Source organism: Miniopterus schreibersii (assembly GCF_964146895.1).
Source record: "Miniopterus schreibersii genome assembly, chromosome: 2".
Classification (NCBI taxonomy): domain Eukaryota; kingdom Metazoa; phylum Chordata; class Mammalia; order Chiroptera; family Miniopteridae; genus Miniopterus; species Miniopterus schreibersii.
Window position 1 is genome coordinate 82,747,371 of NC_138102.1, and position 144,179 is coordinate 82,891,549.

The 144,179-nt window shown below is 37.9% G+C and overlaps 1 protein-coding gene across 8 annotated transcripts; it reads right to left on the reverse strand.

Annotated features, from left to right (window-relative positions):
* Positions 1–2,251: 2,251 nt before the first annotated feature.
* On the reverse strand, positions 2,252–96,046 carry TNFRSF19 (TNF receptor superfamily member 19). 8 transcript variants are annotated; one of them, XM_081127178.1, is made up of 11 exons: positions 95,962–96,046; positions 95,578–95,768; positions 76,535–76,636; positions 74,095–74,205; positions 61,998–62,176; positions 55,031–55,116; positions 17,885–18,049; positions 17,293–17,415; positions 13,450–13,552; positions 12,491–12,884; positions 2,252–4,999 (listed from the first exon to the last, which is right to left on the reverse strand). In XM_081127178.1, the coding sequence occupies exons 3-11, from the start codon at positions 76,601–76,603 to the stop codon at positions 4,988–4,990; spliced, it is 1,242 nt and encodes a 413-aa protein (XP_080983304.1). In that variant the 5' UTR covers positions 76,604–76,636; positions 95,578–95,768; positions 95,962–96,046; the 3' UTR covers positions 2,252–4,987. The 8 variants fall into 8 exon arrangements, with proteins under 8 accessions (XP_080983304.1, XP_080983308.1, XP_080983302.1 ...); XM_081127182.1 differs by lacking the exon at positions 95,578–95,768 and having other exon boundaries at positions 95,962–96,034; XM_081127176.1 differs by lacking the exon at positions 95,962–96,046 and having other exon boundaries at positions 95,578–95,944.
* Positions 96,047–144,179: the final 48,133 nt, after the last annotated feature.

A 144,179-nucleotide genomic window follows, 5' to 3' on the forward strand; every position in this document is an offset into this window, starting at 1 on the left:
TCTCAGGATATTTTCTTTTTCTTTTTTAAAAAAATGTATCTTTATCCATTTCAGAGAGAGGAAGGGAGAGGGAGAGAGATAGAAACATCAATGATGAGAGAGTCATTGATCGGCTGCCTTCTGCACGCCCCAAACTGGGGATTGAGCCTGCAACCTGGGCATGTGCCCTGACTGGGGATCAAACTTCGAGCTCCTGGATCCTAGGTCAATGCTCAACCACTGAGTCACACCTAGCTGGGCTTTTTTTTTTTTTTTTTTCCCAGGCTCACAGTTTTCAAAACAGGGACTGAGTGTCCACCTCTCTCCCTGTATAGGTGGCCATGTTCTCTCAATTACTGGAGTTACTCTGCTCTGAAAGACTAGAGATTTTAGAGTTTTATGCTGTGTCACCCATTTGTTTAAAGGCAAGTAAGCTCCCTTCAGATAAGTTCAAAGCCAGGGGCAGAGCCCACTAGACACTTGTCAAGCTGGAACTCAGGCCTCAGCAATTTTACTCTGCTCCTCACGGGCCTGCCATACTGTGTTCTCACCACTCAGAACAAGCTGGGCCTTTGCACATGCTGTGCTTGCTCCTTCCACCCTCCCTCTGTGGGGTGAGCTCCACACAATCCTTCAGGGCAGCTTTTGTGCTCTTCTTGACTTTCCCCAGAATGACCCTGCTCCCCCATGTCCCAGAAGAATTTGCACTTGTCTTCACAATCAAGACCTATTTAATAAACGCTTAAAAGGTTTCTTACTTCTTAGCAGCTGCTTCACATTGGCATTGCATTCACAGCCAAGTATATACCCTGTGTAAATGTATAGCAGTATATGGATGAATGAAGGAATGGCCTCTTCTTAGAGTCCTCCGAGGGGAATTAGACTTGTACTGAGAACATCAAGGGAAATAATTCAAATCTGATACATCGAGGCCTGTGGTGTATGCCTCTCTGTGGGGCAGTCGGTCTCCCTAATCAGCTATTAAAGGATTGCCTGCAGTGTTCTGTAGATCTTCTATTTACTGTCAATAGTCAGACAAGGTAAAGAAAATCCCTCTGCTTGGTTCTGCTGGCTAAATTCAACCCCAAACAAAACTGATAGAGCACAGCTATTTCTGTCTTAAATAGGAATCCTTAATTCCATTAGAAATTAAGATAAAAAGAAAGGATCCTCTGTTTTTATACACTAATTGAAACCTGCTTCAGAAGACCACCCCATGGTTCCAGAAAAAGGGGTTTTGCTAGTTAAGTTTTTAAAATTCAAGTATTTTGGAGAGGCTAATTTGAAAGCAGCCATAAATCACACTAATTCAAATGCCACTGGTGGTTCATGAAAGGACCTGACCCTGGCCTGCTGAATCTTTACAGGAGAAACCTTGTAACCTTCCTCTGGCTAAGATGTGACATAAGCAATGTTACTGTGAACTGTTGACTTGATTTAGTGTAATTATATCTCTAGAATCACATACCAGTGATTGAAATTCTTAGATATTGAAGATGACCAAATGATAAATTTAAACTGTATTTATGTACCTTATTGGGTGCCAAATAGGTTTTTAAAAATCAAAAAATATCTTTTTGAGTTAAAATGGGACAAAAAGACAAATTCATGATGGACAAGTAGCTAATCACAAAGAGATCTTAATAACAGTCGTGATAATGAAAATATGTCATTTATGTGACCACAGAATACTTCAGACCTCCGTGTTAGAAACTCATAAGCTTTGAGTTACTTTTCTCAGAGACTTGGTGGTACCCACAAGCCCAGCCAGTCTGCATGGACGCCAGTCTACATGAGCCAAGAAGCTGCTGTGTGGGTCAGGGCATGGAAGAGGGAAAGAAGCTAATGTATGTCCCTCTAGGAAGCTAGGAAGGAAAAAGAAACTCTTATCGTCACCAGTGCTGAAACTTTGTGGAAGTTTCTTTTCTTTAGTCCACTCCTCTGTAGGGGAACACCCTATTGCTGTCTATAAAGAATGAATATAAAACTTCTATAGGTCCTTCCATCTTTGTGTCATAAAATGAAGGGGGAAAAAAGAGATCATAATAAAACCTTGATACCAAAAATTCTCAAATAACTCAAAGCATTTTCAGTAGCTTGACATGCCTGAGAAATGTAGCCAGTCGCTCGTAAGGATTTCTAACCTCCCTTACAAAGTTTGAGGGCCCAGAAAGGGTTATATTGGAAAGATCAGAACTTAGTGAGAGCCTCACAGAGACACCAGGATGGTGTGCATTCACACTATCAATCACTTTCTTACTAGACATGCAAATAAGAATAGCAGGTAACAATTTTATTCACAAGTAAAAAAAGGTATTACAAAACTATTCATATCAGAAAATTCCAGTATGCAAAACAGTAATAATGAAATTTAAAATGAGTCAAGCTGACTACCTTAAGGCAATGATGGATTTCTTTCCCTTTTTTGTCTATTTTTTACTAGCATAGACAGTACGTAGTGCTTAACCTAGGTAACAGCAACATTAACTTTAAAGTAGAAAAATTTATATTTGAAAAGTATATTCCATATACACAAAATTAGAAAACCCATGCCTTTACATGGTTGTGTTTCAGATCCTTGTCTCATTCTTGTCAATGAGTGTTTGCAGCATTAAAAGTCACGACTATGCACTGCCAGCCATGTTATTACTTAGAGTTCCTGGCATCAGCACCCTAGCAGCTGAGTTTATTTGAGAACTGTAGGGTATTCCAACAATGTGAAATGCAAAATGGATTTTTCTCAAGTGTTTACAAAGAGTGTAGAATATAACATTGTATGTTTCTATAGTAGTGGGGTAAAATGTCTTCATCTTGAAAAAAATAATCCAGGATTTTTCGAATGCAGTATCAAATCAAAGTGACTTTCGACCCTAAGTATTTCTCTACTGATCAAAAGTGATGTTTCCGGATTTTGGGCCAGTGTCATTCTCATCAATCTAGCTTTCTCCAGCAAGTGTTTGTCTTTAAAGTTAATGAGGGGTCTACATATGGAAAATATATTCAGGTTACAAAAATGAGCACAACCCTAACTTACTTTGATCATACCTCTGCCATAACGAAAATGATCAGATTGCAATCAATGGCACACATACATGAGTTATAGCGAAGCCTCTCTACTTGCATTTTCATACACATCTTGTGGTCAAGTCCTAAATATCTCACCTGAGTTTCCTAAAGGCAATTCTCATAAGAGTATCAAAGTTTAAGAACCATTGGTTTATGCTAAAAAAACAACAAAAAAGACAAGAATAAAGTAGAAATCAATCGATTATGACTGGGTGCTCACACAAAAGATTGTGAGTTACCATGGCACATTCTAATTTTGTATTTCAGTTAAAGGAACTGAGTTCATGAGGACCAAACCCAGTCAAACTAACATGCACATGTCAGAACCTGAAACTATTACAGCCACAGAAAAAGGGCTCATTAGGTTTTAATAATATCTTGCAAAGAGAGAAAAGTATGAGGTAATAAGTGAGAAGATAAGAATGTCCAAGGAAAGGCAGATTTTTAATGTTCAGTTTAAATGTTCAGTGTAGGTAAAAGACAGTGATTTGGATGGGGTAATTTGGAAACAAAATATTCTAGTGCACTCTAACACACTGATGTTCAAAGATCTCTCTTTTTTTAAGTGCAAATGAGACAGAGCTAATGTAACCATTTAAAAGGCAAAGGCCAGATCTGACCATGTAGGTTCGAGAAGGAAAAAATAAATCTTGCTCAATTAACTCCTTTCCCGACCATAAAGATGGCTAAGACGGGACATTATTGTCCTAACTAAGCTGATGAGATCAGAGGGAACACTGTGATATCCTGGTCAAGCTACATTACAGCAGTTGTAGGCTGTTCACCCAAAGGCTGCTGACAAACTGTTTTCTCCTGGTTCTGTGTAGTGTAGTCTCATAATATTGCTCACTTGATGACATGTTTCAGTATTAGAGGAGCCTGATACGTTGTAATTTCTAAATCCCTTAGTATGATAGGCAAAACAAAAAAACAACCCCAAACCAAGCTCAGAGAAACAGAACAAACTGGTGAGTGAGGGGTAAGAGAAAGAAAAAAAAGATCATTATTTTTATAAATACCACTTTCTATAAAAGCGAAATCTTCTGCATCTTCTAAGCTCAGTCACAGGGATAGAGTAACAGATGCTTCCATATCAAATGACTTTCACAGAAATATGCTCATCTTTGTATGCAAGTCTCTAGAATGTGTGTGTTCAGTGATTTTAGACAGGGTGATGGGTTGCCTTTCCCACTTCATTGCTTGACTCAGTCCCCTCATGACTAGCTCCAGCAGATAGGTGTTTGTGAGATCGTGGCTGAGGTTAGAAGTGTTCGTTCTTCAAAAGATTTGTTTTCCTCTAATTTCTAGTTAGGCCAACTGACTTCATCTAATAAACCCAAGATTTAGGCAGGCAGTATGAAGTCAATTCTAGCCTCCTAGGCCAATTAGTTTAGATGACAAAAAAGTGACCTTCCTCAAAAAGAAACACTCATTTTTTAACCCATTCTACATAAAAACTAAGGTAACTAATCTAACATTGACTTTTAATAGGATAACTGACTACGTGAAATTATTTTTGGAAGAAAATACAGATGAAAATTTATACTCTGGATCTTCAGTCTTGTGAAATCATATTCACCATGAAAATAAGCACGGCTGCATTTCTGGTTCTTGTTATGGTCTCGTAACCTCATAGGCTGCCAACTCGTGCATCAGTCTTTGAAGTCACGCTTGTAGCATAGAAGCTTCTTGTTTAGGAAAGATGCAAAGCACCACGAGTGCCTGCAGTCTTTTCTTGTTATTCCTTGAGGTTTCAGCTTACAGCTGGTCTGGCTCAGAAGCAACCGGTTGAAAGGCTTAAAAAGCCATCAGTTTGATTCAGATTTCTTTTTCCCCCCAGAAGCCATGCAAGGTCCAGACTGTTCAGTTCATAAGCGTAAGCGGAGGAGTGCGTGCCCCTTGAGTTCCATACGTGCACTTCTATTCCAGAAAGAATGGAGTCCTAAAAAGCTTCCTAAAACAGCAACAGAAGGAGAGCTTTAGAAACCATACCTTACAAATTAAGGCTGGGAAACTGTAATAGTAAAAAATCAATATATAAAACTTTACTAGTAATACACATGAGTTTAATCACATACAGACAAGAAGCTCATGTAATGATGTTTAAATATCCAGGTACGCATGTACTCTGAGCATAAAAAAAAAATGCCATAGCAACTCACAGTCACTCAGTATTTGCAAATAGTACTTAAAAGACAATAATGTAACCCATAGCAAACAAAATGTATTAACAAACAATTCTTCTGCTGATTTTCAACCTCATTTAAACATTGAAAGCCTGTTTCTGTGTTGTCTTCCTTTAACGCATTTGTAGGTAAAGATCTTAGGAGCCTTTTGACCCTTATTTAAAAGAACAAAGATGATTAATGAACAGTGCCATTCTTCATCTTTGAATTTAAAACTTACATTAAACTATTGGAGAAAGTTTAGAAATAGTTTGGGAATAAGATTTCCCTTACAATGCTCTCTCTGGAATATTCACACTCTTCAGAGGGCCAATGTCCTCTGCAAAGTGGAGCCCTTAGATTTGTTCTTATCACAAAAGGGCAGTGACCTCACCTCATGAGGGGAAGAGGCATCGGCCAACTGCACATTACTGTAAGTGAGTAAAACCTTCATTTTATGCACTGACTCTTCATTAACTTATGTACCACTGTAGGGAAAGTGAAAATACTTAGGCTTTCTCGCCACCTTCTCATGGCAGAAGGCCGCAGTTATGTAAACATGATATAGCACAGTCATAACAGATGCCCTGTTCGCTGACTAATGTCTGACCCATGTTGGCTAAGAGCCACTATTGTCCTGGTTCCTATAAGACTGGCCCAGGACTTTCAGAGGTGTGAGTTTTGTTCCCCCTGAGTACAGTTTGGGCCCAGGGATGTGGTTTGCCCCTCAGCTGGCTGCCACTGGGGGGAGAAGGCAGGTTTGCGGGTTTGAGTTTGTCCCCCGGGGTGTAGTGTGCCCCCATGTGTGTGTGCCTGGCTGGCTGCCACCAGGAAGACGGTTTGTTTCTCTGTATGTCAGCTGGTCGTCAGCGGAATAAAGTAAATGTCTCATCCATCTTTGGCTCCACGCTTTTCTGACTGTCCCTGGATCTAGAGTGAACCTCGCTGGCCCCGAGTGGCCACTACAGTTGGCATAGTCCTTGGCAAGACACTTGGCGTAGTTCTCTGCATTACAACCACTAATATGGCATTAGTGATGTATCAGATAAGTTAATGAAAAAAAAATTTCCCCTAGGTCTAAGGAGATTATCTGAAAATAAAACCTTCTGAAGTACTCTTGATAATTAGAGATAGTTTTAGTCAAATATGTCAATCAATAGATATAATAATAACCACATTACCACTACTGTGGGAGACAAATTATACTCATTTTGTCAATAAGGAAAGAGAAATTTTAATAGATTAAAAAACTGGGACCCAGGTCATTTAATATCTTTTCTACCATTCCTTCTATTGCTTTATGCTGACACTTAAAATGTAAGCTAAAAAACATCACCAAAAAAAGCTTTTCCTATAAGTAAAGAGGATGGCCTCCTTCTCCCAAACACCATAGCAAATGATGTTCCAAATGTTTTAGATCTGTTCTCTTCTGGAGAGGGATTAAAATTAAATCATACAGGCCCAAGAAGGCTCTGACACCTATTTGCTTTACCCTGAACCATAACTATCATCATTGGATTCTAGGTGGTCTTAAACCACCCATAAGAAAACTACTATGTAAAAAAATAGTTTTTGGAAACAAATGAACCATGCATTAGAAATCTGAACTTTACCCCAAGTAAAGACAAAAGTACTGTTATGCATTTTACAATATGAACGTGTAACAAATCACACTGTACACCTTTAACTCATATATTATTATATGTCAATTTTATTTCAATAAATCCAGGGAAAAAGAGTGAATATATGTTAAACTAAAAACATAAATGAATGCCTAGGAAGAATTTAACGTTTTATTTAAAATAAAATAAAATAAAATAATAAAATAAAATAAAATAAAATAAAATAAAATAAAATAAAATAAAAAAAATAAAATAAAATAATAAAATTAAATTAAATTAAATTAAAATAAAATTAAAATAAAATTAAATAAAATAATAAAATAAAATAAAATAAATTAATCACTTAGAAAAGAAAAAGAAAAAAGGCCTGTTATGGCTATTGCTGCCCTTAGACGCCTCCCAGGTGGAAATCCAGTGCTTTCCTGAATTACGAACGAGCCTATACCAGGGGCCACACTGAATAAACATGACCTGGAGGAACTAGAAGTCCTTTACTCTGGTTCATAATAGTAAGCTGCTGAAATAAAATACTTAAATAAGAAGTTAGTATATTCTCTGTCGTGGAGAATTAGCCTGTTGTCTGAAGGGAAGTCTGAATTGCTTTCTGGAATCTAATGGACTGGGAAAAACAACTAGTCAAGTTAAATACTTGGCTACCCTTGAAATGAAGAAAAGGATCAATTTCCCAAAGAGGTGCAGTCGCTGCCATTTCCTATTTTCTTTTGAAGGTTAAGTTTCATTCACCCAGTTTCACACATTCAGTAAATGCAACCCAAGAGGAAGTGCTTTTCCGAATCTGGAAAAGATTATCTCTTAGAACGGGCTCAAAATAGTACTTGCTGTTTTTAATTTTAGGGTAACAATGGAAATGATTCCTTTCCTGAATTCAGAATGTCTTATTTAGATTTACCAAAATTACGTAATAGTTATAACACATCTTGGAAAGCTAATAAAAAACCTTTCATTAATAATTACATTGTGTAACTTGAATATAACACTTTCTTGTTCATTTTATGTGTAATTATAACTTTCTTTCCATAATAATTTGTGTTGAAAATAACTTTATGTAGATCATAATCACCTTGAGAACACTCTTTGAAAAGGAATTAATGTCATTACACACCACTCATATACTAAACTATGTTTCTAAAATTTTACATTCATGTAACTATGATTAATAGTGCTTATTGACCCTATGTCTACCTCACCAACATAAACAGAAAAAGGTAGAGAAAGAGTTGGTTTTTATATGACTTGGTATCAAGATGTTTCAAATCCTTAGACTTAGTATTTACATCACAAAATTGGGGACAAGCTACAAAATTAAGATGAGATAATTCTATTTACTGACAATACTCTGAAAAACTGTAGTCTGATGGTAGCAGTCATTCTAGTTACTCAGACTTTCCCCTAACAATGATGTATGGGAAGATGTAATAGATATTTGTGAAGGTAACACAAGCAAGTTTGATGGTAATGCCAATTTACTTGATATAAAAGAAACTTCAGCCTGGCCAGGCGTGGCTCAGTGGCTGAGTGTTGACCCAGGATCCAGGTGATCGGGGTTCGATTCCCGGTCAGGGCACATGCCCGGGTTTCGGGCTCGATCCCCAGTAGGGGGCATGCGGGAGGCAGCTGATCAATGATGTGTCTCTCTCTCTATCCCTCTCCTTTCCTTTCTATGAAATCAATAAAGATATATTAAAAAAAAAAAAAAGAAAGAAACTTCAGTATCTTGTAATGAAAATGGAACTCTTTAAATTTTAGGAGTTCTAAGACTTATTTTGGAGTATGTGGCAAGGCATTCAACTGGGATGCTGAGATTCGTTGTGAAGGGGGTGAGGTCCTCTCCATCCTGTTTCCTGCATCTCTAATCTGTTTTAAGGGCCAGTTAACTGCTCCAGGCTGCTAGGTGTCCTCAGCCCTGAAGGTTTGTGGGCTACAAACCATTCTTTAGAGCTACACTTAGCTAAGCTAACTCTTAAGTCTTTTCTTATTATTATCATGAAAGTTATAAAATTATGGGATGGCTCAAAAGAACAAGGTCAGTAAACAATCTTTCCCAGCTATAGAGACATGCATTTTTTAAAAAAAAAATTATTTATTTTTATTTTTTCCATCACCATTTTTAAACTGTCTAATTTGTTTGTTTTCCCTCCCTTTACTTATCTGTTCTTAATTTTCTTTTTTTTTGAGAAAACTTTTTTCTGAGCCCAACAAATGTTTTTGTATAGAATTCCCTATAACTTCTCTATAGAAACTTTATATAGTTTAAAAATAAGTACTTATATTGATTTAGATCAATATACAACCTATGTAAGATTCTTAAAAGGAACACATCTCCATCTAGAGAAAAACATTAAGTCAAACTCAGCAAAAGCCACATCGTTGCCTGGAGGAAAAGGCAGGGTCAGTGCCCAGGTGTCCCTGAGTGCTTCTCTGCCTCCCGTCTTGCAGCATACTAGAGAGAAACCCATTTGCCCACAGTCACCATCTCCCCTCAACCTTATTTTACACCTTTTATCTAGAAGGTTCTTAGGTGGCATTTAGTTTCAGATCACAACCAACAATCAATTTCCAACCAAACTGATCAGTCAGTCAAAGCAGACAGGAAGGAAAAGCATTGCTTTAGGAGATCTACATTTTCATGAACTTGACATTGAATGAAGTGCCTTTAAGTATTGAGCATAAGAATATCACAGGGAAAAACGAAGGTGAGAAGTTGTTTACAAAATGCTCCCATAACTAACTCTTCTCTCTCAATCAGGAATGGAGCCAGAGGACATTGTGCTAAGTAGCACTGACCCTTAAACAACACAGATTTGAACTTATATGTGGATATTTTTCAATACATATGTATAGTACTGTAAATATATTTTCTCTTCCTTATGATTTTCTTTTTTTTAATATCTTTTTTAAAACTATGTTTTTATTGATTTTAGAGAAAGGAAGGGATCGGGAGAGAGAGACAGAAACATCAATAATTAGAGTCATCTATTGGCCGCCTTCTGCATGCCCCATACTGGGGATTGAGCCTGCAACATGGGCATGCATCCTGACTTGGAAGCGAACTGTGACCACCTGGGACACAGGTCAATGCTCAACCACTGAGCTACACCAGCCAGGATCCTTATGATTTTCTTAATAAGGTTTTCTTTTCTCTCACTTACTTTATTGCACATAATCCATATAACATACAAAATATGTGTTTACCTACATTTTATGTTATCAGTAAGACTTCCTATCAATACAGAGGTGGGCAAAAATAGGTATACAGTTGCAAGTATGGGAAACACAGAGTTTATTCTTGTATTATTATTTATTAATTATTGTATTATTTTCCATACGAACAACTGTAAACCCACTGTTACCCACCCCTGTGATAGGCTATATTAGTAGTTAAGATTTTGGAAAATCAAGGTTATACTCGGATTTTCTACTGCCCCGGGGGTGGTTGCCCCTAACTCCTGTGTTGTTCAAGGATCAATTGTAGTTTGATTTACAAAGAAGAATAAAAAAATGCAGCTGCCCTTTATGGACTTATACATTAACTTTTAAATTTTTAAAAAACTCTTGGAATTTAATTTAAAATACATTCTTCTATACACCAATTATGATTTCTCAGAGAGAAAACCTAAAAAAATCCCATTTACCATTGCAACAAAAAATATTAAGATACTTAGGAATAAACTTAACCAAGGAAGTAAAAGACATGCACTCAGAACACTACAGGATGTTGCAAAAAGAGATAGAAGAGATACAAACAAGTGGAAGAATATACTGTGTTCATGGATTGGTACAATTAACATCAATGAAATCCCTATTAAAATACCAATAATGTATTTCACAGATCTAGAGCAAATACTCTGAAAATTTATATGGAACCATAAAAGGACCCTGAATAGCTGCAGCAATCTTGAGAAAGAAGAACAAAGTTGGAGGGATCACAATACCAGATATCAAGTTATACTACAAAGCCACTGTAATGCATAAGACCAGGCATATAGATCAATGGAACAGAGAAGAGAACCCAGAAATTGACCCAAGTCATTATAACTAATTAATATTTGACAGTGGAGGCAAGAGCATACAATGGAGTAAAGACAGTCTCTTGAATAAGTAGTGCTGGGAAAATTGAACAGGTACATGCAAAAAAATGAAACTAGACCACTAACTTCCACCATACACAAAAATAAACTCAAAAGGGATAAAAGACTTAAATGCAAGTTGTGAAACCATGAAAATCCTAGAAGAAAACGTGGGCAGCAAAATATCAGACATCTCACATAGGAGAATTCTCATAGATACATCGCCTAGGGCAAGAGAGACAAAGAAAAAATTAAACAAATGGGACAATATCAAACTAAAAAGCTTCTGCACAGCAAAAGAAACCAACATCAAAATGAAAAGGGAACCCACTTTACGGGAGAACGTATTTGACAATGATACATCTGAGAAGGGGTTAATTTCCAACATATATAAAGTACTCATATAACTCAACAAAAGAAAAACAATCCAATTAAAAAATGGGCAGAGGAACCTGAATAAACACTTCTTCAAAGAGGACCAATAGGCATATGAAAAAAATGCTCAACATCACTAATCAGATGATCAATAGGCATATGAAAAAAATGCTCAACATCACTAATGACCAATAGGCATATGAAAAAAATGCTCAACATCACTAATCAGATGACCAATAGGCATATGAAAAAAATGCTCAACATCACTAATCAGAGACACAAATTAAAACTACAATGAGATATCACCTCACACCAGAATGGCTACCATCAATAAATCAACAAACGCAAGTGCTGACCAGGATGTGGAGAAAAAGAAACCCTAGTACATTGTTGCTGGGAATGCAGAATGGTAAAATCACTATGGAAAACAGTGTGGAGTTTCCTCAAAAAATTAAAAATGGAACTGCCATTTGACCCAGTAATCCCATCTGGGAATATATCCTAAGAATCCTGAAACACCAATCAGAAAAAATATATGCCTTCCTATGTTCATAGCAGCACGATTTACAATAGCTAAGACCTGGAAAAAGCTCAAGTGCCCATCAGTAGATGAATGGATTAAAAACCTGTGGTACATTTACACAATGGAATGCTATACAGCTATAAAAAAGAAGGATCTCTTACCCTTTGAGATAGCATGGAGTGACTTGGAGAGTATTATGCTAAGCGAAATAAGCCAGAGAAAGACAAGTACCACATGATCTCACTTGTATGTGAAATCTAATGAACACAATAAACTGACAAACAAAATAGATCCAGAGACATTGAAGTATGCAACAGGCTGATGTATTTCAGAGTGGAGGGAGGGAATGGTGGGGGGGAGGGGGCAGGAATAAATTAACCACAAAACTTATATGCATATGTATGTATAACCCATGAACGAACAATAGTGTGGGGGAGGCTTGGGGAGGGGGGAGAGTGGGGTGGAGGTCAATGGGGGGAAAAAGGGGACATCTGTAATACTTCCAACAATAAAGATAAATTTAAAAAATAAACATATATTCTTCTATGACACAGAAGTTATTTTCAAACCGCATCAGATTTCCCCACATATTGTGATAGGAATAGAATTCCATTCCCTATGGTCTTCCAAAAGTCAATGCCATGTCCACAGTGAAATCAGTCATTGCCTTACCTGGAGGGATGTTTGAGTGGTTAGGTTAATGATATCCCCACTCGTTTGACCTAGCTGGCTTCTAGTAGTTAGTGCATCCTGAGTTCGCATTGGTTCTGTCAGTGAGTTGTATCTAAACAAATCAGTAGTTTCTGTAAAGTTTTCAGAAGGAGCTTGAGCTGGAACAGTGCCACCAACCAAATCCTGACTGCTGTTTGAATCCAAGGATTCATTTTCTGGGTTGAGAGAATGAATATCTTCTCCAGTGAGTTCAGGATAAGAGTCACAAAAGGAGATGTCGCCACCACAAATGGGATTTTGCATCAGAGGCCAGGCGTCCGAAAACTCGCCACGGATAGACTGAGAAAGGGACCCAAAGAAAGATGGCATTGTCTCCCCCACTGGACCTGCATTTCTGAACAGATGTTCAAAAGACCTTTAAGTGTTCTATAGGGAGAAAAAAACACTACTACAAAGCAATATTCCAACTATACTTTTAAGTTTTCTAGATGAAATAATTTATTAAGTCAGAATTCTAGTTGTTATAACTTGCTTTAATACAATAAGTTTAATTCTTCCATTTACTTTAAAACTTCATTAATATACTTACTTTTAATCAATCTAGTTATACTTAATACAATGCCTAAAACATGCAGTTTGAAGACTGTTCTAAAATTCTATGAGTACATAATATGTTAAAAATTACTTGCAGATGGCAGAAGTGTCATAAGTCATGAATATAAAAAATAAAATTAATTGAATAAAAAATGTTGCACTGGATATTAGTAACCCTGAGAGACTTATCTAATTCTTGCCAAACATATATTTTCTCCAATGACCAGAATGTCATTAATGATATTAAAAAAGTGATGACCTCATTAAACATTTTCAAGTGTTTCACACGAAAATTGGTAAATGAGTATATTGCATATTTGCACAAGGGGTTATGAAATTATATTGCTTAAAAAATACCCAGTTACCTCTCCTGAAGTGTGGCCTTGGAATGCACCCTGCAACCAAGAGTCACCTGGTCGATGCTACAGGTGTCGTCACAGCACAAGGATGGGATCAAGTGAACAGGCCCTAGGAAAGCCAGCAGAGGTATGAAGCACAATGTTTTCTCTGGGAATGTTCTCTTTAATACCAGTTCAGCATCATTCTTAAAACTTTAGCTATTCCCCTTTGGGTAACTTTTTGGGGAAAGGGAATATGAGGCTAAATTTTTTTCTTGTTTTGAAGAAAAAAGGGGACATCTGTAATACTTTCAACAATAAAGATAAATTTTAGAAAATGATGAACCACTTATATGATATACCTATAGTCGTCAAATTCATAGAAACAGAAAGTAGAATGTCAGTTGCCAGGGGCTGGGGGAGGGGCAATGGGAAGTTAGTATTTAGTGGGTACAGAATTTCAGTTTGGGAAGATGGGAAAGTTCTGGAGATGAATGGTGGTGATGGTTGCACAACAATGTGAATATACTTAATCCACTGAACTTTACACTTAAATTTATTGAAGAAAAAATTTAAAAATAGAGAGATTAGATAAATTTAAAAATAAATCTTCCACAACCCTATAATCTAGAAATAAACACTGTATTTGGTGAACAGCCTTCTAGACTTCTCTCTATATATATACATACACAAATAATTCTAATTTTCTAAAACCATAAACATACTAAAGCATACAGGCAAATATAAAGACACACACACATATATATGGAAAACGAGACAAAGTAGTTATATATTTACATGTACATACATGTTTGTGTATATTCAAACTTAACATGAGCATTTTCTCTTTACTTTTATAAACAGGGGAATAATATGAAACTAATACTTCCCTTTGGAAAATATATTGAGATGCAACTGCAAACCAGTGTTCAGCAGGAGGGACATCCGATACATTTTCATCTGAATCTCTCTCAAAATAGGCCACAACTTGTGCTGTCTGAATAGATGCTATTACGGCCATGGGGAACTCACTTGGATTCACTACCAATTAACTCAACACACATGTGTCATGCTCACTGTGGAATTTCTCAGAATTATTTAAAAGCAAAAGACACTGCCATTCCTTATAGAAATGGCTGGTTCTAGGGCTCAATCAGGAAAAGTATAAGATGAGCCTAGAACTTCTTTTTGTGCAAGAAAGTGCTAAAAGAATGATGGAACATGTCAAAATGGCACAAGAAACAGCTTGAAGGGACTTCCACTGGCAGATCTAGGAAAAATTGAGCATCAAAATAAATGATAGCAAAGGATTGTAACCCACTGAATGGGGTTCACTGGTCCACATTAAGTAAATAAATGGGAAGGGGAAGTTCTTTCTGACCATAGGAAACCAACTAATAAAAGTAGAAAGGATGATGGAATTAGAAAACCAGCAATTGTTAATTATTATACTAATGACTGACTCAGGTTAGAATCATCAGAGAATGCTAAACTACTGGGTGAAAGTTTGGAAGCAACAGGATATTTACTTCTCAAATGATCTCCTATGAGGTTTCATACAAAGAGAACAATTTTACAGCAGAGAAAGCTTGCAGACACCACCTTAACAAAGTGACCCTAGTTAATCTGACCAGGAATGGGACAGATGTACCTCCTGACATGGGGCACTGAGAATGACACAACATCACCTCTGTGGTATTTCTGAATCTAGTCATAAGAAAACATCAGAAAACCCAAACTGGGGATCATTCTACAAAATTACTAGCCTGTGCTAATCAAAAATATTAATGTCATAAAACACAAAGGAAGATTAAAGAAATAAAAGTATTATCTGGGATTTTCTTTTGCTACAGAGGACATTATTGAGGCAAAAAAATCTGAATATATTCTGTAGATTATATAATAGCAATAGACTTAATGTTAATTTCCTGATTTAGTAATCCTGCTGTTATGTATGAGAATGTTCTTGTTCTTAGAAAACAAACATCAAAATATTAAGGGGTAAGGGGGCATCATATCTGCAAATGATTTTTAAATGGCAAGTGAAAAAATGTATATATATATTAATATATATGAAAAGTGTGTGTATATATACAAAATATACTATATGTATACATGTATACAATATATAAATCACCATACTTAGAGAGATAAAAATTATAAATTAAATGTCAAATGAGATAAATGTTAATATTTGGGGAATCTGGTTGAAGGGTATGTGGAAATTCTTTGTCCTAGTCTTTCAACATTTTGTAAGTCTGAAAATATGTTAAAATAAAAAGTTAAAAGGAAGAAGGAACTATTATTAAGGAGAAAGCAATCTACATGAAAAACTACACTGAACCTGGGCATTAGCATTGCGGGATTAAGCTCAGCGTTCTGTTAAGGAGATATCAAACAAGGCTATCTATATATTTAATCTTTCTTTTCAGATAGAAGTTCAGGTGAGGCAGAGTTTGCACAATGCTGTATTTTATTACATTTGAAATTTGAGTTCCTTTCTCAGTAAACTACCCCTTACTCTGATTCTGTATCAATGTCACGGTAGGGTGTCTAGGAAACACTTGGGGCGTTTTGAGGATCACCAAGTAGCTGTTGGTAGCTGTCTAAGAGTCAATTACCTATGAAAGCAGAAGCAAAAATAGATCCCACACACCACAAAGTCCTATATTTCATTCTTAAACTTATTCCTAAAATAGAATACAGTAATGATCAGTAGGAAAATAATTATGTTGAAAACTCCTTATTCCACATATGAGATTTTAGATTGAAAAGCTGAACCCTGCAATTTCTTAAAAAGAAAGACTGAACAGTGCCAAGAGGGTAAGTCAATCTCTTTGGGATACATTTCACTTAAAGAATGAGACAAAAGGGTTCTGTTAGTATTGTTTCAAAGGTGCTAAGAGAACTGGGAAGTGAGGAGAGAGGAGGGAGGCTAGAGGCTAGGGCAGGCTTCTAGAAAGAGTTTCTGGCCACATCAAATTTTACTTTGCAGAGGACATGAGGTCATTGTAGTGGGGATAGGAGTGGGAGTGTAAGTGTAGAAACCTTGTGTTAATGAATATAAATATGTTGCAAAGAAAGTTGGTACTACCTTTGCCTGTTTTTGCCCACATTAGAAACCAATTCTCATTTGAATTACTTCCCTAAACTTTCATTTCTGTCAATAATGTAGGAGGCAATTATGGTTTGTGGAAAACCCTGTCATAGAGTTTCCTCCTCCCTTTCCTTAAGAAATCCAAGGCATTAAGGTGGATACATGAACGTTAGGTGTGAATCCATCAGACAGGAAGGGATACAAACTTCTACTCTACAAAAGGTTGATAGTGTTTTAGCCCTAGCGGGTTTGCTCAGTTGTTATATGTTGGTCTGTGGACCGAAGGGTCCTGAGTTCCATTCCAGCCAAAGGCACATACCTCAGCTGCAGGCTCCATCCTTGCATGCGGGAGGCAACCAATCGCCCCGTCTCTCTCACATCAATGCTATTTTCTCTCCCACCCTCCCTCTCTCTGCCTTCCACTCTCTCTGAAAAGCAATGGAAAAAATATCCTTGGCTGAGGATTAAAAAACAAAACGAAAGGTTGATAGTGTTTTTAATCAACTGATTCAAAACATCAGGGGCAAATTTGCTAAAAAAAAATTGCTGAAAACTTCTAGGATTTTATGAGATGATTATTTTCTTTTTAATATTTAAGTGATACAACATATACTAAACATTCAAGTACTGTGGAGAATAGTTGTTTAACAAGATTAGCTTTAAGTGGAAACCAAGCAGAGCAACCTAGCTGTGGGACAGACAGGAACAGTTCTTTGAAGCTTCAAAGTCATTCCTCTAGTTTCCCTAAAGGATTTTTAACTGACAGAACTTACCGCAGGTCTGGGCTAAGTCCTGGTGGCACTGACAACACGCTCTGGGAGATTTGTTGAGCTGAGGTCTGTCAAAACAGGACAGTTCAGAACCATTGTACTGAATGTCCTGTGTTCTCAGAGACCCTAAAGGAGGGGGTGAGAGTTCTGTCAGTAAAGGCAATTTCCTAGAAAAAGGACTTCCTTACATCATAATGCAGACCAGTACCATCCTAGGTTTGTATTTTTAAAGAAGAAGGCTATCATTCACATTTTAAAATATTTCTTCTTACATGAAGGCACAAATATGAAATAATTTGTCAAGAAAGCTCAAAATGGAGAGTACTTATGTTGCCAGAACTATTTTTATTTTTGCCTAGTGCCATGGGGACTTCCCTACCTTTTCAATGTCCTCACAAAGTGGTGCCACCCATCAGCCTGCTCCCTCAGTGCCTCTTTGGGACAGAGGACTATGAGATCTATTTTCATGTGCTCTCTGTCCCTTTTACAGCTCCTTGATTCTCATCTTACTCAAGTCTCTTGTGGAACATGCTAATGACAATGATGATACTTGCACGTAGCCAATGCTAAGAAACAGAAAATAGTCAAAACTTACAGCTGGGTTTCTTCTCCATAAATTGTCTCTTACAATAGATGATGCAGAGAATAAGCAGGGCCAGCAGGACAGTAGCCAAGGCGCTGCAGATAACAGCGGCCAGGGCTGTGTCTCGCGGGCTGGAGGCTGTGGATGGGATCTTCACAAGGTTGACCTTGCTGGTACCTGAAAACAAAATAAATGGAATCAGTACTCTCAGCCACCCAAGAGACTCAGATGCTTGCACTGACCTCAGCTGTCATTATTAGCAATGGCCTTCATGCAATATAAATCAAACCCCAGGAAACCAATGGGAGGTATGTTAAGATGGCTCAAGCACTCCCTCCTCTTAGAAGATTTCTTGAATACTACACCTCCACCCTGAACCCCAAAATGTGTGGATGTGCCACTCCTTTGTTCCCACAACACTAAACACACAACCCTCAACACTGTATTGCAGGAATGTGCCTTTAGGTCCCCTAGACCAGAACTGTTTGTGAATTTGTGAATTTCTTATCTTTATTTCTGTGCCCCCAGTACTTGGCAGTGCATTTGGCACATAGTAGGTACTTCATATTTATTTAATTGGAATTAAAGTACCTAAATTTTAAAGAAGACTGAACTAAGGTATCCTTTTGGGGGGCAACTTTAGGGAAAAACAAGGAGTTGGATCATTCATGGCCTTACACTAGGCCCCCAATTTCTGAGACAGTAAACATTTTTTAATCTTAGCTGTCAAACTGAACAGCATCTAAATTGTGGAGAAAAGACTGACACTGTTGTTATACTATGGAGAGGCACGCATACTAATGTGTTAAGAAAGTGTCAAGAAGAGATTCTGTTTTAGAGGATGGTACTGCATTGTGGCTAAGGGCCGAGATCCTGGGATCTTATTGCCTGGGTCAACCTCTAGATGTGTGACCTTGAGCAAATTACTTAATAATAGTACCTATCTCACCTTGCTGGTGAGAGGATGAGATGGTTAATCATGAAAGCACTTAGAACAGGCCCTGTACCCAGTGCTATAGAATCATTAGCCATTGTAGCAATAAAAATCACAGTTGGCACTTTATCTTTGGGGTACTGGAATAGACAAACTCAGTTTAGAAATCTATATTCAGTGAGGTCACATCATATCCCATTTAACTAGCCTCAGAAGAATTTGAGAGATGAAAACCTAACTAGAGGGACAACTATGCCTTCTCTGGCTCCAAGTAACTGCCCTTGAGCTGAGGTGGGGCCCCATTCTGCTCCCATCAGTTGCTCTCAGCTCCTTAGCAACACCCAGCACAAGTTCCCCTCTGCTGAGGGTTCCTCCAGACCCTTGCTGCCTGATAGAAGCATGTACCTCTCATGCAATTTTAAGTTGTCTAGAATTCATGTTAAAAAATAAAAAATAAACAGGTAAAATTAATATTTTTCTTAACCCAATATATCTTCAAATATTATCATTCCAACATGCATTCAATATAAAAATTATTGACATCTTTTGCATTCTCTATTTTGTACAAAAATGCCAAAGTCAGGCATGATTTCACATTGATAGCACATCTCTGTTTGGACTAGCCAATCTCAAGTGCTCACTGGCCACATGTGGCTAAGGCAATCATAACAGACATAGCAACTCTAGAGATTAAAGGCTGCTCCATGAATTTGCACCACAGCACCTAAGCACAAGCCAACTCACTACCTGGGACCTTCCCCTCATCTCTGGCTGCACAGGACCCTGAGGCTAGAACCAGGGAGAACCTTTTGGGTTAATATCATTGAATCATAAATATAGCAGGAATGACCGTCTTCGAACATTGAATCTTGGTATTCTAGGCTCAATTATTCTGAGTCACACTTAGAAAAGTTTCTTATTGCCACAAGAAAGGGCAATTATTTATTCAGAATTTATATCAGCTATATGCCTTGGATAAACAGGAATCATAACCCAATTACACATTTTAAGAATATTTGTGAACATGGTAAATATATTTTATCACTTAGAGCTATACTCTATACTCTCAAACATACTGTAATAATCAAATAGCACATATTAAATGTTCATCATACATCAAGTTAAACAAATTACATCCCTGACCTGATAGAGATGAAATCTAAATAGAAACAGTCTTTATCAATGGACAAATTCACAAAAGGACATATGAACACAGGTACAGCTATACAAACACTGACAAACAGATAACTGACAAGGAATTTATATCCTATGCAAGTAAAGTAGTAGGCTACATTAAAGGGGAAGAGATTTGGGAAATAGAACTATTATGCATGTGGACCAAATGGTAAAGTTGTGGCAAACTGCCATCTCATTTATGTTTGTGAGAAAGGTGGTTTACAGGAGTGAGATCAGGTCCCTTATCTTAAACTTTCCATTAAACAACCCAGCTCTAGTTGTCATCAAAGTGAAATATAATACATGATGTGGGCTGAAGATATCAAAGTTCTAAATCATGTAACTATTAAGGTAATCAATTAACACAATACTGGATATTCAGAAAAACCCTACTAAAAGAGATTTTAGGTTAATGATTAGAGTTCTGTAAGTTCTTGTTTAAAATCTTTCTAAAATGTATTAACTTATTTGCCTTTATATATTAGGAACTCTTTCTGAGTTACAAACAAACTAAAATGCCCCCAAATGGAGACATTTTATTTTTAATTTGATGGTTGTGATCCAGGATTTATTCCCCCAAGCCAATCATAAAAGTCTTGCTAATATATATTTTTGCATGATAGAAAACTAATACTTTAATTGCAATAATATAGAGTTGCCATAATAACATCCATTTTAAAGGAAATAAATCCCTTCTCTCAATACAGGCAGTACATCTGAAGATGAACAAGAAAAAACAGTAGTTTTACCACTTATTTTCTGACACCTATATAACAAAAGGCACCTTGTTAACTCAGACACCCCCTCAGAAAGTCCCCATGGGAAGTTGGGCTCTGGAAAGCATGTTCTTGATTCTTGTTTACATATTACATTTATGACACAGCAAATATAATCTTTTTTTTTATTGGAAATGGGTTCATTATTCTTAGGTTCAATTGTCACATACAGCAATACAGACATAGAATGGAAACTATAGGAGGCCGGGCTATCGTTTGATTTTGGAACAACCTTAGAAACTCATTCACATAAATTCCTGCTAAAAGCCCATTTTCTTTTTTACTTGAACAAAAAAAAAACATTATTAAAAAGGAGGGGGGAACCCCAAATATCCACGGCAATCCTGAGAAAGAAGAACAAAGTTGGAGGGATCACAATACCAGATAACAAGTTATACTACAAAGCCACTGTAATCAAAATAGCCTGGTACTGGCAAAAGAACAGGCATATCGATCAGTGGAACAGAAGAGAGACCCAGAAATTGACCTATGCCATTACGGTCAATTAATATTTGATAAAGGAAGCAAGAACATACAATGGAGTAAAGACAGTCTTTTCAATAAATGGTGTTGGAAAAATTGGACAGGTACATGCAAAAAAATGAAACTAGACCCCCAACTTACACCACACACAAAAGTAAATTCAAAATGGATAAAAGATTTAAATGTAAGACCTGAAACCATAAAAATCCTAGAGGAAAACATAGGCAGTAAAATCGCAGACATCTCTCACAGCAATATGTTTGCTGATACATCTCCGAGGGCAAGAGAAACTAAGGAGAAAATAAACAAATGGAATTGCATCAAAATAAAAAGCTTCTACAGAGCAAAAGAAACCACCAACAAAATGAAAGGGAGCCCACTGTATGGGAGAACATATTTGCCAACGACACATCTGATAAAGGGTTAATATCTAAAATATATAAGGAACTTACACAACTTAACAAAAGGAAGGCAAACAATCAAATTAAAAAAATGGGCAAAGGACCTAAACAGGCACTTCTCCAAAGAGGACATACAAATGGGTAAGAGACATATGAAAATATGCTCAACGTCGCTAATCATCAGAGATGCAAGTTAAAACCACAATGAGGTATCACTTCACACTTGTCAGAATGGCTACCATCAACGAGTCAACGAACTACAAGTGCTCACGAGGGGGTGGAGAAAAGGGTACCCTAGTACACTGCTGGTAGGAATGTAGACTGGTGCAGCCACTGTGGAAAGCAGTATGGAGTTTCCTCAAAAGATTAAAAATTGACCTGCCATTTGACCCAGTGATCCTACTTCTAGGAATATATCCTAAGGAACCCCAAACACCAATAACAAAGAACTTATGCACCCCTATGTTCATAGCAGAGTAATTTACAATAGCTAAGATTTGGAAACAGCCCAAATGCCCATCAGTAGATGAATGGACAAAAAAACTGTGGCACATTTACACCATGGAATACTATGCAGTTGTAAAAAAGAAGGATCTTTTATCCTTTGGCACAGCATGGAGGGAACTAGAAAGTATTATGCTAAGTGAAATAAGCCAGTCAGAGAAAGGCAAGTACCACATGATCTCACTTATATGTGGAATATAATAAACAAAATAAACATGAACAAAGTAAATCCAGAGACATAGAAGCATGGAACAAACTGAGGGATCTCAGAGGGAAGGCGGGAGGGGGGTGTGGCTGGGGGAGAGATATCAGGGAACTTGTATGTTTATGGGCATATCCCTGGACGCGGACATTGGTGTGGGGAGGGCCTGGGGGTGGAACTGATGTGGGGGGTAGGGGATCAGTGGGGTTAAAAAGGGGATATCTGTAATGGTCTCAACAATAAAGATAAAGAAAAATAAATAAATAAATAAATAAATAAATAAATAAATAAATAAATAAATAAATAATTTTAAAATAAAAAGAAAAGGTGGAGGAGGAGATTGATACTAATTATACGAGGTGGATTCTACACCCTATTAAGTTCCGGTTAATTGAGATGCTGAGGACTCCTCAGAAAAAGATTTACCTGCTACAAACTAAGAAATATTGTTTTGCTGACCTGTGGCCACTGTAATGATATTGAGATTAAAGATTCTTCCAACCCACATGCTTTGACTAAATTCCTTGTCCATAGTTCACCAAGCACACTGAATGTCGGCAAGGAATTTCCCCCAAACTTTATTAGGATGCTGACCGCACTTGTGAAGAATTGGGAATAGGAATATTCACATTTTTTGGAAAGTTTTAACATTTCTGTAATACAAAGGCATCTCTTACCCTAACCAATTAAGTTATTAAATTCCACCATAATTTTAGCACTACCCTTTGGCAATTTACTTCAGTGAGAACTGTTTTCTTAGCTTACACTTTGCATCACATTACATACATGACATAGGTTCAAGTTCATATTATACATTTCCGTAGTTCAGCTCAACTGAACAATGAGGTACTGAGTATCTATTATACATAAGACATCCTACAAGTCATTCAATACCTTGAATGAGAATCTGAATAGAAGAAAAGAAAAAAAGAGGTCACCAGCAAAGTTTGGCAAGTGTTGTTTTGGCAAGGGTAAAGTCTACTTTTACTCTTTGGATTGTGATCGAAATCCAAATAGCAGAGATGCTTTCCTTACATCTCACCTCCCTAAAGAGGTTTGGAAGGTAGCTGGAGAGACACATATATTGAAGAGACCTGTGTTATTGGACTCTGCTAGTCATGGAAAAGTCTTAGAAGAGGAGCTCACTTGCAGGCCACATGGCTGACTGAAATGTAAACACCTGTGTGCTTTCATACACCTGGACATTGCTCACACACCTTCGTTGATTTCACCTTCCTACCAGCCCGGCAAAGTGCTGACAGTTATTGCTGACTCTCATTTGGTAAATGAGAAAAACAAGATTTTGAGTGACTTGCTCAAGGTTACACAACGAAGTGGAGACTGCTTGAGAGTTGAAATCAGGCTTCTGATCCTTTCCAGTGGAGCAGTGGTTCCATGGACGCGTGTAGCTTTTAAGAGAGTAAAATATTCTGAGAGATAACAATAAGCGAAATGTGGCTCAAGTCTGTTTTTGTGAAGAACATGTTCAAATCTGTAGGGAGACACCAGCCAGGCCACAGAAAGATGGCAGGACAGCAGACCTGTTCACATGTGCCTGAGAACAGGTGCCCCTCTGCCTCCGTGCGGGTTTCAGTGTCACATAATGAGCTGCCATGAGGAGGCTTGCCGGGATGGAGTGCCACTGAGGTGGGGAGGAGAGGAAACCTTATGGAGGTGACTGAATCTGGAAAGGGCCGATTAGAGAGAAAGAGAAGGAAAGGATTTGCAAAGACGGCTGCTGGAAGTGTCAGGCTCATCAGTGTACTCTGCCTAGGTTCCCAGGGCCCCCTCCTTTGTGTAACCATAGCTCTGCTTTTTATTGATCTCCCTACATGTTTAACCACTCCAACTTCCCAGCAGGCTATGTTTAAGACTCATGGTCTACCGACTGAACTAGCTGGGCAATCTAGCAGAATATGTTTAAAAACCTGTTGAACAAAAGGCCCTTCTCCCCAGAGTATACTCCTAACAAAGGGCCCTGTTCAGGAAGGGCTGGCTTGGGAGGAAGGAAATGGGTCTCCAAAACGTGGCTCTCACCCCTTTCCACTCTGGCCATGAACAAGACTTTTTACCGCCAAATCTCAGTTTCTTCACAGGGAAGCTTAAACAGTAGTTATGCAGACACCAAGATCCACCATGGGAGGGCGGGTCACTGAAAATTTCTCTACTCAGCAATTTATATTTCCAGTTTGAGGTACTTTCCTGAACACGAGATTCATATATCCAACAGTCTATTTAATATTTCCACTTGTACAGAGATGTGTCTTAAAGTCAACACATCCAAAAAATGAGTTCTCCATTACAATCATGACCCACTCTCTTCCTATCTTCCCAATCCCCCAGTCCTCCCACAAATTTTTGAAACCTGTCATTACCTCTTCCTGCAATGTTATTCTCTGGGCTGCTGCTCTTTCAGCTTTTGTAGGTCCTTCTTCAAATGTCACCTATTCAGTGAGGCTTCCCCACCAAACTCTAAAATCGTTTTCTCTCTCCAGTGCTGTCTACCCACTTCCCTGCGCTTATTGCCATATGACATTTGTATATTTAACTTGTTTGCTTCTTGTCATTGGTGGGAATAATAGAATCCATCCTGCTTCCCCAACACATCCACCTGGTTTGTGTTTAAGCTGGGCCCAGCAAGAGCTCACACTTTCCAGCCTCCTTTGCAGCTAGGTATGATAATATGTCCAAATTAGAGTCAATGGAGAATGGTGAGGATGGGGCAATGAGCAGAAGTGATTTGTGTAGCACCTGTGTCATCTCCAATTTAGGTACAAATTGCTTGCCTCAGACTTCCCCTTCACTGTGGGATGGAAGCTCGGTGTAGCAGCAGCCCGGGCTTGATTCTACAGATGAGGAAGATATCCAAAGGCTGGCAAAGCAACAGGGGGAAGGAAGCTGGGCCTCTGAATGATGCAGAGTTGCTCCACCAGGCTGAATGCACTGGCTGTCACAGAGAGAGGAACATCTTCCTTACCGAGGCGATAATATTTTGGGGCTTCCTTGCTACAGCAGCCTCGCCTTTGCTCTAACCAATTAAACCCCTCACTAAAATATAGGTTCCACAAAGGAAAGGATCTGGGACAGTTTTGTTCAACATTGTACTTCTAATAACTACAAGATTTCCTGGCACACAGCTGGTGACTGATAAGTATTTGATAAATGATGAAATAAATGAATGTTTGTGAAAGAAACTTGAATACCCTAAATATTCCAACAAATTTATTTAATGGGGACTTGTCCAAACAATCAGATGAGATTATGCAATTTGACTTTGGGTGGTAAACACACAATGCAACATACAGATGATGTATTACAGAATTGTATACTTAAAACCTATATAATTTTATTAACCAATGTCTCCCCAATACATTTAATTAAAAAAATTTTTAAAGATAAAATTATGCCAAAAACATGTCTGTCTTCTGTTCTTCCATCTTTGGCTTTGTAGGACAGTACAAATGCAAATAACCTGAGGCAAATAACAGGTTCATTTGCATGCACTTATTTTATATAATGTTCATTTGACTATGGATGAAAGAACAAGGGTTGCTCAGATCTATCAATACATAAACCTTGAAGATTACTGACTATAATCTTGGAATGAATACTAAACAAAAATTTAGCCTTCTTCAGGAAATTTTAATTAGCATCTTATGGATTCATCACAAAGGGATCTTATTTTAATTATTATATGCCAAATGTATAATCTTAGGTAACAATGCATATGTAGTGACGGCAGATTTATAATTAATTACCAAAGAACCTAGAAAAGGGGTGACCTTCTGGAGATGAATCGCATCTTCCATAGAATGCTACTTTGCTGTAAATTTCAGAAACTGATTATTAAGCGTATTGGATAAGGGAACAAGTAAGCACTTATCATTTTATCAAATTAGGCATATTAATCCTATCTTTATATGTACCCTTTTCCCATTAAAACTATTCAGAAGTGTGACTAAAATGACATGAGTATCTAGAGAACTGTTAGCAGCAGGAGCCTAAAATCATTTTTTTGTGGGAAGTTATCCAAATGATCATCGATACAATGACAGCTACCATATACCAAACATCTGGAGTGGGCCAGTCCTTACATACTCACTTTGAAAATGTCACAGTAATCCCTTATGGTAAAGGTTTTATAGATGAAGAAATTTATACATATCTATAAATACTTTTTTCATTTCAAAAAGCCATCAGGTATTTGGATCTAGATTTGATCTTGGTTTGTATGACTCCAAAACTTATGCTCTCCCCCACCCCATAAATTATGTTATGCTCTTTCCAACCACTTAGAGCAAAAAATATACTGAAGTGTGAACAATTATTGGTTCAAATTTTGTACAGGCCAGTAAACTCTAGTTAATTAGTTAACATATATAATTTGACCTAATTTAAAACACATATAGCTTTATAATTTCAACCTGTCTTACTCCCAAGGTTTAAGAGGCTATTGCATTTTATTGCAAAGAAAAAATAACATATGACTTTTAAAATTTCTTTTTTAAATGTTATTTTTATGGTCAATGTAGTATAATTAGATGAGTATCAAATAACATAGTAGAGAAGAACAAGTTGTAAACGAACTAATTATGATTTCTGTCTGGACTTCCACTTTTGAAATTTCACTAATGTCTTGTGTTTTCATCAGTGAGTTTAGCACATGAAGACAATACATCAGATTTCTTGCTGTATCACATATCACGTATCACTTTGGAAACACCAACAAAATTGGAAATGCGAGTATTTTGACTCATTGATGACCCTATTTTGGCACATGCAATTCAATTAACAATTAGTTCTGGACTATAAACATACAAGTGAGACGTTTTCTAATAATTTTCAGTAAAATATTTTATCTTTGACTTTTATATTTGTTTCAAGAAAACTACAATTCAACCCATCGCTTTCTGTGCTTTTCCACCACCAATATCACCAACAAAAGCCCATGTCAAATAAATGTTTAACAAAACTAAAACCTAATGAATCTACCTCTAGCCATGTTCTTTAATTAAAACAATTATTAATAAAAAACTCCTTGCAGTCTTATTGAGGGAAATATATAGTTCTATTGTGCAAGCTTTATCTTGTTAATCTAAACTGGTTAAACAAAAATACCTATGGTAACACTCAACATATGAATTCCAGATGTACCACAAAAGAGTCTGCCAATAAACAAAATAGTTTGACTTTTTTAATCCACTTTATACCAAGCACCCTGACACTGGTTGAATGGAGAAGATTAAGCCTATATCATTTACTTTTTTTCATTCTAGACTTTGGTCTTAGAACTATGTGGTCTGTTTTTCAATAACCGATAAAAATATTATTCCTAAATGAGCTATTTCTGTTTACACAGTTAATAGATAAATAAACTGGACAGATTTTTTAAATTGTGGTTAAAATATGTACCATAAAGTTTACCATTAGTGAAATTGAGTATACTCACAATGTTGTGAACTATCACCACTAATTCCAGAACATTTTCATCACCCACAAAGGAAACCCCACATCCATTAAGCAGTCACTGCCCATCCCTCCTTCTCCCACATCTGGCAAGCACTTACCTGCTGTCTGTCTCTATGGATTTTCCTATTCTGGATATTTCATATGAATAAAATAATGCAATAAAATGTGGCTTCTTGTGCCAGCTTCTTTCATTGTGTATCATGTTTTAAAGGTTCATCCAGGTTGTAACACATATCAGAACTTCTTTTTTTTTTTTTATGGCTGATATACATGTATCTCCCACTTTTGGAAAATTTATCTCACGCTACACCATTTTACTAAAGACCTGAATTAGTATCTGTTTTTGGTAACCAAAAGAAACCCAAAGAGCATTTTTGTTTTTATGAAAAAAAGGTGAAAGGCAAAAATAGCATTCAGCATTTGTTTTGCAGTGCCTCATATAGGAGCAGCACCTGGATTGTCAAGAGTGCACCTTCCCTGGCTGATGTGGCTCAGCTGGTTGAGCACTGTCCCCTGTACTGAGAGGTCACTGGTTTGATTCCCAGTCAGGGCACATGCCTGGGTTGTGGGCTCAAGCCCCACTAAGGGGGGGGAGACAGGAGGCAGGCAGTCGATGGCTCTCTCTCATCGATGTCTCTCTCCCTCTCCCTTTCTCTCTCTCTAAAGTCAATAAAAACAGATAATAAATATATATATAAATAAATAAGTGAATAAGTGACTAACTAACTAACTAACTAACTAACTAAATAAATAAATAAAAAACAGTGGCCCCTCTAAGCTCTTTCCCGGGAACTGCACTTAACATCTCAGCATTGAACCACCAGAGCTTTGAACTGTGTGAGCATCTGTGCTTTATCTCAACTTATTTTGTGCATCTGTTAGCAAGATGTGTCCTAAAGTAACTGTTTCTTAGCTCTATGCCATTTTGGCTTACAAAAGGTTTCATAGGAATGTTCTACTTTTGGGTAATGGGAGAAACTTGTACCTCATTTTGTTTATCCATTCATCAGATGATGGACATTTGGGTTGTCTCCAGCTTTGGGCTGTTGTGAACAGTGCTGCTATGAACATTTATGCACAAGCTTTACCCGCATATTTTTAAACTTTTCTCAAAGATACATAGGAATTGTTCCGCATGCCATCAAAAGATACGATATTGTTATTACACTACAGCATTAGGTTCATTAACAAGTCAGTCATATATTCAGTGTTATTACACTAAAATATTAAATTAACAAGTGTCAGGAAATAAGTATATTTCCTGGGCAAGAACTAAGAGAAGAATGGGAGAGATGATGTCACAGAAGCTGGTCAGGGTCAGTTCATGTAGGGATTTATAAACAGTAGTGAGGAGTTTGGTTTCTATTCTAAGACTAATAAGTACTCAACGACAGCACACTACGCATTCTTCTCAAGTGCATGGGGAATATTCTCCAGGAGAGACCATATGTTAGGTCACAAAACAAGTCTCAATAAATTTAAGAAGACTGAAATCAGAGCATCTTTTCTAATCACAATAGAATTAAACCAAAAATCATTAATAGAAGGACAACTGGAAAATTCACAAATATGCAGAAATTAGATAATATACTTTTAAATAACCAATAGGTCTAAGAAGAAATTACAAAGGGAATTAGAAAATACTTTGAGATGAATGAAAATAAAAACATATACCAAAACTCCTGGAAAACAGCAAAAGTAGTGTTTAGAAGAAAATGTATAGCAGGAGATGCTATAAGTCAATAATCTAATCTTTAGCCCGGCCAGTGTGGCTAAGTGGTTGAGCATCAACCTATGATCCAGGAGATCTCAGTTCAATTCCTGGTCAGAGCACATGTCAGGGTTCTGGAATTGATCCCCCCAGTGGGGAGTATGCAGGAGGCAGCTGATCAATGAATCTCTCTCATCATTGATGTTTCTCTCTCTCTCTCCCTCTCCCTTCCTCTCTCTGAAATCAATAAAAATATATTAACAAAAAATAAAAATAACCTAACCTTCAACTTTAAGACATTAGAAAAAGAGCAGGGAGGAAGTAATAAGGATTAGAGCAGAAACAAATAAAATATAGAATAGAAACATGATAGAATTAATAAAACCAAAAGTTGGTTCTTTGAAAAGAATAAAAATTTCAGATTGACTAAGAAAAAAGGTAGAAGATTCAAATTGCTAAAAATCAGATATAAAAGAATGGACATTGCTACTAACTTTATAGAAATTAAAAGAATTAGAAAAATACTACAAAAACTGTGCACCAACACATTGGATAAACTAGAAGGGATGAACAAGTTCTAGAAATACATGAACCAACAAAACTGACACAAGAAGAAATAGAAAAGCAAAATACACCATAACAAAGAGATGGAATCAGTAACCAAAAAGCTCCTAACAAAGAAAAACCCAGGACTAGATGGCTTCACTGGTGATTTCCACCAATTTTCTTTTTTTTTAAATTAACACCATTCCTTCTCAAACTGCTCCAAAATATGAAAAGAGAACACTTCCTAACTCATTGTACAAGGCCAACATTACTCTGACACCAAAGTCAGATAAAGGCACTACAAGAAAAGAAAATTACAGATCAAGATCCCTTCTAAATATAGATGCAAAAATTATCCTCAACAAAGTAGTACTAAATCTAATTCATAGCATATTATAGGATTATACACCATGGATAAGTGGGGTTTATTCCAGGAAGGCAATGATGGTTGATCATACAAAAAATAAATCAGTGTAATATACAATAATAGAATGAGAAGGGGAAAAAACACATGACCACCTCAACTATGCTGAAAAGCACTTATCAAAATTCAATATACTTTCATGTTAAAAACACTCAATAAATTTTGGAAATTCCTTGCCTGTACCCACCCTGAGCCAGTGGTTCTCCACATACCCAGCACACTCAGGGAGACTCGCTGTGCACCAATAGAGCAGACAATGGCAGAACATTGGTGACCAGATTTGGACTGGGCTGCTGCTTCTGGCACTGCTCTAATAAATCTTTAGTTAGATGTATTCAAACTAAACAACTGTTGTAACACTTTAATTAAGTATTTCTTCACAGAATACCTTGGCTATCCCAAATCCATGAAATGCCACCACCAAGGTAAGTGGCAGTGCTCTGCGGTCAATAGCCAGTCTCTTTATGATCTTTCTTTCCCTTCTACATCTCTACTGTTAAGAGACTCAAGCCAAGAAACACCTATAATTCTCCATCTTCTAAACCCAATCCAAATGGCATCTAGATGTCCAGTGTGGCAAGGATAAAACAGGCTTTAATCAAATCTGCTAATTCCACACCTTATTTGATTGACATAGAAAAATCTGAGGACCTTAAATTTGATTGCTTTGAAAATCATGTGAAGGGTTTGACTAGATGATAAATGCCATCTAAATTTCCTGGAGTTTCATGTACAAGATGAAGAGAGACAACACCCAAAATTAGTTAAAATATAATTTTCTTAAATGTGAAGGTTTAAGAAGGGTGGACACAAACTTCTACCTTGAAAATAAGAATAGAGTCTATCATATCTAAAGATAAAGGATGGGAAGTGGAACAGAGACTCACTTTTCATTTGGTTCATTAAATCCATAAGGCCATAAAACATGTAATATAAAGAGCTTGATGATTTTATTTACATGTGCATTAGAAGGAACTTCCAGGTGTTGCTGTAAATCCTCAATGTACTTTATCAAAGTACTAATTTAATGCTGATATACTCTAGATAAAGTTTTAAAGTTAAGCTGTCACTGTTCTCATGTGAACTGAACTCTTTCCCTGAGGCTTTAGATTTGACATTGCATTTGATGTTTTGTGTTTGTAATTGACAATGTGCCAGGGGTGGATTGGAATTTATCCCAAATCCAAGTATAATGAGTAAATTTTGCTTATATACTTATCACCTATTCCTATCCAACAAGAATACCAGATTCATTTAAACTGATTCAAGTGAGCAGAAGTGCATGACTTCAACAAATTTTAAACACTTTATTTCTGCATATGTTGATTAACCTTTAAAGTTCCAGACAATGATCCGTTTGAAGGTAAAATTGACAAATCTTGAAATTAAAATGGCAAATATGTGAAGGAGCCAAAACTGTAAATCAAGTATTTGGAAAGTGAAGACTGGAAGCTAATGGGCATTAAATTCAGAAAAACTTTTATAGTCTTTCTGTAAATACTTTTTAAAAACTCTGTTAATCAGAATAGCTGCATTTGAAACACTTTCTGTTATCAATCAATATTTTTAGTTATTAAGAATCTAGTCCTAAGCCTAAAATGGGCTTGATTCTGGAAAATAAATATGTTCACAAATGTCTCAAAGCACAGAAAACTTTAAACACTGCCTAGAGTCTTACTTGCATGACCAAACACTGATACTTCAATGTTTCAGTATCTAATATGGCCATAGTAGGCTTGATAACCAAAGACTTTTTCCCCCACCCTTTAGAAAACTACATGGGAACAACTATATCCAACAAATTTCAAGCTACCGTGTGTGTGAATACACATTTCCTTTTTTGCATATCTGCCTGCTGTACATATATTTTGGATTGCATAGTGTTTGTGTATTTATATTTTGAGTCATAGTAACTTCTCATGTTATAAAATTGATTTGCATTGAACACAAATTATACATAAAAAGAAATGGCTGTAAGAGAAAAAAGAGTAAGTATAAAAGAACTTCCTCAACATGATAAAGGCCATATATCAAAAACTCACAGCTAACATCATATTTAATGGTAAAAGACTCAACGTTTTTCCCATGAGATCAAGAAGATGACAAGGATGCTCACTTTTACCATTTCTATTTGACATAGTACAAGTCTTTGCCAGAGCAATTAGGGAAAAAGAAAAAAAGAAAAAAAGAAAGAAAATGTATCCAAATTGGAAAGGAAGAAACAAACTTATCTCTGTTTGCAAAGATAACATATAATCTTATATGTAGAAAACCATAAGGATTCCACAAAAAACTGTTAGAACTAATAAACAAATTCAGTAAAATTTTAGAATACAAAAAATCAACATAAAAAAATCACCTGCACTTTATACACAGCAATGAACAATCCAAAAAGGAAATTAAGAAAATAATTCCACTGACAATATCATCAAAAAGACTGAAATACTTAGAAATAAATTTAATTAAGGAGGTGCTAAACTTGTACACTGAAAACTGCAAACACTGCTGAAAGAAGTTAAAGATGACCAAAATAAACAGAAACATATCCCATGTTAATAGGCTGGAAGACTTAATATTGTTAAGATAACAACAGTGCCCAAAGTGATGGGCAAAATTTGATGCCTTCACTATCAAGATCTTAATGCCTTTTTTTCTTTTTTGCAGAAATGAAAAAATCTCATCCTCAAATTCGTATGCAATTTTAAGGTTCTCTGAACAGCCAAAACAATCTTGAAAAAAAATAATAAAGTTGGAGGACTCACATGTCCTGATTTCAATATTTGCTATAAATGCTGCAGTAATCAGAAAAGTGTGGTACTAGAATAAAGACAGACATATAAAACAATGGAATAGAACTGAAAGTCCAGAAATAAACCCAAACATCTATGGACAACTGATTTTTGACAAGGGTTCCATGACCATTCAATGGGGGAAATAGGCTTTTCAACAAATGGTGCTGGGCAAACTGGATATCCACCTGTAAAAGAGAATGAAGTTGGATACTATCTCATTCCATATTTTAAAAATTAACTAAAAAATGGATCAAAGGCAAATTTAAAAGCTAAAGCTATAAAATGCTTTGAAGACATATGGGAAAATGTTCATGATCTTGGATTTGGCAATGGTTCCTTAAATATATACCAAAAGCACAGATTACATAGGAAAAAAATAGATTAATTGGGCTTTATCAAATTAAAACTTTTGTGTCTCAAAGAATACCATTAAGGACATGAAATGACAACCCACTGAATGGGAGAAAATATTTGCAAATCATGTACCTAGTAAATGTTTAATATCTAGAATATATATAAAGAACTATAACTCAACAACAAAAGGCAAGCAATCCAATTACAAAGTGGATACAGCACTCAAACAGACATTTCTCCAATGAAGGTATACAAGTAGCCAACAAGCACAAGAAAAGATACTCAACATCATTAGTCATTAGGGTAATTCAAATCAATACCACAATTATATACCATTTCATACCTATTACTGACTATACTACTACTACTACTACTACTACTACTACTACTAATAATAATAATAATAAACCAGAAAATAATAAGTGTTGGTAAAGATAAGGAGAAACTGAAACTCTTATACATTGCTGGAGGAAATGTAAAATGGTGCAGCTGCTGGAGGATACCATTTGGCAGTTCCTCCAAAATTTAAGCATAGAATTATTGTATTGTATGACTCAGTAATTTCACTCCTAGGTATATACCCAAAAGAGTAGAACACAGAAACTCAAATAGACACTTGTACACCAATCTTCATAGCAACATTATCTACAATAGCTGAACGGTGGAAATGATCAAATCATCCATAAACATATGATTGGATTAAAAAAGATGGTGTGTTCAGGGTGGAGCAAAAGTAGGTTTATAGTTGTTTGTATGGAAATATAATTAATAAATAAAACAAGAATAAACTCTCATGTACTCACAACTGTAAACCTACTTTTGCCCTACCCTGTACATACAATAGAATATTATTCAGCCTTAAAGAGTAATAAAAATTTGATACAAGCCACAACATGGGTGAATCTTGAAAACATTATGCTAAGTAAAATAAGCCAAATACACTTGGACAAATATTGATATAATTGTACATATTCTAAAAATCTAGAATAGGCAAGTTCATAGAGACATAAAGTAGACTAGAATTTACTAAGGGAGGAGATGAGAGGAAACAGGGAGTTACTGCTTAATTGTCACAATGTTTCTGTGTGGAGTGATGAAAGGGTTATGAAGCAGGTAGTGGTGATGTTGCACAACATTGAGCATGTAATTGTATATTACTGAATTGCATGGTTAAAAATGGCAAATTTTATCACAATCAAAAAAGAATGCTAGAAAGTGATTAGAGGGTTTCACGTGTGGAGGGTGACACACTGTCTTTACACTTTAGAAAGACAAGTGTCTGCAGGGTACCAAAGGAAAGATATGAGGTGGAAGGGTGTTGCAGTGGTCCAGAGGACAAAGACGATGGCTTGGGTAAAGATTATAGCCCTGGAGATGTTGCCAACTGGTTACATTTCAGAAATATTTGTTATTGGAGCAATTGTACATACTGATTATGAGTCAGGTGCAAGGAAACACAGAATCAATGATGATGCCTAGTTTTTGAGAAAACCACCAAGTAAATTACGGTTCCATTTACTGATTGGGATGGCAAAAACTTGAAGGACAGTGGATTTGACAAGGGGCGGGGGGAGAATAACAATTTCTGGTTTGAGATGTTAAGTTTGACATCCTATTATCTATCCATGTGGAGCTATTGAGTTGGCATTTGGGTATCTGGATGAGGCAAAAGAGAGACTGAAGTTGAAGAGATAAAAATTTGAAAATCATGAATGCATAATCTTCAAAGTCAGTGTACTGTTAAAATCACCTACAGGTATAGTGTAGATAAAGAAGCGGACCTGGGACAGAACCCAGGTACACTCTGAAATTAGGAAATCAGAAGCGGAGCCAGCCTCTGAGATAAGAAGAAAACAAGCAGGAATGGTGCCAAGAAAGCCTACAAAAGAACACATTTCAAGAAAGTAGTAAATTGAAGCATAAGGGATGAACTCTTCTGATGCTTAAAAAGGCTACCTCCAATAAGTATATTTTATTTTGGGGATTGGTTACAGAAAGCAAATTTCAACATTCTGGAGGAAAGTTAAACATATATGTGTTTTTAAAAAAATTAGTGACCTTGCCCCTTGTAGCTGCCTGCAAATTTATTATTGAATGAATCTTTGAATTAAAATTACACCGAAATGTGATTTTGAAATGTGATGTCACAAAAATAACAGGAGCAAAGCTCAGTGGGAATTTATAACAAATAGTAAACATGACTTAATCAAGATTCCATTACTTAATAAGCAAGATTATGTAAATTAAGAAAGTATCATTTTTCAAATGAGTGATAGAAGGATTATACTAGGATTTGTATCTTTTTCCTAAGGAATCATTCTGATCTTACTTTTGAAGCTTCACCCAATCAAGTATTTATTTCTCTGGCTTGGCATCTCTATTTACCAGCATCTAAGATTAGTAAACATTGACCAAACTCTCTTCTAACATCTGTATCTAGAATCAAAAGTTCATCCTGCCAGTTTTCAAATATTGTCTGAGGGCTGAGTTTCCAAGTTAGTGCTCTAACCTATTTTTACTGACTATCCTTTTTGAATGAAGAGCACATCGAAAAACAGTCCAGCCATGCAAGCATTTTTTCCTTTGTTGAGCAATAATGTTAACATTTGTTTATAAATACAGAATGTCTAGCTTAATTCCTTCTTTTAAGTTCCTTTCTGGCAATGCCCTAGTTACCAGTTTTTTCATGATTTAAATGCAAGTAAACTAAGGCAGAACTCCAAAGTAGCCCCAAGCTTGCTTTCTTTTGATACTAATATAGATGAGTCACATAGATGGCTTTATTTTAAGCAGAGCTCACCCCTAAGAAGTATACTTTTATATCTTTATTCCTCACTTGGTCAAGTTGTATCTAGGGGCTAAGCAGTGAGTGTACATAAAGTGAAGTGTAAAAGGTGAAAGGATACCCCAGAACCAAAGAAAACCATAGTGTGCTGCAATGGCACTGACAACCTCTTCCACTGTGGAGTTACGGGATGGAGGTTAAAGTTATTCAGAGAAATACAGAGCAGGAGAGCCTCAGATTCCTCAGAGAGGTCCTTTGAGCCCTCTCTCCATACAGCAATTCTGACTTGATTGATTTCTGTTTTCCTCTGGGCTGCCAGTCCATCACTGTTTTATTCCCAGTCTCAGCCTGTTACCATGTTTGTTGGGAGGAAACCATGAAGAATTGTTAAATGTCCTTCTTGAAACTGGGAGGTGAGGAGGGAGAGAGAGGGAGAATATAGCTACAGTTGACCCTTGATCAACATGGATGTGAACTAGGTAGGTCCACTTATATTCTGATTTTTTTCAATAAATACCTATACTGCACTGTTTTTGATCCACGATTGGGAGTCCACAGATGTGGAGGGCTAACTGAATGCATTGATCTATGACTCTTTTATATAGGGGACCTGAGCATCTGCAGATTTTGGTATCCACAGGGGTGTCCTGGAACCAAAACTAAGTTTTGGGGGAGTCAAAAGTCGTATGTGTCCTCCTTGCAAAAGTGTCTATTCAGCTCTTCTGCCCATTTTTCTAAAAAATCAGATTGCTTGTTTTTTGTTGTTGAGTTGAAAAATTAAGAATAGAACTACAATATAACCCAGCAATCCCTCTTCTGGGTACCTACCTGAAAAATTTGAAAACATAAAGGTATATGCACCCCTATGTTCATTGCAGCATTATTCACAATATCCAAGAAATAGAAACAACCTATGTGTCCTTCACTGGATGACTGAATAAAGAAGATATGGTATGTATGTGTATACACACACACACACACACACACACACACACACACACACACACAGAGAATGGAATACTACTCAGTCATAAAAAAGGTGAAATATTGCCATTTGCAAAAACATGGATGGGCCTTGAGAGTATTATGCTAAATGAAATCAGTCAGATGGAAAAGGGAAAGGATTATATGATTTTACTTGCATATGGGATATAAAACAGAAAGCAACAAACAAGCAAAACAAACATACAAACAATAAGAACAAAACCCTCACAGATACAAAAAACAGAATGGTGGAAGGGAGGACAAATTGGGTAAAGGGGGTCAAATACATGTTGACAGAACGAGACCAGACTTCGGTGGTAAGCATACAATAGAGTATACAGACGTAATATTATAAAGTTGTGCATTTTGAAATTTATATAATGTTATTAACCAATGTTACTCCAATACATTTTAAAAATTAAATTAAAAAAAAAGTTAAATGTGGATTTTTGACTGTGTAGAAGTCGGTGACCCTAACCCCTGCATTACTCAAAGGTTAACTGCATATCCATTCTTAAATTTAAAGCACTTAGACGCGTCCTTCACGTTTACATTTATTCTCATATTCTTATATGAAGAGTCATTTAAATAATAATTTCCTTTAGATTATTAATAAATGTTACCCTCTACTATAAGACATTTAAAAAGATACAATTATAGTCATATTCTAAAATGGTTCCAATTTTTCTATTATCTTTTGAATTATAGAAGAAAAGTTCTAAATCTTGTAATTAAAACATTAGTGATATGAAGCAAAGTCCTTTATTGCATTCTGTGAAGTTTTTATCAGAAAATGTTATTGAATTCCTTATAGCAGAAGAAGTGTGTAATTAGAAAAGTAGAAACTTCTTTAACAGGCCTGTAAGTTCTTATCTGCAACTTTACCTCTGCTCTTAGAAAATCTTAACAAAAGTCAATGGAATAAGGTAATCGATTGTTAATAGTTTAGTTCTGACAGAACACTATTACGCATCAAAGAGTTAAAAATAAGAATGCAATATCAATATTTTAATTATATAGAATAGTTGCTTTTAATTAGACCTACTAATGATGAAGCAGAAAATGGTAGCAATGACTGTCCAGCTAAATTAATACACATAATAACAATTAGCAGATTCTAGTGGTAAATAGCTCATATATGTAGAGCATATTCAAGCTGTGTTTACATGAACCTGACTTTACTATGTGAGAATTAAAATAGCAAACACACATACTCCAAAGGCCTGACCTGCTCTTTCTGTTAGAGCTCTGGAGTAGGCAACTACTGTGAAAACTGGAAGAATTGCTTGTTGATCAATTTAAGCCCTTTGCTTCTGAAGGACGATACATTAAATTTTAAGGATTAGGGCAGAAACCTCCCTCCACTGGCACATCAGCGGGCCTTCATTCATCCTTTATCTTTTCCCTCTTTTCCTGGCTTTAAAACATTTTGTAAAATGCTGCACATTCTAATGGTTAAGAGCTTTGTAGTTGACAGTCTGGGTTCAAAAACTATTCTACCATTTACTAGCTGTGTTACGACTGGAAAACGACAATTTCCCACCTCTGTTTCTTTTTCAGTAAGATCAGAAAATAATAATCCCTACCTCATAGGATTTTTGTATTAGCCATGCTTTCTCTTATTATTATTTGGAACCAGACATTATATTATAAATATTATGTCAGAATCTGGACTGTCTTTGAACTGAACTGAAACTACCTACATAGTAGGTTGGTCATTGAACAAATGGACAGGATGAGCTACTTGCCACTAAACGTTCATGCATGTGTCCTCATAACACATTCCTTAAAGCACTGGAAAGTTCAGAAGAAAAATTAACAATAAAAATAAGCCCAAAGAGTTCTCTCTAGAAGTATAGCGGGGCTTTTTATAAACTACAAAGCTACTACTACTTTTACTAAGTATCCCAAATGGTCTTGTAATACACCTCCTAACTGGTAACATTAGCAATGTTACGTAACAATAAGCAATGATTAGCAAAATAACTAAACCTCAAGGCTTAGTGTAAATGAATGGTCAAGCCATTACTAAGAAAAATCCTTCAGAAAAAAACCTTTGATAGGCAAATAAGAAAAAAATTAACAATTTGTCAGTTACAGAGAGCACTCAGGATACAGAGTTGAGGCACAGCCACAGAGACAGAGGAAGACCTGTGGTTAATGTTCTCACTGGGGGACCTGCAAGACAAGCTATGGGGCATGCACATACTTTTCCTTAAATACATTTCTAGAGAATTCTGCACGGATGAGACCCCAGCTAATAGTATCACAACTGAGTGTAATTTTTGTATAGGATTTCCAAATCTTTTTCAAAGACTTTTATTAAGTTATTATGGTATAGGTTCTTGGAAAGAATGAACTAAAACAATATGATTGTTTCTTCCCTCGCTCCTTGACCACTAAAACCATGATTTGGACTTAATAACTACATAGTGATAAACAGAAATATAAACAAACATTAAGCAAAATTTATATTTAAATTTATATTTAAATTACATGCAAAAGGAGCATTGAAGGAAAAGCAATTAATAGGAATGACAGTCTGAAAGGAAGACAGAGAGGAATCCTGTATCTTTTCTTACTTTTATTTTTTACTGATTTCAGAGAGAGGAAGGGAGAGGGGGAGAGAGATAGAAACATCAATGATGAGAGTCACTGATTGGCTGCCTCCTGTATGCCCCACAACCTGGGCATGTGCCCCAACCAGGAATCGAACTGTGACCTCCTGGTTCATAGGTCTACCCTCAACCACTGAGCCTCACCTAGTGAATCCTGTATCTTTTAAATATACACACACACACACACAATTTGTCTGGTTATTCTGACAATATTTAAATGGTCTTGCCTTATTGTAAATTATGGCACAGAAAAAGACCAGTTACATGGACATTGATAACTGTCTTCCTGGACAAGTTAATTTGACTTAATTCATTCATGAAGGTAGATCAGCGACACTCAAATAAATATCTCCAACATTCTGGATTGCCAACAATGGGAAGAGAAATAGTCCTATTTGAAGAGAGTATGGAAGACCATCTGGCCCAGCATAGCATTTATAACCAAAAAGATATACTGACCAATGGAAAATTATATCCCTGTTGGTGATATTTTATCCTATGCCTCTTCTTTCTCCTTGATTTTACCTTTTTGTTTTTTCTTGGAGAGAATCAAACTCACTCAAAGCTGGGTACATTTTAGCAGTCAAGGAAGTCTGTGATAGTCTTCATTTGGCAATAAGCTGACAGTGAGAAGCTAAGGAGAAACTGGGCAGTTTCTAATTCTCATCAACATAGCTAGCAACATTTTCTGACTTGAATTACTAACCTGTGTGGTTACAAAAACTGATTTTAAAAAATAAGGCAGAAGTCACCAAGTGGGTAGACATGGGCTTGGTTCCCTGTACAACTGAGGCCATTATTTTCCATTGCAAACCTCCTCCTAAATAGCCTCCCACAGCATGTTTTCACAGGGTTTTTGGGCAGCCAAGCTCCCTTCTCTTTTGAGAGAGAACCACCCAGCACTCTCTGCTGCTCCATTCCTCACTATGCTGGTGTATTAGACTACTGTAAACATTGACTATAAAGTACATTGGTGGTACTTAGCTTAAGTACAAAGCATTGTTACCCTGCCAATAGTTTTTTTTTTTGGTGGAAAAACCACAGGATCATCATTCAGACTGCAATAGTAAGTATTTTGTATTTCAATTGATAGAACTATACTGATTTTAGCATATTCTTTCACATCCAGCAGTGCATACTGCTTTGAAAATCATCTTTCTTAATATTTGGGTCTCTCTCTTCTTCTTCCCTTCAGCGACTATCTTGGTTCTGGCTCATGACCTCCTCCTCAACTGCAAGGCCTCCAAACCAGCCTGGGTCCTGCCAAGCCAGGCCATGCCGACTGCTGCCCTGCTGCCCATATAGGCCACAAGAGCGTGTTTTGTATGGACTGGACTGCACAATATTGGCTGAGGAGCTGCTTATGAAATAAAGAAAAAGTATAGACTCTGAGAGCCACACTCTTTCATGGTTTGCTCCCCAACACTGGCAAGGAGACTCCAGGGGCAAGGGGAAGACAAATCTACCCAGGGTGTTGAGCATAGGCCTGGGCTCCTCAGGGTGAGGGGAATGCGAGGGCTATGAAGTGAATTGGTGACCCCGTCAGGACTGTCATCACCCAAGAGCACCAGTAACTGAGTGCTTACTCAGGGATTGTGGCTCCGTTATCAATAGTGAGTGACAAAGATTTTTAAAATTTTTCTTTACATTTGGTTTTGGACCTTATTTATTAGTACAAAATGTGAATGTTTCTATCCAGAAAATGAAAATTAAGTGTATTTATAAAGTATTGAACTGAACAGTTGTATTTCTTCTTGACAGGATAAAATAAAGTTACAGATGGATGAGACAAAGTTTTCCAGTCATTAAGATGTGTGTGTCATCAAATGTACTGTCAGAGATACAACAATAAAACTAAAGGGAAATGGGATTTAAGGGTAGTCTTTGGCCCAATGATATAACTGGTGCAGGTGTGCCTGGAGGTTGAGCAAGCAGGGGGGTAAGGAGTGTTGTTAGGAGACGTGCTGGGTGATGGACGAGGCGTTCATGCTGGCAACGGATAGAAGGCATCCAGGAAGGCCTGGGAGGCAGTGACAGTGATCAGAAAGGCTGAAGGTCAAATGGATTCCCAAAGTTCAGCCATGACATGTAGAAGCATGCAGAGGAAGAAAATTGTAGGTAGCGTGCTGTTAAAAGGAGGCTGAAGGTCACAATAGCTGAGACTTGGTAAATTAAGTAAATAAATTTAGTTCCAGTTGTTCTTAATCTTGCTTCCAGATCACTTGACCTACTGATCTGTTTGCCACCAGAACTGTGTAGGTCAATTATTATCATGCATGTCATTAAGGGAAAAAGAAGAAGGGGAGGGGAGGGGAGGGGAGGGGAGGGGAGGGGAGGGGAGGGGAGGGGAGGGGAGGGGAGGGGAGGGGAGGGGAGGGGAGGGGAGGGGAGGGGAGGGGAGGGGAGGGGAGGGGAGGGGATGGAGGAAGGAAGGAAGAGAAGACAGTTACCAGAGGACAGTGGCTGGTAGGGCAGGGAGGTGAATGACAGGCCACCACTGCCCATAGTTGGGACCATGGGATTAACTACAGACTTCTACTGCCATGTCCTGTTCAGAGAAAGTCTGTTATGCCAGAGCAATCTCATTACTTTAGATTTCTCTTTGGCATTTGGTGGATTCTAAGTATAACTGGTATGTTAATCAAGATAAACACCATAATTAACACTAAAAAAATTATAAGCCATAAAATAGCAGCAGATTGTCTACGGTATTTCTCTGCAAACACGATCAAGTAAAATAATTTTTTTCCTGCTTTCAAGGATGTTTTTCTCCTTTTTATTATTCCACATTCCTATAAGATCTTACTGTGTTTATCTGACTGATGAAACAATGGAAGTTTTAAACTTCTACACCAAGAAACAGAAAAGACACCATAAAAGAAACACATTATTATGGCCTTGAACATCTGTGCTGAAGGATACACAAGCTCAAAAATAGTTTTGCTTCAATTAGTACTAACATACAAGGCTGCCATCTGGGAACTGAAACAAAGATATGAAACTTGGGCTGCTGCCCTCCCTGTTCCTGCACAGACTCTGTTTAACCCTTTGAGTGTCAGGCTCCATTTAGAGCCCTGGACTCTTATGTCCCAATAAAAGCATGGCCTTGTTCACTTTATCTCATCTTTGGAGAAGGCATAGTCAAGACAGGCACACTTTCACCTAAGGACTGCATCCTGTAATTCTCAGGTTACCTGTTATTAGTAAAGTGGATAATTCTTATTTACCTCACTGCCGTATTAAAAGAAGTAATCTTCTGTGGAATTATTCTAAGATGATGAAACTCAAATGCTTTCCACCCATTAACTTCTTCCTAAGGGGAAAAAAAAATGTGTATGTGTCTATGCATGATTTACTATAGCTGGGTCTAAATTGAAAAGAAAATCTGGATTTAGACTGTGGTTCTTGCTATCTCCTATTCCAGAAGACTTGATACTGCTTAATTTACTTAAACGTTTACAGTTGACAGAACTTATGGTAAAAACCAAAACTTTGGGTTAGGTGAAAAAGAACACACTTTTCTGGAGGCTTGGAACATGAAGAAGATTCAGGAATTCAACCGAAGTTTCATTCCTCTTTTAAAATTATTAGAATCTTTATTTGTACATGAAAAAACTAGAGTACAGAAAAGTTAAGTAACTTGTCTGAAAATTAGGTGTTAGGACCAGGGCTCAAAATCAGGCCCTCTTCACAATGAAGAGTAAATGAGCTAATCCAGGAAAAAACATCAAGTTGATATTGGTTTGCATTAGTCTGGGGAAGATCAAATGAGGTAGTGATGAGAAAATGTCCTTTCAGTGATCATTTGTATTAGGAATTAGAAGCCCCACCTGATTTTATTTCTCATATCTTTATCTGTGTCTCCATGGCCTAAAAAGAATAGAAGCCATTTATGATGAAGTAAAATTTATGGTACAATGTAAAATCTTAAATTAACCTCTTCCAAATCTGTGTTTTGCCTGACTTTAGAAAAATATCAATCAGATGCTATTCTTCTGTAATTTTCTTTGACATCACATAGAGCAAGCAAAACATAACAAATATTATATATTATTAATATAACTAATAATTAAATTAAGTTTATTTAAATTAAATTAAATTAAATCAATTAAACTAATAATTAACTCTTGAGAAAAGGGTGGAAAGCCTGTTCTTCAAAGTGCATACATTTATTGTATCAGCTAAACATACTGTGTTTATCTAGTCACCTTGCTTCTTCCCTTGCTTCCCTGAAGTTTATTCTCAACAGCCGCGAGAAGACCTTTCTAAAACTTTAATCAGATCATGTTATTCCTGTAGTTCACATTTTCCATCTCCCTCAGAGTAAAGACTGGGTCTTTACAATGGCCTACAAGCCCTATTCAGACTACACTGTCCCCCCAAGTCCATCCTCTCCATTCACTGGGCTCCAGTCTCTGCTCACTCTGCCCATGACTTGCTCCCTCCTCCCTTCCTCAGGACCTTGTCCTAGGCTCACCTTATTTAGGCCTTCCCTGACCACCTTACTTTAAATAAACCCCTACTCTGGAGCATTAGAATACCAGCTCCTTGTGGACTGGGACTTTAGTCCATGTTTGTCACTGCAGGGTCCTCACTGCCTACATCAGTGCTCACAGTAGGCATTCAATATTATTGGTCAATGAATTAGAGGACAAACTCATCTACAGGTAATTTACATGGCAAAAATGTCTCTATGATGTATTTTGCTGAGATCTAGACTAGCATTAGGCGCTCAGAACGTTATATCCCCTGACATGCCTCCTGAGTTAAACAGCCCAATAGAAACTTTTAAAAAGTAATTTTTCTCATTTTGAAGAAAAGCATGCCTTCTATGACCATTAAAAGCCTTTCCAGAAATGACTGTTTTTCAATGACATTTTTTTAAGTTTGATACTGAAGATCTTGCAGAAAATCATTTAAAGGCAAAATTCAGCATTTAATACCATAACCCTTTGGTCTCCTGACAGAAAATTAAACACAGACAGAAAACACTAAAATATGCATACATAAATTTAAAAATATATAAATGTCCAAACTATATCTTCAAGACAGTTGGGATAAGACAAAGGGAACCCTCTGAGTCTACTCCCAAGTCATTGCTTAACATGACTTCCTTTTTGGAGGTGGTGACAGGAAGATTTTACATCTTCACTGGGAAGATTACACAGGTGTGTATCATCTGTCAAAACTCACTGAATTGTACACTTAAAATGGTTGGTGCATCTTGCCCGGCCAGGTGTGGCTCAGCGGTTGAGCATCGACCTAGGATCCAGGCAATCGGGGTTCAATTCCTGGTCAGGGCACATGCCCCGGTTGTGGGCTCGATCCCTAGTTGGGGGCATGCAGGAGGCAGCCGATCAATGACTCTCTCATCACTGATGTTTTTATCTCTCTCTCTCCCTCTCCTTTCCTCTCTCTGAAATCAATAAAGATATATTTAAAATAAATAAATAAATAAATAAATAAATAAATAAATAAATAAAGGTGCATCTTCTTGTATGTCAGTTAAATTTCAATAACAGTAAAAATCACTTTGCAACAGTAAAAAAAGATGCACTTCCTCCGTTTAATCATAAGTGTATAAATATCAAGCAAAGATGTTTCTTGAATATTTAATTAAGAAAACGGCTACATGATTCATAATATAGACAAAACTCTCATGAATACTTAACATAATTTCTTTGAGATGGTCAAAACAACAAATGAAGCAGTTAAAAGAATGTTTTGAACACCTGAAGTGGGATGTTATCTTTAAAAAATTATTTCCTGTTTGATATTTGACTTCAAGCATTCAATTTTTACTATTATCTTTTCCAAATCTTTGAGTTAATTTAACTATTTTTTCTAGTAAGATGACTCAAATACATCTTATATAAAGTTTCAACTTTTTTTCTTAATTTTAAAATTATTTTTAAACTCTCTTATTCCTGGTCCTTCTGAGTTCACCTGGAGAGGCAGTATTGAGCTGGGCATGTTGGTACAGTCAGGTCGATTGGGGGTTCAAATCCTGTCTCCTCTTTTATGTAACTGAGGGCATTAGATATGCCCAGCATGGAGAAATGTTTGCTATTTTAAGCTCTCCTGGTGGCTCTCTTTCCTCCTCAAAATGTTTCTCAAATTCAATCCCCTTCCTTAAGTAGTTGACATACGAAGTGGCCAGGTACTCATCCATATTTAAAGAGGAAAGGATACTATGCCCTTGGTGATGGCTATGTATTCCAGTCCCCTCTAGAATGTGGGCCCACAGAGGACAAGAGCCAGACTCCCGGCAAAGTGTGAGCCCTTACACATGAACTCGTGAGACTAAATACTGTGTATAAAAAGGAGTGATCTCTAAGCTTAAACTGAGTATTTCCACTATAGGTTTGGCATAAACTTTTAGATTGCTTTTCTCCACATATATTTATTTTAAGCATTTAATGGGTACACACACAAATCACTGTTCATTTGTAAAAGTCCACAACTCAATGCAACAGGCCTGCTGGATTACATATTTTTAAAATAAACTGTACTTAATCTAACATTCATTTAATTTAGTGATGGCCTTTAACAAACCAAACCTGTTTCTTCATGAGTAAATATTTAAGCCAGCTCATTGACTTTAAATGTCTAAAACAGACTGAAGCTAAAGGCAGAGAAGTTAGATTTATAGCTGACTAGGTAATAATCAACTGCTACTGTTCTCAGAGGGCCGATCAAAGCCTCTGGACTGCTCCTCTGCAGCTAGAGACGCTCCTGCCTCCCAGACCGTTGCACGCCAACAAGAACTCTCCAAAGCATCCCAGATTCAACGCACAGGCCACCTGACTCAGTCAGACATTTACACTTTTCTTCACTTGGAACAAAGTTAATGGCTTACAAATATTTAGCAATTTTATATTGGGAGAAAAGGATGAATGTAAAGCACATGAGCTTAAGAAACTCTTAAGAATTTTTGATTTCTAGAACTTTAATGAAACTAGGGCTAAGTAAAGATAAATATTTGAAATCACAAAATAATCATCCAAAGCAGTTGCATTTTTAAAACACTTTTCTCTAAAGTGGCTAAGACATTTAAATTGCCCAGCTATTTTTTTCAACATCCTTGAAAAATGAGGACCTTGATATAACAAATTTTCAACATATTTTCAGATAAGTGTTGTTTACCTTGATAAGCAAATAAGCTTTAAAAAGGATTGTTCAATGGAAATCATTCTAAAATAAATTGTAACAGTTTTCTTAACAAATTTGTAATCTGAACATCCCCCACCCCTTTTTCATGTCCAGAAAAATAATGAGAACTATAATTATTGTACTGAGTGGTATTAGAAAACCTCAGGGGTCGGTCATTAGGCTGCATGGGTCTGTTTGCTCTACACTAAATGACACAAAATTATAGTGTATTTGAAGTTTTTGTGGTTTGCTTTTTGCTGGGTTCTAACTCCTCCCTGGTGGACTGTAGGCTGGCCTTTCGCTTCTTGCTGCATCCATCTCTCTGCTTCCTCCCACTCTTCTCCTTCCCTTCACCAGGGTTGTTTGGTTTGGCAGAGCACAGCTTACAATAAAAAATAAACAGATTCCATGGGAGGGTTAAATGGCATTCCTCTCAGTAGGGTGCTCCAGTGCCTGGATTCTGCCGGAAGACCTGTTTCTTTGGTTTCCACAGAAGCGGCCTCTGATTACTACTACTTTAAATTTGTTTTTCAATAAAATAATAAAATTACATAATATTGACAAAAAGAAAGGGTGATGTAAAGGACATGCAGGGAGCAATAGACAGTGGAAGAAAGAAATGAGCAATAGCACCCTAAACCAACAAATAAATTAGTGAACACAGAGGGAATCTCTGCTTCTAAGTATCAGAGGGGAGGCTGGCTTTGCAATTTGTCTGCCACAAGCCTTGGGCTGTTTTGGCTCTTTTGCGAAGTTCTCTTTGATCTCATTGTCCTTCTATTCCCCACCCTGAAAGTCTAACAGGCAAGAGCTACACTGTTCAGACTTCTCCTTAGGAAGCTCTCCATCTCTTCTGCCTCTACTATCTCTACTGTCCTACTGCATTTTGTTCAGGACACACAGCAGCACTCATCTTGTTCCCAAAACCCCCGTCCTCAAAGCAGGCTCCATCAACACAAGACATGTCAGCAATCTCCTAGCTGGACACGGAAGAGTCTTGGCCTGAGGACCGCGGACTATTGAAACCTTCAGTAAACTGAACTCTTAGTTAGTACATACTGGCTTTGTGGGCCCATCCTCATCCTGCAGGGGATATAGTAAGTCTCTGGAAAGCCAGGACACTAAATATCAGCAAACTCACCAGAAGAACTCTGCTGCAGAAGCAAAACATACACAGATACAATAAAAATCACATAATTTTTCCAAAGCAAATGTAAAATACTTTTGGATTTCATGCCTCTCTTCTGCATCCCATTATATAGGTATTCACTGTGATCAGATTCAGTAAGTTTAAGTATCCCAGGATGCAGTACTGCCTGCTGGGAGGATACCAGGAACCTCCTTAACTTAAGGAGTCTAGCAAGCTAAGTCCTTCAGGTAAAGCTTGTCAATCCCCTCCTCTTCCTTCTCCTCAACCCCCCTCTCTCTTGCTTTAAAGAAAACCCGAAAACTCATATTGGTATTGATTTCAAAACACTCCCAATTTATTTCCTTTTAAATTTGTTTTCTTTAAAAGAGGCATTTACTAGGTACTCTTACTTTAAAATAATTTAGCATTGCATGCCAAGAGACAAAAATATAATACCTCATAAACACACTGTGGGTATCAATTCACTAGTGCATAAATATGAAAGGCCCCTACATAGAGATGTGAACAGTAGCAATGTGGGTAACAGAAGCCTTAAAACCCCTGTTGTCCAAATACCTATGTGGTACTTTACTCAATAAATAGCATTAAAATAATGCCTAGAATAGTATGTGAACAAAAACTTATTTCTCAAGTAGAAAAAGGATACAAAATCATATGTACAGCATAATTACATCTGTTTTTTTTAATCAGTGGTATAGATAGAAAAAAACAAAAGAAAAGCATCAAAAGGCTGTATTTTGTTTTGTATGCTCGGATGTTCTATGTTTTGTTTACAGTGTTCTCCCTTTCTTTTTTCTACTACACTTTAAAAATTATCTTGAATGAGAAAATATTTCTTTTAAAAATGTATTTTGAAGCTACTTTCGTTCATTATTTAGAAGATATTTTGTTTCTTTGGAAAATAATCATTTTAATAATGTGATTTATTTCTCATTGATACAGAGACCTGCTGTTTTCTGTTTTAAGCCTTGTAGAATTCCTAAATAGTTTCAGGTCAACAGAACTGCTTTTCTTTCTCCCCCACATAGCCACTTATCTGATCGCTTATCTCTTTGTAATCACCTGGCTTGTTTTACAAAGCCCCCAAGAACAAAGCAAACATCTAGGTTAAACATATTTAAATAAAGCTGGACTTGAGTGAAAACAGCTTTGAATTTTTTCAAAACCATTTGTTCCAACCACGGTGTTTGTTCCACATTAAGTAAACACTGCTAAAAGAAATCAGACAAAATCTGCATTTCTTATCAGACCCAGGGCAGAATGTAGTTCTAAAATTTCTTGTGTGTTTTTGTCTATTTCTTCTTAATGCTCTAAATGGGTGCATGTTACTAGGAAGTGAAGAGACAAAAGGATTAAAGCCTGAAGCAGGGGTTTCTATGGAAAGAGTCCCTTTTATTCACCTGTGATTTACAGTAATGTCACTCATCAACCCTGGGTTCTATGCCCAACCAGTCATTCTCACCAATTAACGCTATTAGTGGCTGACAAAGAGGTTATGGGTGGTCTAATCAATTATATGCACACAACCGCCATTATCTGGAGGGGTGGGGAGCTTAAAGCCCATGCTGTTGGGCATGGGACATGAGGCTTTGGGCACTGGGGCAGAGAAGAAAAATCAGCCTACATAGGGTCTCTTTGGCCTGGTAGTCTAACCATTCAAGTAACAAACACAAAATTCCACTGCAGCCCCTTCCTAGGTAGGTATCTTCCATTGCTCATCCACCTCTGGAGGTGAAGGACCAGCAGAACAAACATCAAGCCAGCTGCATCATGAGATCCTCCCCTCCCCACATGGGATCATTCCCAACCGCGATGCTGTTCACAGAACACACCTGGTCAGGACAGGGCCAAGGGAAACAGGGCAGGTGCAGCCATTATTTGGAAGAGGGCAGGCCAGGGGGCAGATAGTCATTAGTGAGTTCACTCTGTGGCAGGTATGCTTCTGGATACTATCTCATTTAGTTCTGCCTAAGATCTGCCAAAGTGGCATGATTATACCCATTTTCCAAGGAGTAAATCAAAGTTCAAAGTAGTGAGATGATTTGCCCAAGGTTATACCATCAGTATAAGGCAGAGCCTAGATATAAATCCAAAACCTCTAGCAACAGGTCTCATACTGTGTTCTGTTCTACTCTGCTGCCTCTGATAGACCCCAAATTATTGAGGACTTCTTAAGACTGGGTCAATATAAAGAATCATGAGGGATAGAAACTTCTTTCTTGTTTTAGAAATCACTTTACAAGGAATACAGGTATGCCCTACAAAGAGAGAAACTTACATTTAGACACTTTATTACAAATTTAAGCTGTAGAGAACCTATTTGTTATCTTATGGCTGAAGTTCCAGCAATCTTCTGTTATGCCATTTTCTGTTGAGTGGGACAGTTACACACGTAGTGTTAGCTCGCTGGTCTTTGAACCACTGCCTCTGCTGAATACCAAACTCTTGGACAGTTACTTGGTTGTTTCTCAAGACAACAAGTTCCCCCAAATGCTAGGAGATAAGATCTCAACACCCAAGGAGCAATTCAGGGTAGAGGGAGCAAGGAAGGGAACCAACAGGTTGGAGATCCTGCTTGTTGCCAGACATTCTGCCAGGCAACTTACAACAACCTTCATAGGTAGGTGTCACCCCATTTTACAGGGACAAAACGTAGCCCTAAAATAGTTAAGTAAGTCACTTGGCCAAAGGTACACCAGCTATAGACAAGTATGGACTTGGGGTGACCCCCTGGAAGGTTGACAGATACATGGGAAGTTTTCAATCGTGTTACTTTGGTTTGCTTCAGGTATTATAGAAATACAAAAAAAGTATTACATTAATTTAAAATTATTCCTGTGTTATTAACACAGACAGTCACCCCTTTTAAAAACATGTTTGTAGCTTGCTTTATGCTACACACTTAGGGTGCAGCTTGTGCATGTCTTGGGTCTGCTTCAGAGGTGGCCTGAGTCATCTCCACAGTAGAAGCCCCTTCAGATGTCATATGAGGAGCAAACAATGTGCTACTATGACCACAGACTTCAGCTGGGCCCTTGCTACCCACTATTAGGAAACCCACTATTTTCTCTAATCAATTTGCTTTCCACAACCTGTAATGAGAACCTCAAACACCTGTGCTCTCCCAGCCTGTGAGTCCCTTGGCATCTGCCTTACTTGGCAGAACACACTGCCTTCTCCGCTGCACAAACAAAAGCAGTGTGTATGAACCTCTCAGTCCCATCACTGAGTGACAAGCCCACACTCATCTGCCCTGCCTGCTCCTTCCCAGATTATAGCAGAGATATCTCCCTCCTCCCAGAGAATGCCAACCGAACATCTGAGCTTCAGGATCCTTCTCCAACAAAACTTACTTGCCTGGTTATTCTTTTGTTCTCTCAATATGAAAATATGCAGATGTGTCTACACCTAAAAAACTAAATAAAACAAAACCCTCCCTTGTCTGCACACTCCACGTGTCACCTTCACTGGCAAACATCTGCAGAGTTGTCTATAATGGTCTCCATTCTCCCCTTACATTAACTTCTTGTTTCATTTTAAAATGGCTCCATTTCCATTACTCATTAAAATGGTACTTGTCAATGTCATCAAAGACCTCCAGGGTGAAAAGGACATTTCCAGTGTCAACTGACTCAACGTGCACACAGCATCCAATGCTGCAGGCCACCACACTCCCCTGGTTTCCCGACTTCTCTGGACCCTCTGTTTAGTCTCCTTTTCAGGCTTATCCTCCTCTAGTTGATCCTTTAAATCACAGCTCAAAGCCTTCCCTAATGCTCTTACGTCATTACCCATTATTCACCCTCAAAGTACTGTGGATCCTTCCAGAAAAGGGACTAAGCAGTCACAATTTTGCCTCTACATGTGTTGTATCTCAATACTGTTTAACTTGGAGTAGTTATTTGACAACTCCTCCACTATACTGTACCCTCCTGAAGAAAAGGACTGGGATCTATCTGTCCTTCACTGTGTGCCTGGCACTCAAATGTCTGTTCAACAGGTAAATGGAAAGGGCTCTGCCTCACAGGACAATGGTATTTAACTAGACCAATCAAATTTTGTCCTTCAGAAGCCTAAACAGGGAAGTCCAGATCAAAACAGTCTGGTGAAAGTATGAAGGAAAACTGAGGGGCTTAAAGAGAGGCCTGCAGGCTGAGCAAGTAGCTGTGGTTCTAATGCAGGGACCCAGGCAGGGCTCAGAGCCTCAGGCTGCAGGGCACCATGGTCGCCACACTCCATGGCTGCCTGGGGTTTCAGCCAAGGGCTACCTCTGGGTTCTAGGAAGTTTCAGCCTCTCTCACTACTACTTGTATCCTTGAAACAAACCCCATTACTTGAGGTAGCTAGAGTGGTGCCACTTTCTTATAGATAACTAAGAGTCTAAATAATATAGGAGCTCCACATGGGGTAGGGGACAACACCAAAGAAGCAGTTTTTTGTGAATAAGTTGAAAGGCCCAAAGTAGGAGAAATGAAAACATAAGGCACCTTACATAATTTTCCCCAAAATGTCAAGATCTCTTTTGAGGAGATTAGTTGTGTTCTGGAATGATTCCCAAGAACTGTGCCAAAGGCAGCAAACTTTCCTTCACAGAGATAAGGATTAACACTCACTGGAGACCACCAGGCTGCTGTTTCAGGACTAAAAAAGGTGGCTGTGCACACCACATTTCTGACTTTGAAAAACAATTTATGTTTCTTTGCTTTCTATATGGAGAAATATATCTACGCATATAAATTAAACTAGTTAATTTTCTTTCCAAATTATAACTTAATTAGGGCTTTACAAGACATTAAAAGTTAAATGTGAAATCTATGTTTCAAAGCTAATTTATGATATTCAAACTTAGTCAGATCCCTGAAGGCAAAAAATTCCAATGCTCAACTTATGACTAGATCATTAAACAGAAAAAATTAACTCAGTACTTTCCAACTCTAAACCGGGCAATACCATTTTCCTTACTAAATTTTTTTCATTGTAGTTTGGGATGAAGAGCATAATCTTTGTCTTCTGGACAAAATGATGGCTGAGCTGACCCACCAAAACTAAGTTGCTGCCCCATTTTAATTGGCAAGAGAACATGCCGGATTGTGTAGCATAAAGAGGCTCCTTCAGGATCTTCTCTATGTTATATTTTTAGAGTTTTCATTAAATTATGAAGCAAACAATATAAGAAAAAGTCAACATGAAGTAGATTACATCAGCCAACAGAGGACAGATTAGATAGTTTAGTTTTCCTTAGGGAGATAGTAGAGTGTGGTGGAAAGAGCACACCACCACTCAGAGTTAGACCGACTTAGGTTTGAATACTGTCTCTGCCCATTACCAGCCAACAATGAAAATTTATTAACCTCTCTGGACTTGGTGTCCTCCAAATGTGGGCTGATGCTGTGGCATTGAGAAAATTAAGTAAAACAAATTGTTTCCTGATGATGACTAATACATAACAGGCATCCAATACTGCATTCATTAATTGCAATAAATTATTTGGTGAAAAATGAAGGTCAAAATACATTTCTTTAAAAGGTAGAGTCTGCTTTTTGTTTTGTTTTGTTTTTGCTTTTCTATCACTTCAAATGAAGAATAAAAAGTAATGCATTTTGTTAACAGACATAATAATGTGGACTACAAAATTTCATGATGTTCTGGGAGACACAAGTACTATGTAACCTTACCAAATAATGCAATAACTTTGAATTAGTTCAGAGGAGACTTCTGTCACAGAAAGAAGAGGACAAATCCCATGCATTGAAAACTGTATCAAGACAACCTCTAAATATAAACATTGGTATTACCAATGCTCCCCAGAAAGGCACAAGCAACCAATGCTTGGGATAAAAGCCTTTCTGCCTGCTCTGCCTAGACCTGCTATTTCTTGTGTACAGTGAAGTACAGTTCACCAAAGCCCTGCTTAGCAAAGAGAAGCATGAGCTGAGCACAGGAGGGGGGCCATCTGCTAATTTCTTTTCTGGCCCAACACCTATTGGTTTTCATTGGCCAGATCTGTACTTAGGATTCCCATTCAAAATCAATGCAGGTTCATAAAACTTGTAAAAAAATATCTTTTGTATCTAAGGGAAAAGTATGGTCAAAAAGATTAACTAGTATTAATAAAAAGAGAAAAAGGCACAATTTTCTCATTTACAGTTATATTCCCAGTACACAGTGAGTTGCTCTTATTTATTAAATGAGAAAAATAAAGGAATAAATGAAGTGAACTGAGATTCCATTTAACAATATATTAACTAGGACAGGCAATTCATAGAGAGGAATATCTCTGGAATGGCAAAAAGACACCACATAACAGTGTCTGGGGACTAAAATGGGAAAACATAGGAATTAATGGGGCCATAATGCACAAACACATTATGCATTAGGATTTGGACAACCTGGTTTACTGGAGTTGCCTGAGAGAGATATATATATAGAATGAAAGATAGGAGTTTGAATGGAGTACAGCAGGCACAAAATGTCTGTATTTCACTTTGAGATTCAAATCAATGGACACAGTTTGCTGACTGAGGCACCCAACAAAAGAATTTTATGTCCTGCTGAAAGCTTGATAAAAGAATGCACATTATAAGCCCCACAGTAGAGAGAGATTTGCTCCATTTGCCAATTGAACAAAGGTTTTTTTGTTTTGTTTTGTTTTAAAGGCCAAGAACCCTTCTGCTGTGTTTGTATGGAGTTCACTCACAGTGTGGTTCATAAGGAGGAGGAGGGTCTCCACAAGGTACACACTCCATGTCTTGAAAACCAACAAGTTTTGTCTTCCTATAAAATCTAGAAGGAAAAGGAAAATAAGCCTTGTTAGCTCGTTCATCTAAGCTCACAGGTGCAATGAACAGATTATATAAATTACTGGCAGTCTCCATTACCACTTCTATTGCTTAAAAAGAAGGTTCTCAAAACTTTAAATATAGTAGTATCTTAGACAGACTTCCTTAGAAAGCCCTCTGAGCATGCAGTGAATACTTAATTTTGTAGATTTTATTCAGCCTCACTTTTTCTATATCGGGGGGGTGGGTGCTGGTGAGGAATATGAAATCAATTTAAATGATAAGACACCTTATAAATAAAGTGCTAGTTTTTAAGATTTTTAAATTCAGAGACCAAAAAAAAGTCAAACAAACCATAAAAACAATAGAAAAATGTAGGGAGGTGCTTATATAATTTTGATATGAGGACATCTTTCTAGGCATGACAAAATTAATTAATATTAATATAAATGGAAAAAGACCCAGGAGCGAGGATGGAAGAGATTAACAGCTTTGAACACACACACACACACACACACACACACACACACACACACACAAAATATTAAAGACAACTAAAGAGTAAAAACAAAGTATCAACCTAGTTAATGGGCAAAAGAAGACTGAAAAATAGTTCTAATCACAGTATTTTCTATAACTTAAGTCTATAACATTAAACTTAAAAATAATTACGGTGAAAGGAAAAAACAGGCAAAAAAATTAATCCCCGAAAGAATAACATTTCATAATTATTAATTTTCATAACTAAAACTAAAAAGAATGACGTCATTAATTTTTTTAATATAACATTAAAATGTTTAACCTCATTACTAATCAAGTAACTATAAATTGCAATGAAAATACACCATTTTTACTTAGAAAATTGAGAAAATGTTGGTGTAAGGCTAGGCAAATAGGCACATATATATATATCGTCAGTGGGAAAAGAAATTGCCACTTGTAGGAGGGCAATTGTAGGAGGGCAATTTAGCAATACGCCATAAGAACTCAAATAGTTTATTTACATTCTTTACCCAATAATTTCATTTTTTGAAATGTATCCAAAAGAAATAATCAGCTGGGTAAAACTATATGTTTAAGAATGCAATCACAGTATTGTTTATAAAAGAAAAAAAGCCAATTAAGCACAATCCCAATATCCAATATGCCCAACTACGGTAGAACCAAGGCAAAAGAATACAAGGTGGGCTTTAGAAACAATGATGCAGACCTATCATGTATAATTTTTTTAACTCATAAAATATCATTAAATGAAAATGGAAGTGTGAATAATATAATTCCATTTTGTACGAACACACTTTGGTATAGAGTCTTTCAGACTATTTACCAATTAGCTAAAGACATTTATATGTATATATCAGCACTGAAAAAATTATATATCAAATATTAACTGATTATTTCTTGATGGTGAGAATTCAAGCAATTTTCTTTTCTATAGAAAACTTCCAACTTTTTTATGACAAAAATAAAGATATGGAGAATAAATTTACAGATCAAGTCTATAGAGGACAGTTAGATGAATTTATTTTGTGAAATTGGATAATGTAGTAACAAATCTGTATAAGTTATGATTGAAACAAAATTCGCATTTGAAACTAGGTAAGTTACCTCAAATGCCCAATACCTTCCTCATTTGATCAACATTCCATTTTCATTTGACTATGAAAATCTGTCCAAATGACTAATACAATGAGTTCCCACCACATTTTAACTGAAGATATTTATTTTAGAATTTATAAAGTCAAAATCAAAGAACAAAGTTGGAAGATTCACACTTCCTGATACCAAAATATTGCAAAGCTATATTAATCGATGCAATGTGGTATTGGCATAAAGAGAGACCTGTAGACCAATGAACAGAATAGAGAGCCTAGAAATAAACCCTCATTTATATGGTCAAATGATCTTTGACCAAGGAACAAAGACCACTTAATGGGGATAGGACAGTCTCTTCAACAAATAGTGCTGGGAAACTGGATATCCACATGCAAAAGAATGAAGCTGGCTCCTTATTTTACACCATATACAAAAATTAATTCAAAACAAATTAAGTGAAAGACCCCAAACTATAACATTCCTGGAAGAAAACATAGGAGAAAAGCTTAATGACATGGAATTTGGCAATAATTCCTTGTATATGACACCAAAAGGCAATCAAAGTCATATATGAAACAGGAAGCAAAAACAAAAATAAACAAGTGGACTACATCAAACTTAAAACTTGTGCATAGCCCTAGCTGGTTTGGCTCAGTGGTTAGAGTGTTGGACCATAGACTGGAGGGTCTCAGGTTCAATTCCAGTCAAGGGCACATATCCCGGTTGCAGGTTCAATCCCTGGCCCCAGTAGAGCTTGTGTAGGAGGCAACCAATCGATGCCTCTTTCTCTCTCTCTCTTTCTTTCTCTCTCTCTCTCCCTTCCACTCTCTCTGAAAAGCAATGGAAAAATTATCCTCAGGTGAGGATTTAAAAAAAAAAGGAATTAAATAAAGCCTTGTGCATAAAAGGATACAATCAATGTACACTTACACCCAAACTCATTGAGTTGTATACATTAAATATCTTAATAAAGTGATTAAAAAAATAAGTCACACGAAATTTAGTTTTAAATTATAATAAAATAATAATGATTCCTTCTAGGATTAAAAATAAATGATACAGTCAACAGTGAAGGGCAACCTACAATATGGGAGAAAATATTTGCAAATTATATTCTAAGCTAGATAGGCACTTTTAAAACACTCTGGAAAACCTGGGTAAAATCACTGTGTGATTATTGCCTGCCTCATCCATTCATGCTGGCTTAGAAAACGATGTAATTCTAAACTAATCATATAGATAAACTGTAAAACATCATTCAAATGTCTACTCGTTTCTTACTTCCTGCATCTAAGCATTTATTTAAAGAATGAGTGAACATTGTAGAAACTAAAAATGATAGGCTCAGATGACAACAAATGAGGTTAAGCATGGGAAACACGTTTGGTGGGAGCTCCTAGGGAGACCATACCCTCTCCCACACTCCAGCAGCACACCTCCTGGGCTCCTTTTTTGTGAAAACCTAGCCTTGTGTCCTGTGCCTTCTCCCACTCTCTCTGGGCACTGCCCACCTCAGCTCTCATCCCTTAAGTCAGGCATAAGGTAGGCTGTGGACCTTTTCTTCTTCCCACCCTCTAGATGAAGAGAGCGGACATACACAGACATGCTTTTATCAAAATTGTAGAAAGGAACAATAAAGATGTGTTAGATGCTCAGTGTGTGTTCCTTGAATAGGTTTGCACAAGGTTGAAACTCTGGGTAACAATATTTATAGGTATCAGTATTTCTGAGATTTTAGACCACTACTTTTTTGTTAAATAACAGATTTATTGAAATATTTTACAAACCATAGAATCCATCCATTTAAAGTACACAATGAAATACTTAATATATTCACAGATTTATGTAACAGTCAGTACAGTCTACTGTAGAACATCTTCATCATGCCAAAAAAGAAACTCTGTACCCCATCCCCATTCTTCCAACCCCCCCCACCATCACCACCAGTCCTAGACAACCACTAACTTACTTTGTCTTTATAAATTTGCCTGTTCTGGATATTTCATGCAATGGGATCATACAATAAGTGGTCTTTTGTGAGTGGCTTCTTTCACTTAACATAATGTTTTCTAGGTTCATCCATTTTGTATCATGTGTCAGTAATTCATTCTTTTTTATTGCTGAATAAAATTCCAATGTTTGAATACACTCCATTTTGCTTATCTATTCGTCAGGTGATGGACATTTGGGTTGTTTCCACTTTTGATTACGCATAATGCTGCAATGAACATTTGTGCTCTGGCTTTTCTCTGTGGATGTGTTTTCAATAATCTTGGTTGTATATCTAAGAGAAGAATTGCTGGGTCACATGGTAAATATGTTTACCTTGTTGAGGAACTGCCAGACTTTTGCAAAGTGGCTGCACCATTTAATATTCCCTTAACAGTTTATGAGGGTTCCAGTTTCTCTGCACCCTCACCAACACGTTATTGTCTGTCTTTTTGGTAATAGCCATAGTAGTGGGTGTGAAGTATGCAGTTTTAATTTGCATTTCCCTGATTGCTAATAACGTTCAGCATTTTTTCATGTGTTTATTAACCATTTGTATATCTTCTTTGGAGAAATGCCTAATCAAATCCTATGCCCATATTTTAATTGGGTTACTTGCCATTTTTATTATTGAAGTGTAAGAGTTCTTTATATATTCTAGATAAGATAGTCCCTTATCACATATATATAATTTACAAATAGTTTCTCTAATTCTGTAGGTTGTCTTTTCATTTTTTTGATAGTATCCATTAAAGCACAAAAGATTTTAATTTTGATTAAGTCCAATATAGCTATTTTTTTATTTGGTTGCTTATGCTTTTGGTGTTAGACTACTACTTTTTGAACCTGTTTCAGTACTGAGTCATTGCATAAGGCATGCTTGAGCCACAGGCTATTTCCTATCCTGCTTCTGCCTTTTAGGTCCAGAGCATTATCTCCCCTCTGGCCTCAATAAGAGTCCAAGAACTATCACTGTGCCATTTGGTCAAAAGCACCCTAATCTTGTGGGCATGTTCTGGCCAAGTCCAGTTAGAGTCCTTCCTCTGCAGTGACTTAGAGCATGGATTGTGGCAGTAGATTCCTGGATGTGGCTCCAAACTCTACCACATACTGGCTAAGTGATCTTTCCTGAATAAACTTCAACCTTGATAGGACTTACTTTCTTCATTTTTAAGACTGTGAACATTACAGAACATAACTCACGTAAAGTACTTAGCCAAGTGCCTGGCACATTATAAATAATAAATGTTTGCTGCTCCTGTCAAGCTTCTCTTTCTGGCTGTTTATCTCTGCAACAAAGCCTGCTTTCCACAGCTCTAGGAAATCTGAATTCTCTCTCTTCCATCTTTGGTTGGTAACACAGGCTGCACTCTACACCCATGAAAGCATCCTGGTATTCTGCTTTGTCGCTCTTCCTTTTTACCTTGGGCAGTAATGCCTCTCACTCCTTAACAGATCATCACCCATGCCTCCTTGAGTCCCACTCTTAATGCAGAGTCTGTCCCCCAACTGCCTGTGTTATCTGGCATACCTATCCAATGCTTATCCAGGAATATTTAAAACTTTAAAACACTTCCTCCTGGGCTTTGCCTCTCCACCTGGCCCAGATGTAGTTCCCCTTTCTTTCCATGGCCTGAGTTCATTTTCATGCACATATTTAAGGCTTTTACTATTTACATGTGTCCACTCCCTTCTACCTCTTTTTTTCTACTCGACTTTTCTCTTCTCCTGAAGATACCCTGGTCTCTTTGCAGCTTCTTAAAAAGTCAGGTTCATGTCCACCTTGGAGGCCTGTCTCTAGTGGTTCCCTGTGTCTACAGTGCTCTTCCCCATGTATCTGCTCTGCTAACTGCTCCATCTCCTTCAAATCTTTGCTCTGATCTCCCCTTTTCAGTAATGCCTACGCTTTAGTAATGAAACTTGTCTATCCATTCCACGAGACACGCCTAATATCCCTGAGCTACTCTAGATTTTCTTTTTTTTCTATAGAAATCATCATCTTCTGCCTTTCTGCATAATTTACTTCTTTAATATTTACTGATTAGATATTTTTATACCCTTATTAGGATATAAGCTCTGCAGGAGTAGGGATCTTTGCCTCCTCACCTAAGCAATGCCTAACTTTGTTATTGTTATGATTAGCTAGTTTATTAATATTAATAATAGGAAGAGCATAAAGGGGAGGCCAAACATTGTAACTATGGTAATCTGGGCAGCTTCACCAGGAACCTACAGCTTCACGCTTTCCAGGGAACTACTGGTCCATTCCTGCAGATCACTGGGGGAAGGTATTGAACAAAGGGGGAGACGAGCACATGTGCAGTTGAAGTTGGGGTGGCGCAAGGGAGGTGTTGTTTGTCAGGCTAGCCTGGAGAACAATGGATTGACTAGGGGGGTGGGCCCCAATACAAGCCCATGAAATTTTGGGAATACATAATCCCCAAACAAAGAGCTCCCTCTCTCTCTTGTTCTCTTTTGCTCTTGTACTCTCTTGCTCTGTGCCTCACACTTGCGAGTGTACTTTCCTGTTCTCTCTCCATAGCCATGTGGCCTTAAGCAGCTGCGTGGCCCATGCAGAACCCACATGCAAGGACTGCAGCTGGGAACACAGCCTAAGCTAGCCAGATGATAAAGTGGACTGGACTTTAATATGGAACAGAAATTCTGCACAGTGGCCTTAATTCTGGCCCTGCTGAATAAGAGATTGGACTTCTTCCATGGTGAGATGGACAGAGATGGGACCTTGGAGGGGAAACCCCCCTTAATTTTACATAATCAATAAAGCTTTCTACGAAACCCCATCCTCCCATGGGGGCCTCAGAAAATTCTTCTCCCTGTGGTACCCCAAGAACTCCACTTCCACCCATAACCGCTTTACCTAAAGTAATGCTTCATGGCTGCAGGGCAAATATCTGTTGAAATGACTGAATGATCATTATTTGCATTTCTCTGATCCCCAGTGAGAATGAACATGTGTTTCCTTTTTTGTGAATTGCCTGTTCATTCTTTGGTCCATTTGTCCATGTTTTCTTTTTTATTGATATATAGGAACTCTTTATAACTTTGTGATACTACTCCTTTATTAGTATGCTCCTCATTTTATTTATAACCAGCACCTGTTACAGTCCATGGCATGGGCACCGAGAATCTAGTGGTGACTGCTGAGATGCAAAGTCATGAACCCTCAACAAATGTGTTCAGATTAATATCAGTATGCATTCACACATTTGGAAAAGAATAAGAAAAATTCCTGTTTAAAATAATGAAATAATTACAAGGGAAAGAAATCATTCAACCTACCCTGGCAAGCAGTCCCCGCAGATGGCATCTCTGGTGACAGAACAGTTTGCCTTCTGGAAGCGGTTTACCACAGCACAGTCTAGGCATGGCTTGCATTTCTGAAAGCCCCAGTCCTCCTTGAACCTGTGTAGCCGGCAAGTCACACACTGAGCATCCTCCCCATAGCCAAAGCCACATTCCTGTGGGGATTAACAGGCAATAGAAAGCTATTCAGACATTGCAAGCAAGAAAAAGGAAAGATGATGGGATGAAAGGAAGACCTGTTCTAGTAATTACTGAGTGCCAGCCTTCCTAGAGACAAAGGCAGCTCTCTAAGCAAGTTCAAATGTGTCTCCCACTGCTAATCATCTCTCTTACTATGAGAAATATACTTAAGTCATCCACTTTATTCAAGAATCCATGATCATTTGAATAATAATGGTTCTCCAGGACCCCCAATGCTGCATTATTGCAGTTTATGGCAGAATTGTGGTACTTTCCTCTTTTCTAATTAAGCCAATCTTGTGAATGTTCGGAAACTAAAGTCAGGAAAATATTCAGACTAAAGTCAGAGAATATTCATTATTCACTTACCAAGGTATAAAATAAGTACTTTGATTTCAACAGTGGCATTTTAGAAAATGAGGGTAACTCATAAGAAATTTCATAAGCTTACAAGCCTAGAAGTCTATGCAGTAGAGAGCACTCTAAAATATTTAGCAGCTTAACACTGTCTGATAGTAGGAAGATTCTTACACATTTCTCTAAAAAAACACTACATTCTTGTTTGGATAAAACTGCGTAGGTCTTAAGTGTCTCTGGATTTGGATGTCAGAACACAGTACTATTTTCCAAGAATGGGCAAAACAAACGGCTCATTGATCCACATTACGATCCTTTCCACAAGGTTTGGGAACTAAACAAATCATAGCAGATCATCTAATGCAATTATAATGCAACCATAAAAAGAATGAGGCAGATGTGTGCTTGTGATTGTTCAAAAAATAAGCTACCATACAGAATTAGAAGTATGATCTCATTTCTTACAAAACATTGATAACTTGTAACATTAAAAATGTTACAAAACATTTATTGGGTGCTTACTCTATGCCAAGAATTTTAGACATATTATCTCATTAATTCATACTCCTTCCCAATGAGATAAGCACTATCATTATTCCGATTTCACAGATGGAAGTATGGAGCTTCCCAGAAGGTATGTGTTAGACAGACATGTGCACAGTAAGGATGATGGGCCAGGTACAGAAACTCACCAGGACAGAAAGCCCCAGATGCCCAGCAAGGGGCAAAATTGGGAAAGCAAAAACCTTGTCCCCAGGATAACCTATCTTTCCCTAGCATATCGCTGATCATGTAGTTTAGAACCCCTGAGCATTCCTCCCTAAAGATAACATCTAGGCCTCAGTTGTATTTCAGCTCCAAGCCCAGAGAAGCAGCAAAACCAGACAAGTGGAACCCTGGCTGCCTCAGGAGCAGACAGATACATTGACTAATGACCCCTTGCCCTGACACCGACCAATCAGTGGAGGACAAGACCTTGAAAGAGCACACCTGGAAAGCTGATGGATATTCTATTGAGACACTACTCTGAGACCTCTCCAAAGATTCCCACCTGCAAGAAAGAGATAAATATGCTCAGGACAAAGGACCCAGTGTGTGCTCCCCACCAGGAGAGCAAGCCAGCGCCATCTTCTTCCCCTTTCTTCCCTCCCAGGGGACCCCACAAGACTTGCAACCAGGGGAGCAATGGGCAGCAGCAGTTTGTCCCGGGCTAATCCCCTGAACCTGTCTCCAAGGCCCCCTTCTCTCTCTCTGACTTCTCAGTGAGCCAGAGCAGCCCAGCCTGGGCTCTCCTGTTCCTTCTTCTATGCACCTTCCTTATCTCACCATCCTAAGTATACTTTTGCTGCCATCATGGAGCCTATATCCTTTGACTCAGTGCTCTGCAACGGGATGCCTTTGGATATCCCCATCCCCCATCCCCTTTTCCTTAAATAAATTCAACGTTTCTTTATTTACCATCTGGATGGCTATTTAGCCTGCCCGTACACACCACTGACCTTAATGTTTCAGTATGTACCTTAACCAAGGTGACATAGCGAACGTTAGAACCAAGATTTGAATCTACACAGCTTAATTCCAGAGTCAGACTTCATACCACTACACTGTAGAGTCTGCCAGGTACTTCATCTGACACATACATAGGAAGATGTCTGAAAGATTACATAACAAATGTTAACACTGGTTATCTATACTTTGTGATAGTTTCTATAGAACATTGGTCATTAAAAAAAAAAAGATAGCAGCCTAAGAACTACAAGAAGAATATGTATGCAGAGAGCATGCTAAGCAAATCCACAAACAAGGCTGGATGCACAGAGGGAGGAGGGGCTCTGACAAAATCCCTCAGAGACTCAGCCTCCTGAGATATAAACTACAAATGCCAGAATGCAAATCCTAGCTAGTTCAAAATTCCCAATTTTAAATAAAATTTATATATTTTAATTTCTTCATCCATACTTATATATATAGTCAACGAGGCAATACTTATTGGCCAAAAACTAAATCAAAACTAACACAAAGGACCGTGTTTCCTGTACTCAACCAACTACTCAATAAATTATATTAGTAGTAACACATCAATCTAGATTATTTTAATTTTTAATTTTTATTTTTTTACTAATGAACTCATTTACATTTTGGAAGAGTGACACCTTCCTTCCTCCTTTTATTTACTCTGCCTTTCAAATGTATACCATGAACAAACACAACAAAGCCTGGGCAATAAAAAAGCAGAAGGCCAACCACTTCTTCATCCTGAGTGCTCTAGCTACACAATTGTTCTAAACCAAAGCACAGACAGGAGGAGGAAAAAACCCAACCATTTGATTTGAAGAACTAATTCACAAATTAGAATTTCTTTAAAACTGTTAATAGGAATAGGTGGAATTATGAGTTACTTCTCAATTTTTATAATTCTGCAATAATATAGTTTTTTTGCAAAAAGCACCCATTATTCTAGTAATCAGAAGAAAAAAAATAAAGATATCCACAAAGAATTTCTTGGGTCATGTACAGTACTAGGTCATTGTGGGGAGGCCAATGTGTTGGGTTGTTTTGGTGCTCTGTCCATAGGCAGTATGGTTCTGCAGGGGGAGAAAGTGTATTTGTGCTGAGCACTTTAGTTGTTGAGAAAGCCCAGTTTATCCAAAGGATTTCTTTAAGTATAGAAGGGAGTCTCCATCCTGTCTCCCAGGGTCAAGGCGAGCATGTGACCGTTGGGCGGTGGGGACCTTGCTGTTCACAGCCTCAGCATCTCCAGGTCAAAGGTTCACACAAAGGCAGTGTTTCAAAATCATGACTGATTCAGGCAGCCAGGACTGAATCACATATACAATGTGATTCAGTAAGGGTCACATATACAATTTAAAACACAACAAAGAAGGGAAAAAGGAAGAGTAGAAGGAAAAACAAAGGGAGAGGAAGGAGAAAGAGATGGAAGAGGTATTAACTGGGAGTAAATGTCTGACATTTTGTTTTTCAAGCCAAGTTGATAGAGGAAGAAAAGTGTGTATTTTCGAAAGATTCATGAGTTTGAATGCCAACTCTGCCACTTGTCAGCTAAGTTATTTCGGGAACTCAGTCTCTGGTCCTCAGTCTCTTTATCTGTGAAATGGGGATAACACCTGTCCTGCAAAGTTGTTTTGAGGAATAAGCAGGACAACCTATTAAGCCTCTATACTGTAAATGAAGCACAGAGTGGGCATTCATTAAATATATGATACCTATGGCAATTATTATTTTGGGTTTTCTACAACCCAATAAACCAACTTTCCTGGTTAAAGCATAATCACTGGGGAACAGGGAATCTTCAGACCCCAATTCTTTTCTTACTTAATTTTTTAATTTTAATTTTAATTTATTTATTTATTTTTAATTTTATTTTTGTTTGAAATATTACAGATGTCCCTTTTTCTCCCCAATGACCCATTCCACCCCGTCCCATGTCCCATCCCTCTCCCCAGTCCCTCTCCCCACCATTGTCCGTGTCCGTGGGTTGTGCATATATGTATATAAATTCTTTAGTTACTCTCTCCCCCTCCACCCACCCGCCCTCCTCCATCCCTCTGACATTCATCAGTCTCATCTATGCTTCCATGTCATTGAATCTATTCTGTTCATCAGTTTATTAAGTTCTTTAGATTCAGGGTTACCTAAAACATTACTTTACATCTAAAACATTTTTACTGAATAAAAATTTTTCTAAAATGAATTGCAATTGCCTGCCTTTTAAAGAAAGGTAGCTAAAATATAATTTAACCTTCTCTGATTGAGCCAACTGCTGCACTGTGCTGTAATACAAAAACACAGGGACCCCTGTGTATGTGGGCAGTTCTGCTGTTTTTACACCCCTGCCAGGCAGTCAACTATCATTTCCTGTTCTTGCTGAGTGTCACTGTCTCCAAGGATTCACTTCCTCTCTCCATTCCTAAGAAACTAGATTAAATGATCCAAATAGAAATAAACTTGAAAAAATATAAATGGGTGTACTGATGATTTCATTGCTTTTGAAAAGGATCATAGACTTTAGTGCTGGGGGGAACTCTGTACTTATTTTTTGATACCTGACTGTATTCTAGAGTTTACATTGCTCACAAGGACTATTTTAACCAATGCATTTTTGCCATAGATCATTTTGGGTCATTTGCATGTCATCATATTTTGTAGAATGAGGATGCCATGGAAAAAAAATGGGGGAGGGAGGTCTATTCTACACTAGCCCAAAATCATGCACAGAAAGAAAGGCTCCCCATGCATCATAGTTTGCCTTCATTATCTGGGTATCGACTTACTATTTCTACTTAGAGTTTATGTTTTGGTGACAACAATAATAATCTTTATGGTAGAGTTAGGTGAGGGGTTGAATAAGGCTTTATATCAATTACTAGCACAAACAATGCTACAATGTACTGAGCATGTACTATGAACCATATAATTTCCTGGGAACTTTCATAGAGATTATTTGGGGAAATGTTATTTAAATATATTTTCTCTAAAGTATTTGCCAATCTAAAAAAGATAATATTAGAAAACCAGCCTATTATTTTTAAACTTTTAAAAATTAAATAGCTTGCATTCTACATGTTAAATTAACCAGAAAAATTAAATTAATTTAAAATTTAGAGAAGCTTACTTCTAAGAAATTAAATTACAATATAGTGTACAGGGCAGCACTCACTTTTAGAATGGACTGTGCTATTTCTAAAGTGCTAGAAAAACAGAAATCCACGCTATAAATTAAACAGCATATATGTATGTTCCACCAAGATTAGGAATCTGTGAATTTGGAGGGATGCTCAGGGGGGTCGGTGCCCCTAATCCTTGCGTTGCTCAAGGGTCAACTGTATATTTTAAATTACCCCCAATATAAATGTCTATTTGATGTTTTTATTTCATTCAGTAAAACTAGGTGGTTAAAATACCTTGAAATCTTCCCCATTAAGTTTAATAAATACCTACGAAGAGAAAAATAAAGGACGCTAGAGACCATTTCTTTCCCTTTCTCTTTATCACCTTTTATACTGTAAAATTATTATAACGCACAAGATTTAAAAAAAAAAAAATGCACATTCCTTCCCATCTCTAGTCTCTGATTTCCTACTCCCTCCACACAGGCAAACACTGTTAACAGGTTTTGGGATAACCTGCCAGAAATATCCTCTGTGTGCTCAACTGTTCTGCAACTAATTTTTTTGTTGTCCCCACTCAAACCATCTTGGAGAGTCCCTCTAATCAGCACGTGGAGAATGTCCCATCACATGGCTGCAGCTTCACCGACTCTGCAGGAGATGCCCTTAACCATCACTGTGTGCCAAGGGTTGGGACACAGAGAGGAACATGTCTGGTTAATTACACCAGCGTGCATCATTGAACTAATTGTGGATTTAATAGAAAGAGTATCAAATCTTTGGGGACTTTTCTCTCAATACTTTTTAATAGAAAGGGCCAATTTCCTTAGGCATAGTACTTTCTGTGGCCAGCTATTATACCACATCTGGGAATAGAAGAAAAGGTTTGAGTGAGTTTTTGGTGAAATAAAACAGAAGGAGAGAGTAGGCTAGCCATGCAGTGTTCAGGCTTAGCCTTTTGACAGACTCTCTCCTTGACTAAACTCTACAGTCTCCTCTGAGCCATTTTCAACAAGGCCTTGTTCTTAGCCTTGTCTGCAAGAGCCCAGTTGCCCAAAAATCCTGTCAAGTCGGTTTACCTAGAATCTGCACCACCACCCCCGGCCCACCTCATACTGATTGCCCTCAATATCTGATCAAATTTCCTCATGGACCACCCCCCCAGGCAAGGTCTGAGCACTCTGGCTTGCCTTCAGCAGCAATCCCGTTAGGTCTGTTTCACCTTAGTAACGTTCCACACTGACCCTGCTCCTTAGTTATAAACCCCCACTTGTCCATGTTGTGTTTGGAGTTGAGCCCGGTTCTATATGAGGTCTCTTTTCCCCTACAGCAATAGTTCTTGAGTAAAATTTGCTTTCATTGCTTAACCTCTTTTCTGCTCTTTGACACTTTCCCAGTTGCACCAGGGTTCTCCCTCTCATTATTTCATGAGAAGGACTCTGTGGAGTGTGGTGTGTGTGTGTGTGTGTGCGTGCGTTGGTGAGGGAGGATAAGGAGGGTAGGAAAGAGTAAGTCAGTCACTGGCCTGGGCTTCAGAATAAGATACATGTGTTTTATTCTTGGGGAACATGGTCTGCCATTAATATCAATGGTAGAAGTGTACTTGGGCTTTAAAATAATCCTATAGTCTTTATTTCTGAAATTATAACCTGGTACTTTAAAAGCTTAAAGGAAATACCTGAAAAAAAAAATACCTGAATCCCTGAAAAAAATCTTTTTACTAATAAACTTTGAGGTGAGAAAATAGATACATAAATTTTTAAAAATGCAATTTTAAAAAAAGCATTGCTGTAGGGTTCCTACTTCTGAAAATCATACACTAACTTAACAATCCTTTGTACTTGATATTTCCCTCTACCACTTTTTCCCAAGAGCCTATCATAGCACCTGGGATTGACAAAGATTCTTTGCTTAATCAAACTTTAGTCAGGTTCCTGAACCTTCTCCTAGGCCCATCGGTACACTCCCTTGCAAAATCCAGTTTTGGCAAGAATCTCACTAAGTCAGTTTAACCAGAAGCTCCCATCCTCAATATATGATAGGGTTCCTTATCCTTCACCATCCCCAAGGTGATGCCTAATCACTGTGTTAGGCTGTTTTAGCCAGAACCCCCCCCCTTACTCCTGATGTTTCCTCTTAGTAATTTTCTGTGCACTAACCCCCACTGGCTATAAATTTCCCCTTGCCCATGCCATATTTGTAGTCAAGCCCAATATCTCTCCCTATTGTAAAATCCCATTGCACTAGTCCCTATACCTACTGCAAAGGTCCTGAATAAAGTCTGCCTTACTATTTTTGGTGTTATTTAATTTTTTTAAAAAAGTACACAACAGGCTGGTTAGTAACAAATACTTGCTGAATAAACAAATGGATAAATGGTGTAGTATTTCCTAAAGTTGTTATTTTTATTTTATTCCAGGGAGCAAAACTATATAAAGTCCATGACTATGTCTCCCACTTGGTAAGATCCTCTTGGGCTGATGGGGTGGAGTTGGGGGTGGGGGCAAGTAAGGGTGGGGGTCTGTGTAGGGCGGGGTAGAGGTAGGAGCAGCCTTTCCTACAGTGGCTCCACGGTGAAAGAGGACTGGATCTGTCGGGGCTGCTTCCACCCAAGCTGGAGACAGCAGTAGCTCTGTCACTCTACCCAATACTTTTAAGCCACATTTGGTGGCTCTGCAGTAGCAAAATGACTCAAAGTAAACAGTCCTCAAATCCCCTTCTCCAACTTCTCTCTCTTCTCCCTCTGCAAATCCAGCACTAAACAAAAATGCAAGCGGATCCCACCTACACCTACATTTTCAAGGAGCAGTTCCTCAGGCCACAGGATCCTCACAGACCATCAGTTGACGAGGAAACACGTTCTGGGGCCTCGGGTCTAGAGTACTATTTATTTGTACAGCCAGTAAGTTATTAAATTTGGTTCTTTGAACTTTAAAAGTTCAAGTCTGGACAAAGAAGAAGTTACTTGTGGAGAAAATCTAGGGCACACAAATGGAAATGACAAATTAGATTTACATGGCTGGTGTTTAGAAATCAGCTTTTTAAATTTCCTTTCATAAAACAACACCAAAGATATATTTCTCCCCAACTTTCAGTTTATGAAAATCTGTAGTTGAATTTTTTAAAGAAAAAGTACAAGCTAGAGCTTGTTAATATCTGCCAAACATCACAGGGCTCGATTAGGTATAATTAAACACAAATGAAGTGAGCAGCACTGTAATTAAATAGCAAAAATGAATCTTTTTTATGCTTGAAATTACATTAATTTTTGTGTGTGTAACTTTCTTCATATGGATGAAAACGGTTTTCCAAAAAGTAGATGTCTTTAAAAATATGAGGCCAAACATGCACCCATGTGGAGAGAAGAATGCTGTTGTTTACAAGAATTAATTTTCTCACATTAACTAAAGTCACCCCAATAATTGGTTAGAAAAGCTTACTTTGAAAATCGTGCCAGAGACTTGAAGTCAGTTTCAAGTGGTTCATGCAAAAACGATTTACTGCTGGGAGGTGATCATGTTAAAAGCACATTGTTGGCATTAATGCTTGGCAAGCAGGAGGGGCCGTGGCTGGGCAAATTTTAGACAGTAAGAAGTAAAAGTCTAATGTGGTCACTGCAGGAAAACAAAACTTATCCTCTCTCATATATCCCAATGGTGTTTATTCTCATGAGCCGAAAGGACGGCTGTGTAATATTCTTACCCACATTCACTGCTTGAAACACCTAGCATGTACTTCTTATTGAGCAATGTAAACAACATTTTGTATTTTTTGCCTCAGAAATAGGAAAAAGACACTATCAATTATCCTTCTCATAAACTTTCAAAAACTAAACCCTGTAGGGAAAGAGAGAAAAACTAAATATGGTTCAATGGGTAAATTACACAAAACAGACTCCAAATGGCTCACTGATGGGTCATGGGTGCTCCCAAAGATATAAGAAAACTATTTATTAAGCTGAATTACTAAAAAGAACCTAAATAAGAAGAAGTGATGCTTGGGGCTTTCATGGAGGGAACTGGAAACCAAAAGAGCTGATGAGATGAGACTGCTCCGGATGGCACAAGAGGGCACACAAACAGCAGGTACCACCTGGTATGAGAAGCCACAGGGATGGCTCTCATTTGGCAAGACCAAACAGGAGCCATGGAGGAACAGAAACAGATGGGTGCTTGGAAACCAGTGGCCAGGATGGAGGCTCGAAGGAGGAAGGAGAGGATGGAGGCTTACCAGGGAGGAGCTCCAGCACTGCACACGAGCATTAGGTCAACACAATTTGGACAGCTATCTGTCCATTACAACAGCCATGACCTCATGTGGCAAAACTTTAATTAAAATGAAATGAAATAAACAATCCAGTTCCTTGGTGACACAAGCCACATTTCAATATGTCTTAAATAGGAAGTAGAATAATAATATATATTATTATAATATATTTAGTATTCCAGGTAAAAAGTAATTCGTTATTTATAAATGTAGTCATCTGACAAGTTAAAAAGTTTAGCCTTAGTCAAAAGATTACATTTTTCCCTTGATTTGTAAAATGGGAAGTGATAACCAGTTAAATATATTTGTTAATTTATCTGATTTAATATATTCAAAACTACTTTTCTTTCCTATGAAAGACATATTATTGTTAAAAACTTAATAAAGGCAGCCGAAAAAAAGAAACTGCAAATTACGAATGGACAGTTTAGAAATTATAGGCCCAAAATAATTGCTTATAAAAACTCAAGCTCTTTACCTTGATTAGTTAACTGGGAAGTAAAAATATATTTATATTTTCATTGGCATGTCTGATTCCTTTACCTCTCTTATGTTTTGCATGTTAGACCATGGGCAAGGCTCAGTGCTAATTTATCTGCTAAGAGCTAAAACCAAGATAAAAGACTTGGTGGAATATACTATTGATAAAACACACAAATTTGTTAAATTTTATATCACTAGATTTAATTGTCACCCCCCCTCTCCCAACTATCTGAGGCTGACTGATTCGTTCACTGCTTTAGCAAAGATTTGTTCTGTGTCTGCTAGAAGCTAGGTATTCTGTGTAGATAGTAAGGATGGAAGCTGAATGAGCAGGTCACCTGTCCTTGAGATGGATGATGGACACCTGAAGTCACACAGGCAAATGGGATGCATTTATAACATTTGTGCATTTGAGTGCAGCTTAAGAATCTAATATTTCAGTGACATCATTACCTTTCCTTTTATTCTTTCTCACTCAATTTGTCCTGGTCTTTATTTTAAGTGAAGAAAATGATAATAAATATTTAAATAAAAATTAATAAGTACATAAAGAACTTTTTGAATTGCTTCCCTTTGGCTGCTTCCAATGTAATGGGGTTGGACAGCTATTTCAACGCTCAGGGAAAAGTGCTACCTGGAGAAAAATATTTCTCTGGGTGTCCTTAGAACATTATGAAATATGGAAAGTGTTATCAGATAATCTCGGAAGATAGATTTTTTTTAAATAAAAAATATTAGAGTTGATAGTACCTTCATTGTCTGGTTTGATTCTCCAGGAATAATTTTGAGGTTATAGTCTCTGGATTTTAAGGATGAAGGTTAGGGATCAATTTCTTAGAAATGATTTACTCAACTTGGCATCTGTAAAGTTTCATTTAGATTTTCACAGAGGTTTGGGACATAAAGAACTTTTGAGGGGTGGAAACATCATCGTCTATTTTCCTCTTGGGCACTATTGCATTTTTAACTATGTTCACTGAATCCTAGGTATGCAGATCTCCTATAAAGAATATTTATACAACTCACAGAACAAAACACATGTCTGAAAATGCATGTTACTAAAATCCACAGATTAAAATATATCAGCTGAGATGCTACAGTTAACTAGACTGTCACACACAGTTCGATGGTCAGCCCGTTTCAATCCAAAGGAAAGCCCAGGATACACAAAGCCACCACTTATTTAACACAACAACCAGAGAGAGGCCATGCGCCAGGAATTACTGTGGAATGCATAAATCTTCGTGTCCTACTGTTTGTAGATCATTGATCAAAAATCTATGAGTGACAACACTCAACTTTAAATAATGGCAGTCTGTAGGGGCAAAGGACTTCTCTTTTGAAAGTAACTTTAAATAAAAAGAAAAACATTTTGTTCCTTTTCTAAGAGGAAGACTTTGAGGCTTTATTTAGAACAACAACAAAAATGATACATCAATTCTCCACAACTTGTAACATCTTCAAAAGGTCAGAAAATAAAGCAAATAGATGTAGAGCTCTGAACCTGCTCTCAAGAAAGAAGAGCCCCAAGAATATCCCAGACTCAGAAATATGCTAGAACACATTGTTTCTTAACAAACAGTGGTTAAAATTAATATATGTAAAAATGATCCTGGGAGTAACATACGCACAACCTGGGGATATTGATAATACTTGCATTGACAAAGAAATGTTCAAAACATTGGTTTGGAAAAGAACTGCTCTCTTGGAGCATCGTTACTTAAGACACCATGGAGCTCTACTTCTTAACTAGCAATGGCAACATTCATTTTAAAAAAGAGGTTTCAGTACATGCAAGCATTATCACTTTCTGTTATCAATTCTTATTTTTAAATCTTTAGTAGACTATCGATTCTTTTTAATTAATGCAAATAAACCTTAATAATCCTATTCTTTCAATAAAATACAATAAACACCAAGTTATATAAAACAATGACATTTATTGAATTCTGGTTATTAGAACCTACTGCTTTTATCTCAGTAAGACACACAGTCAAACGTATTGAAGAGGAAATTGTGTTCTATTTGGCTAAAGTGAAAAAATGAACCAAGAATTCTGCCATGGTGTCCACATCTTCACTAGTAATTAACTAAAAAATTTAGCTAAAAAGAGTGCATTTAAAAAACACAGATCTACAACTTAACCATGTACACCATACCTTAGACAACTCCATGCCTGGCCCACACTGCTTGCAGAGAACACAATTTCCAGACTGATCCCTGAATTCTTGTTGTCTACAGTCCCCTGTTTCACAAATCACTTTACATACCTGAAAAAAATGTTTTACAAAACATTATCTCAAAGTAAATTAATTGCATTTTTTGCAAGGAAGAAATAATATCATCACTATAATTCCCACAATCACTGAATGTAAACATTAAGTCAGAGTGAGACCAATTTAATTTTCACTTTAGGAAGAAAAACCACTTTTTTAATAAGTCAATGGAACAAATAAATCAATATGCCTGATTCTTCTCTGTATTCTCTGAATGAGGTCTCCTGTTTTCTTGGAATCAACTGCTATCTTCCTCTGATACATTTCTGAGGACCCAAGTAGAAATTACTTAGGAGATGCTCTCTTTTCTAGGAGGATGTATAAAAGAATAGTCACGCAGAGACCCAAGGTCCTTCAGCAATCTCAAAAATTCTGATTTCCAAAACTATATGTTTTGATCATCAAGAAATATAAGCCTTTTCAAGGATAATAAATTAATTAATTAATTAAATCAGTATAGCTATAGGAGCTTTGCTCTTATCCTTTAGTTATATCTGTTCTAGTTCTGATGTAGAAGTTTCGACCTTTTCCGGTGAACTGCATTTATTTAGAGATTGTCCTTCAAAAACTCTTGACAATTGTGGGATCAGTAAAATTTTTGATGATGATAATAGTAGCTAAACACTCTGAAAGATTCCAAGTAAAAGTACTATGTAAATATGAACTTATATTCTTACTGATTACCATTTAACCATTTAAATAGGACCTAATGATATAGTTTGGTGCACAGCATAGGACTTAAATGGAAAGATTATCTATTTTGGCAAAAACAAAGGTTGTAAGTCATTTTCCAAAATATAGCCTTTTTTTTTCTTGTTTTATCTAAAAACCAGTAAATTCACTTTATATATACTATCATCCTACAAAAGTGTGTTAATCTGCTTCTTAACAGTATTTTGTAAAAAATGTCAGAAGTAATAGAATTTCAGATAGGTGACAATATTCAGTTCAACCTTTTATCATTAGCAGGACTGCCCTCAATGACATTCCTGACTGTAATTGTGTTTTCTGAAATGAAAGTTGAAAACCTAAGGAAGCACTGGGAGAACAGAGACTGCTATGGATAAAACCTATCACACATAGGTGCACAGAGAATTGTTTTTGATGTTTATAATAATGAGCAATTATTCAGTATAAACTACCTCCACCATGTAGCAGGAATTTCTGTAATGACATCTGCCAGCATCCTTATATAAAATCAAAGACTGAACCTCCAGAGCAGGCAAGAGGGAGATTTCAAGGTGGAATTTAGGACTAGAACATGATTTAGCACTAAAGGTCTAATAATCTCCTTCTTCCTCTCTTAACTGCCCTTGACTATCAATCTTAGAGGAGTCTGATTTTATTTGAGAGAGGTAGGAGATTCCCTCCCCAACAAGGCGACTACAGTGGCTTTGAGAAAGACATTCCCCAACCTCCCTCCTAGGCCTTCATTCCGATGCTTAACTACCTCAACTGAAGGAAGGGAAGCTTTCCTTACATCTGCCTGAATCTCATACTCCAAATGCACCCCATTTCCTCTAATTTTGTCTTCCAAGAAGACTTTAGGTATTGCCTTCAGTGTAAATAATGTGTTTCATAGTTGTAGATCATGATTATATTTTCAAACTAAATTAAGTTTCAATTCTTTTGAATACCTTCATAGATCTTTTGTGTCAAGCTTTCAAACATGAAAATTCTTCACCTGTCCTTAATGCTTTTTGGAACCAAGGATATAAAAAACTATATAAAAGTAACAGAACTTTCAAAAATCAATTCTAAATACTTCACAAACTGTATGAGTCATGGGCTCTAAGTTAGACGCTATGGTCTTGTTAGGATCTAGGATGTGTTGTGGGAATGCCTGTAAACCCAAGGCAATAATTATCATGGAGCTGTAAGTAATGTTGTGATTTTGACTTCATCTAAATTTAAATAAAATAATTTTAACAATTGTTACAAACATCCAGATGCAGGAGCAATCTTTGATTTATTAATTAAATATAACAATTATAAAATGCTATTTGAAAGGAAATTTTAAAATATGGAATCAGACATAAAAAATTGTTTTGGTACCACTTATATGAATTCTTTCACCACACTCTTTTTAAATTTCATTTTATTTATTAATTTTTAGAGAGAGAGGAAGGAATAGGGAGATAGAGTGAAATATTAATCAGGTGCTTCCTGCATGTGCCTCATCCAGGGATCGAACGTGCAACCTGGGCAGGTGCCCTGACTGGGAATGGAACCGGCGACCTTTTGGTGCACGGGACAATGCTCAACCAATTGATCCACACCAGCCAGGGCTCACCACATTCTTATGAAAGTAGAGTTGACTTACCAAATAGGCTAGTAAAACTACAATGGTGAAAAATGTTTTCTCTTGTTCTAGTAGCACTTTTAAAGCCATGGTTCTTATTAAAGTATTTATTGTTGAAGAGTTCTAAAAGATAAGAAGATACAGATAACATTAATAACAATTAGTGACTGTGCTCTGTATTTACTGTATAATGTTTATTATTTTCTTATATATACTAGATAATAGTATTTATGTTTTAAAAAGAATCACCTTTAAAAAGATACAATAAGCATATAATATATAACTTTAAGAATTTAAGTTATTAGAGTTAACGCTTTGTCTATGTACACACTATATGCAAAACTCCTACTGGTTTTAAATTCCTAGGCCTTTGTTTTCTACCCGAGTATCTATAGTGTCTAATCTACTTCACCCAGTAGGGGATTACATTTAAACAGTGAGTACGTAAACCTTCCATTCTATGGATTCAATCATCGAAAACGGGAAAATAATAGTGATTAAAAAAACAATTAACACCTGCTAAGCACTATGTGCCAGGTACGACTTTCATCATGTTAGATCATTTAATCTCTACAACCACTCTAGAAGGTAGATACTATTGTTATCCCCATTTTAGAGAGGGGAAACTGAGGCTCAGAGAGAGCTGAGTCACTTGCCCAGGGTCACATTGCTGGTAAGACATAGAGCTGGATACAAATGCAGGTGGGTTGGCTTCAATGTCCCTGTGTCACTATACCCTGCAAAACAATCTGGATCATGGACCTTCAGCTCCACTAAGAAGCAGGCACAGCTAACATTTGTCATTTGTTCCCCAAACCAGTTCAGTGCAAATTATATATTAGCAGAAAAAATATGCACTCATTTAAAAACATCTAAAAATCTCTTACGAGTGATGAAATTGGAGGCACTAATGTGACATTTCAATAAAAGATAATTCAAGCCTCTTTATCTTCACCAGAAAGGATCTAAAATATAGAAACAAATCTGGTTGTTTTTTTTCCAGATCCAGACAATAGCATGGGAATAGACTTTTTTTTAAAAGAAGACTTATCTGGTGGATCCATCTATCAGGTAGAGAAACAAGGGTTCAGTTTCCCTTTAGGGTTGAATCTTCCAAACCTAACAGAGACCCAGAGCAGATAATCTGACTACTTAAAAAGAAAGGAGAGCAGAGAACCAGACCTCTGGGGCAAATAGCTCAAGAAAAACAGTAACAATAACAAACAATAAAAAAGGAAGCAGAGTTGGGCAGGTTGCTGTGTCAACTGCTAGCCAAGCAGCCAACCTGGAGTATGCCTGAACACAGCACAGACATACACAACCCAGATGATCCAATTTTAGCTCCCTGAGCAGGTCCAATCATCAGGGCAATAAAAATATCACTTTTAAGTTTGTCGAATAAATGACTCATTTTTAGTGAATTCAAACAGCTTTTATTGCTTTTCCAGCTTCTTGACGATAGCCTTTCTCCCCCCTTGCATATCTCAAAATCACCCAGCAATTACCCAACCATTCAACTCTCTGCTTGTGTAGACACAGGATTGGGGTCAGAAGATAAAATCACATTCCATGAAAGGTATGCTGCAGGTTATCTTTCTCCACATGATCCCCCAAATTTTTTAATGTGCTAATTTTTCAAAGTGAAAAGCAAAACCAAATCATTAAATCTATATGGAATTAAACTAATATGGAAAAGGAGGTATATATACCAAAGCATTTACACAATATATGAGAAAAAAAGAGATGGATGGAGTCATTGCATACCATAATTGAGCAACTAGTTTGGACAGAATACTCTCTTAGGATCCTGTACTAATGACTGAGGAAGGCAGACAAATACCGCAGCATATTCTTGTAAAGGCAATCACTGACATACACAAGTTAGAAGGCATGGTAATATGATTTTGACTTCATAACATACACCTATTTTATGTCAAAATATTATCAATGGTTAGTTCATATTGTGGCACTCTTGGTGAATTTTTCCCCTTTTTCCTAAAAATTCTTTATAGTGCAAATATTTCATTAATAATGAAAAAAAGCTAAGTGACATGGTCCTCCTTGAAAAGTTCATAAAAACCATATAAACACTATCAAAGAAAGGAGAAAACTGGATAAAGTGCTATGATTTTTTTTTTTAATATTACAGATGTCCCCTTTTTATCCACTGATCCCCTCCACCCCACATCTATCCCATCCCCAGGCCTTCCCCATACCAACATCTGTGTCCATGGGTTATGCTTATAAACATATAAATTCTTTGCTTAATCTCTCCCCACCCACACCCCCCTCCCCGCCTTCCCTCTGAGATCCCTCAGTCTGTTCCATGTTTCTATGTCTCTGGATCCACTTTGCTCATCAGTTTATTTTGTTTATTATAGTCCACATATAAGTGAGATCATGTGGTACTTGTCTTTCTCTGACTGGCTTATTTCACTTAGCATAACACTCCCCATTTCCCCTCATGCTGTGCCAAAGGATAAAAAAACCTTTCTCTTTACAGGTGCGTAGTATTCCACGGTGTAATGTGCCACAGCTTTTTTGTCCACTTATCTACTGATGGGCACTTGGGCTGTTTCCAGATCTTAACTATCGTAAATTGTGTTGCTATGAACATAGGAGTGCATAAATTCTTTGTGATTGGTGTTGCGGGTTCAGTACTATGATTTTTGCATCACAAAATGTTTTTTTAGATTATAGGGTAGAAAAAATTAATGAAACTATACCCTGTGTGCTGACTTGTATTGTTCTCCCAATACACATGCTAATTTGAATAGTCTGAATGGAAAATATAAAAGTAGCATTGCCCTACCTAAATTTCCAGGGGTACAGGTAGGTTTGTCCCCACAAATTATCTTCTAAACTTCTTAGCTTTGCCCCTGTGCCTTTTATAATTTCACCCGATGGCCTGCCAGTCTCACCACTGGTCCATCCAGCTCAGCCCTACCACCATTTTTCTCCTGAATACCTGTAATTGTTCCCTTGTGCACAGGTCCTCCTTGATCTGGAGGGCCTTTCTCCTACTGAATCCCTACCAGAACCAGCTCAGTTGTCACCCTGCTGTCCATAACAAAGCACAAGGAATAGAGTTGTTCCTTATGGCCCCTTCTACAGTCACATACAGCATCTATCATGTTCCACAGCAATTATGCTTATTTGTGTCTCAGTTTATTCACTAGATTATATGCTCTTTAAAACTGGGACAACACCTTATTACTCTCTGTATTCTCAGGGTCTAGCATGGTGCCTGGCACATAAAAGGGCTCAATGAATGCTTGGGAATTAAGTGAAGAAGCGCATAAAAAGGAAGAATATTTTGTGGAAAACAACGTGAAATTTGGTTGCACATAACAGACTTAATTCTTCTGTGGTGTACAGAGTAAACATTCTAATATATACATATACATATATAATCTTATTACACCTTCAAGGCATTAAGTAATACAGTAATATATTTGTAAAAATCCAAATTCACTTTTAAAAATGCAAGATTTCTTACATTGGGAGCTGGAGACTAAAATGCACCACTGAAATATGTCACTTCTCTTTTCTGTAACTTCCCTTTCATCCTGGCTTTTTATACCAAGAGGCTGGGAAATAATTTAGGCTGAGTAGATTATCCTGACAGCAGTCAGGATGCTCTAAAGTCCAGGTTTACCCAATATGGGTAAAAATAGCCTGAGTTTTATTGGGAACTGTCAAGGAAACATGGCAATTAGAACACCTGGATTTTCAGTCCCATTTTGAAACTACACAGCTACAGATAGAAAAATGAAATCTGTTTCCGGGGGGGCCCTTGTGAGGATTAACTGAAATAATGCAAACAAAGTGCCTAGAACAGATTAAAAGCGTAATCAATGGTGGTGCTGATGTTGTTACTGTGTCTGCTGTTCTTAAGAACACCACTTACTAGCCGTGTGACCTGGACAAGTTATGGAAAGTTCAAACTTTCCAGCATGCCGGAAGTGCTAAGTAAGTGTCAGCAATGATGGCTACTGTTATTAATGTTATTACCATGAAGATCAAAGGATCCAATGTATATGACAGTGTTTTGAGATTGTAGCCTGTTAGACAAATGCGAGACATTTTTCAGAGGGTTTTAGACCTTTAGACATATAGGCTTGCAGAAAGTATCTGAAGACTAAGAATCAATCCAAAGTTAGAACTAAGCATTTCTAATGTCAAGTACTGTGTTAAGGCTTCATAAAAATAGAGCTTTTCCCTACCACAATCTAAAGTAGATATTTATCCTTATACAATGGGAGGGAAAACTGTGGGTCAAAGGACACGTGTCCTAGTAAGGGTGGAAACGAATTTAATTCATGCCTATTGACTCCAAGCAAAACAGGGCTCTTGCCCATTCTGCCAGACTGACTTCTGGTTGTTCCTATGTCACAGCATCCAATGACCCCTTCCATTTGGCATAGAACTACATCAACAAAACTGATCAACAAAAACAAAACAATATAACAAAGTAATACATTTCATAATTTATCCATTCAATACACCCTGATTAAAGAGTTATTAAGCGCCTGAAAGGAGGCAGTATCTGATTAGGGAGGACACCTACAAAGGTGCGCTATTTTTTAAAGAATGGTTTATTAATTTTTAGAGAGAGAGGGAGGGAGAGAAGCATCAATGTGAGAGCACAACATGGATCAGCTGCCTCCTGCAAGCCTCCACCGGGGACAGAGACCACAACCTGGGCACGTACCCTGACTAGAATCAAACCGGAAACCCTTTGATACACGAGACAACGCGCAACCAACTGAGTCACACCAGCCAGGGCCAAAGATGCACTTTTGAGGGCACTCCCAGCTTAGCAGAGGTAGTAATATCTCCTAAACATCTTTTAATATAGCCAGGTTTATGTAGAAATAAACAATTTGGCTAGTGGGGTGTTAGGAGTGTGACTTTGAATTTCTTGGAATAAAATGAAATACCTTAAAGAATGCTTTGGCATTCATAAAAAGCAGGAAAATTTAATGAAATAATAAGTGCTTAAGTACTAGTATTTGAAATTAAAATAAGTCAATAAAAAGGTACTTATTAAAATTGGCTTTAATTTCTGGGAATTCAGGGTCTGGCCCAAATAGAAAAATGTTTTTATATACTTCAGTATTCTATTTATTTGGGGGTACTTATCAAACAAGAGACATACAAATTATTGATATTATGCACAATGGGTCCACTGGGGTTGTCATAGTTTGCCAAAATACACAAAATAGACAACACCTACTAAATATCTGGCAACCATTTTGGCAAAATGTGTGCAGAGAAACTTGTCCTAGCTAAGCAATAAGAAGAAGACTAATAATTCCTAGTTTACTGTATTCTAGGAGTATGGGATTTCTGCCTCACTATCTGATATTCAACAACATCCTGCACGGTGGCCGCATCAGGAGAACCAGGCAAGCACAAACATTCTGTTAAGCTACACAGAAAGTGGCTACTTATCAAGCTGCTCAGGTTGCTCATTTGAATGAATGGTAACTAACACGAATGTGTCCTAATTGGCTAGCCTCTAAAGGAGATAAATCCAACAGATGCTGAAATGCACACCTCTTCTACTTCCTTATCCAAACCATGAAAAGCTGTGCTGGTGTGTCACCAAAGAGGCAGGGCCTCAGGGATGGCAGTTCACAGGAGCCCAGCTGGGAAGGAGCAGTTCCAGGTCACATCTCCCATTGACTGGGCAGGCCACTGGATCCCAAACCACTGTGGTTATTTCAACCTGCACTTCCCTCAACTGTTGCTCCCTCTTCGGTCCTGGGGCCTTCCTATACTTTCATCTACCATGCCTGGCCCCCAATTTATCAAAGTTCTTCTGGGATCTCCCAAAATGGACACCTCTCCTTTATTCTTCCATAGCATCCTAGACTTATCGCTCTATCTCAGAGCATAATTACCTGGTTATTTCTTTCTCTTTGTAGCTCTTGTGCTGCCAGCAGCAGCATTATTTTCTGCAGTCACCACAATATTAAATTTTAAAAGTAAGTTTTCATATTAAAAATGAATAATTTTCTTGAAAAATTAGAGAATTTGGCCACCAGGAGTTCCACAACAAAGCAACATGAGCTATGGCTGAGCATCAGTTGTTCCTCACATAGACAAACATACTTTCTAGGCTCCAGTTTCCACCACTTCCTATTGTCACACAAGGTTTCCTTCCTTCATTTTATCACCAACCAAGCCACTGGAGTATACCACCAACTATTACAGTTTGAGGACTTAATGACAAGAAATGTGATCTTGCTCTACAACTGTAATTCACCCAAAAATGTGCCCTATACATGTTGAATGAATGAAAAAAATCATTAATTAGGGCTAATATTTTACCTCTTAGGGTTGTTGTAAGGACAAAAACAATATATGTGAAAAATATATGCACCTATAACTTGAGATTGAAATATAAGTTACTATGATAGAATCCAACTTAGGTCAGGACCCCATTTCTTGAAAATAGTGCTATAATATTGACAACGATCACTAAGGAGGAAGATCTGGCACTCAGATTTCTAATTTTAATAAATCAGTAAACTTTCTGAGAAGGATATTTATTTTTGATCTTATAAATGACCCAACTATATGACTCAAAATAATTCCAATAACCAGGATAATTTTTTCAGAATAAATTAATTTTCTTTACTTTCCCATTCTTTGAAAGCCACCTGATTTATTATTGAACACGAGTGCATGCAACAGGTAATAGTTTTTCTAGTAAAACTATATTAACATTATGTAATGCAATATATCCAACTCATACATTTTTCCAATATGCAATTAGCTGAAATATATTTTTTTAAATCAACATTAAAGTAAACTGGCAGGCTTACAATTTATAAAATCAGCATTGAAATAAGGCCTGTGCTATACATACAGAGCTTTACATTTTATCTTTATTGATTTCAGAGAGAGGAAGGGAGAGGGAGAAAGTTGAAATATCAATGATGAGAGAGTCGTCATTGATCAGTTGTCTCCTGCACGCCCCCGACTGGGGACTGAGCCCACACCCCGGGCATGTGCCCTGACCGGAAATTGAACCACGATCTCCTGCATGCCTTAGGTCGATGCTCAACCGCTGGGCCATGTCTGGCCGGGCCCGTGTTTTACATTTTAATGGTGTAGCATGATGGCCAAGAAATACTGTCAGTCCCACATGCTAAGAGAATAAACAATCAATTAGAAACTCAGGGTACTGTCATTTCCAAACAGGACAATAACCACTATAGCCTCTAGCATTTCTGTACCTTAGCCTGCAATTTCACTGTGTTCTGAAAATTGTTCTTCCTCCATCATGGAGTTGGCAGCACTTTCTGCAGCCTAGGAAGCTCACAAAGCTGTGATAAAAATGTAATAAAAATATACATATTGTTGTTGACTAGGAAATGAGAATGATTTTCCATTTTTTTCAAATCATGAAATATTTTCTACTAAAAACTCTATAAGCTATAAAGTGTTCTGTTAAAACATTAGGGACCTCTCACTGTCAGGCTCCAATAATTTTTTTTTAACAGAACTTAAAATAGGATAGAATTTGAGACTAATTCCTTTTATGTCTCTGAGTTGCAGACTATCACCTTTGCCTTAGGAAAATAACTGGCATACAGTGTTCTCGAACTGTTCAATCAACAAGCATATTGTAACTAAGGTAATTTTCACAAAATTCATAAATGTTTACCCTAAAATACAAATAGAACAATTGCAGCATTAAGGAGTAAGGGCAACTCAAGCACTGACACAGTCTATTCAAAGAGAATTGTTCATAAGCATTTCTAGAACACAGCTGTTTAAATTTTTATTTTAGAAGTGAGTCTGGATAGATTCCAAAACCACTCTCCATAACATTTGTAGTGTTCTTCTCCAGTATATAAGTAGCCCCCATTCTTTTAGAACTTCCTCATATTAGACCCAGCCACGCTGACTCAAGAGTGGCTAAATAACATTCATTTTCAGATATACAAGTTGCTTTGTCTCCTATAATTGCTGATAGGTGGTTCTTCTCTTTTTAAAACCCAGGTTTTAACATATTCTGTGATGTGTGGACAAGAAGATAACCCAATACTGTTTAAACATCTTACTTTTAAATGTAAACATTTTAGACAGATAACATATGATGAATAAACCAACTGCCCAACCAGTAAATCATGAAAAGAAATTGTGTTCATACTGCTTTACTGTTCTTTTTCTTCAGCTAGAAAATTACTTTAAAAAGGCTACGACCATTTACTACTTAGCTGCCATGTGACAGCGTATTTAACTGTTTAACTGTTCCTGGTGCACATTTACTCAAGGTGGGTATTCTTACTCAACCTGAAGTCAACACAGAGATTGTTAGCCTTCTCCAGAATTTTAAATGCTTGATTTTACATATTGATTCATCAGACTGAAAAGGGCTTGCCTTTTTCCTGCATTAAAATGCCTGCAGTTTTTTGTTCATGTCGTGTTCATTTTTGAATGGCAGGACTGACTAATCGCAGGGGACTGGGTTGAGCATGAGTTCAGAGATTAAAGTAGGTTAAAAAGAAGAATCAAATGAGTGTTAGCAGAATTCCTCACTTATGTTCCAGAACACCTCACTAGATTCATATAGTAGAGCTATAACTAGTAAATTAAAGTAATACCTTAAGCACAACATGTGACTACTACGTGACTCAATTCTTTTCCCACCCAGTTTTCCAGGTGGGCACTTTACATTGCAGTTTCAAGTGCATAAAAAGCCTTGATATGTCCTTAACTTCACAGTCTAGATCCAGCCTGAACTCAGAGTCAAAAGACACTACCATCAGGCCCTGGCCGGGTAGCTCATTTGGTTAGAGTGTCCTCCTGATACGCCAAAATTGCGGGTTTGATCCCTGGTCAGGGCACTTACAAGACTCAACCAATGAATGCATAAATGTGGGCAACAACCAATCTCTCTCTCTCTCTCTCTCTCTCTCTCTCTCTCTCTCCCCTTCTTCTCTCTAAAATCAATAATTTAAAAAAAAAATTTAAAGTTGAGAACTCCAAAGAACTTTAAAAACACACACACTCCCATCAAAGAAACAAATTCCATGAATGCCCCAGAAAATACTAATATAACATCCCAGAGTTAGCACTTACTATGGGGGGGGGGGGGAATCTAAAGTCAATAAAGCCATGTGGCCTCAGTAATAAAGTAAATGTCATAATACATTTTCATGGGTTAAAAAGTAAAGAACTTACAGAGCTCATGATAACACACCATGCATTGATGTTAAGGCAATATTTTAAAATTGAAATGGCATCTCTATGCCTTGTATTATTTTCAGAACAATTTGATAAATATTATGCAAAGGAAATTTCTTTTTAAGTACCCACATCTCTGAATAATGTCAAAAACTGTTTTCTATGGTAGGATTTAATTCTCACCCCCTCTAGTTACATATCTTTAAATCAGATAAATAAACAGTGCTTGAAATAAAATATATTTTTAAACAATCATTGAAAGTAGGATTGGCAAAAACGCCTACGGTGAGTCTGCATAACAGAAAACATATTGAGTAAATTCTGAACTAATGCAATATAAACGTCCCTTTTACATAAAGTATCTGATTATGAAAAAACAACTATTAAAATAAATTCTTCTGTTTGCATAAGGCACATTTAATAACAAATGTTTCCTGTTTACATAAAGAAATCATCTTCTAGTAAAGAAAAATTGTCACTGTAGTCAAAACCACAACTTCATAAATATTTTGAGTTAAATTGTTTCAATTAAAGAAATAGCAAACAATGCTTATGGTGTTCTTTGAAAGTTGAGTCCTTTTATTAAAGTGCAAAAAAAAAGGTGACATGGATTTCCTACAATGGTAAATGTAGGTTTGATGCCTAGTTCACTACCAGCAAAACAAATCATTGAAGAGTATAGTAGCTACATTTTCATTCCATGAAATGGCATCAGAACCCTGACAAGGGCTGTGAAAGCCGACCTTTCTCTCCAATCTGTTACAAGCTCTACCCATCATCACGTACTAAGAAATAAGCTTATATTTGCGAAACTTTCTTTTTCCACAAAGTGAACATGTTTACGAACCACTTACAAATCTTGCGAACGTTCTCCTCCCGCCGCCTCCGCCCCGACTGGGTAGTCCGGCCTGCGCGCGGCCGCCCCGGAGACGCTCGCTCGGGGCGCGCGGGGTGCCGCGGGCGGGGGCCGAGCGCGACCGGCTCGAGGCCGGAGTGACGCCGCACGCAGGCTGATTTACATACTTACACACGTTTGCCTTACAAGCAGCCTTTATATTTACAAGATCCCTGGAGAGAAAGACTAGGTCCGGTCATTCCGGACGCCAGCGGAGACCAGGATACGTTCACACCCTCTCGTCCCTCCCGCAGCTGCGACCGAAGCTCCAGCGTCCCAGGAGCCTCCTCCCAGAGCACCCCAGGGTGTCACTCCTTCCCGGGGTCGCCCTGGCCTAGCTCATTCCCCCACCCCCGTATTCTGCGCACGAGCAGCCCTAGCTTGCCCCTCTCCCTCAGTCGGGCAGCCGCCCCTCTCAGGGCCGCCATCTCCAAGGGACGCACCGAGGGCGAGGGCGAGGGCGAGGGGCAGCCCCGCGAGCGGGACACCTACCTTCCCTGTCACCTGAGGCTCCGCCCGCCGCGCTGCGCTCAGTGCCCGGCAGGTCCCAGCTCCAGTCGAAGGCACAGGGGCGCGCCCCAGGGCCCGGCACGGGGTTTGCGAGGGGTTCGGAGCTGGGCCGGGGTCCTCTGCCCGCAGGCACGCGGATCGTTCCCCGGGACCGCCCGACCGGCGCTCTCGGTAGCCCGGCAACGGTCACAGCCCCCGGGCCCCGCCCCCGCGCGGCCCCGCCCCGCGCCTCCCGCCCCCTCGGCGTCGCCCGCCCGGCCCCCTCCCAGGCTCCCGGCCGCCCCGCCGGCCCGCGCCGGCCCTCCCTCCGCGGCCGTGGGAGCTGTGAGTGCGACCGCGGGCGGGGTTGGTAGGGACGCCAAGACCACCGAGAGCTGGACTGCGTTAGGGCAACTGCCTTGGCGAAGAGAGGGCGCCGTCCTTTCTACCTTGCACGTGTTTCCCCAGGACTTTTGTGCCTTTCCCTTGCGGATCACAGTCTACCCAAGGCCCGCTTCAGCATATGAGCGAAGGCCTCGGGAAAATGGTGTAGCACATTTGCTCTGGTCTATCAAAATTATGATGACCTAGCTCACCAACAGGCGCCTCATTCATTCACTGATGGGTCTTTCCAGCAGATGCTCACCCAACGCCCTTTCAGGGTGTGTGTGCTAGTTCACTGGGTCTACCTCCTACACACCAAGACCAGCCCAGCCCAACTCCCAGGTTTACTCGGTAAACTCAGAGCTGCTGGTGATGTAGGGGAGCACAAAGCCTAGGCTCCATGCCTTCGTTAGTACTTTGTATAAGGTGCTGACACTTCTGAACTTCAGTGTGTTAATATATGAAGCAGAGAGGTTACCCACTTTGCAGATTTGTTAGGAGTGAAAGAATTATGTATGTAACAAAAGTACTTTTGCAGCAGTAGAATGCTATAGATATATAAGCAATTATTGTTTTATCTGTCCAGTTAGTGAACAAATGGACCAATACCTTCAAACCCAAGATACTGGGCATGACTTCAGTACAAAGAAGCATCCACCATACCTTATGTGTTGGTTTTATTTTCCCCACATGACTGCAAGTCTCTTTGGATGCAACCAAATCCTATGTTTTATATACCCCAAGACCCATACGGGCTTCTCAATAAATATTTGTTGAACGAATGAATAAGTTATTAGACTTAATTACTGATAAACACATCTCCTGATTCATACTGAGAGCACTGTAGTGTTGTACTAGTTACTTGTGAAAATACATTAAAATATTATCATCCCAAGTGTCACATGTCAAGGTTGTCTACTTCAAATCTAACATGGCCAGAATGTAAGTCACAATAATGACTTATTTGTAAACGATTTACAAGTCATATACATTAGCTTATTTGAACCTCAAAGCAAGTATACATTTCCCTGGCCTAGTAGCCATTACCTAGCACTACCACAGACTCGGCGTAACGCACTAACTTGCTCATTATTATATTCAAGTTATCTGTTTGTCTGGGTTCCTCTCCCCAACTAGATTTCAATTTCCTGAGGGCAAATTTTATTTTCTTAATATCCCAGAGCCTAGCTAGCATGTAGAATACTAAGTAATTTGTTAGAGCTGAATTACCGCGTCTTCCTTTGTAAGGACTCACACATTCCCCCTTCTTCCTCTTTTTCTCTTGGTCCCACCACTTCCACCACAGTATAGGCCCTCCCCACCTTTCACTTGAACATTGCCCCTACAGGGTTTGAATGCTGTAAAACCTTTCTCCCTGCTGCTTTGTCCAGTGGACCTGTTTCACCCTCCCTGTCATTACTGTCACTGTCCAATTAAATGATTAACATTCCTCATTATAAAGAATGGCTTCTATACTCCTTGAATTAGCATTCAGAGATTTCCAGGTTTGGACTCCACCTTCGTTTTCAACCTTATCGTTCTCTCCTCTAGACTGTATACTTTATATTCTGGCCAAACTGGAATGCATGCCTTCCCTCAAAGTGCTCTGAACTTGCCCTTCCTTTTGCTCTCTAAGCTTCCTCTGCATGCTCACCTATTTCCCTTACCTCTCTGATGCCTTACTTAACTGACTCCTGTTTCAGGACCGACTTAAAAGCCACAACTCTCAGGAGTCTCTCCAAGATGTGTGGCCTTCTTATTAGAACGATAACACTTGCTGCATTCTTTCATGTGTCATAACTGTGACTGAGATTTCTTCCTCAAGGAATTAAACAGAGTTCTGCTTTCAGAGAAGGGGCATATTTTGTTCAAACTTGTAGCTCTAATAGTATCAAACATTCACATAAATGTTTAATACATGTTTTCTGAGTGGAATTTATTCTGCCAGCTCAGGAACTACCTCTTTGATTTTAGCCAAATGTCCTTTCTTCTCTGGCCACCTTTTGTACTTAGAGACAGTGACCACAATGTAGTTGCTTAGTTTTTGCATCATTTCCCATGTATAAGATTGATCTACCCAGTAAGCTTGTTAGATCACTGTGGAGACAGATCCTATTGGAACACACTTGGGCTTTGGCATCAGTTAATCTGGTCGTAGATGCTAATTTGCCATTCACTAGTTGCATGCCCTTGGAAAAGTTACTTAATGTCCCTAAATTTCCATTTCTTCAACTGTAAAATGAGTTGTTTTATTGGTAGTTATTAAATAAGATAAAGTATTGAGATCACTTAACCCATTGCCTGGTACATAGTAAGTGCTCACTCAGTGGCAATCAATATTAGCAGCAGCATACCTTTTGTAGGGCAGATGATGATTATCAGTATATAAATGATAATCAAAATGATATTTGACAGTGGGGACAAAGAGCATTGAACCTCTGTGCTCTAGCGATTAAATAAATCTTATTCTCTAAAGAAGAGGCATGTTAAGTTAATAAATACTCCCCACTTTACCTCACTTTGAAGGTATGTATGATCTGGAGACAGTATCTGAAGGAGAATCCAGGCCCACAATTAAGCACCAAAAGTGGTACAAAAAGAACTGTATGACCCCTAGGCTCATTCAGAATGAAATCTATGCTTAGAATTGGGGCTGCAAACATGTTTCTCCCTTTAAAAAAGTGACTATTATTAATGGGTTGACATTTTTACTATATAAACCAAATTGCTCTACCAACATCTTGGTAGAGGTATTGTTGGCTAACGGGTGGTATTTCTGAAGTTAGTTTTAGCAATATCTAAGCTGATGCAAAGTGTTTTTATTTAGTATATTCTCCCCCCAAAAGTTGAACTTACCGAAGTAGCAAACTTCTTGAAAAATAGTTTCAGTGAGAAGCTATCTCACTGGAAGAAAAGTTAATGGAAAACTATTTGACTCTCTAGTAATCCCTAGTGTAAATCACTATTCCTTGGGAAAATGGAGTATAATGCAAGCTACATGAAAATCCTGAATTTTGTATCTTAGTTCACAGTGCCTGTACCTAGTAGGTACTTGACAATTTGCTGAATGAATTAATGAATGGGGGTAGGAATCTCAAAGAATAACAAAGTTTGCCAAATATAGTTAAAGGCCCTCGCTGGGTAGCTCATTGGTTTAGAGCTTTGTCCGGATATGCAAAGGTTGTGGTTTGATATCTGGTCAGGGCACAAAGAAGAATCAACGAATGACTGTATAACTATGTGGAACAACAAGTCAACATTTCTCTCTCTCACTCTCTCTCCCTTCCTCTTTCTCTAAAATCAATCAATCAATTTTTAAAAATCAAATATAGTTAAGAAAATAAGGGAAAAGAATAACCAGGACCCAGGAATTTAAGTAATTCCCAACATCCCTTGCTGCCAATTGTAGACTATTAGTGTATGGTTGGGGCCAGGTGTTGAGTGACTTGCTGAAGGTCACACACCAAGTTAATAATAAAGCTAGAATAAAAATCCAGGCTCCCTGAATCCTAATATAATCTTCACCATACTGTTAGTGCATAAACCAGTATAAATGAAAGGGCCAAGAAGGTTATTTATTTAGTTTATCTAATGTCAAATCATGATATTTATAAAGCAAAGTTTTTGTAAGTTGTAGCAATTGCACTGATCTTTGTGAGTTTCTGACACCCCTGATGGCCACTCTTTTCATGTGTTTAATGAGAAAAGAAACAGGCCATTGATTCTCCTCCTCTCCTTCCAGATAAATATGGTGAAATCCTCTGTGTATGGCTGAATTAAGGAACAGGCTCACTAGGCAGTAGCTAGGCCATAGGGCTGCCAAAGTATTGGAAACACTTAGCAGGATGGAGAAAGCTGTAGTTATCATAACTCAGAGAGAGGATGGTTTATGTTGGAAGGAATGGTTTGATAACTTGTTCAACACCCCCACCTCACCCTTCTCACTAAAGAGCAAAGTTTAGTCACAATGAATGGTGTTAAAGTACCTCTCATTCTAAGGATACGAAACTTGGTAACTTCTGAATGGTGATTTCAGCAAGTGGGTGGATTTGGAGCCAAAGCTGAATGACTTTGGACAGTAAAGGAGAAATTAAGCACAGCCACCAGGGAGCCTCCTTCTGCCCTCCTTCGTTGCCCATTCTTCTAAATTGGGCTGTAATTTTAGAAGTAATTTTTAAAGGATTACTCTTTAAAGGGGAATCAAATTATTAATTTTTCCAGGTTTCCTTGGACTGGCCCTGCCATCAAAGGGAAGTCTGACCAAACCAAGTGTGAATGCTTGAGTTTGGTCCAGTCCTGAAGCAGAGAAGGAATGGATTATGACTTAAGGTTATTTATAGTTGAAGATTTTAGGCCAACTGATGGAAAGCTCTATCAAAAACTTCTAATAGCTCTCATAAAATATATCAAAAGAAAGAAAAGAAAAAAACGGAACCCATCTTTTTAGCCAAGATTTTGGCTACAATGTTTGCTAATAGTTAAGTTCAGCTCTATATAATTCTTATAACAAAGAATTAACTGCTTAGCCCTAGAACAAAAGAACCCAGATATAGTGCTACCATTTAATTAGCCCTGTGATCTATCTAGCACATGTTATTTGACCCCTCTGAGACTCGCTTTCCTCATCTGTATAATGGGCATGACAAACCTAATTGTACATTTAAATGAGATAGTGCTTTTATAAATACTGTTAGAGTGCCTGGCACATAAGTACTCAATAAATATTACTGAATTAATTAATAACTGATGAATTAACAAATATTAATGAATATTACTAAGTAATCATCTATAAAGCTTTATATGAAACCTTTATGACAGTGATAAGACATGATGAACAGAGATCTTTTTGGACTCGAGAGCCGTGTATATGTGTACAATTTACAGTCAATACATAAATTTATTCACAAAAATATACTCATTTTTTTCCAAGAAAAGAACACAGAAAGAGTTAATGAAAACATTTTCAAAGATTCTTAATGTAATCATGAATCCATATACAAATTCATATATGGAATACAAATGTTATATACAACACAAATCATGTACAAACCCATATTGAATTTGCAAACTGAAATCTCACAAAATCCCACTGGGTATCTCTTTTGAAGAGTAAAACCTTTAATTAAAAATTAAACTTTTCATGGACCCCCCCTGACATCTTCAATTCCTTGGAAACACATAAAGATATGCTTATATAATGCCAAACTTATATATACACATACACACAGGCACACAAGTATGTATAATTCCACATTGCATTGATATATTAAATTTGGGGAGAACATTATTTTAAATGGTATGATAAATTATGTGTAGCAGTAATTGTGTTTAGACTGCTTAGAAATACAGAAGCAAAAAGAACAGGTAGGAAATAACCAGATTAATCCAGTTGACTGACATATCTATCAGGAAAACAAACAACAAGTATTGCAATAAGAAGTGGCTATCTCTATGATTCAAACCAACACTATTCTCTGATCAGCTACCCAGTGCATTTGTTTTAGCAGTTGCTGGAAAAAGGGCTATGCATGGTGAACTAGAAAGCATCCTGGACTTGCAAAACTAGCCATGTGACCTTAGTTAAGAGAGTCAAGTTACTTTTTTCTAGTCTCAGTTTCCTCATCTGTAAAATGGCTATAAAAATTCCACCCTGACTATTTTATGAAGATGATTTGATCAATTCCCTCATTTCCCCCATGAGAAAACTGAGTAGTAAAGTGACTCTCTTAAGGTCACATAGCTAATCAGTGACACAATCACAACTAGAAATAAGTCTTTTGAAGAGTTGGACTTTCTACAGTAACAAAGCTGCCATTGAAGCATTAGATAGGAAAGTGCTTTGAAAAATGTAACATAAGGGTTTTGTTCAGTAGAAGTACTATGGAGTGTATCTACTTAAACTATAATCAAGATCATCGTGTGGCAATAAGAAATGCCTTTTGAGACTGTACCTTACATTCAGCAAAAGCCATCTTTCTTTTAAAATCAAATAGAATCTGCTTCATTTCTCAAGGAAGACACAAGAAGTAAACAATTAACTGAATTAATTCAGACACTAAAGTGGATTTTCAGGGACTTGACTTGCCCAAGCTAGTTTTCTACAAAGTCTAAATTAATCAGATAATTGCTAATTCTTCCTTTTGTGTTGTGCTGCGTAGAGTCTGCATTTGTTGACATGGACCTAGTAACAAGAATAAACAGTCATTTAAAAAATTTTTAAATCCCATATCTGAACTAAATGATCAAGTTCCTAAGCACACTATTTCTTTAGGCATTTTCTCCAATCATTACTTTAAAAGCTTAATTTTCTTTATCTGAATGTGAACATTAATACTGCTTTTGTGATATTAAGAGAACTTTTTAGGCAAACAAACAAACAAAAAAATCAACCTAAACTGATAATCCAGGATATTGTGAACATGCTTTGTTATACTGTCAGCAAAACAAAAACTTAAATGCCTCTCCTGGCATGACTATAAACAACATTTAGTCTTCTAGATTCAATTCTTACTGACACATTGAAAAAATATACTCAGCTTAGTATGGTTTAAAATAATCTTCACTTAATAGCTATCAATATTTAAAATTAAGCAAACAATGCTAATTACCTTCCTAATATCAGGGGGAAAGTTTAGAAAGTAATTTAATTAATTGGTTCTGAAAAATTAATTACATATGTAATGAGCCTCATTAGACCTTTTCTGTCCTAGCCAGGTAGCTCAGTTTGTTAGAGCATCCCAATATGCCAAGGTTGCAGGTTCCATCCCTGGTCAGGACACATATAATAGTCAACCAATGCATAAGTGCATAAAATAAGTTGAACAACAAAAATCTATGTTTCTTTCTATCTCTCTTTCCCTCTCTCTCCCTTCCTTCTTCTCTCTCTCTAAAATCAATAAATAAATAAAAAAGAAAGAAGAGACCTTTCCTGTTTCATCAGAATTTCAGACCAGAGGATGACTGGTTTTTTCACTTATAATTTCTTTGTGGTTCATAGAGCATAAAATAGACTGTTGGTTGTGATGATCATTAAAAATTTTACCCAAATAAATTTAGGACTACAACATTAAAATAAACTGACCTGAACGTGGAACTCTTACTTTTTTACTGTATTAAGTTCTTGCATCCCAATGTAAAGATTTTATGGGGGGGGGGGGCGGTGGTTACTGAACTGACAAAAAACAAAAGACAAAAACAAACCCACAACAGTTTAACTTTCAAATTTAGCACACCAATATATTTTGGTTTTGCCATGTTGAGTATGAACTAAAGTGAAAATGTAACTAAGAACTTTATGTCACACAATAACTGTTGATTACTCAGTTTTCATAAACAGTTGACCAATTGTAATTTACAACAGCTGTCAATATACACTTAAAGTAAATGTTAATTTAGGAATATCAAACTTGTAAATGTTTGTGTAAATAAGGCTTGTGCTGTTTTCAAAGGTTACGGAATAGCACTAGAGGATTTTAAAACCAAACTTAGCCCCACTTTACCCTCACTGTTTTAAAATTCTTTAGTGTTACACATAAAAAGCTGTAATCATACTTGAATGCATTTTCAGTGATTCCTTTGAGGATACAAACTGCATAGAGAAATGTATCTAATAGGTTTACATCTTGGAGGTGAGAGAATAAATAAACTACAAAAGCAATATTGCAAGAGATGCGTTGTGCTCTTTTATATAAGAAAACATTGGCATCAAGTAAAGTCCCACCGCCTGTTTACTAAAAAAAGTAACCTGTAAATACCTAGAGCAATTATAGCTCACAGACCTCAGGCTCTGGAGCATGGGTTGTATGCTAAAGTTAGCTCTCTTCTTTTTTTGTCTTGTTTGAACAACTCATTTCCAAGTAAAATTTGCATGACCGATTGCAAACCCTTTTGTACAAGCTAACATGGCAGTATCTCATATTTACTCTGATACAGATATAGAGCATAATGTAGTAGTCAAATACAGAAATGCTTGTTTTTAATTGAGTAAAACCATCTTTTTTTTTAGAACACACAGGAAAAGTGAAGTGAAAGCTACAACAAAACATAAAATGCTGTACCTGCAACGTGCTGAACTCTTTCCAGTACTCACCCTTCCGGCAACTTAGTTTCTCCTTGGCAGCACTGCTGTGCCAAATGCTTCTACCTTCCCAAAGCACAAGCCCAGACGAAACTTCAAATCCAGGAAAATAAAATTAACCATGCAGATCAAAGGCTGGGGAGCAGGGAGATGAAATGCCCGTAATCTGATCTGTGATCAGTTGCAGAACATCAAAGGCAGAGCTAAATTTATATATAAGCAGGGATATCAAGAAAGTTCACTTTCAGCAGGTAGTCACCCTCCCGCCTCTTAGTCCAAAAATTCTTTTGTTTAACATGGATCACGTTGTTTTCCTCCCCCCACCCCTCCCCCCTTTTTTCAAGGAGGCAATACCGGTGGTTCTCCCAAGCTTGGGCTGAGTGGCTGGATCCCTACCGTAGCCTTGTCGGTTCCCAAGCTGTGTTGTGGATTGTGTGCTGAAAGCTGCCTAGTGCCAGCGGGTTCTGCTTTATCCCTTTCATCTCGCTGAACTGCAGATCCCATGACATCATTCAGCGCCCTGGGACTGGTAGGAGAGCTATAATTCAGCCTGTGGGGGAGTACAGCTCAAGAGAAGCCAGTTCGCCTGATTTCTAATCACGTTAGACTATTGTGCCTCGAGCAGGACAATTTCTGTTATCTGCTTCCCAGTTGGAAAGGTCAGCAATTGCTGTTGGACGATTCCAGTATAAGATCCCTAATCCATCCAGGTTCCAAATGGCAGCATTTAATTGACATAAATATCACTTTTTTTTTTTTTAACAGAGACTCTCAAGTATTCAGAATAAATATCACTCTAAGACCATTCCAGAAAAAAACAACCCAGGGACACTGCCAGTTGGGAAGGATGACTTTTTTTAAATGTTATTTTTGTTTTCAGTGTGACAAGTCTTTAAGGATTTTAAGTAAACTGTCTTTTCCTTGAAACTTAAATTATTGGAATTGACTGCCAATTAAACAGTGGTGTTTTAATTAAAGTAATTAATGGACAGATAACCAACAACAGGTGACTGATATCTGCCACTTTCTCATTTAAGCCTTTGGGCAGAGATTTAATCTTAGTCTAGGTCTTAGTTTGAGATTCTGAAAATTAGATTTTAAAACATGTAGTTCTTAGATAGGTAAATGTCATTAACACCTGTGAGCATCTTAAAGTTTACAAAAGAAAAGAATTACGTACAGGAAAGCACTAGTCCTGTGCTTACTCCAAAACTATGTTCCTTGCTTTTTAGGGCTATTTCTTTTAACTCCGTAGTTTGAACTCTTAACTCACTAAAAATCACCACAGTAGTCTAATTCTCTAAAATTTAAAATTTAACCTATTATATACGTTACTTAGAATTTTTTACTATTGTTTCTTAACAATGGCAGATTCAATAAAATAAAATTATTTTTAGTATTTACCAAAATAGAAGATAATAAGAAATTTCATCTTCATTACAATCCAGGATACAGTGCATTTCTGAATTCCAGACCATTCTGTCACAGATTGAAGGAAAATTTTCTGGTTTATAATGGAAACTTGCCAACTTTTAGAAGGTCAGTTAAAAAAATTTTTTTTTCAAAACAGAAGACAGTAGAATTTAATCTTTTTTATATAACCCCCCTCTCTAATTGGTCTTGTCTAATTTTTTCTGATGTGATATTTGAAAATGTAGTTTATGATGTGTTATTTCCAGACTTCTATGATTTTTGAACAAATTTTAATAGCAAAATATTTGCTTCGAACAGTTATTGAGTTTACTATACCATTTAAATAGTCATGTTTACTTTTCAACATTTATTTTATAATTTTTCTACCTCATACATCATTTCTCAAAGATGGTCAGAGCCCAGATAGTACTTGAAATGCAGATGTGGCTCTCCATGACTTCCTGAAAGTAGAGCAAGAAAGCTCTTGTGATACCTGGCTTACATATAACATTTTTTAGGCTTCTTTGAATACAAAGAAAATATTTAAAAGGACAAAATATTTCCAAGTGGGCATTTGCCCATTTCTTTTCTGAGGTAGCTCAGCATGAAATCCATATGCCATCAAACAGCACCCAGGAATAAAGTTTCCTGATACACAGAAATATTAAATCATAGCAACTAGATGCTGGAATATACTTTGGATAAGCAAGTAAATCCTAATGTCTTGATAGAGCTCAATACCAATATAAATAGGTGAGGGGCTGAATTAGGATTCTTATAGTTTCCCTAGAAGCTTACAGGAGGCATTTGGAAACAGGGACTTAAATGAGAACCAGTCAAATGATCCTCAGTTTATACAAATCTCACCAAGGAAGATTTATAGTTCAAAATATGTCTACCAATGCAATATTATCTCCAATGGAAGAGTTTATTCACCAAGTCACTGAAAACTATTATGAATTGATTTTTCTGTGGCCAAGCACCCACCATGTGTGAGATGAAAAGGGACTGAGGTGAGGGCCCATCTGTTGCCAAGAGCAGAGTGTGGCTAAAGGCCAGCTATAGTGAGCAATGACCTCCCAACCTGAGCTCATTAGTGCTGTGCCCCATTCCACTAAGCTCCCTTCACTGTGGACATGTGCCTTGGACCATTGTTATTGCTGAACAGCACCATGAAGGGGAGCTAATGCAAACTTTCCTCTTTGCCCTCCAAGCAGCTTAGATTAGTAAAATTAAATCTGAAGGTATGGTGATAAGAAATATGCCACTACACTCTACATAGCTATTAGTTTTAACAACACAAAGTTACAGTATTTTATTGATGATTTCTAGTGCCATGGCATAGTATACTTGGCTTTTTAAACTCCTTCCACCAAGTTGCATTTCAGCCACCTAGTGTGTAATGGGTCCGAAGCAGCAATCTGATCTGAGGAGCTCAAGGCTGCATGTTATTGCACTTAAGACTGAAGAAACATCACTTGTTCATATCAAAGAACAGAGGGGGCTTACTGAGATTCTTATGTACCTCCCAATTGCCACTGAGTGCTGCTTTCTTTACAGCACCTGAAATATGCTTCCTTGAGAGACAAATCACATAAACTCCTATAATTATGAGCTATGGATTCAGGTAATTCATAATATTTTTTTTCCATTAAGCGTCGAAGTTCTTGGAGTTACCTAGACCTCTTTTGTAGTATCATCTTTTTTTAAAGTTTCTGTTCAGAGAATACATCCTTGATTCTGTCAGATAAGTACAACTTTATACGTAAGTTGGGAGGAATAATTTTGGAATTTATTTCATTTACACATTTTTGTGTGTGTGTGAATTAGCTCACTGTTAAGAAAGGAGCAGGGACACTGGAGTCAGAAAGGCCTGGGTTTAAATCTCTCATTATCTGCAACATAGTAACAACTTGGGAAATTGGAGAGGGCTACTTAATCTCATTGAGCTTCATTTTCCTAAACCATAAGCAGGAAATAACACTACTTTATCAATGTTGTTGAGACAACAAATGCATATGGAGAGCTTCAAGCTATCCCTGGGTATTTATTCAAAGAAAATGAAATCACTCTATCTTGAAGAGATATCTGCACCCCCATGTTCACTGCAGCATTATTCACAATAGCCAAGATATAGAAACAACCTAAGTGTCCATAGATGGATGAGTGGATAAAGAAAATGTGATATATATAAAATGGAATATTTTTCAGCCTTTAAAAAGAAGGAAATCCTGACTTTAGCAGCAAAATGTGTGAACCTGGAGGACATATGCTACGTGAAATAAAGCAGACACAGAATGACAGAGTGCATGATCTCATTTATATGTGGAATCTAAAACAAACAAACAAACAAAGCAAAGCAAAATAAAAAATCTCTCTGAACTCACAGTAACAGAGAGCAGAGTGGTAGTTACTAGATGCTACAGGGGAAAAAAATGAGATAAAAGAGGTAAGAAAGAAAACCTGGTGGTCACCAGGGGCTTAGGAGATGGGGTCATGGAGAGCTGTTGATTAATGGGTACAGATTTTCAGTCTAGCAAGATAAGAAGAGATCTGGAGATCAATGGTGGTAATGGCTGTACAACAATCTGAATATACTAATATTACTAAACTGTACACTTAAAATGGTTCAGATAGTAAATTTTGTGTTATGTGTATTTTACCACAATAAAAAATTGAAGGAAAAAAAAAGCATCAAGCAGAATAAACCCTTAAAAGAAAAGCTAAGTTTCCTTTTTTCCTCTCTGTGAAACTAAAGAACAATAGTGAACACCAGTACTAGCTGGGAGATCAAACTCAAATTTGAGTTGGGATCGTTTCCCAAAGAGGAAGGGTGGGCTATCACATAGTTCCTGGGTCTTGGTTAATCTGAAGCCAGGGTAACCCAGATGCGTTTCAGAGTCCTGGGACTCTTCTTACATGATCTGGGACCACCATATACATGATCATAAAAAGAAAATGGTTCAGGCCTATTATGTGTTGAATTGTATCCACCCAAATTCATACAAATTCATATGTTAAAGTCCTAACCCCTAGTACCTAAGAATGTGACATTATTTGGAGATGGGGTATTTATAGAGATAACTGGGTTAAAATGAAGTCATTAGGGTGAGCCCTAATCCAATATGACCGGTGTTCCTATAGAAGGGAAATTTGGACACAGACACAGAGGGAAGATGATGGGAAGAGACACAGGGAGAAAATGGCCATCTACAAGCCAAAGAGAGAGGGCTGGCACACCTGCTTACTCTGAGCTCTCCGAAGGAACCAACCTGGCCAACACCTTGAGTTCAGGCTTCTAATCTCCAGAACTGTGAGAAAATCATGTTCTGTTGTTTAAGTCACCCAGTCTGTAGGACTTTGTGATGGTAGCAGTAGTAAACTAATATAGAACCTTTATCCAGCATTTCAGAAGGCTTACATTCTCCTCAGTATGCCCTATAACCTGCTTCCTAAAAACCCTCTCAGCTGCTGCTGATACCACCTGCACTGGGAGTACCTCCTTCATGGGCAGAAGGTTCCTTCCTTCTCCCAAAGTGCCAGTTCAGGGATACTGTTGAGTGAAGCGGAGTATCACTGAAAGTTATTAAAGAGAGGGATTAAGCACAAGTTTTGGCTATTATAAATAAAGCAGCTATGAACACTTGTGTTCAAGTCTTTGAGTGGGTATGTATTTTCATTTCTTTTAGGTAAATACCTAGAAGTAGAATTCTGGTTTATATGGTATATGTTTAACTATATAAACTTTCAAATTATTTTCCAAAGTGGTTGTATCATTTTACATTCCTGTCAATAGTGTATAAGATTTCCATTTGCTCTACAGCCTTGACTTGGTATTGTCAATCATTACAATATTAGCCATTCAAATGGAGTTTAGTAGTACCTCATGATGGTTTTAAATTTTTTTATACACATAGATTTTATTTTTGAGAATAGTTTTACAGAAAAATTGAGCAGCTGGTAGATATATTTCCCTTACCCCTGGTACCCCATACACAATTCACCTTATTAGCATCTTGTATTAGTGTGGTATATTTGTAATAATTAATGAACCAATAGTAATATATTATTATTAATTGAAGTCATTAGTTTACACTAAAGTTCGCTCTTTGTGTTGTACGGTTCTATAGATATTGACAAATGCATAATGTCATATATCATCCACTGGATTTTGATCGAGATTGCCTTGAACCTGTAGATCACATTGCGAAAAACTGACATCTTAGCAATAGTGAATCTTTCTGTCCAAGGACATGGAATAGCTCTCCATTTATTTCGGGGATGGGGAACATCTGGCAGCAGGCCATTTACAGCCAGCAAAATCATTTGGTCTGGGCCTGCAAAGGCAACTGCAGGCAGGACTCAAAATTCAATAAATCTAGGAGCTTTCTTCATAACTAATTTGTTTTTATTAAATTTATTGGGGTGACAATGGTCAATATGAGCATATAAGTTTCAGTGTGGGTTTCTATGTTACAAGATCTGTATATTGCTCTGTGTGCCCACCACTCAAAGTCATATATTCTCCTGTCACCATATATTAAGACCTCCTGTTCCCCCACCCCCTTCCCTCTGGCAACCACCACACCACTGTTTGTGTCCATGAATTTCAGTTTTATATCCCATGTATGAGTGAAATCATATGGTTCTTAGCTTATTCTGACTGACTTATTTCACTTAGCATAATATTCTCAAGGTCCATCCATGTTGTTGCAAATGGCAGTATTTCATCCTTTCTCACGGCTGAGTAGTATTCCATTGTGTACATGCACCACAGCTTCTTTATCTGGTTCTCTATTGCAGGACACTTTGGCTGTTTCCATGTCTTGGCCACTGTGAATAATGCTGCAGTGAACATAGGGGTGCATATATCTTTGCGAATACATGTTTTCGAGTTTTTGGGGTATATACCCAGGAGAGGGATTGCTGGGTCGTATGGTAGTTCTTAATTTTTTGAGGAATAGCCAGACTGCTTTCCATAGTGGTTGAACCAGTCTACATTCCCACCAGCACTGAATGAGGGTTCCCTTTTCTCCATAACCTCTCCAACAGTTGTTATTGCCTGTCTTGTTGATAACAGCCACTCTAACAGGTGTGAGGTGATGTTTCATTGTAGTTTTGATTTGCATTTCCCTAATTGCTAGCGAGGTCGAACATCTTTTCATACATCTATTGGCTGTTCGTATGTCTTGGGAGAGGTGTCTGATCGGGTTCTTTGCCCACTTTTTGACTGGATTGTTTATTTGTTTGGTGTTGAGTTTTATGAGTTCTTTATATATTTTGGAAATTAAACCTTTGTTGGAACTACTGTTTGCAAATATCTCCCATCTGGTTGGCTGCCTCTTTGTTTTGTTGTCAGTTTCTTTTGCTGTGCAGAAGCCTTTTAGCTTGATATAGTCCCATTCATTTATTTTTGCCTTTACTTCCCTTGCCTTTGGGGTCAAGTCATAAAATGTTCTCTACGACCAAGGTCCATAAGTCTGGTACCTTTGTTTTCTTCTACGTAACATTGTTTCAGGTCTCATGCTTAAGTCTTTCATCCATTTTGAGTTCATTTCTGTACATGGGAAAAAGCTATAATCAGTTTCATTCTTTTGCATGTGGCTTTCCAGTTTTCTCAGCACCATTTATTGAAGAGACTGTCTTTACTCTGTTGTGGGTTTCTTGCTCCTTTTTTGAAAATTATCTGCCCATATAGATGTGGTTTTATGTCTGGGCTCTCACTCCTGTTCCACTGATCTGTATGTCTGTTTCTGTGCCAATATCATACTATTTTGATTATCATAGCTCTGTAGTACAATTTGAAGTCAGGTAGTGTGATACCTCCAGCTTTGTTCTTTTTTCTCTGGATTGCTTTGGCTATTTGGGGTCATTTGTGGTTCCACACAAATCTGATTTCTCATCCTATTCTTTAAAAAATGACATCGGTGTCTTGATGGGGATTGCATTAAATCTGTATATTGCTTTGAGTAATATGGGATTTTTACTTTGTTGATTCTTCTAATCCATGAACACAGGATATTATTCCATTTTGTTGTGTCATTTTCAATCTCTTTTAATAATGCTTTGTAGTTTTCAGTATATAGGTCTTTCATGTTCTTTGTTAAGTTCATTCCTGGGTATTTTATTCTTTTGTTTGCAATTGCAAAATGAACTGTTTTTTGTTTTTTCCCCCATTCCTTTTTCTGAAGTTTTTTTGGTAGTATACAGGAAGGCAATGGATTTTTGTACATTGATTTTGTATCTTGCAACTTTACTGTATTTGTTTGTTGTTTCTAATCATTTTTAAATGGAATCTTCAGGATTTTCAATATACAGAATCATGTTGTCCACAAAAAGTGACAGTTTTACTTCTTCCTTCCCTATTTGGATGCTGTTTATTGCTTTCTCTTGCCTTATTGCTCTGGCTAGGACTTCCAGAACTATGTTGAATAAGAGTGGTGAGAGTGGACATCTTTGTCTTGTTCCTGATCTTAGCGGAAAAGCTTTCAGTTTTTCACCATTGACTATGATATTATCTGAGGGTTTATCATATATGGCCTTTATTATGTTATGATACTTTCCTTTTCTTCCTATTTTATTCAGTGTTTTAACCACAAATGGGTATTGTATCTTATCAAATGCTTTTTCTGCACCATATGTGGTTCAAGAAAGAATTTCACCATTTCCAAGTAGTTAATACTTATTTGAATACTCTATATTAAAAACACATGTTTAAGTACTGTAAATTATATTATTTCCTTTTTTTTTTAATTGTGATCATCTTTGTGACGTTAAAAATATACTATTGTACCATGGTCCAATTAAAAGATTGTGTATTTTTTATTATCAGAACAATAAAGTTGATTTCAGTGATATTAATACTTAATTTTTAAAGTCTTACATTTATTCTACATTGAGTGCTATAGCACTTTTAACTTCAATTTTTAAAAGTCACTCATGTAAAATTGTGATTTAGAATAATTCATCCATAATTAAAGACAAAAGAGTGATTATTTATTTATTTATTTATTAAATTATTATTTATTGTTGAAAGTATTACAGATGTCCCCTTTCATTCCCCTTAACCTATTCCACCCTGAACCTAACCCCACATCCCAGGCCTTCACCACACTTTTGTCTGTGTCCATAGGTCCTGCATATATACATATAAGTTCTTTGGTTAATTGCTCCTCCTCCCCTTCCACCCACTTTTGCTCTAGAATTTTTCAGTCTGTTCTAGGTTTCTATGTCTCTGAATCTATTTGGTTCATCAGTTTATTTGTTCATGAGATTCCACATATGAGTGAGATCATGTGATATTTATCTTTCTCTGACTGGCTTATTTTGCTTAGCATAATACTCTCCAGGTATCTCCATGCTATCTCAAAGGGTAAAGGTCCTTATTTTTTACAGCTGCATAGTATTCCATTGTATAAATGTACCACTGTCTTTTTAATCCACTCATCTACTGATGAACACTAGGGCTGATTCCAGGTCTTAGCTATTGTAACTTGTACTGCTATGAACATAGGGGTGCATAAATTCTGACTGGTGTTTCGGGTTTCTTAGAAAGTATTTCTAGAAGTGGGATCACTGGGTTAAATGGCAGGTCAATTTTTATTTTTTTGAGGAAACTCCATACTGTTTTCCATAGTGGCTGCACCATTCTGCATTCCCACCAGCAGTGTACTAGGGTTCCCTTTTCCCCGCAACCCACTAGCACTTGTCATTTGTTGATTTATTGATGGTAGACATTCTGACATGTGTGATGTGATACCACATTGTCAATTTAATTTGCATCTCTCTGATGATTAGTGACTTTGAGCATTTTTTCATATGTCTCTTGACCATCTATCTGTATGCCCACTTTGGAGAAGTGTCCTTTGCCCATTTTTAAAATGTCTTCCTTTTGTTAAGTTGTATGAGTTCCTTATATATGTTAGATACTAACCCCTTATCAGATTTATCACTGGCAAATATGTTCTCCCATACAGTGGGCTAGCTTTTCATTTTGATGTTGGTTTCTTTTGCTGTACAGAAGCTTTTTATTTTAATGTAGTCCCATTTGTTTATTTTCTCCTTTGTTTCTCTGGCCCTAGGAGATGTATTAGCAAACGTATTGTTGTGAGAGATGTCTGAAACTTTGCTGCCTATGGTTTCTTCTAGGATTTTTATGGTTTCATGACTTAAATTTAGTCTTTTATCCATTTTGAGTTTTTGTGTATGGTATAAGTTGGTAGTCTAGTTTTATTTTTTTTGCATTTATCTGTCCAATTTCCCCAGCACCATTTATTGAAGAGACTGCCTTTACTCCATTGTATGGTCTTGCCTCCTTTGTCAAATATTAATTGAGCGTAATGGCTTGGGTCAATTTATGGGTTCTCTGTTCCATTGATCTATATGCCTGCCCTTGTGCCAGAACCAGACTATTTTGATTACAGTGACTTTGTAGTACAACTTGATATTTGGTATTGTAATACCTCCAACTTTGATTTTCTGTCTCAAGATTGCTGCTGCTATTTGGGTTCTTACTTGGTTCAATATAAATTTTTGGAATATTTGCTTTAGATTTGTGAAATATGCTGTTGGCATTTTAATAGGAATTGCATTGAATTTATAGATTGCTTTGTGTAGTATGGAAATTCTTATGATGTTAATTCCACCAATCTATGAACATGGTATATTCTTCCAGTTGTTTATATTGTCCTCGAACTCTTTTTTCAACATCTTGTAGTTTTTCAGGTATAGATCTTTTACCTCCTTGGTTAAGTTTATTCCCAAGTATCTTAATTTTTTGTTGCAATGATAAATGAGATTGATTTTTTAGTTTCCTTTCCGTGAGTTCACTATTGGTGCATAAAAATGCCATCCATTTCTGAGTGATAATTTTGTATCCTGCTACATTGCTGAATTCATTTATTAAATCTAGTAATTTTGGGTGGAGTCTTTAGGATTTTCTATGTGCAGTATCATGTCATTTTCAAATAATGACAGTTTTATTTCCTCTTTTCCAATTTGAATGTCTTTTATTGTTTCTTCTTGTCTGATCACTTTGGCAAGGACTTCCAGTAGTATGTTGAATAAGAGTGGTGAAAGTGGACATCCCTGTCTTGTTCCTGTTCTTAGGGGAAATGGTTTTAGGTTTTAGTTTTTACCCATTGAGTATGATGTTGGCTGTAGGTTTGTGATATATGGCCTGTATTATGTTGAGGTATGATCCCTCTATTCCCACTTTGCTGAGAGTTTTTATCAAAAATCGGTGTTGGATTTTGTCGAATGCTTTTTCTGCATCTATTGATATGATCATATGTTTTTTGTCTTTCAATTTGTTTATGTGATGTATCACATTTATTGATTTGGCAATATTGTACCAGCCTTGCACCCCACTTGGTCATGGTGTATGATGTTTTAATATATTGCTGGATCGGATTTGTTAATATTTTGTTGAGTATTTTGTCATCTATGTTCATCAGGGATATTGGCCTGTAATTCTCCTTCTATGTAGTGTCTTTATCTGGTTTTGGAATTAGGCTAATGCTGGCCTTGGGAAAAGAGCTTGGAAGTGTTCTTTCCACTTGGAATTTTTGAAATAGTTTAAGGAGGATAGGTGTTAGTTCTTTGAATGTTTGGTAAAACTCCCTTGTGAACCCATTTGAGCCAGGGCTTTTGTTTGCTCAGAGTTTTTTGATTACTGCTTCAGTTTCATCAGTGGTTACAGGCCTATTCAGGTTTTCAGATTCTTCCTGATTCAGTTTGGAAATTTTGAATTTTTCTAGGATTTTGTCCATTTCATTCACATTTTCCAGCTTGTTGGCATATAGTTGTTCATTGTATTTTCTTATAATCCTTTGTATTTCTGTGATGTCAGTTGTTACTACACCTCTTTTGTTTCTGATTTAATTTTTTTGGTTCCTCTCTCTTTGTTTCTTGAAGAGTCTGGCTAACAGTTCATCAATCTGGTTTGTCTTTTCAAAGAATCAGTTCTTGGTTTCATTGATCTTTTATATATATATTTCTTCAGTCTCTATGTCATTTATTTCCCCTCTGATCTTTATTATTTCCTTCCTTCTGCTTACTCTGGGCTTTTCTTATTGTTCTCTTTCTAAGTCTTTATGTTGTAGGGTAGATAGTTTATTAAATTTTTTTCTTGTTTTTTTGAAATAGGCTTGTAATGCTATGAACCTCCCTCTCAGGATTGCTTTCACTGTGTCCCATAGATTTTTGGTTGTTGTGTGTTCATTTTCATTTGTTTACAGGAAGTTTTTTATTTCTCCCTTGATCCCGTTGGTAACCCATTCATTGTTTAATAACATGCTATTTAGCCTCCATGTGTTTGAATGTTTTTTAGTGTTTTTACTGTAGTTGATTTCTAATTTTATGCCACTGTGATCTGAGAAGATGCTTGATATGGTTCCAATCTTCTTGAACTTGTAGAGACTTGTTTTGTGTCCTAACATGTGGCCTGTCTTTGAGAATGTCCCATGTGCACTTAGAAGAATGTGTATTCTGCAGCTTTGGGGTGGAATGTTCTGAAATACCAATTAAATCAATCTGATCAAGTGTGTCATTTAGGGTCACTGTTTCCTTGTTGATTTTCTATTTGGAAGGCCTACCCCCTGAAGTGAGTCAGGTGTTGAAGTCCCCTACTATGTATGTATTGCTGTCAATCTCCCCCTTAAAGTCCTTTAGAAGGTTTTTTATATATTTAGGTGCTCCTGATTGGGTGCATATATGTTTACCAGGGTTATATCCTCTTGCTGGATTGATCCCTTTAATATTATGTAGTGACCTTTATGGTCTCTTGTTATGGCCTTTAATTTTACATCTACTATATCAGTATGAGTATTGCTACCCCAGCTTTTTTTATTTCCTATGCATATGTTCTTATCGATTCAGCTACCCTATGCCTTTTGATTGGAGCGTAATCTATTTACATTATTTTTTAAATTAAATCTTTATTGTTGAAAATATTACTAATGTCACCTTTTTACCCCCACTGATCCTCTCCACCCTGCACCCACCCCACCTCCAGGCCTTCCCCATACCAATGTCTGTGCCCTTGGATGTTGTTTATAAACATATAAGTTCTTTGATTAATCTCTCCTCACCAACTCCCCCATCTCCACCTTACCTCTGAGATCCCTCAGTCTGTTCCAAGCTTCTGTGTCTCTGGAACTATTTTGTTCATCAGTTTATTTTGTTTATTATATTCCAAATATAAGGAGATCATGTGGTACTTGCCTTTCTATGACTGGCTTATTTCACTTAGCATAATACTTTCCAGTTCCCTCCATGCTGTCCCAAAGGATAAGAGATTCTTCTTTTTTACAGCTGCATAGTGTTCCATGGTGTAAATGTTTAACAGCTTTTTTGTCCACTCATCTACTGATGGGCACTTGGGCTGTTTCCAGACCTTAGCTATTATAAATTTCACTGCTATGAACAAAGAAGTGCATTCATTCTTTCTAATTGGTGTTTGGGGTTTCTTAGGATATATTCCTAGAAGTGGGACCACTGGGTAAAATGGCAGTTCAATTTTTAATTTTTTGAGGAAACTCCATACTGCTTTCTATAGTGGCTGCACCAGTCTACACTCCCACCAATAGTGTATTAGGGTTCCCTTTTCTCCATACCCTCACCAGCACTTGTCATTCATTGATTTGTTGATGGTAGCCATACTGACAGGTGTGAAATGATACCTTATTGTGGTTTTAATTTGCATCTCCCTGATGATTAGTGACTTTGAGCATTTTTCATATGTCTCTTTGCCATCTGTATGTCCTCTTTGGAGAAGTGTCTATATAGGTCCTTTGCCCATTTATTAATTGGATTGTTTGTCTTCCTTTTATTAAGTTGCACTAGTTCCCTATATATTTTGGATATTAACCCTTTATCAGATGTGTCATTGGAAAATATGTTCTCCCATACAGTGGGCTCCCTTTTCATTTTGTTGATGGTTTCTTTTGCTGTACAGAAGCTTTTTATTTTGATGCAGTCCCATTTGTTTATTTTCTCCTTTGTTTCTCTTGCCCTAGGAGATGTATCAGCAAACATATTGCTACAAGAGATGTCTGAGATTTTGCTGCCTACGTTTTCTTCTAGGATTTTTATTGTTTCACATCTTACATTTAAGTCTTTTTTCCATTTTGAGTTTACTTTTGTGTATGGTGTAAGTTGGTAGTCTAGTTTCATTTTTTTGCATGTACCTGTCCAGTTTTCCCAACACCATTTATTAAAGAGACTGTCTTTACTCCACTGTATGTTTTTTCCTCCTTTGTCTAATATTAATTGAGTGTAATGGCATGGGTCCATTTCTGGTTCTCTGTTCTGTTCCACTGATCTATATGTCTGTTCTTGTGCCAGTACCAGCCTATTTTGATTACAGTGGCTTTGTAATATAACTTGATATCTGGTATTGTGATTCCTCCAACTTTGTTCTTCTTTCTCAAGATTGCCATGGCTATTTGGGGTCTTTTTTGGGTCCATGTAAATTTTTGAAGTCTGTGAAATATGCTGTTGGTATTTTAATAGGGATTGCTTGAATTTATAGAATGCTTTGGGCACTATGGACATTTTAATTATGTTAATTCTTCCAATCCAAGAACATGGTATATTCTTCCACTTGTTTATATCATCCTCTATCTCTTTTTGCCACGTCCTATAATTTTCCAAGTACAGGTCTTTTACCTTTTTGGTAAATTTATTCCTAAATATCTAAATGTTTTTGTTGTAATCGTAAATAAGATTTTTTTTTTTTAGTTTCTCTTTCTGAGAGTACATTATTGATGTATAAAAATGCCATCAATTTCTGGATGATAATTTTGTATCCTGTTACCTTGCTGAATTCATTTATTAAATCTAGTAGTTTTTTGGTGGAGTGCTTAGGATTTTCTATGTACAATATCATGTCATCTGCAAATAATGACAGTTTTGTTTCCTCCTTTCCAATTTGGATGCCTTTTATGTTTTCTTCTTGTCTAAATGTTGTAGCTGAGACTTCTAGTTCTATGTTGAATAAGAATGGTGATAGTGGACAGCCCTGTCTTGTTCCTGTTCTTAGGGGAAATGGTTTTAGTTTTTGCCCATTGAGTATGATTTTGGCAGTAGGTTTGTCACATATGGCCTTTATTATGTTGAGGTATGCTTCCTCTATTCCCACTTTGTTGAGAGTTATTATCAAAAATGGGTGTTGGATTTTTTTGAATGCTTTTTCTACATCTATTGATATGGTCATGTGACTTTTGTCTTTCAATATTTTTATGTGATGTATCATGTTTATTGATTTGGAAATATTGTACCAGCCTTGCATCCTTGGAATAAATCCCACTTGGTCATGATGTATGGTCTTTTCAATATATTGCTGGATTTTATTTGCTCATATTTTATTGAGTATTTTAGCATCTGTGTTCATCAGGGTTATTGGCCTGTAATTCTCTTTCTTTTTAGTGTCTTTATCTGGTTTTGGAATTAGTCTAATGCTAGCCTCATAAAAAGAGCTTGGAAGTGTTCTTTCCGCTTGGATTTTTTGGAATAGTTTAAGGAGGATAGGTGTTAGTTCTTCTTTAAATGTTTAGTAAAACTCCCCTGTGAAGTCATCTGGGCCACGGCTTCTGTGTACTGGGAGCCCTTTGATTACTGCTTCAACTTCATCAGCAGTTATTGGTTTATTCAGTTTTCTGTCTCTTCCTGATTGAGGTGTAGAAGGATGTATTTTTCTAGAAATTTGTCCTTTTCATCCAGGTTGTCCAGCTTGTTGGCATATAGTTGTTCATAATATTTTCTTAAGCTCCTTTGTATTTCTGTTGGGTCAGTTGTTCACCTTTTCATTCTTAATTTTGTTCATTTGGGTCCTCTCTCTTTCTTTCTTGATGAGTCTGGCTAAAGGTTCATCAATATCGTTTGTCTTTTCAAAGAACCAACTCTTACTTTCATTGAACTTTTGTATTTTTTTTTTTTATTATCTATGTTTATTTCTTCTCTGATCTTTATTATTTCCTTCCTTCTACTTACTGTGGGCTTTTCCTGTTGCTCTCTGTCTAAGTCTTTAAGATGTAGGGTTAGAGAGTCTATTAGAAGTTTTTCTTATTTTTTGAGACAGGCTTATAAAGGCTATGAACATCCCTCTGAGGACTGCTTTCATTGTGTCCCATAGCTTTGGAGTTGTTGTGTGTTCATTTTCATTTGTTTCCAGGAATTTTAAATTTTTTTTCTTGATCTCTTTGGTAACTCATTCATTGTTTAAAAACATGCTCTTTAACCTCCATGTGTTTGAATATTTTTTAGTGTTTTCATTGTAGTTGATTTCTAATTTCATGCTATTGTTGTCCAAGAAGATGCTTGATATGATTTCAATCTTCTTGAACTTGTAGAGACTGGTTTTGTGTCCTAACATGTGGTCTATCTTTGAGAATGTCCATTGTGCACTTGAGAAGAATGTATATTCTGCAGCTTTGGGGTAGAATCTTCTGTAAATATCAATTAAATCCATCTGATCTAGTGTGTCATTTAAGGTCACTGTTGCCTTGTTGATTTTTTGTCCTGAAGACCTATCCAGTGACATCAGTGGGGTGGAAAATCCCCTAGTTTGACTGTTTTGCTGTCGACCTCTCCTTCAAATTCCTCTAGAAGATTTTTTGGTAAATTTAGGTGCTCCTAAATTGGGTACATCTATGTTTATTAGGGTTATATCTCCTTGCTGGATTGATCCCTTTAGTATTATATAATGACCTTTCTTGTCTCTCATTATGGTCTTCATTTTGAAGTCTATTTTGTTCAATATGAGTTTTGCTACCCGAGCTTTTTTTTCATTCCATTTGCATAAATTTTTTTTTTCTCATCCCTTCACTCTCATCTTGTGTGAGTCTTTTGTTCTGAGGTGTGTCTTTTGTAGACAGCATGTATTTGGGTCATGTTTTGTTATCCATTCAGCCACCCTATTTTTTTTTTTTAATTGGGGCATTTGATCCATTTATATTTAAGGTTATTATTGATGGGTACTTATGTATTTCCAGTTTGGTTCTTTATACCTATGTTTTTTTCTCTCTCTCTTCTAATTCGGCAGTTCCTTTAACATCTCCTGCATTGCTGGTTTGGTGGTGATAAGCCCCTTTAGCTTTTTTCTTTATCTGGGAAGCTCTTTATTTCACCATCTATATTGAATGATAATCTTGCTGGAAAGAGTAGTCTTCGTTTCAGATCCTAGTTTTGCATTACCTTGAATACTTCATGCCATTCCCTTCTGGCCTATAGAGTTTCTAATGAGAAGTCTTCTGACAGCCTTATGGGGGCTCCTTTGCAGATAACGGATTGCTTTTTTCTATCTTCCTTTAAGATTCTCTATCTTGAATTCTTGGTACTTTAATTATGTTGTGTCTGAGAGTGGGCCTCTTGGAATTCTTCTTGCTTGGGACTCTCTGTGCCTCCTGAACTTGTGTGACTTTTCTGCCATTATTTCTTCAAATAGGTTCTCTAACCCTTGCTTATTTTGACCTCCTCTGGTTCTCCTATAATGCAAATATTTTTATATTTCTTGTTGTCCCGCAGCTCCCTTAGACTGTCCTGTTTGTTTTTTCCTTTTTGGATCTCTGATTGAGTGACATGTTTTTACCCTGTCTTCTAATTCACTGTTCCAATCCTTAGCTTCCTCTAATCTGCTGTTTATTCCTTCCAATGTATTCTTTATTTCTGCTATGTCATTCTTAATTTCTGACTGGTCATTTTTCATAGTTTCAATATCTTTTTTCATGCTGGTGAGCATCCTTACAAATCAGTATTCTGAACTCTATATCTGAAAGATTGCTTATATCCATTTCACTTAGCTCTTTTTCTGGAGACTTCTCTTGTTCTTTCATTTGGGACTTGTTTTTTTTTGTCTCCCTATTTTGGCTGCCTATTTGCATTTGTTTCTATGTTTTAGGTAGGTCTGCTAGGACTCAGTCTTTTTGGAGAGTCTCTGGTGCCGGCCAAAGTCAAATGCAGTTTGTGACTATCCCTGAGTACCCTGTTTGGAGCTATCAACAACCCTCAGCTTGAGGTCTCCTCTGCTGGGGTTGGGTCCATTTGGACTGTACCAAGATGCACACTAAAGTCTGCTTTTTCAAGGCCTGGGTCCAGAGGCGGATCAGGCAGAGCCTCAAAGCATTCTGAGGTCTGCCTCTGCCTTCAGGCTGATTAATGTGATTCTCTTAATGAGCCTCAGGCTGTAGAAACTCCACAGCATGGGGCAGCTGGTTGTTTTCAGTCTCTTAACAAGCGACAGGCTGTAGAAACTCCTCTGTGTAGGTCAAGAAGCCCTCCAGCAGAGTGCGCCAAATGCCTCTCCCCTCAGGCAAAAGCTGCAAACTGCCTGCCTGAATAAGATGTCCTCCTCAGTATGAGGGAATGACTTGGCACCGAAATTCAGATGCTCACCCTCCAGTTTTACTCTCCAGAGCTCACAGCCCCAGATTCTCCCTACACAGCTCCAGTTCAGTTCGCCCTCCCTCTGCTGGAGCCCCAGGTGAGTGCACACAAAACTTTGTGCATTGGTTCTTTAAGAGTGTGCCTGCAGTTCCAGCTGCCTCTCTCTGGCAGACAGAAACCCAGCCACTTTTCACAGCCAGATGTTATGTGGGCACCTTTCTCAGTTCTGGTGCTCTTGGCTTGGAAGCCCAGCTTGGTTGAGGTTTAGGCCTCAGAGTCCTAGTGGGAACCCCCCACAGCTGAGATATCCCTCTGGACCTTCAACTGCTGCCTGTTGCAGCCCAGCCAATCCTCTCATGCGTCTGCACTTCCTATCAGTCTCTAGGCAGTCTCCACTTTTCCTCCTTGGTTATGAGGGTGGTCTCCAGTGTGTCTTCAGTTGGTTTCCAGGCTGGTTTTTCTATATTTTAGTTGTAATTCCATTTTGGTCCCAGGAGAGTGTCAGTGTGGCTTCCACTAAGTCTGCTGTCATCTTTAATCTCTAAGGTTATTGATAGGTTCTGATCTACTGCCATTTTAATTCTTTATGCCTATGTTTCTCTTTCTCCATTTCTACCTATTGTTACAGCAGTCCTTTATTTCTTTCAATGCTGGTTTGATGCTGATAAACTTTTTTTTTTTTTTTTTGTATTAGAAGCTCTTTATTTCACCATTCATTTTGAATGACAGTCTTGCTGGATAGAGTAGTATTGGTTTCAGATCCTTGCTTTTCATTAATTGAATACTTCATGCCATTCCTTTGGCCTGTATTGTTTCTGATGAGAAATCAACTGACAGCCTTATGGAATGCCTTTGTATGTAACAAATGGCTTTTCTTTTCTTGCCTTTAATATTCTCTCTTTGTCTTACATATTTGACATTGTAATTATGATGTGTCTGAGCATGGGCCTCTTTGCTTTCTTCTTGCTTTGTCACTCCCTGTGCCTCCTGAACTTGTTTGACACTTTTCTTCACTAGGTTAGGGAAGTTTCTGCCATTATTTCTTCAAAAAGGTTCTTTACTCCTTGGTCACTTTCTTCAGCATCTGTGTTACCTATGATGTGGATATTGTTACATTTCTTATTGTCCTACAGCTCCTGTAAGCTGTTCTGTTTTTTAATTATTTTTTCTTTTTGGTTCTCTGATTGAATAATTTTTTTCTACCCTGTCTTCTAATTTACTGATCCAGTCCTCAGCTTCCTCTAATCTGTTGCTTATTCCTTCCAGTGTATTCTTTATATCTGCTATGTCATTTTCATTTCAGCCTGGTCATTTTTCATACTTTGTATATCTTTTTTCATGTTTTTGATCATCCTTAGAATCATTATTTTGAACTCCTTATCTGATAAATTATCTCCATTTTATTTAGCTCTGTTTCTGGAGAATTCCCTTGCTCTTTCATTTGGGTTTGCTTCCTGTTTGGGTTTGTTTCTATGCATTAGGTTGATCTGCTAGGCCTTCCAGTGTTTTTGTATGGTTCTCTAGTACAGGCCAATGTCATATACTGTTTGTGACTGGTCTTGAGTGCCCTATTTGTAGCTATCAGCAATCCACAGCTTCTGGATCTCTCTTCTGAGGCTTAGTGAGTTTGGAAAGGACCAAGATACATACCAAGATCTGCTTTCCTAGCCTTGTGTCCAGAAACAAATCAGGCAAAGACTCAAAGTATCCAGAGATCTACTTGTTTCTGGAGGATGATTTTTATTCTCAGTCTCTTAATGAACCTTAGACTGGAGGCCACAGCAAGGGGTAAACTCCATAGGTTGCATCATGAAGTTTTCCAATGGGTGGTGCTATTGCTTCCCCCCAAGGCAAAAGCCACTTGGATGGTAAAGGCCTGCCTGAGAATCATGTCCTCTGCTGTATGGGGAAATGATAGGAATCCAGGTGGCTGCCCTCCAAGCTTTATTCCCAGAGTAAGCTTCTCTGGATTCTTCTCACACTGCTCTAGTCCACTCTGCCCTCCTGCCAGAGCCCAAGGTGAGTGGCTGCACATGAAATTTTGTGCATTGGTCTTTTAAGAGAATGCCTTCATTTCCAGCTATCTCTTCCTGACAGACAGAAACCCTCCTGCTTTTCACAGCCAGATGTTATGTGGGCACCTTTCTCAGTTCTGATGCTTTGGGCTATGGAGTCCAGCTTGGGTTTAGATCCTGGAGTTCTCAGTAGGAACCTCCACAGCTGAGATATCCCTCTGCAACTTCAGCTGCTGCCTGTGGGAGCCCTGCCAGTCCTCTCATGCCTTCACACTTCCTACCAGTCTCTATGCCATCTCCACTTTATGTCCTTGGACAAAAACTCCAGCTAGTTTTCCATTGATTTTACAAAATTGCTTTTTCTATGTTTTAGTTGTAATTACAGTTGGTCCCAGGAGAGTGTCAGTGTAGCTTCCACTGCAGCCATCTTTGAATCTCCACATTAACTTTGTTGCTTAACTTCTCTAAACTTTAGTACCTTAACAAAGTGATTAAATCTATGGCGGAACATCACATCCAAGGTTGGGGTTGAAGAGCTGGGTTCTGCCAGCAGTTTCTGAAGGTGCCATCCACAGAATACACTGCAGCATGGGCTGGTGGTGTGAAGCTGGCTACCTAGCCACCAGCTTCCACTGCCTTCCTAGGCTCTCAAGCCATTAGTTATTTAAACAATCTTTCAAATTCAAGAGGTAATCCATCAATAGCGAATCTGTTAAAACTATCTGTAATGCAGTGGTTCTGATTCTGGTAAAACAGCAACAACAAATTAATTCAGTAGATACAAACATACATACCCACAATCAGTGGTCAAAAGTGTGCTTTGTTCACAATGAAGTTGCTTCAAACTATCCAGCTGCAGCTCTGCTGCCTTTTGTTTTTCAACTTGGCTTAAGAGATTCTGAAATCATTCTTATCTGCCATTTCACCCTAAAGAACTTTTATGAGCCCAGGCTGGCTTTCAAATAAGCATCAAACTTATGTTTTATAATTAATTAAATGTTGTCCATCTTCTCTTTTTCCTGTTTAAAACTCATGCTGATTAATACACTAGACTAATTATGAATCTTAGTAGAGTTTTACACTGCTAACAAAACTTCTAATGGAGTGGTGAGAAATACAGAAAAAGACAATAAGAAATGTCTTCAGAAAATTGAGACAGGCTAGTAAGCCATCATAAGTGGAATTGGGAAACTGAGACAGATAGTTAAAAGGCCAAGTAGTTTACAGTCATCTAGTAAATAGCAAAATTCTATCTTCCCTAACCAAGAACACTTAATAGTAAATGGTTTACACTTCTCCTCAACTAGAGGGTAAATAGCTTAAATCACCCTACTCAGGGAGACAGATAGCAGAAATCCAGTTATTGCCATTTGTGCCAACCACACCACAGATGAAATTACGAAAATAAGTCTCATTTTGGTACATCAGCATAAAGCTGATGCATATTCTATTGAGATCCTCTCCTAAGACCTCCCCTAAACTCCCAGCCTTTAAAATCCTCAAGATGAAGGGCCCAGGGCCACTCTCCCTCCCTGGAGCATGTCCACTCCTTTCCCTTCCTGTTCTTCTTCCCCCACAGGCATGCATCTTCTAAACTCTAAGGGTCCCCAGCAGACTTGCAACTGGGGGGCAATGGGCAGCAGCAGTTTGGGCCAGGCTAAGCCCCTGAACCTGTCTCCAAGGCCCCTGTTCTCTGATTTTTCTGTGAGCCAATGGCAGCCCTGCCTTGGCTCATTTCTTTCCTTTAACATTTCTAGAGAGCCAAAGAAGCCCTGCCTAGGCTCTCTCCTATTGCTTCTTCTATCCTAGGCCCTACGCTGTTTCACTCTCCCCAGCTCTAATGAATATACTTTCAAAATCACCTGGACTCACATTGTGAAACCTTTCCTGCACAAAGACAAGAACTCACACACTACTGACTGGCCCAAGGCAGACACTCTCTGGGCCAGTTTCTGACTGGTAACAATAATACCACACACACACACACACACACACACACACACACACACACATATACATGTGAAAGAGAGAAAGAAAAAGAAAGAAAGAAAGAAGAAAGAAAGAAAGAAAGAAGAAAGAAAGAAAGAAAGAAAGAAAGAAGAAAGAAAGAAAGAAAGAAAGAAAGAAAGAAAGAAAGAAAGAAAGAAAGAAAGAAAGAAAGAAGAAAGAGAAAGAAAGAAGAGAAAGAAGAAAGAAAAATTTGGCTTCAGCTTCATCAGGAAGCATGATATTAGATAGTTAAAATATTTAATGATGTAACTATTTATGAAATTTAAAAAGCATCTAGCATGTAATTGGGGACATAAAACACACAGTAGTTATAATAATCCTGAGAAATAAAACTGAACTACAAGGTAAAGTGCTAGAGTAGATGGAAAATCACTCACTTTCAGAATGGTGAGAAATAGGTTAAGAGAATGTTTAGGAATGAAGTTTGTAGTACATTTTAAACAAAATTACTAATGCCAGATTAGTTTTTTCTCTCCTAATATGTTTAACAGAAAATAAAAGAGAGTTTGTGTGAGAAATCCTATTCAGCCACAGCATACTCTGTTTATTATAAAATTACATTTGAAAAAACTCTTTATTTTGAGATTTTAGACTTACAGAAGAATTGCAAAAATAGTACAGAGATTTCCCATATATCTGACATCCAGCTTCTTTATGTATAAACACCTTGCATAACAATAGAACAATTTTCAAAATTAAAATATTAACCTTGATAGAATACTATCAGATAAATTTCAGAAATTATTCAAAACATTTACTCTGTAGTGTATAGTGCTATGGATTTTAACAACTGCAAAGTAATCTATCCACCACCACAGCTCCATACAGTAGTTTTATCATCCTTAAAGTATCTTTGTACTGTCCCTTTGTATTCAACACCTCCCCTGCACTCTCCAGCGCTCAGAAACTACTGATATTTTTTCTCTCCATATTTTTTTTTGCATTTGCAAAAAAGTGTATAAATGTAATTATATAATATGCTATCTCTTGAGTCTTGTTTGTTTCACTTAGCAAACTGCATTTAAGACTTATCTATGTTGTGTGGATCAATAGTTTTCCTTTTCATTGTCTGGATGCACCACTGTTTATCCACAAGTTGAAGGAGATCTAGGTTGCTTTATTTAATTATTTATTTTTCAAATTATAAGAGAAATTTTATTTAGAGAGCTACAGAGGTAGTAGAAATGGACCAGCTGGCCTGTGTAGGCTCAGGAAACAAGTTACAGAAGCAAAGAAGGAGCCCTTGGAGCTTAGGATAAAGAAATCAGAGCTAATACTCCTTATAGGGAAGAAGAAGGGGAAGGTAAAGACTCGGGCATGCTTCCAAGAGAGAGCCCACCCTAGACTGTTTTAAATTTTGGCAATTATAAATGAAGCTGGTAAAAGTATAATGTACAAGTTCTTATTTGAACAAAAAATGTTTTATTTCTCTTGGGTAGGTATCTAGGTGTGGAATTTCTGAGTCATATGATAGATATTTTTAGTTTTATAAGAAATTTTCAAACCCTTTTCTAAAGAAGGTGTACCATTTTGCATTCCTCCCAGTAATATATGAGAGTTCTAGTTGCTCCACGCTGTAACTAGCATTTGGTATTGCCACTTTTAAATTTTAGCTATTCTGATAGGTATGTAGTGTTTTCTCACAGTGGTTTTAACTCTCAATTCCCAAATGATTAATGATGTTGAGCATCTTTTCATTTGCTTATTTGCTACCTGTCTACATTTTTGATGAAGTGTCTGTTCAGATCTTTTGCCCATTTTTAAATTAGTGTTTTGCTTTCTTATTGTTGAGTTTTCAGAATTCTTTGTAAGAAATATGATTTGGAAATAAATTCTTCTGGTCTGTGGCTTGTCTTTTTGTTCTCTTGTCAGTGTCTTTCTTTGAGGAAATATTTTAAATTTTAATATATTCCAATGCAGTAATTTTAAAAATGAATCATGCTTTTGATGTCCTATTTTAAAACTCTTTGATAAACCCAAGATCACACAGATTTTTCTCCTACGTTTTCTCCTAGTAGATTTATAGTTTTATACTTTACATTGAAATCAATGATCCAGCCTGGCTGGGCATGGCTCAGCAGTTGAGTATCGACCTAGGATCCATGCGATTGGGGTTCGATTGCCTGTCAAGGCACATGCCCAGTTGCGGGCTTGATCAATAACTCTCTCATCATTGATGTTTCTGTCTGTCTCTTTCCCTCTTCTTTCTTCTCTCTGAAATCAATAAAGATGTATTTTTAAAAAAATTAAAATAAATAAATCAATGATCCATTTTGGATTAAATATTGTGTATAGTGTGAGGTATAGATTAAGGTTTTGTTTTGTTTTGTTTTGCTTATAACCATCCAGTTATTTCAGAACAATTTATTGAAAAGGCTAGATTTTCTTCATTGAATTGTCCTTACAGCTTTGCTAAAAAAAAAAAAAAAAAAAAAAAAAAATCAGTTGACTCTATTTTGTGTGGGTCTATTTCTGGGCTCTCTATTATGTTCTGTTGACCCATGTCTCTATTATTTTGCCAATACCATACTATATTTATTACTGCAGCTTTATAATAAGTCTTGAAATCAGGTAGTATGAATCCTCCAACTTCATTTTTTTCCAGAATTATTTTGGCTACTCATTTGACTTTCCATACAAATTTTAGAAAAAGCTTGTTAAAATCTATAAAAAGCTTTCTGGGATTTTAATTAATATGTTGGCTCTGAAGATCTTATTTGTGAGATGACATTCTAGTGATATTAAATTTTTCAATCTTTAAACATAGTAGTATATATCTCTCTGTTTTGGTTCTCTTTGATGTGTTTTGTATTTATAAGAATAAATATTATTCACATATTTTGCTAAATTTATATCTAAGTATTTAATTTTGGGGTATTATTATAAATTATATTGTTTTCAACATTTTGAATTACAGTTGTTCACTAGTCTTTCATATTCAGGAAGAGCTAGACAGTGAGTGAGTCTTCTACCATCAGAGGGGCAGAGTGCCCCGAACAGATAAGGATTTAGGTCCTTAACAAGTGCACAGGCTAAGAGTCTGATGGAGAGCAGGAGTTTCCATGGAGACAGGGAGGAATAACAGCAGAGGTGGTCTGTGTGTGTCAGGGGCTGGGAAGGGGCCAGCATTCTGTGATTCTGCTGTTCTGGCATGGTGAGCTCCCTAGAGAGAGGCCAGAAACTTCGAGGTGCTGGGAAGGAACTGAACTTGTTATGCTCAGACTAAGGGTATGATCTCGAGGTTTGCACGGGACGTGGGTGAATAGCAAAGACCTCAGCAGGTAAAAGATAGATGATGTCTAATTGGTAAAAACTCAAAAGGTAAGAAGTAAAGGACCTTGGGGCACAGTGCACATGGGACACTGGCAAGAGAGGTTCTATGATCAGAGGTAGGAAATTGTCCAGCACTCCCCTGAATGCCTTAATGGTCTAACAGTTCATTTGGGGTCTCCAAGAGATTGGGCACACAATGGAATTCTCAATTTTTATATGTATTCTGCAGAGCTATTAGCAATAGCTCTTGATTAACTATCTCCCTCCAACCTAGTACTCTGCTAGCTTGGTAATCAAATCTCTATTTCACAAGCCAGGAGAATAAGAGTCAGAAAAGCTATGTCACTTTCCAAGTTTACATGCCTAAAATCAACCTCAAGAGTGTATGACTCTAAAGCTGTGTTCTTTTACAAGCTCATACGATTTCACTATTGTTTTCTGTTAATTAAATGTCTTTCTAAAAAAATAAATGCTATTTTAGTTTTCATAAGTTGGAAGCCCTGCCAACTTAAGTGTTAATAGCCTCTGTATATTAATTAGGCTTCTTGGGCCACAGGAATTGCCCATGGGAGGCTATGGGTCCTCCTTTAAAACAAATGTTGTTTCAATTGCTGGGGTTTTTTAAATTATGAAACAACATATATTTATTAAAGAAAAGTGGGTAAATACAGAAAAACAGTAAAAAATATCACCCATATTACCCATAATTCTAATTTATTCTTTTTCTGGAAAGAATAGAGGATTAAATAATTAAAGCAAGAGGCAGAAGCCTTGTTCTCCCCCTGGAGGTAACCTCTGTCAACAGCTGTTGAACATACTTCTAGACAGAAATTCTTTTGATTTGAGGACACGAATGTAGCTCAGCCACTGCTGTTGCTGCCTCTCTTGCACCTGCCTTTTTCACTACTGGCAAATACTGAATAGGGAAGGTAACTAACACACTAGTTTCTGCCAACGATGTTCTTTCTTCCCTATTCACTTAACCTGTGGTCAGTATCTTAAACACCTTGTTGACCGGTCACAAGATAACTTGTGCCTGCACTTATATTAATTTAAGTAATTTTAAACATATCGCTGACCAAAGTAGCTGGTCGCATGGGTGAGTTCTGGCTTGAAATAGCCAGTCAGCAAGGTGTTTTAGGTGCTACTTCTGTGTGATATTTAATATAGGAAACACGTTGCTGCTGCTTTATCTCACAAATGTATCTACGTGTGAAACTTTATGAAACAATTGTTTCTGACAGTCACTCCCTTTATTGGGAATGTCTCTGACACTGAGGGAGAGATTGCAAAATAACACTGTTCTCAAATGAGGCACCTAAGAAAAAGGTATCTTGTGCTGGAATTCGGATAGAAATTGTAGCATTTCCTCTTTAAAGGTCTAGCATGAAAAGAGGAACATGACTCAGAGATGAGAACATCAGGACAAGAGTCTGTAATAAGAACTCAAGAGACACTGAAATGTGTAGTGACAGTGAACTCCTTCCCTCGTCATTTCTATTCCAGTTCCATTACACAGGGCCCACTTTGCCAACCCACGTGATGAGACCTTCCAAATGTGCATCTGTGCGTGCGCACACACACACACACCACACACACCATCATCGCCCCTTCCCCATGCCACACACACCACACACAAAACTCACCATGCACACACAAATATACACCACATACACACACACACACTCCCTCACAAGGACACACACCACACACAGGCATACAACTTTAATTTTTTTTTAAAAAATGTGGCTATGTTATACTTTGCTGTATTGTTTAATAAGTTATTTTTGTACACTAAATATATCAGAATGCTAATGTGATATTCCCTTATTAGAGGATAGTTGTTTCCAATTATTTTGTTCTTGTAAATAACATCATAGTCGATATCTTTGCCAGTGTGTGCTAATGTTTCTTTAGGAAAGATTACAGAAGATTACTGGGTCAAATAATATGCATTTAAAATTTTATGGTAATGCCACATTACTTTAAAAAATATTGTACCAATTAATATTATTGGCAGGAATATATGAAAATGTACTGTTTTCTCCAAACTTCATGTTTGTCTCACATTGAATTTATCAATATTTTCAATACTTTTTGTCAATTAGATGAAAAACATTATCTTACTGTTTTAATTTGCATTTCTCATTAGATTATAAGTGAAGTTAGGTAGTTTTTCACATTTATTAGTGATTTGTATTTTGACTATTGTGATTTCCTTTCTTTTTCTGTTATTTAATATGTTTTGATTAATTTGGAACACTGATTTTTATAACATGTCTATTACATATGTTATTATGTATGTTATTATAACATGTCTATTATATATGTTGTCAATATTTTCTCCAAATCTCCTACTTGCATTTTAAACTTGACTGTGTTTGTATATGTTTATAACACATCAATGGATTATTATTAGTTTGTGGCATATTATTATTTATTTACAGACTCTTCTGATTTATTATTTTATTCTATTTTGTTTTATTGTGGTACATTTTTGCCTCATATATTTTATATGTTTTCCCTTATATCCTTATTTCTAATATTATCTATTCCCTTCCCCTAGTATCTACCACTGTGTACTAATGCAAAATGAAAAAGTTTGACATTTCCCCCCCCAGATCCAAATTTATGTTATGATTAGAGAAGCTTAACTTCACTAACTAGAGTATCCTTATTTTTAACAGCAATATCAAGTTATCAAACTACTTTCAGAGTACTGAGCTTACATTCAGGAGGGTTTTCAGCATTTGTATACCTTATAATATTAATATTTTTAGGGCAACTGTTTTTAAGGTATAAATAACTTCTTTACATGTGACAGTGCAGCAAATGTTTTTACATCGGGATAAATTATCCAATTCTGATTCAGAAGTGTACTAGCTCATTGCGTTTCTCAAGAGAGAAAAGGCAAGCATTTCCCTCCACCACACCTCTAAGTCTCAGGTCACTTAAATCCATTTTCCCATGTGGTCATGTGTCTTACTCAGGTCAGACTGCTATAAAAAATTACCACAGACTGGATGGCTTAACAACAAACATTTATAGCTCACAGTTCCAGAGGTTGGAAGTCCAAGATCAGGCTGCCACTAGCTGCCACCTTCTTGCTGTCTCCTCACATGGTGGGGATGGAGTGAGGAAAGAGGCAGAGAGTGAGGAAGTACATTTTCTTCTGTCTCTTATAAGGCCACTAATCCCATTATGAGGGCTCTACTCTCATGACCTACTCACTTCCCAAAGGTCCACCTTCAAATACCTCCACACTGGGGATTAAGGTTTCAACATATGAATTTGAAAGGACACAAGCATTCAGTTCATAACATTGTTTCATTCCTCTTTTACCTACAGGGTAGGGACCAAGCTTTCTTATGACTGTGTGTCATCTAACCTCTACACTGCTTCCAACCTGATTTCTTTGCAACTTTGAACTTTGTATTCCAATAGCATAAACCCTGATTTTGTTTAACAATGCACATCAGTGGCTAGCACAGTGCCCAGTACAATGAAGAACCTTTGTTGAACGGATAAGTGAATGAGTATGTGCATGAAATATTTAGTTTTCATATGTGTTGTCTTTCTACTCTTCTCAGTGCTGCTTCATCTATCTAACAGTACCTCCTGTGTGCCTATCCTTGCCCTCCTTCCTGCCTAATTCCATCCCATCCTTAAAATTCTTCCTTCATTTATAAATTGCTAGAGATGCAGAAGGAGGAGGGAATTTGTCATACACTGATGGTGGGATTATGACTGTACTTATCCATTCTAGTTCTGGGAATGTACCCTATGTGTGTGCAAGGGTCACTGACAAGGGCATCTGCCTCAGCGTTATTTGTGTGACAGACAAGGATATGATAGCATCATCCCTGCACTCAGTGAAGAAACTTGGAGATCAGAGGAAACATGGTTGTTGCTCATGGTGCCATTTGCCATGATTGCTCATGCAGAGGCAATCTCAGGTAATGTGGAAACACTGGTAACAGTAATCAGGCCAGGAGAGAGGTTGACACACCTTTGACATAGTTCAGCCAAGGTCGTTTATTTTGCAAAGAATAGGGTTTAAGAGACGGAAATAGAAGAAATAGTCTTGATCACAAATTCCTCATGTAGATTAGTGGTAAATTATGTTTCTTCAGGTACTTTAGGAGATTTATCAGCCTCAGATTTGCACATAGACACCAAGAGATGCCCATTTCTGTACCCTCTTCTTCCCAGATGAGGGCTAGACCATCTTTCCAGAAATGGAAGCAAGACACAGAAGAGAAAGAGGTGCTCAGCGGAGGTCTCATGTGTTGTCTTCCAGGATGGAGTTGACTTTCCTGAGGGGTGTTGCAGTGGATGACATAACTTAAAGTCAGACCTCAGCAGGAATGAGAGGTAAGGGGAGGCTTAGGGAAGCAGGGGTTTGTTCTCATTCTTTTCCCTCAAGTCTAGCTCAGAGCTGAGAGCCATCGGTAGTCAATGAAGTGTGACTTCAGTGGGTGAAACATGCCATTCGTTATTGTATGTGCTCTTAACAAGCCACACTCATCTTGCACGAGTGACCTTTTTAGGTAAAAAATAACCATAGTCCCATCAGTAAAATACTTCTTTTGGTAACATTGTCTCAGACTATGGTGAGAATGCTATAATGGCTCTTGGCAGTCTTTTATTTCATACTTAAGTGTGTGTGCCCAAGGGGAACAGTAGGCAGAGAAGTTGCACTGAGCAGAGCTGTTTATTTTTGTGAAGGAGAGCCCTTTCTTCTCAGCTTTCAAGCATCTCACTGTGTGGATGGACTGACCTTCCATGAGGCCCTGCTACAAGGTTATTTTCGTGTTTGGATAAGAGTCTATTGCTAATGAACCTAATTTTCCATTTTAATTAAATCTATTAGCCACAGTAAAAGTGTGAAAATTTATAATTCTGACAAAGAAGAAAAATTTCTAAAATTTGCTAATCATAGCTTTAGGAAAAAATTAAACTGAGACTGTCACACAGAGCCAGAAAGCATTGCATTTTTGGAAAGAAAAAGATATTGTCATATGATGGGAATCAGACCCCACTGTGGTGAAGACCTAGTTTTTAGTCTCTGCTAATTCATCAGGCTTATGCATTTTGGAGACATCATCCAGCCTCTCTGATGAGAGTGGTTACTTCAAGCTTGCTTCCGGTTCTTAAAATTCTGTGATTCTAAACTATGCATTCCTTGATTTAAAAAGATGCTACAGCTCTAGCCAATTTGGCTCAGTCAGTGGTTAGAGTGTCGGCTGGTTGACTGAAGGATCCTGGGTTCGATTCCGGCCAAGGGCAGGTACCTCAGTTGCAGGCTTGATCCCAGCCCTGGTTGGGGTGTGTGCAGGAGGCAACCAATCCATGTGTCTCTCTCATATCGATGGTTCTCTCTCTCTCTCTCTCTCTCTCCCTCCCTCCCTCCCTCCCCCTCTCTCTCCTCCTTCCACTCTTTCTGAAAAGCAATGGGAAAAATATCCTCAGTTGAGGATTAAAAAAATAAAAATAAAAAATAAATCAAAACTAGAAAGGTGCTACATACGGAACACATATAGCAATGTAACTATGCACATGCTTTCTTATTTATATATGTTTATATGACTTTGATATATAAATCATATTCTGCCTAAAAGTAGGTACAATGCCATTGATAAGACCTGTAAGGACATGGAAGAATTTGGATAACAGGTGGAAGAAAGTGGGGGTCAGTTAAGTATTAAATGATGGATAATAGAGGCAAGAAATACAGTAAGATACAGTGATTCACAAACAATGAAAGTTATTCATGGTTAGTCTCTGCAATGGACATAGTAGATGGAATGCTTCACAAAGTCTAATTTTGCAAAAACCACAATTATTATTTGTTGGAAATATTTTCTGATATTCTGGGTTCTTTCTATAGTTTTACCTTTACTGTTTCACATTATGTCATATCCAAGCAAGCAAAATAAGGACTTGCCTTCTTTGGTGTTAACACCTTTTAAATATTTGTAGACTCTTATCTAGTACCCAGGTATCTCCTTTCCACAATTACTTGGCCTGTTGACACACTGCCAGGTCTTTTGATCTTAATGCACAACTCATTCCTTTGATCATTTGGATACCTTGCTCTGGACCCTCTCAACTGTATCAACTTCTGTTAACAAATATTGCTCTGTGCAGTCCAATTGTAGTCTTTGGAGAAACAGATTCTAGAGAGAATATTCCTTTATTGTACCATGATGTGTATCCCTGGAGCATTTGACTCAACTCAAGACTTTCTTTATGACTATAACTAAAGTTATTTCAAGCTTACAGTTAAATAAGCTAGCCTTTCAAGTTCTTAGCAAAATAAAATGTAAGATAACTTTACCTGTGGGGTAACAAAAAGGGCTTTTTGTTGGCATCTTGTGCTGATGACTTTGTCTTCTCCTTCTTCTGATTTGTTTTATTGAAGCCAGTCAAGCATTTCAACTGAAATAGATAAGCTTTAAAATATAAATACTACTGGAAGAAATACATTGACCTAAATTCCCACTGAGATGTAACTACACTAACTATATATACTTCCTAGAATAAGTTTTTAATTCTGGTGCCTAGAATTAGAAAATTAAGTACAGAGAGAGGAAGGGGGCTGGGAGAAGGTTGCAAAAAGAGGAGTAGGAAAACTGAAGATAAATCTTATATTGTGCATTTCATATGTTAATCAATGCAGGGCATGTCCTGTCCTTAAGGCTCCTTTGGGGACTGGATCAATGCCTTATATAAATAAGTTGGTAGCCATTCTTAGCATCTCATATGGGGTGTGGTCCAGCAGATGACTAATAAAGACTGGTTAAATAAATTAATGACTAATTTCTGTTAGGAATGATCTGTTTCTTAAATTTTATCGCCTTGTTTGTTACTCTTTCAATGGGTATATTAGCATGTATTCTCTTTTCTAAAGTGTGACTTATTTCTAAAATTGATTTGTGAGAGAGAGAGAGGAAGGGAGAGAGAGAAACACCAACTTTGTTGTTCCATCCATTCATACATTCATTGTTTAACTCTTGTATGTGCCCTGACCAGGGATAGACCTGCAACCTTGGCATATCGGCGGGATGATGCTCCAACCAGCTGAGCTACCCGGCCAGAGCTAGCTATGCGTTATTTTGTAACATGTTATCTCTATTTTTCTTCTATAAATTCTTCAACATTCTCCAAATCTACTTTTTAATACTATTTCTCAATTTCATGGGAAATTTTCCCTAGCCTATTTAAACCTATTTTCTATCACCCAAACAAACAAACAAACACAAACTGGATATTATTCATAATTGTGCCTGCTTAATCTAATGTGAATTAATATGAGGATTACTAAGAAGAAACTATCTCTTCAAGACCAAATTTCATATTCCCTGAAATTAAAATCTTTGTATCATAAGCAGTAACAGAGCCAGGCGTCTTAATTACCATGTATAGTGTGCAAAGGAAAGTAGAAATCTCTAAGGAATTTTTACCTAGACAATAGAGCTTTGTAGATTAAAACCAGTCCTCCTGAGTTACCTTAAGAAGTAAAATAGAAACTTTCTGTTGGAGGCCAGATATTTCAGAATTCTTCATGACCAGCTTTCCAAAACAGACATTGCTACTTTCGGCAGTTGTTGAAGTTTGTGAGTGAGATGCAGAGAAATTCTACTGAAAACTACAGAGACAGACTGCTACAGTGGCATCTACAATCAGAGTTTGAAAAGACTTACACTTCAAAGAGTTTTTAAGTGGGATATCTGTTTTTCTTTCCTAGCATATTTATTCTGCAATGTCATATGCTGTACCTGGAAAAGGGAACATTTTCCAACAAGAATTGTGCCTTGTTCTTAAAGTGGTAAGAATTTTTATTTGCATGTGAAATGTTTAGGAAAAGACTTTTGTCTTGGTTTCCTAGGTAACCAGAGTTTTTATTAATGTTTTTTAACACAAGCAAAATACTATGGTAGACACAGAGAGCATAAAACATAGCCCTGACCTTAAAGAAGCTTATGTTGGTGATAGAGACAGAGGTGTACCTAGATAATGTGAACAAATGTAGAGTGTTGGTAGAAAGCAGGTACATGAAGGCTGAATATGGAATAAATTAAGGTTTCGATTCCAAACTAAAATGCTGAAGTCTAGCCATCTACTGGTGTGGCAGAGATTATAAGCAGCCATAGATATTATTTTCATCTTAGAAGGCATTTTCCCTATATTCATGAAGTAAAATTTTTAAAATTTATTATTTATTTATATTATTGCCAGTATTCCAGAAGTCCCCCCCTTACCACCCTTGCCCCCACTCCTCTTTGGATTGTAAATCTGGCTGAATGTGCAGCCATTAAATTCATCCACCATAAGCTCATTTCCTGCCTTTTCCTTCTGTGTAAGCAGTAGGCGTCTCAGCACACTGATCAAACAGGAGGCCTTCTTTTTCCTCCCATTGTTCTTCCTGAAGCTAATGAAGCAGAGTGGACTGAATTAGTCTTGACTAGGATCTGAACTGTTTACGTTAGAGCGTGAGTGTATCTAGGACTGCCCCATATCTGAAGCACATTTTCTCATTATGATCCAGGTGGACTTTTCAGGAACTCGATGAAGCAAGAGCCTCAGAAACCTTTGCCCCCTGCTTGTGCGGCTCATGCTCTGCTCCAACAGCACCTGCTTCTGGTGTGCTCCTTTCCCCCAGGCCCTGCCCCGACTCCCCTTCACACCTGTCACCAATCCCTGAGGGAAGGCCTGCCACACCGGCGTGGGAGACGTTGTCCAGAAGAATTGTACAGGAGAGCGTAGAAGTGAAGGAGAAAAGAGCCATGAAGAACAGGCTTAGGGGGTTGATCCTGCCAACTTAAAAGTTATCCTCCATGTTGCTCTTGGAGGTAGATACAATTTAATATAAATGTACAGAAACAAAAAAAAAAAAGAGAGAAAGAGGGAAAGAATAAAGAAAGAAAAAAGAAAAGTTGGAAGGAAGGAGAGAAGGAAGGCAGAAAGAAAGGCGGGAAGAGGAAGGAAGGAAGGAAGGAAGGAAGGAAGGAAGGAAGGAAGGAAGGGAGGGAGGGAGGGAGGGAGGGAGGGAGGGAGGGAGGGAGGGAGGGAGGGAGGGAGGAGGGAAGAGGGAGGGGGACGGAGGGGGAGGGAGGGAGGGGGAAGGAGGGAGGGAGGGAGGGAGGGAAGGAGGGAAGAGGGAGGGGGACGGAGGGGGAGGGAGGGAGGGAAGGAGGGAAGAGGGAGGGGGACGGAGGGGGAGGGAGGGAGGGAGGGAGGGAAGAGGGAGGAGGATGGAGGGGGAGGGAGGGAGGGAAGGAAGGAAGAGGGAGGGGGACGGAGGGGGAGGGAGGGAGGGAGGGAGGGAAGAGGGAGGAGGACGGAGGGGGAGGGAGGGAGGGGGGAAGGAGGGAGGGAGGGAGGGAGGGAAGGAGGGAAGAGGGAGGGGGACGGAGGGGGAGGGAGGGAGGGAGGGGGGAAGGAGGGAGGGAGGGAGGGAAGGAGGGAAGAGGGAGGGGGACGGAGGGGGAGGGAGGGAAGGAGGGAAGAGGGAGGGGGACGGAGGGGGAGGGAGGGAGGGAGGGAGGGAGGGAAGAGGGAGGAGGACGGAGGGGGAGGGAGGGAGGGAGGGGGGAAGGAGGGAGGGAGGGAGGGAGGGAAGGAGGGAAGAGGGAGGGGGACGGAGGGGGAGGGAGGGAGGGAGGGGGGAAGGAGGGAGGGAGGGAGGGAGGGAGGGAAGGAGGGAAGAGGGAGGGGGACGGAGGGGGAGGGAGGGAGGGAAGGAGGGAAGAGGGAGGGGGACGGAGGGGGAGGGAGGGAGGAGGGAGGGGGACAAAGGGGGAGGGGGGAAGGAGGGAGGGAGGGAGGGAGGGAGGGAGGGAGGGAGGGAGGGAAGGAGGGAAGAGGGAGGGGGACGGAGGGGGAGGGAGGGAGGAGGGAGGGGGATGGAGGGGGAGGGAGGGAAGAGGGAGGAGGGAGGGGGGAGGGAGGGAAAGGATTCTTCTCATCATATGTTCTGTCTAACTGATAGGGAAAGGGAAAAGCCCTTCTTTCTCTATCTTTTTTTAAATTAAAATGTAATTATATAATATTTTAAATATCCCAAAACATATAGGTGGCTCTCACCAAGATTTTAAATTTTGTTCACCAAAACATAGTTAAGAAAGTGAAAAACAAGCCATAAACTAGGAGAGAATATTCCCAATATGTGCACCTAAAGAAAAATTCTCCAGGACAGATGAATTCTTTCAAATGATAAGCAAAGGAAAACATCTTAATTTTTAAATTGGGCACTTCAGAAGGAGGACATCCAAATGGCCAACAAGTCAATGAAGGTCCTTCACATATTACCCATAAATTAAAACCTTAAATGAGGTACTGCCCCACCACCACTGGAATAACTAACATTTTAAGAGACTGACAGTAACACGTGTTGATGAGGATTACAGCAACTAAGACTCAGAAACTGGCCAGCATTAATGTGTGACCTTTAGAAAACTATTTTACAGTTTTTACGAAATCTAAGCATACTGTATACTTAACCTCAGATTCAGGAATTTTATCTAGTTCTAGGATATATGCAAGAGAAATGAGGGCATGTGTTCACAAACAAATATGTTCAAGAAATGTATAGCTGCATTATGCATTATGACCAAAAACTGGGAGGAAAAATCAAATGCCCACAGTGAGAGGTTAGATAAATAAATATTTTATAAATAAATAAAATATTCATAAAATGGACTATAGTTGTCCCACGGTATCCTTGAGGATTGGTTCCAAGACCCTGTGGATACCAAAATCTGCTGGCGTCCAAGTCTCTTATATAAAATGACGCAGTATTTGCATATAACCTATATTTGCATACAGGCTACAGCAGAGACTGCTTACACATCATGTCATTCATGGGTTCAGTGTAGTGCTCAGTGCATGGCAAATTCAAGTTTTACTTTTTGAAACTTTCTGGGATTTTTTTTTTTTATAAGACTGTTTCTGGTACTTTATCCTATTTTTTAGTGTCTCTGTTATTTTCAGAGAGAGAAAGGGAGAGGGAGAGAGAGAGAGAGAAACATCAGTGATGAGAGGGTTATTTGATCAGCTGCCTCCTGGACACCACCACCAGAGATTGAGCCCACAACCTGGGCATGTACCCTGAGAGGGAATAGTACCGAGATCTCCTGGATCATAGGTTGATGCTCATCTACTGAGCAACACTAGCTGGGCTGGGATTTTTTTTTTCCCCAGAATATTTTTGATGTGTGGTTGGTTGAATCTATAGATTTGAAACCCACAGATATGGAGCTCCTGCTATACTACATAGCATTTTAAATAAATGCATAACCCATGGACACAGACAATAGTGTAGTGAAGGCCTGGGGTGGGGATTGGGTATGGGGTAGAGGGGGTCAATGAGGAAAAAAAGGGGGCATCTGTAATCCTTTCAACAATAAAGATAAAATTTTTAAAAAGTGATCTACTGGTATATACAAGATGGATGAATTTCAGTGGTGTTATGTCAGGTAAAATAAGCCAGACACATAAGAGTATATATTATATGAGTTTTAAGAACAGACAAATTTAATTGATAATTGAAGTCAGAATAGTGATTATCAGGGATAGAAGTGATATAAACTGGGATGCAGCACAAGCAAAATTTACAGGGTACTGAACATTTTCTGAATATTAATTTAGCTAGTGGTCACATGGGTGTATATACATGTAAAAGTCATCAAGATGTACACTTAAGATTAACCTTTATTATATAGATATTATTCATCAATTTAAAGTAAAAGTATGAAAAATAATATAACAGACAGACAACATGTTACTTAATTTGTTTAATGCCAGCATTTGCTGTATTTGATTCAGCTTTTTGTTGTTGATTAAAATATAAAACAATACAAAATCTATCTGGAGCCATTCCCACACCCTACCCACATTTCTCGGTTTCCAGAGGCAATCACTATCCTGAAAGAGGTCTGCATCCTGACTATACAGGCACTATGGTGCCTGTATATGTCATTCTGGGCCTATTCTGCACCAGGCAATGTTCTAGTCCTTAGGGACTCAGCAGTGAATAAAACAGACAAATATCCCTGCCTGCCTGGAGCTGACCTTTGAAAGGATGCAGGTACGAACAGTGAGCAAATACTAAGTAAAATATATGGTATCTTAGCTGAGAAGATATGCTTTGGAGGAAAATAAAGCAGAGAAGGGGAATAAGGAGGTGTGTTGTTGGTGGTGGGGCCTGATAAGATGACAGGACAGTATTTGAGGAAGACCTGAAGAAGGTGGAGGAGCAAGGCCCATAGACATCAGGGGACTCATTCTAGGCCAGGGGAACATAGGTTTAACGAATAAGGAAAGGTTGGGGCAGCTCTGGAGGAATGAACAAGGTCAGAGGATCAAGGGCTGGGATGAGGAGGACCCCTGCAGTCTATCGTAAGGAGCTTTCAAGACAGGAGCAATTGGAGGGTTTTGAGCAGAGTGACATGACTGACATATTTAACAGGATCATCCCAGCTACTGCATGGAGAATAGATGCCAGATGGGGCACCGGCAGAAGAGGGAGACCAGTGAGGAGGGCACAGCAATAATCCAGGGCAGAGAGAGTGAAGGCTTGGCCTCACTGGTTGCATGGACATGGGCAGGAGTGGCTGAATCCCAGTTTTATTTGGAAGTGTACTTTACCTATGTTACATGTACATCAGCAACAAATAGCATTGTTTTGTGTATTTTGAAAGTTGACATACACAGATTTCTACTACACAATTTTTTTACAGGCCATTTTTCTTTGAGACTCATTGATATTGATGCTGTATGATATAATATGTTGCAAATGTACCAGAATTCATTTTTTAACATAGATAACAAGTAATTATTGAGCATCTGTTAAGAGCCAGGTATTGTTGTAGGTGTTGGAAAGGACAAAAGAGACAAACTTCTCTGCGCATGGATCTTACCATTTAGTATGTTTATTGCCCCGGTGATGAGTATTTAGGTTAGTTCCAGCTTTTCACTAATACAAAATGCTGCAAGGGACATCCATTAAAAATCTTGTATATGACACTAAGTGCACATATATGAGAATTTTACAAGGAAACCTAAACACAGAATTTAGGGATTTGCTAGCTACCATCAAATTGTTTTCCAAAGTAGTCATTCTGATTTTCTGTGCTAGAGTTCTCATTCCTCCATAGCCCCCAACCAATGCTTGGTTTTAAACTTTGGGGAGCTAATGATGCTGAAATAATATTTTATTATTTTTAGCTACATTTCCCTGATTACTCATGAGTTTAAATATCTTTTGAAATGCTTATTAGCCATTTATATTTCTTCTTTTTTGAACTACTCATTCATTTACTTTGCCAATTTTCTGCCTTGTTTTGTCCTTTACTTATTGATTTGCTGAATGTTACTTATTAATTCTGTTACTAATTTGTGGCTGGTTATATGTGTAGCAATTACCTAGACAGCTTTGTCTAAGATATCCTTTTTATACTTAAGCTAAATTATATTAATATAATAAAAATTATCAATTTTTTGATAAATTGATAAGGCATTTGCTTTTTCTGTCTTGTTTAAGTAATATTTTCCTATCCCAAAGTCATAAAGATATTATTTGATGCTTTCTCCTAGTTTTCAATATTTTACTTTCCACACTTAGATTTTAAATGCATTTGGAATTTATTTTTGTGTATAATATGAAATAAATGTATTTTTCCCCAAAAGGTACAGCCAGTTCTAGTATAAAATATAGCTATTGGCACACACAGATTGTATCTGAAATGTTATTAGTAAGAGATGAAGTATTTAGTCTTTTCATTTTCTATTAAAGTAGGTCAGACTTTCTATCAAAGTTTGCTAGGACTCTTAGATTATCACAAAAAACTCAAATTCCTTCCAGGTAGTAAAAGGAGCACAATTTGTTGAGCAGTTAAATACTTTTCTTATTAATTTGTAATGTTACCTCTATTGTATTGCATGTATATTATCATAAAACAAACTGTTCCTTGGGGTTTTTTTTATTCCATAGGTCTATTTAATGTTAGATTTTGGCACAACATTTTTCAAGTTAGAAAAGGCACTTCCATTTCTTGTTTGCTACATTTTTTTACATCATAAATTTATTTGAAATTATGTATCAAAACTATGATACATCTCCTAACAAGATCACAAAGTTTTCCTCCTTTATCCATTAATAAGATGAATTATATTACTAGATTTTTCTTAAGTTAAATTTCTTGGAAATAAACCCATCTTGGTCAATTACAAATTGATCTAAATAAATGTGGTCCTGTGTAACTTTTAGCTACTGTTTGGTAGAAAGCAGGAACCTCTGAAAAGTTTGAGGTGGAGGTTAGCTACTGCCCCACAACCTTCCTACCAGGTATAATGAAAACATAAATTAGACCTAATTCTAATTAGACCTAATTCTGTACATGTACTGACATTTACTAAATAAATATTGATAGAAAAGTAGGTATAAAACATCATATACCTGGCTCTGACTAGCACTTTGCATAAAATGCATGACAACATTTCATAGTTGGTGTCCGGAAAACAGGTATTTGCCTAGACCAATGGCTGGAGACAAGATCGTTTAATGATTAGGCCTTATAATATCACTAAGGTTTCAAACCATAGGCTCATTGAATTCTTATGTCCTATAAGGGTGAAGAATATTTCTGAAACATGTTAGTCTATCCCCATACACTAAATACCTTTTGATTTCACCTGTGAGAGCCTCTTTTTCATATATATTATGCTACTTAATAATGCCTCAAGAGCTGACTGATGTAACCTTAGCTAAATACTCCTAAATGTGGACTCATGATTATGGAAATTGTGCAACATCAAAACTTGAATTTATTGGAACAAATATAGTATCACTCTTCCTGGCTTAAGTACTTTAAATTATAGACAAAATAAGTAATTGATTCAATAATTTAACAAATATCTCTGGTATATTTTAGGCAATGGATGCACATTAGGAAGGAAACATACCAAAGTCCCTGACCTGACAGAACTTACATTCTAGTAGGAGAAACTGAAAACAGGGTGGGAGGGGAAAACAGTTATATAATACCACTTCCAATTATGTTGTAGTCATTGTTACTGACTTGTCCTCCTGCCACAGACAACTAGAAAAGTAGACAAAATATATGAAACAACTTCTTGAAGGCATTGGACCACAAAGAAAACAGGATTGTGAATCCTGAGGCAAGAAAGACAATGTGAGATGTACTATTGTCCTGCTTTAGACATGGAAGAACTTAAAATTGTGCTCAAGATTTAAGGGAAGACATGTACATAATAAGAATGGAAATATAAGATATATATGTGTATATATATGTAAGACATACATGTATATATAATGTAGAATATACATAGAAAAAATATGACTTTTAGAGTTGAAAAAGTATAATATCTGAAAAGAAAAATTCAGTGGGGTTAACAGCAGATTAAACAGATTAAGCACTGCAGAAGAAAAAAGTCAGTGAAATTGAAGACAGTAATAGAAACCATCTAAATTGAAGCACAAAGTGAAAAATACAAGACAAAAATGAACAGTGCTTTGCTGACATGTGGGAAAATATCAAATGGTTTAACTTATTTAAATGGGAAAAGAGCAGAAAAAATATTTGAAGAAATAATAGTAAAAATTTTTCAAAATCTGAACAAAAACTATAAACCTATAGATTCAAGAAGCTCAATGTATTCCAAACAGAAAAAACATGAAGAAAAACACACCAAGGCACATCATACCCAAATTACTGCAAACCAATGATAAGGAAACAATCTGAAACGCAGGCAGAGGGGAAAAGAAGACATTATGTACACAAGAACAAAATTAAGAATGTCCTACACTTCTCATCAAAATCACTGAAATCCGGAAAACAATGGTAAGACATCTTTAAATTGCTGAAAGAAAAGTGGGAACATAATGAAAATATTCCAGTGAAAATTTTTGAAAATTGAGACAAATTAGTCATTTTCAGACAAACAAAATCTAGAAAGATATCTTTCCTAGTAGGCCTAAATCATAAGAAATGTTAAACTAAACTACTCAGGTTAAATTAAAATCATACCAGTAACTTGGCTTTTTTGTTTGTTTGTTTGTTAATCCTTACCCAAGAATATTTTTTCCATTGATTTTTAGAGAGTGGAAAGGAGTGAGGGAGGGGGAGAGAGACACATCTATTGGATGCCTCCCGCATGTGCCCCAACTGAGCTGGGGACTGAACCTGCAACCCAGGCACATGCCCCTGACCAAGAATCGAACCCACAACCCTTTGGTGTGCAGGCCAACACTCTAACCACTGGCCAGGGCACAGTAACTTGGATTTTAAAAAGGAAAGAAGAGCACCAGAAATGGTAAATGTATAGGTAAATGCAAAAGACAGTTTAAAGAAGAAGTAATAGCAATTTCTTGTGGAGTTTGTAATAAATATAGAAGTAAATTATATGATAACAGCACATAGGATAAGGTTGAGTGAAAGGAAGTATACTGATATAGGCTTTTACATTACACATGAAACTATATATCATTTGAAGATAAGACATGTTAAATATACTTATTGTAAAATATAGAGCAGCTTATAAATACCAATACTATTAATAGATGAATAGCTAATAAGCCAATAATGGAGATAAGACAGAATACAGAAAAGTACTAAAAGAATCCAAAAGAGGCAAGAGTAGAATAATAAAGGAACAAAGAACAGATGAGTTCACTAGAAAATAGTTGGTAAGATGCTAGACTTAAACCCAAATGTATAAATTTGTAAATATAAATGAACTAAACAATTGAATGAATTAAAGGTTAGAGATTGCCAAATTCTAAATGAAACTATACACTGTCTATAAGAAATTCACTTTAAGTACCAAAACACAGATATGTTAAAATGTAAAAGCTAGAAAAAAATAAAATGGAAAAAAAAATTAATCAAAAGACAGAAAGCCAAGGCTTATATTAATATCAGATAAGGTAGCCTTTATGAAAGGAACTATTATCTGTGAACCCTGAGAAAGAAGACACCTACTAAATAGATCTTCTGGTAGCTAACTGCGCTCAAATCTAAAACAAAACAAAACAGCCTAGAAGCCATTTCCACACAGGTGCCTCTCATACAAACTGCACTTGAAGGAAAAGCCTGCACTAAACTGCTTGCTTCTGCACAGAACTGCCAGCCTGCCCTGTGTTTCTGTCATCTGAGCCAGCCCTTATGAAAGAGTTTCTGGAATCCTATTTCAACCAACAGGACTGAGGATTTCCCCATCCAACCAGAGTTGTGCAGCTCAGACCAACCAGAGCAGCTCTGACCAATCAAGACAATGCCTTTTGGACCAATCAAACTGCAAGGATTTGGAATTCTTATTTGCATAAGGACAGACCAATTAGGGACCAGGGTGGGGACTTCTGTCCATATAATCCTGCTCTGAAAGTGCACTTTTTCTTTCTACCAAATACTGAAGACTGTGTTCCCCTGGCTGAGCAGACCTGCACAGGCCAGAGTGGACTGGCACAGAACAGAGTAGCGCAGCGCAGCACAGACTGTCAAGGAGCAGAGCTATCTAGCTGGAGAGGGGCCTGACTCCAGGGATGCCTGGCCCCAGGGCTACCTCACAGCTGTACTGTATCACAATTGAGCTGTTTTGCATGGAATAAAATTTCCTTCTTCACTGCACCCCAAATTGGGGGTTCCTGTTGCTGCTGAATTGGCACCAAGGATCATCAGTTGATGCATCTGAGATTTAAAAAGATATTTCATAGTGATTAAATGGTTAATTCATCAAGAAGATTTAACAATTATAAATATGTATACACCTAATTATACAGTTTTAAAGCACATGAAGTAAAAACTGATGGAAATAGAAAAAATTAAAACTAAGCAAGGGATTTTCAAAGATGGTGTAGTAGGTGGAAACAGCACTCATTTCCTCCCATGACCACATCAAAATTACAACTAAATTATAGAACAAACAGCCTGGAGAACCATCTGAAGAGTAGCTAAATAGATGTCCTATAAGTAAGAATATACAGAAGCAGCCACACAGACTAGTAGAAGAGCTGGGGACTCAAATAAGGCTGGTTCCCACACACCTATGTGGTGTTTGAGACTCTGGAGGTATATCTCATGTGCACAGGTGCCCCCAAGGAACAAGGGATCTCAACCCCACATTGGGCTCTCCAGCCTGGAACACCAGTACTGGGAGGAGTCCACATACCATCTGGCTGTGAAAATCAGCGAGGATTCCACCCACCTGGATAAAAAGAAAGACTGCTGGAAACCCAGGTGTACTCTTAAAGGGACAGCATACAAAATCTCACTTGTAGGCACTCACCCTGGGCTCTGACAGAGGGATGGCAGCTTGGAGAGTGCAAGAGTCATAAAGGGAGAGATTGAGTTGTGTGGCTTCAAGGAGAGGGCTAGAGGGGCAGCTGCCAATGTCCCTGTGTTGATTCCCTCTTCTGCACTACCCACAGATGCAATATTTCCTGGGTAGAGCACTTCCCCACAAGGCATTAACCTGAGGAGCTATACTAGCCCCACCCTGACAGCTCCCAGAGACTCTGCCCACCCTACTCGCACATAGCTGTAAGTTCTGCCAGTGGCAACCAGCCTGGGTTCACATTGTAGTCTTTCTTAAAAAACTCTCAAGCAATTATAGGTAAGCTCAGGGGGTGACAAAGACACATAGGGAGAGACTAAATTGTGTGGCTTTAGGGCAAGAGCCATTTTTCTCGTGTGCCCCACAGGTGCCATCATTCCTGTATTGGACCCTCCTCCTACATGGCATTAGCCTGGGGAGCTGCACTAGGTCCATTCTGGTGACTCCCTGAGACCCCACTTTACCCAACTCATACATGGCAGTGGGCTCTGCCAGTGGTGGCCAGCCTGGGCCCACATTAAATCTTTCTTGAAAAACTTGTAAGGAATTCTGGGCAAGCTTAAGTGGTGCCAGAGACACACAGACTGAGTTGTTTGCTTTAGGGCAAAGGTAGTATTCCTGAATGCCTGACAGGCGCCACAGTTCCTTTGAGCCCTTTCCCCACATGGCCAAATCTTCATCTGCTTTAACCTGATGATCTCTACTGGCTCCACCTAGATGACTCTCTGAGATACTGCCCCACTACAAAGGTCCGCAGACCCTAGTCAGGTGGCAGTTGCCTTGAGACTTTTGCAGAGTCAGACCCAGCACTGGTGCTGAGTTTGAATGTGTACTAACCTGGTGAATGCCATTTGCCCTTACCTGGTGACTCCCTGAGAACCTGCTTCATGCAACTTATGTACTGCCCAAGGATTTTTTTAGTGGTGGAATCTAATGGGCAGTGGCAGGCAGCAGTGGGCTTCAGGGTGCCTTGGGCCTTTTGATGACCTGCCTCAGGCCCAGTGCTGGTAGAAGCCAGCCTCAGTATGCAGCTTGGCCCCTCTCACACTCACCCAGGCCCACCAGAGGCAGTTACCAACCAAGGATCATTTTGTAGCCCCTAACAGGTAGCCCAAGGCTTGTCACAGACAGCATCTGACATTGATTTGCACTGATGTCCCTCCCAAGATGCCCCAGCTACAACGTACCAGTAGCTGGGTTCAGAACACACCAAGAATGACCTGATTAGCCTTAGAAGTGCCACACCCAAAGGGAGGTCTTGGCAGGCACCAGACCCCACTGGGGTGAATTCTGCTTCATAGGGCCAGCCCCTGAAAAGCGGCTCATACCCTGTGGTCATGGCCAATTTTCACAGCTAGCCAGGCTGAGGGTCAGCCTCACACATGGATGTGCCAACAGCAATCCAGACTCAGTTACAAGAGAACACACATAATCCACACAAGAGACACTCCTAGAGCACCCAGCTCAAGAGACCAGGGAGACGGTGCCACTGGGCCCCACAGAAAAACCTACCACATAAGGGCACCCTACCAAGACTGGAAGACATAGCAGATATACCTAAAACAAAGAAACAAACACAGAGAAGCAAGCAAAATGGGAAGACAAAGAAACATTACCTAAATGAAAGAATAGGAGAAATCTCTAGAAACATAACTAAATGAAATGGAGGTAAGCAATCTTTCAGGTACAGGGTTCAAAACAATGGTTATAAGGATGTTCAAGAAACTCAGTGAGAACTTCAAGAGCATTAAAAATATTAGAAACCATAAAAAAGAACCATTCAGAAAGACTACAATAACTGAAATGAATAATACACTAGAAGGGATCAACAGCTAATTAGATGAAGCAGAGGATTGAATCACTGATGTGGAAAACAAGGCAGCACACAACACCCAATCACAGCAGCAAAACAAACAAACAAAACAAAACAAAAGATGAGGATAGTTTAAGGGACAGCCTCTGGGACAACATCAAACATAATAGCATTCCATCATAGGAGTACAATAAGAAGAAGAGAGAAAGCAAGGCATGGAGAACCTTAATGAATAAATAATAACTGAAAATATTGCTAAGGAAAAACACACATAAGTCCAGAAAGCACAGAGTCTCAAGCAGGATGAATCCAAAGAGCCACACACCAAGACATATCACAATTAAAATGCCAAAGATTAAACACAAAGAGAATCAGAACTTTGTAGGCCAGAAGAGATTGGCACAAAATATTCGAAGTGATGAAAAGCAAGGTCCTATAACCAAGACTAACACACCCATAAAGAAGGCTACCATTTAAAATTGAAGGAAAGAGGGGAGAGGAAAGATGGCAGCACTGTGAGAAGCAGCAGGGCGCCCCCGCTCCCAGCCATGGACTCGATTTACTCCTAAAATCCTACGTAACCAGCTTGAAAAAACCAGAGAAACATACCTGAGTGGATGGAGTGCAAGTGGGGAGCACTGAAGAAACATCACAGAGTCTGGTAAGAGAGGGGGAGGCATAGGAAGGGGGAGTCCCTTTGAAGCCTGTGCTGGGCTCTGAGCCTGGAGGCTTGGAGGCTGCAAAGCTCTCTCCCCTTGGGAGTGCTGACGACATCCAAAAGTGGGGATCCCACACCCTGAGTGATGAGAGGGGAAGGAGCGCCCCGTGCACAGGGCAGAGGGACCCAGGGGAGTGCTGAGTCCACAAGGAGGGGACGGCGCCTTCCTAGGAAACAGAGCCTCTAATGGTGGACGGCGCCTTCCTAGGAAATAAAGCCACTAGTGGCGGCTGCGACCGGTGTCTGGTGCTTGGGGTGCCAACCATAGGGAAGGCTGTCCTAAGGTCTGTGGCACCCAAGTGGTAATGGACCAGAGGACTGCACTGAGCATCCACACACAGGGACCCTCTGCCTCCCTGTGGGGCATTGTGCTGAGCCCCAGAAAGTGCTGAATCTGTGTGGCGTGGGGGAGGGGAGGAGCCCTCCGGCCCTGAGCTCCTGGTGCTGAGAGGCTGGGATGGGTGACCAGCCCTGAGGGGTGCCATGGTGGCTCATGGAGCCATCCAGCTTTCCTGAGACCAGTGGTGCAGGGAGCTGCGCGAAGCTGACTTTGGGTCCCCTCCCGCTGGGTGCCTTGGTGCGCAGGTAGTGGGACCTTGCAGGGCGGACTCTCTGCTTGTGTGTTGCTGTGTGCATTTGCAAGTTTGATCCCAGAACTGGTTCCTACCTTCCTGGAGTGCACTGGAGGACAGACCAGCAGAGGCTGGGATTGGGGTCTGCAGAGTAGAAGGTCTGAGGGGCAGGCCTGGTGTGGCCAGCCAACCAGAGCTGAGCAGGGAGGGGCGGAGCCCGCCTGCCTCTCGTGCAGCTGGGAGCACCACCCCCAATAGGAAAGGGGCGGGTCCAGCTCACTGAAGCCCCAGACACCCCCATAGGGCACAGTCCTAAGGGGAAAGGGAGAGCAACTCACACGAGGACTTTACAAAAATAAGACTCTCAAGGACTGTTGTTTGGGAACTGGAGGAAAAGCTGAAAACTCCTGCTGGGGGCTGGGCAGGCAGAGGGCTCACCAGAATGTGTTTTTAATCGAACCCACTGAGCCCAGGCTGCTGAGACGGCCCACACAGAAAAGGCAACAGGCTAAAATCAATCTGAAACTGCAGCAGGCCAGTGCCTGGGGAGCTAGAATCAGAGGACAGGGTAGGGACTGAGGAGCTGGCTGTGGAGCAGAGACTAACTCCCGCAGAGTGAGCACCTGACAGCGACACCTCTAAGGGGAGTGATTCCCTGGACTACACTAGCTACCCTGCACCCTAAAGACTCTACAGAAGACTCTGGAGTAATACCAGGCAACTACAAGGTTGCAAAATAGCTGACAAGAGGAGGTGATCCACGGAGAGCCTCAGATCAACCATCTACTAAGGACACCAGAGCCAAACCTAGACTGCTCCTCACATTGGCTGATACACAAGTACCTCCCAGGAGAACTGAAATCAGCACACAAAGCAGTGACCCTCAGACAACATAAGTTGCCCAGAAGAAACTCACCTGATTGACCTTTATTTCTTCTGTTTTTTTCTTTTGCTTGGTTTTGGTGTTTTTGGTTTTAGGGTTTTTATGTTTGTTTTTTATCTGTGGGTTTGTTTATTTTTTCTCTTTTTTCCTTAGGAAGAAGAGAAAGGGGAGACAATTTGTTTTTTCTTCTTTTTTAAATTTTATAATAATTTTTTTTTAATTGTTTTAACATTTTTTTAACTAAATTTTTTTTCCGCCTTTTTATAAAAGAATTTTGTCTTGCTTAGCTTCTTTTTAGTTTTGTTTTGGTTATTTGCTTTGTTTTGTTTTATCCTTGCTTCTAATATCAAGACTTTCGTGATATCCCTGCTTAACAACTGGGACTTTATCATTATAACCAAGTTTACTGCTTTCCTCTATAGGTTCCCCCAAATCTCTTACAGGACTCCCTCCCTGCCTAGGTTTTATCTCTCTCTCTCCTCTCAATCCATTGGCATACTTTTTTTTTTCTTTTACTTTTTTCTTTTTCTACATTTCTTTCATTCTTTCATTATCCTCCCTTCTGTCTTCCTGTCCAATTGTTAGTTTCTCTTATTCTCTTTATTGTATTTTTGTTTTCTAATTTTCAACTATTATTCTATTCCTATTCTCTCCCTTAATTTTTTACTGGCCCTTCTCTCAGAATCTTTTCTCTGCTTCTGTTATCTCCCAGTAGCTTCTCTATTTTTTATATTTTAGTTTATTATTATTTTCTAAATCTTCACCAGTATTAACAGCAATATACATCTCTCTCTCTAAGCGTTACTTTCCTTTCTCTCTTTCTTTCTTTTTTAAACATTTTTTTTGTGTGTGTGTTCTCCCTTCACTCTCCCAGTTCTATTTTCACATGGGTTGTTCACATTGTGACTCTCAAGATATTTTGTAAGATACCTCTCGTTTCCTGGAATTTTAGTTGTGTACTGTCCTGCCTTGCCAGCACCCATACAACAGCTTACACGGCGAGGTTGGGGCTGAGACACAGTTAGCCAACCTGAGGACTGATCCACCCAAGGACTGATCAATGGCAATCTAGACTCAACCACAACAGGAGAACATAAAGAAACCACAAAAGGGACACCCACAAGAGGGACATGCCTAGAGCAAAGAGCCCAGAAGTGTAAGGAAAACACACCTCTGG

Excerpts from the sequence above, each read along its gene's own strand:
- TNFRSF19 (XM_081127178.1), bottom strand. The coding sequence starts at position 76,603 with ATGGCTTTAAAAGTGCTACTAGAACAAGAGAAAACATTTTTCACCATT. Across the intron at positions 55,117-61,997 it reads TGCGGGGACTGCTTGCCAGG|ATTTTATAGGAAGACAAAAC; the intron begins GTAGGTTGAATG and ends TTTTCCTTCTAG. Across the intron at positions 13,553-17,292 it reads GGACTTAGCCCAGACCTGCG|GGCCTGTTCACTTGATCCCA; the intron begins GTAAGTTCTGTC and ends TGGCTTTCCTAG.